Raw genomic sequence first — 143,487 nt, 5'->3', positions numbered from 1 at the left:
GAGCCTCTCATTTGCAGACTTTAAAGGCACATGCTAATGGAGTGTGGATGCAAGGCTTTTTAAAATTCAGTATTTGACAATGGCCAAACAGCTTTATGAGGTGCTGGAAGGCCTTCTAAGGGTACAGGGGGGCTACTGGGAGGCTTGCCAAGGGAGGACTTACACTGTGAACCTACTGTGCATCACTAAAAAGCTGGACTGATCCTGCTGGCCAGGTGGCTTTTTGAACCAGTGTGCTGGGAAGTTCATGCACCTTCAATATCCTTCTGGAATTGACATCTTTCGCTGAGTGCCTGTGCAGCTCTCGTTGTATTCTGACTTCAGAGTTACCATTTGCATCTTATTTTCCACTCCATATGCACTTACAAAGTGTGCTTTTATAACATATAAATATGTTGTGCAATTTCTCTGGTTCCAGGCATTAAAAACTCTTGAAACTGGATAATTGGAGGCTGTGTCCTTTTTACTTCTGTGGTTCGAAGGGATTTATCTATACCTTTTATACTTGGGCAAGTTAATTGCAAAACTCCCATGGATTAAAATTTCTAGGGGGACAGAAGTACATTCAGGAACCTTATCTTGACAGCTGATATGCATGGTTCCATCACTCATATCAAAATTATTCAGAAGCATTTTATCTTTTATAAGCATCCTAAGATACCTAATTCTTTCCTTTTTTCAGCTCCAGCTTTTGCCAATATTCCATTTCCTGTAACAAAAACAAAAGCAACAAAGACCTGTTCAAAAGAGTTTCATATGCAAACTTGAGTAAAGTGAACCTGTTTTTGCCCTTCCCCCTGGGCTATATACCTGGTCTAAAATTCCCTACAGAAAAAAAAAAAAGTGTCAACAGAGGAACATTACCATTGCTTTGAATAATGCCATTGCTCTAGGAAGCTATATAGCAACCCTGTAGAATAATTTTTAATTGTACAATTGTTCCAGTAACTGCTTAAATATATTGTTTTGTATTTCAGGCTTTGGAGAATTTCCCACTGCTGATGTACATTTTGGCAGCTAAAACGTTGATTCTTTGCTTAGCGTTTGCTGGCGTAAAAATGTACCAGAGCAAAAAAATTGAAGAAAAATTGAAGAGGGAACGTGAAGAGAAATTGAAAAGAGAAGCAGAGAAGAAGGATGATTGAAGAGCCTCTCAGGTATAGAATTTATTTGACATCCTGGTGTTTGATAATGACAGTGCTATATTAAACCCATTATGTTTTGGTTTGGATACATTTGGATTGTGCAGTTAGAACTATTACAGTTATCTGAGTCCTTCTAATACTTGCTTCCTGTGGTGCTTCAGTTTATTTACACATCCAAATCATGCCGCATCTTTGTAAGAAATGCAGTTACTACCAAACAACTTGTCAGCCATTGTTTGTGGGTTAGGGGATCTTAGCACAATATTCATTTTCTGTTCTAAATCACCTTGAATTTTTTATGCCCAACTAATTGCACAGGAAGTCCTGATAAACAAAGAGATGGTTAAATTGGGGCAAAAATTGCATGAGAGGCTATGTCAGACAGAATGGTGTATTAAGACCCCTTGGCCTTAAGTCACATAGTTAAGATAGAAAAGAGTCAGCCATTCCATGTTAGTTGAATACATGACAAATTGTTGATGGTTCAGCTTAAAGGGCCAAATGTCATGCCATGAAGCTTCTCAAGGTAACAGAAATGCTGCGGGTTATACAATGTAACACCCATCATCCATACTTCACTGTGAAAAATGGACATCTTTCTGCATAAAATGCTAAATGGACATAGCTACATTTCTGAAGTTTGGGGTTTTCAATCCCCATGTTGGATTCCTTCTCACTATTTTGAAAGTTTAAGCAATCATTGCCTGATTGGATCAAATCCATTAGTAAAATGAGTGTGGTTTAGTTCTAAGATTATGTTCCCAGGCTTGCTTGATATGTGACTTTTGTATCAATTCGTTTCACATTTCTCTGTTCTGAAGCAAAATGGGAATTCTATTCCTGCCTGCCCTTTGTAAACTCAGTGGGAGTTTGATATAATGTTACTCTTCACTAAGCTAGAAAACTTAATTTTCCTTTTTGAGGTCATCACCTGACATATGAAGAGAGTTTCAGTTTTTAGAAATGTTTACTAGTTTTGATTTCAAACCTATCACGTCTTATTTCGTGCAACGGGGAGTGGAAATTGTGACTAGAAATGGGGCCTGGAAATAACCATGGGAACAGAGCGGTTCACTCACATAGCAAAAACCAACAAATACAAAGGTGTTTTTCAGTCCCCTGTTTACATCATACTGAGGACTCGTGTCTGGGCAAACTTGCCATTTTAAATTCTTACTTTAAATCAGTTTAGCTAGCCACAGGAAAATATTGTGAGAATATTTTACGTTCAGGTTAGGCTGAGTAAGTTGGACAGTGTAAGTTATATGGAGTTTTAGTAATAAACAAATGGGAGATGGGCACAAGGGCACGCTGCCCTGTGAACGAGCGGGCCTGCTGCTTTTCATGAGGAGACCTTATTGTGCTCTGTGTGCAGCCCTGGGCTGCAGAGAGTTCTGCCTGGCAGAGCCCATAGCCCAAAGGATTGCTGCACCAGGGTAAGGAGCTCATTCCGCAAGGCCTGTGGTTCTGGCGTGTGTCGTTGACCTTGTTGAATGACTGGCATTAAAGCATCCCTGACCAAAATCTTCTTGGTCACCCAGAACAGCCCAGCAGAGGCCCAGTCTTTCCTAAATTCTGCTGTCTCTAGGACCGTCAGAGTGTCGTTCTATAATGGGTCTGTGAGAAGGGGTGAATGCTCCTGCCCTAAAAATGTTCTCCCGTGTCAGCACTGCGGAGCTGTGATTAGCTCCGATTGCAGCGTGCCACGTGGGCAGGCAGATTTAGCCCATGTGCTGCTAGCATATCATGCCTGCTGTTCTCACTGCTGTTTCCCCACCCTGCAGATTTTCTGACACTTGGCAGCTTGCTCGGATTCCTTTCCTGGGAGAACGAAGGCTTCCCGTAGATGAAGGATGTGTCAAAGGAATAAAACCCTCAAGAGTAACATTCACTTAAACTGTATCTCAACTTTTTATACGTACAGCAAAATATCTAAGCCTCTATTTATGCAATAAAAAACTTTGTAAAAAAAAAAAAAAAAAGTAATGGCCTTGGTTATTGCTTACTCAAATGCTACACTTTGGAGCTGCAGGGGAGGCAGTTTTTAAAGATTAGCTGAAAGCAGGAGGCTGGTTTTGAAGAGATAACACTGAGTGTATCATGGATCTGTGCAGGGTACACAGACAGGCAGAAGGAAATGGGGGTGTCTCTGTGTAGTTTCTTCAGACCAACTGCTTCCTGCAGGGGTATAAATCTTGGACTTGTGGGGCTTTTATTAAATCTGGATGAACAAATCCAATACAGCAGATTTTCAGGGCAGGTCTTTTTCAAACCACTTTCCATACCTGGGATTTACCTTAGGATAACGCAAATCACAATGTCAATATGAAAACCTTTAGTGAAATTTAATGATAGGAGGTGTCTTTTATTATTTTGCTTTGTATAGTGTCTGAAAACTGTGTATGGCTTACTATTTGTTACTTGGCCTAGGAAACAGAGACAGTTTTTTATTGCCATTACTAGCCATTCCTGCATGTTCAATAACACCAAATCTCAGAGGGTAAGCTAACTTGGTCATGGTAAGTTAACAGAATAGTTTTTTTTGCACAGAAATAAAGCTTTTGGCATCCGTAGCAGTGGCAACAGATATGTTTGCCTTCACGTTTCCATTATAAAGCACTTTCCAGATCCTTGTATCTTGTGGAAGCGAAGATGATGCTGAAATCTGACAGTGTAGAGTGAGGAGGAGGGAAGAGCAGAGGTGGAGGGCCCTTGGAGAAGCCTTGAGACCCCAGCAGGACATGGGAGGCTTCTGGTACAGCTCGCTCCTGCCCTCTCCCTGTGGCTGCAGGCTGAGGTGCCTGGTGTGGTCACACAAGGATGCTCTGCTGCAGTGCCCGTTTCACAAGCGTTATCTGACTGTGTGTGCAGCTGGCACGACTGGTGCTCAGACAGCTCTTGGTGTGCTTGGGTTACTCACCATCAGCTGCAGGGATTTTTAAAATCTCACTATTCATGCAGTAGCCTTGGTGACCAGGGAATGTAGGCATTGCAGAAACCCGTTCCTGGGATAGACAGAGCAGTATCTTTCCTAGAGCAGTGTCAGGACTGCCTGGCAGGGGAATTCTCAGTACCATTGTAAATCAGCTGTTTTCTTCCACTGTCTCAGCAGTCGTCTGTGTATGCAAACATGGGACTGAGTGGTAATTTAATTAAATGGCTCTGCGGTGTTCGGTGAGGACAGACTCTCCTAACCACTTCCATTAAACAGCTTTGAGGGAAATTGTTGAAGGAAACACACCAAGAAGTTTAGCTAAACCACATGCCCAAACCTTAAGAGGAAATTGTCAGGGTTGTGTAGTGTCTTCCAGCCCCAAAAGCAAGCAGCATGTTGGCTCCGTGCAGTCATCGTTTGCCTTTGAATATTGGCCTCACTAGATTTTTTTGGAATCTCAACCAGGAGTAGATTTTTCTAGACCAATAGTAAGAATGCTGTGTAGTTTGTATATTTTATCTGAAAGCAGAGCTTTTCTCCCCTTCAATACAGCTACCCTATAAGCAGAACCAAAGGCACACAATCTCCCTTTAAAGCAAGTCATTTAGCATCAAAACAATTGAGCTCCTTTCAGTACTGAAGACTGGTATTAAAATCTGGGGGGCCATAGCATGCTAAACATGTGCAGGGCTGGAATTAACACGAGGAGCCCATTTTTTGCTCCTGGATTTAACACGGACAAAAAAGCAGTTACGAGGAGTCTCCTCAGAAGTGCTCCACATCACCACCTCTTTGCATCCACAGCCATATCTGAAAACCTGTTTGTGTGTTTAAGGCTTCAGGTCTGGTTTCAACCTGGATTTTATTTTTTTTTTCCTTCATAGTAGGAATACAGTCTAGGCAACCCCTAGTGCTTGTAATGGGTCTGGTCTCATAGCAGGCTGATATCCTGTAGGTTCAAAAATTAGAAGAGATCTTATCTGTTCCCAAATCTGAACCATTTTTTCTTCTCTGGTATATGTGGACAGAGACTTGACCAATGCTATGAAGGCCAACCAAGGAGAACATACCTGTGTTTCCTTTCACTGGGTAGGTTACAGCAGGTTTCTTTACCCGTGGGCATTGTATGTGCCGCAGTGGCAGCCTTGAACAAGAAAATATGCTGACACTGGGGGGAGACAGCAGCTCAGATTTGTTTATTTCCTGTTCAGAAACCAGCTGGGGATCTCGAAGCCTGTTTTCTTACTGAAAAAAAAGCATTATAACATTAGTCTAGGCAAGTTTACAAGGGGAATAGAGAATTCATTTGAGTTTCTGCAAGCAAAAGGAGGCAGCAAGAAGAGAGAGTCTTGAAGTGCAGTGTGCATGAGGTTGCAGCTTGTTGGACAGCAGGTAGTCTACACAGGCTTCCTTTGTAGATGTTCCCATCTCAGAAAGCGAGCTAGGTCACACTCTTCTGGTGCTTCCAGAGCTACAAATTCTTTCCTTCACCCACCCTGTTCCCCAAAATGACTCTTCAAAAAGAGCACTCATGTTGTACAGATGGACAACTTAATCTTAGGCAGCACCTCACTTGCATGGGTGTTTCACTGTTGGATGTTATTGCTGTCAATACTGCCCAGTTGAAGAAGGCTGACAAAATAATTATTTAAAGCCTTTAGTGTTTGCATCTTTACACTTTCTTCTGCTTACATGAAGGCTGTGTGGTTCTAAACAAAAGACAAAATCCTTGCAAGGTAATAAATTAGCTGTTCTAATTTTAAGGAAAACGCTAAATATTGCACAGGTTCTGAGAGAGAGGACTGAAGTGGCTGCTGGAACAAGGCTATTCCAGCACAAAGGAGCTCAGCATTGTGAGGTCAGTCAGAATCTCTGCCAACCTGCTGACTTTCGACCTGCGCTGGCCTAGAGGAGAGCTGTGACATGCCCTCAGAGCATCCATGCCAGCTCCATCATGGGAGAAACCAGTAGACTAAGCTGACACACACCTCTCTTGTTTCAGCCTTCACCAGGCCCAGTTGTCCAGAGCCTCCCCAGAACTGCTTCCAAAGACACATCTACTTGCTGCATCCTCTCCGTGTTCATTACCTATTTACTAACCTCAGCCTTCAAGTCAAGTTTAGGTAGAAGCTGACAGACCTCACTTGAAGAACCTGACCCCTGTGACAGTCTCAAGTCTGATCACACGGAAAATGAACCAAGCTATATGGCTGTGCAAGTGTAAAACCCACAGGAGTGGGTGGAGACACATCAAGTAAAATTTCTGGAACCTGTGTTTACATCCCCCCTACCCCCCGACACGTGCCAGAAGTCATTTCCAGAAAGGATAGCTGTAAGTGGCCACCTGGTTCAGGGACTCAGAGGTGGCTGCGTGTTTGCACACAACCTACATCATTACACAGCTTGACTTTGGCTATTCGAGCTGGTTCGTTTTGGCTACTGGAGCAAGCTCAGCATATCGTTTAGGCTCAGCTGGACCTTGACTGGCTTATGTGTGAATCAAACTTCTATCATGGGTATAATCAGAGCACCAGCTGCCTCTTTTCCACTTCATAACAGGAGTACCTGATAGCTGCCAGAATAGTTATCCCCACAGCAATGGGCTTCTCATATGTTCCTGTAGAGAAAAAGTTTGTTTGGGCACAAATAAGTGATTAGGCATGTATTCATGTGAATCTCCATATGGCATCAATTTCTCCCACTTTGAATCTGATAAAAGAGCTATTGAAAATGTCTGTTTGTAATGGCATCAAAGGCTGTGTCTCACTGGGAGACTGTTTCCCGTCTATCCAAAAGCTCTTGAGATGGCTGTCACAGGGTGAAGAACGTGTATGGCTGCTCCCATTCAATCACTAGGAACATAACATGGGTGTCTTTTTTTTTTTTTATGTCATTTTTTCTTCCTCGATTTCTTCATACTGGTTGGTTTTGCTCTCCAGTGCCTCATCTTCTGTTTGTGTAGCACTTTTCCAGTCCTATTGCTCTTTCGACTTGGTGTGACTCATATTCCTCTGGCCTCATCACTGACTTGAGGAGGCTTAGAGCTAGCCAACAAGAAAGGTCAGACACTGGCAGATAAGTGGCATGTAAGTCATATTAATGAATCTGGCCCTTATGCATATTTGTTTTCTAAAGTGTTTTTCTTCTTTTGCATTTCTTGCATGGAATGTTGTCCCTGCCTTCCTTCTTCTTTCCCCTGTGCCTTTCTATCTTTGTGTGATCATTTCAGCAGGAGGTTTCAAGGAACAGGATCACAGGGGCAGAGGCTGAGCTTTGAAAGTTGTCTTTTCATTGCCTGACCAGCCTTCTCCCAGTTCTCGTGCATGGCCTGAAGTGTGCTCCACTTTGCCTGCTCTGTCCATGAAGCTCAAATCTTGTGTCCCACCATTATATCCTTGACTTGGGTCTCTGTAGGCTCTTGGCCTAAGTGCATTTGCCCCATCTGTGCTCTGGGTTGCAGCATATTGTTAGGACAGTAGACTTGAAAATAGTGGAAAAAAAAAAAAAAAAAAAAAGTGCTTTGAGCCATTCATTACAGGCCTGCTTCATGGACTGGAAGAAAATAAAAGTGTTTTTTTTTTTTTTCTTTTTTTTTTTTTTTTTTTTTTTTTTTTTCCATGAAGACAAGGCTTGGAAAAGCATTTAGAAGTAATTAGTCAATGAGACATCATGAAAATTCAGGTGATTTGCATTCCAGCTAGCTTAGAAGAGAGGGACATCTGTTATAGCTGCCTCATCAACATACACATTTGCATCTGCCTCTCTTCTTTATGCAAAGATACTTTAATCGTGTTATTCTAGTGGTGCGTTTCAGTCACAGAGCTGGGAATGGGAACAAAGATGTTTGCTTTGACATCCTGCGATGGCCAAACACTCTGGGCCTCAATACAAGAGCTACCTAATAAAATAATAGCTATTTAAAATCCTACCAAGAAGATATTGGACTCATGCATGCTATTTCAAGTGCTCTTAAATGAGGTGCGTGCTATTTGGTAACATCCTCCTATTAGATTGTTTAGTCATATGTTAAAGGAATTGCTTGTCATCCTAAATTGCCAGTTGAGTCAGAACTGCATGAGCCACAATATTTTTCTTCAGTACAAAGCGCTACAAAGTTTTTTAGAAAACATGGGCTGTAATTACCCTTATGCAGCAGCAAAGGGGGAGGGAGGAAGAAAGAAGAGGACTCATCTCAGAGGATTTTATACAAAATACCAAAGTTCATTTGGTTTCAGACTTAGTTCTTTTCCTGCCCACAGGTTTCCATTCACTTTAAATATGACTGGGTAGAAAAGTTTCACCAGCCCTCAGCCTCCCAGGAGAAGGCTGGGAAGAGTGAAGGTGTTTGGCGAGGCCTTCTCAAACCTTCCTGGTACTTGGCAGGGAAAGGATGTTTTTCCTTTGCTCTCTGGATGATGTGCCATCAAACACTTCTTTCCTCATGCTTGTTTTCAGGAAGGCTTCACCCTCATTTTACTAAAGAATATGAATTAGGGAAGACTGATCAATTCCTGTCAAGAAGTTACTTCCTTACTGTTCTTCCTCATTGCTGAAACAGCTGGACAGCCAGTGATTCTGCACCTGGTCCCGTGGTCCCCACTGTGAATTACAGATGGCAGCAGACACACCCTAGCAGCACATAAGTGTTGCAACGTAGCCCTGAACCCACAGTTGTGTAAGCCGGGGGCAGGAGGAACCCATAGGGCTGAGCTGCAGTGGGGAAGCAGTCTGGGGCTCTGCTCTGTTCATGTTTGGTCTCGCTGCTTCTCATGTAAATCCAGAATAGAGCAGTGAAGTCATCAGATTTTTCACACCACTTCATATTCATTGATATTTAGTGGCAAAATTCCTGCTTCAAGCCAATATGAAGTTTTGTTCAGGGCCGTGATACCGTGACAATTGAAACTTTCCTGCCTCTCTCCAATCTCTTCCCTTTTCTCCCCCACTGCCCTGAATTTGAAGCACTTAATTTTCCATTCTCTGCTACTTCCGTGCTTATAAAAATGAACAGATGTTTTTGCTGATGAACACGACGCTGAGAAAAGATGGCTATTTTTCCCTGTATATTCATATTTCGGCTTTAGAGAATGATACGAGTAGATTCTTCTGAAGGTAAATGAGACTCCCTGTTCAGATATCTCTCTGCCACACCAAATTACAATGCTCATTTAGATAGTTTCCACACACTGTAGAAAAACTGCACAGATTTTCCTCAGTGTATTGAAACGTTTTAGTGAACCTGTGAATCATCTTATAACTTATTTATGTTTTCATGGTTTTAGTTTTCTGTCTTAAAAGTACACAGTAAACACATGCAAAGTAATTGGCTACATGGAGAAAGTAAATTGGGAGCCACTTTACAAAAACAAGAAAGCATTCAATGAACTTGAAAAGCAACACATTTAAAACTGATGTTAAGAAGCACTACTTTTCATCACTCGTAAGTAATCTTTTGAACTCAGTTCTGTGAGAAATCGTTGCAACTCAGGGCCCAGCAGGATTCAAAGAAGAGTGAATTGATGTCATGGATAAGGAAAATCTGCAATGATGAATGCCGTATTTTATCCTGAGAGACCAAACTACTCTTCATGCTTTAAAGCCTGAACCGACTACTAATTATTAGGCTTCAGAAAGGAACTTCCCTTTTAAAAAAAGATTTACCTGACATTGAAATATTTATTGCAGAGCATTTCTAGAAGCAAGGCACTAGGCGTAATGAACTACTGGGCATAATGAGCTGATAACAGATATTAATGCCTATGTTATGGGCAAGGCACAATAAATTCTTCTGGCTTCCTTAAGCTGTGGTCTCTGGCATCAGTCATGGTCCGACATATTCCCTGTTCAGGAGCAGATCTTCCATGGGGGTCAGAGATGGGCCTGACCTACAGATTTCATTTTGCAGCCCAGTCTTTCTAAAAATTGAGGACATTTCCATCTGTGGCATGGTCTGAAGCCTCCCATGTCAGAGGAACGTATCCAGAAGGCAGGCTAACCTGGGCCTTAGGCATGCTTTAGCCCATTTTGCAGTAAGGCAAATTAACTGTCCCTTCTCAGTGCAAGTATGGAACTTATCAGCCTAGTCCAGGAATACATCTGAAATGTAACATTCAGATTTAAAATTATCTCTTTTATTGGCACTATTGGCATGGTGGGTTGTTTTGTTTTGTTTTAAGTTTATATCCTTTGAAGGGAAGGGCTCAACAGAGCTGGAACCATTATCAAAACACATCGGAGGTGTGACTGTAGGAAGAACTGTTCAAGAAAATGTGTCAAGGTAGTAGTTTTCCCATTTCTTCACTCTGTTAATCGCTACCTTCCATTTGTTTGGGGTCATCTTCTCTATTCCTTTAATAATCAAGTCACTGAAGAGGATGCACCTATAGGAGTGGGTTGTCTCAACAGACTTCAGGGCAAAGTCCTTCCTGTTGTTTATAATAAACCATTTCAAAGAAGACCAAGCAACATCCATTGGAGACAGATAGCTGTAAGATGAAGGCGCGACAAGCAGCTCATGGCCATTGGCTCTAGCAATCTCAGGGCAACACTTAATGCCAGACATGTAGATCACTGGTGGAACTGGAGGCAGAGCTTCTGTCTCCTGCTCCTTGCCATCTTTTGCCTCAACATGTGTCAGCTGCCTTTTGTCTCTTGTCACAATTACACATTTCCCATAGGACATGGTCAGAGAATCACACAGCTCCTGGAAGACACTGTTGTGCTGATGGATGGGCAGTTCATCTCTTAACAGCACTTTGTACCTCCAGGGCACCCACCCTTGGCTGCTGCCAGCGTGAACGAGTGTCCATACTGGCCAGCGCAGGCTGGCCTCCTCGTCGATTTTTTCTCCTGTAATAAGACTTTCTGGAATATCTGTTTCCCCTAAAAAAACAGTGTTGAAACCATTAAGCTGCAGAGCCCTCAGAGCTCTTAAATACTGCAAGCACTGTTTCTTTGAAGCAGCATCAAAGCAGCCCCTGGAAATTACGTGCCTGAGAAGCAGGTTTGTGAAGCGCTGCATGTTGGCATCTCAAGGAACAGAGAGTTGGGGTAGGAAGCCGCTGAGCTCACAAAGAACCTGGTTGCCCTGGTGGCACCTGTGGTGTCACACTGTGGTCAGCCAGCAGCAGCCCTGGGGCTTCCAGGGGGCTGATCAGAAATAACCCAATCTTGGAAATCAGTGGTCCCATCAGGCTGAGGAGGATGCAACTTATCAGCGAGACTGGATCCAAACACCAAAGCCATGTGTATGATGTCCACCATGTTCAGCCTGCCCAGTTTCAGGCCCTGGAGGGGGAAGAAACCGTGATGCCTTGGGCATTGCTTCAGGGTAATGTATTTTCAGGACTAATCTGTTTTTTAGAGACCTTTAGCTTTCCACATTGTGCACCCATTTCTACAGATGAACCCCTGAGGAACCTGCATTGAGCCTGACACCAACACCATCCAAAGGTGGGCAGCCCCTTTAGAGAAAGGGAAGTGATTGTGGGGGGAAAAGAAAATTGCTCATGCTGTACTATTGAACACACACGTGAAGACTACCTTGACCTGCTTGGTTTCTTACCTTTCCTTTCTCCTCCTTTAGATGCTCACACAGACTCTTACCACAGGAACAAGCTTGTCAGTAAATTTACCAGTTGACTGGTAAATTGCTCACACTTAGCTGTACCTACAAGTCTGAGAGTGAAAGGTAGCAGCAAATGAAGATACCCCATATGACAGGTCATTCTCTCCAAAACATTTCTCCTCTTAACACCTTTCCCCTAAAGCAGTGGGAAACTGTGAATTCAAAATATGTGTGAGCAGGAATGTGGGGGCTAACTCAGCTGTCTGCATGCTCTCCTTGCTGAGGCAGATGAGTGGTGGGTCACATCATGTTAGCACCATCACGTGGAGATCAGAACTCTGGAAATCTGATATAAGATTGCCCTGTCTTCAACTGAGATAGAGTTAATTTCCTTCCTAGTAGCTGCTACGGTGCCATGCTTTGGCTTTAGAGAAAAAACAATGCTGATAACACACCTGTGATTTACTTTACATTAAGCCTTACATTAAGTAATTTATATTACCTTACATTAAGTCAAGGACTTTTCTGCTTTTCATGCTGCCCTGCCAGCAAGGAGGCTGGGGGTGCACCAGGAGCTGGGGGGACACAGCCAGGACAGCTGGCCCAGGCTGACCAGAGGGGTGTCCCATGCCACAGGCATCGTGCTGAACAATGAAACAGAGGGGAGTTGGCTGGGGGCAGGGCATTGCCAGTGCTTGGGGACTGGCTGGACATAGTTGGCTGGTGGTGAGCAATTGTGTTGTGCACCACTTGTTTTGTTTATCTTTTTTTTTGGCAAGGTGGATGAAGGAGGCTCAAACCAGCCTTTCTGCTTGTGAGGCCTTAGGCATGGGCGAGGTCTGTTCCACTGTATTTTGGTGCTGTCCCAGGAAGACAGTGTCCCTCCTGGCCTGTCAGGTGACATCACTGTGCCCTGTCTCCTTCAGCCCCTAATAAAATTGGTCTGAACCTAAGTGGTTACAAAAACACTAACTATGATGCTAGTCACTGATACCTACTGAGACCAGAGGGATGAACTCTTCTCATCTCCTTTTCAGAGGATTTATTTGAGAATTGGATTCCCCGCTGCTCCAGTCAAGTATATGGCAGAAAACCATCTGTTAACCTGCTCTAGAAACAATTGTTTATGGTTCCAACATCTCAATACTATTTAAAAAAAAAATACAAAAAAAAACTTGGGCAGCAGACATAAGGTAGTAGGCTGACATAAAAACATGTATTTTATATTCCATGCTACATTTAGTCTGCTCTGTTACTTTTTGCCTCTTTTCCCTCACAGCCGTTGTCTACACAGACAGTGAGCACTTTGGGTCAGAGACCTATGTTTCCTTTTGCAGTTTCAGACTTGTGACATTCCCTAACATGGCCACACAGTGCAAAATGCATGGACATAGCCCCTGCCTTGAAGTGCATCTAGGATTTGGGAAAAGACACTTCCAATTGTTACCTCATCCTTCAAATATTGAACCAGAGCCTTCTCCTCTTGCCCTGCTGCCCTGCCTTCGAGCTCTGCCTCTGGCAGCAAGGCAGTGCCCTGAAGGTTGTGGCTGGGACCACCGTCCTCCTTGTGCAAAGCCATTGCACCTGACACCCTGAGCACACTGCACGAGATGGGGGTGACTGCCCCCCGGCTGCTGTGGGCATGGGTGGTGGGCTCAGAGCCATGTGGAGCACTCCCTAGGGATGCCCAGGAAGGACGGTGAGGCCTGACCCCCCCTTAACGAGCTTTTTTGGTGCTTTCTGGAATTCCAGTGTACCACTTAGCTAAATGGCAAATTTACCAATTACCCCTGAACAAAGTCCCTATTAATGAGGCAATTAGGATACCAATTATCAGTACATACCAATTATCCATTTCAGTAGTAATTATGTGATTAGGTTACCACTCACCATGTTTACACAAGCTAAAAATCATCACAAACCCTTTATTTTAAAATACAAAATGAAAACATAATGAAATATGGAACATAATGAAATACACATACACAGTAGGCATGATGTTAGGCAAACAGTGGATGTTTCTGCTGATGTACTGTATTAAGTACAGCAGCTTAAATTAAGTTAATCTAACATTTTATATTTATCTATATAAAATGTAAGTACAATTTTTTTTGTACTCATTGTACAAAAAACAATATTTGAGAATATTATTCTACAGGAAATCTGTGGTGGCTTTTTTTCCAGTCTTATGTGGAATGAGGGAAAATAAGATTATTTCTTCTGACAAATACCATGCCCAATTTAAATAATCCATTTTCCCTCCTAGCTGTCTGATGAAGTCCTGAACACTAGCTAAAGTCTCACTCCAAAGTCTGGTATCAAAAGAGAATTTCCAAAGGTGTGTAATTATAGCTCTCAATCCACGATGGAACCAATACGAGAAGCACTTGCCAAAATCAAAGATGTCCTAAGGGTGGAAACACAGAAAAAAAGTGGAAACTTCAGAAAATAAATTAAGCTCATATCTCAAGTAACAGTGCCAAACTCCTCAGAACAGAATTAATACAACTGCCAGAGGTTTCCCACAAAGATCTGTGATGCACCTTGTGAAAACTGATGAAATTTGGTTTCCAGCATTAGGGATTCTCTGCAAAAGTCGACTTTAGCAGCTTTCCTGTTGGTAGTATCAGAGATGCTGCTAAGCTGAAATACACAGCCACCTTTACCTGGAATGTGTACGAATGGGGCACCTTTAGGAGCAAAAGCTCTTATATTTCATGGTGGAATTTGTATGTACACACATTTGCATCTCCTTGAAGTGAGGAAGGGAAAAGAAAAGGAAAAGTGTTTCAAAGTGCACTGGCACTTGACCACCTGGATGAAAAACAGAGGAGCTCTGCAAGGCAGGACATTGTTTGTAGCACTTACAAACCCTCCAGGACCACCAGAAAGAAGGAAATATGCTGCCCCTGCTCAGCCAGAAAAAGGGGACAGCACCTCATCCCTATTGACCCACCAGGGCCCAAAAACTTTTGGGAAGACTGCCTCCCTCACGAGTATGGCCCAGGTCGGTGGTGATGCAGAAGCTCCCTCAGCATAGAGGTTGAGCTACACTCAGGTGGCACTTAGAGCTCATGGTCCCACAGACATCCAGATGGAAGGAACCTGGTAAAACACCCCTCATGGAGAGCTTTCCTTCACAGAGAACAGGGAGAGGATCACTCTTTTGATCTCACCCTGAGTTTGCAGGGAGGCAAATAGTACTTCCCAGGGCTTTGGAGTTCACCCTCTAGCCTGGTGCTTCCCCTGCTTCAGCCTGTCAAGAAAAGGAGCAGCCACTGCTAAAGGAGGTGAAATTTCACTGCACAGAACCTCATGGGGGTGATGGATGTCTGAAGCCTATTTCTAACACTCGTGATGGAAAAAGAGATTTGACTGGACTGTTGAATATCTATAAAAATGATAAAATGAGTCCACAAAGCAGGAGGAATTGTCACCACTGCAAGGAGGCAGGCTAAAATCTCTTCTCAGTGCTGGCAGAAATTGATCCTTCTTCAAAACTGACTGCAATATTTGCCTTCTTGTGAAAAATACACACACTGAGCAGAAGGAACAAATGGAACTGCAAATGTTTTTTTCCACCTTCAAAACACCTCTCTCTCTTTTTTTTTTTTTTTTTTTTTTTTTAAGATCTGAATAGCTGAGCTGCAGTAATGGGAGCGTGGCTACCAAGTGCAGTCAGGAGCAGTGAGCATAAATAGTGGATCCTGGCTCCAGCCAAGCAGTTATTAAACCAGACATGGTGATGAAGCCAAAGGTAATGGGGTCCAAAACTATCTGAACAGCCTAATTGGTCTCTGCTGGAGACAGTGTCTGGGGAATATTCACCTGTCCAAAAAAGGACATGTCTGTGTTGGAAAGCTGAATCTCTGGAATTCAAGCAAGGAGTGTGGAAAGCCAAGAGAGCAGTGTGGATTTCATCTTGGCTATCAGCTGGGAGTATCAGCCTTGGAACGTGTCTTATGAGATCAGGCTATAGAAATTCCCTTTAAGGAGATGGACCACACGAAGTAAATCATTTCCAGGCAATTGGCCTGGGCCAAATGGTGGCAAAACCCATGACAACAACACTATATCATGGCAGCAAAGGATGCATTAAAAAAGAGCAAAATTAAGATACAGGTTTAGTAACACCCTGTTTGGGAAAAATTAGAGAGAAGAAAAGGGAAGGAATGTTTTTTAGGATATTAAATTGTTGAGAGCTTTCTTCCTATCAATAGCAAAATGCTAATGCAGCAACACAAAGGAAGCTGAGTGGAGCCAGCAACACCACCCCCCAGGCACAAAATTTTATAGGGTTTTATAGGATTTTTGCAGCTATAACAAAATGTCTTCATGTTCTCAGAGTACCTGCACCAGCAGTTTCCAATTGTTTTGATCTCCAGACTCCAGAGATTTTTCCAATGCATGCACTGATAATAGAAAGCTGAAGCTCACTGCTGTTTGTCTCCCCATAGCTACTGTCCTGAACCCCTGTGTGCCAGGGCTCTGCAGGACATGGGATGAACAACCCTGAGCTGTGTGGTGGGCAAATTGCTCCTTCTTGTATTTGCTGAGGCCTGGAAGGCCCTGATGATGGCCAGGTAGGTCCTGTGATGGACCCTGGAGAGACATCAGGATGTCTGGGACCACCTCATTGTCGTCCTGAGCTTTTGTAAATTTCCAACATGCAGGAAGAGAGCTGCTGAGAAATGCATGACCACTGTCCAAAACCCACTGCAGACCAAGCCTGCCAAGTGAGCACACAAGTTCAAGTCTCACGGGTCCTCCATGGGTCAGCCTGTCACCACCTCTGGTGCCCAGCATGGTGAGGAGTGTGGATGAGGAGGCAGCTGCTTCTCCTTCTGCTTGCAGAGCACACACACAGTGGGCTCACGTGTAGCTCCAACCCCCTCCCCCCCACATAAATAAACAAATAAAAAATAATAACAGCAAACAGGCACAACAACGATGCCCCAGCTGGAAGCATACTGGCCCTGCTTGAAGCAACAGCATGAAAAGGAAGAGCTTCCATTCTCCCGAGAGGCAGGTTATAAAAATGCATGATACACACAGCCATGAAGGAGATAGACCAGTAAGGACATGATTCCCAGCCTCTTCTCCAAAGGCCTAGGGCTGAAATAACACAGGTTGCACGTTGCACTTGTTACCTTCACATCGTTCATATGGGAAGCTTGCACGAGACCAGTCTGCTTCTTTCCTGGCACAGCTCCTCCTTTCTTGTTTTCATGAATGAAAAAAATTATTCCTGTTTGAGCTCCTTATGCACAACAGAAAAATAATAATAAAAAAGAAACCATTTTTATACATTCCTCAGAACTGCATCTGCACTTGGTGCCTCAGGCCCGGTGTTGTATTTACCGTCCTGCCTTTGCAGCTCCAGTAAGGCAGTGCTGTTAATGATAACAAAAGTGTCTTTGCTCTCCTTTCCTGGAAGCTCCACCTTGCTTCTCTGAGGGTTAAACTTCCCAGAATAGAGATAGTCGATGTAATTTTCAGGCTTGCTGGAAACAATGTTGCTGAGCATCATGACAAACAGCAGAAAGCCGAAAAAGCCAACGATGATGAGGATATAAAAAGAGGCCATTATCTCCTCTTGCATCTCCAAGGCCGGGTTGCTGTAATTATTGAAGCGTAGGGTCTTCTTTTGTTCCACGAGCATGTGGAGTAAATCCGGCACGGCTGAACTGCCATTTGTGTGGTTGCTGAAAGCCATCTTCTGTTTCCACTCTGGCTGCAAAAGCTAAACAAAACAGAGCAAAAGAACCAACTTAGCAGGCTAACGCACTCCTGTCCTTCGTGTCTTCTAGCTCAGGCCTTACACACTTTCCTTTGCTGTGTAACTATCTGCTTTTGGCTGTCCTGTAGCTACACAGCTTACATGCATGGAGCTGCTGTGAAAGCCAGCAGGAAATCAATGCAGAAACCAAGGGAATTAAACACTTCTGCCACCCGCTCAAAAAGACGTGCACACACATGCACGGGCACATGCTACTCCTGCATGCTGGCTTTGTTTTGCTGGTGACGTAGCATCCAAATCAGGACATGTCAATGCATAACACTGGTGATTCCAGTGACTATCCCAAAGGAAACAGGACGGCTCACTCCGAGGTACCACCGCAACGCAAACAACAACAACACCGAGGCGAGAGGAGGGCAGAACTGGTGTTAAGCTCTGGCTCCTGAGTGGAAGGGCCATCAGCACTAAATCACCCACAGCAGAACATGCTGAATTGAAAAAGAGCTGTCGGGAGGAACTAAATAAATCCAAATTTATGTAAGTTTATTATCTTGCTGAGAAGGAAATGAGAGAGAAACAATTTACTGCCAAATTACATTTTGTGAGGTCGTCTTCCTTTTCTTTATGAGCTTTTCTAAAAGTTTTTTTTTTTAGCACAAGAAAAACTTAACACATTGTCTCTAAGCAAACCACGAAGTCATTTTATTTTCAAAAACCTCAAGATAAAAAAGTTTTGACTCCTTCTCCCAATTCCACATCCAGATAATAAGCTTTTTCTTTTGGCAGCAATAATTTTCCAATTTTGATACAAATCTATGGGTAATTTTTGGTTCTCTGAAATCCCCTTCTTTGGGAAGTATGTGTTAATCTTAGAAAAGCTTTGTGTAAATCTGCCTGTAAGGTCTTGCCCAGCTGTAAATGCATAACACTGGTGATTCCAGTGACTATCCCAAAGAAAACAGGATGGCTCACTCTGAGGTACCACCGCAAAGAGTTTTATCCTGAATGTGTAACCCCCACTAATTTGAAGTCATTCACTCTCCGTGTTGCTGTTTTCACTGCTTTGCAGCTAGCACTGGTTAACCGGGGGAGCTCTCCTGTTGGAAAGGCTCTGTACAAACTGAGGATGCAACCCCATGTATTGCAATAAAGAGATCTGGGAATTAACAACACCTGATTATCTGACCACTTCCATAAATACTTTCAATAATCTATTTAAAGAGCTAATTATGAATAACATTTTCTGATGGACACCACAGCAAGCTCCCTCAGAGCAACTCCACCTGTTGGTCACCAAAGAGATATTTGGTAGGATTTAAACAAGTGTAACCCTTGGAAAAGCTCATGGCCTGGGTCAGGGCACCCATCATCCCCATCTGGCAGCCTCCCTCCCTTCTCTCTCCAGAGCAGGTGATGGATCTTTTCTGCTTGTGCTCGCGCCAGGATGAGCACTGCTCCTGACTCAGGGAAGGCAGGCATTTCCTCTCTGTCCAGCTAGGATGAGCCGGTCACCTGAGTGCTGAACCACTGATCCGGTGTCTGAAATTGTCTGAACATCCTCGATAATTAAGGCTAGCTATTCCTGGTTAGGTTTCCTCCTTCTTGCAACTATTATCTTCTAATGAAGGTGTTTACTCTGCTGGCTGGGTGGTGACTGGCGTGCCTGGCATCTATTAATAGCCAGATCACCACTGCAAGCAGTTACATCAGTTGAGCACAGAGGTTATGTGGGACCCATTCACAGAGGCACACAGAGATTTACAACCACAGTACGGGAACTGGAGATGTGCCCGGGGAACATCAGGAACTGCAACAAAAGTGGGTGTTTGGGACCACATGGTTCATGTAGAGTACAGCCCTTAGCTAATCAAGATTTTTCAGTCTGTACAGAAAAACAGGCAAAATTCACTCCAGATTCCAAGACAGATGCAAGAAAACTCCCCATAGATTAAAAAGGGTGTTTGGCTACATCTGCTTGCCTGTGGTAGAAATTGGTGATCACGATGCTCTGCAGAAGTGGAATGTGTCCTGGTGTTCCCCTTCCAGAGAGGGAATGGGGCACAATGTGAAGAAAAGTGATCTATGCCTCAACAGTAGCTATTTTTACTCTGAAAAAAAATATTTACTGAAAGTAGATTGACTTTCTGATAAGATTTTCTTTGTTGCTTCCACACCCCACGTATCAGTTTTGTGGCTAATGCCACGATGAGCTGCAGTGCCTGGAGAGGAGCAAAGTTCAGGGCTATACCATTTGCCCTTATTCTGTTTCACAGGCAGACTTTTTAACTTGCTGCAGTAAGGGGAAGGACAGGCTGGATGGACCTTCCCTCTCACCTTCTGGAAGGTGACCTCAGGTTGGGAACCACAGCCTTGCTCTGCCCTCCCTGTCCCTTGGCACAGGCTCCCATGACTCCTGCCACCACAGGAGCAGGACTGATCCTTTCATGATGCATACAAATTGCTGGGCTTCAAGATTTAATACAAAAGCACAGTGCTTTTTCACACGGTTCTCAGACACTGCCTTTGAAAGGGTACACTGCTTTGTGCTCTAAAAAGTGCAACTAGCTAAACATCACTAGACTGTCACTTAAAGGGTCTGCAAGCATAGGTATCACTGACACACGTGCCACCTCACCATAGTAAAATCTTGCACATGCAGAAAATTAGGGGGGGTGGATGTATATATGCATTTTTAATGCTTTTCTGTACAAAATACGACAGAAAAAAACAAAGGTGTGAGTAGTGATCCTCAGAAAACAATAATGAAAGGCTTGAGGCAAATGACATAACAAGCTGAAAGGGCAGATTATCACTTGCTAACTTGAACAGCCACCACATTCCCTTTAGGCCAGGCAGCAGTACAGTGGGATTTTTTAACCAGCAGGTAGTGGGGGCTAAGCACGAGTGTAAAGTCATGGAAAGGCGGAACCTGAGTTCACCCAAAAGTGAGAAAGAAGCCTAGGGTAAGGTCTTTGGTGGCAACTAGAGAAGGATTAGTGACTGCAGTTGTGCCACACCAGGCCTGTAAAAGAGAGAAAAGAGGTCTCAGGTGGTTTTGTATAAATAGGGCTGTGTGTCACAGGTCTATGGACACGTGTACCCTCACATCCCCCACACATCAGCACTCCCTCAAGACTTCAGCCATCTGTATGGTGACCTCTTCCCCACCCTTGTGTTGGGCGCATAGGTTAGGAATCAACCTTTCTTTCCATGGTGGGACTCATCCCCTTTCTACCAATTCCCCTCTCCACTTTTCTATAGCCTAAAGACTGTTTTGTTTTGTCGCTGTTGTTGCTGTGTTTTTTTCCATTTCAACTGTTTTCTGTATATGTCCAAAGTGGTGTTCCACACACACCAACCATAAATACACACTATCACTTGTCTCATAAGTTGGCATAAGTCCATAAACAAAAATGCACACACACAGATGTGCATCCACATACTTCTTTCCCTACACACACAAACAAACACTAAGATATAAAAACAACCACATATTATACATGTATAATGCCATATCTAGGAAATTTTCAAAGAACGACTGGTAGCTTCAGTGATAAGCAGAGCTGCTTTTCAGAGGACAGCACCTATGAAAAAGAACGATATAGTAGATGTATCCTAAACACTGGAAAAAAAAATGAAATAAACATTTTAAACAATGCCTACTTATCACTACATAGAGGAAGACATACCAAGAGCTACGAAATGTTGTACCTGCTCGGACAGCTTACTTACATGCAGACTTGGCTGTGTCTGGGGAGCAGCACCTCGTTCAGTTGTCAGGCTTGCGCCCAGCTGACCAAAGCATTTAACTATTTAAGGAGCATAGGAGAGGAGTGGCCTCTGCTTCTCGCCTCTAGCAAGTAATCACGGGCACATTATGCACGAGGGAGTGTCGCCAAAATAATGTGGTAACAGGATACTACGGGCATATCAGGCTTGTAGGCAAGTGGTCATTTGTGTTCCCTCATCTTGCAGAGGATGAGGATAGTGTTGACCAGGACTCAGTTGCCTCAATACTGGGCAAAATAAGGCATGAAGGCCATTCCAGGCAAGTTCTTGTTGCTGGACAGAGCCCATGTGAGAGAAGATGTGAATCTGGGGTGATTTTTGGTTTTGTCCAAGATCTGTCATTTGAAAAGCCAACAGGTCTCAGAAGTGGGAAAGAAAGAGTCTATGTCCCTGTCCTCCCCCAATGCATTTGGCTGATGCCACTTCATCGTGCCAGAAGGAAGAAGCTAGGCAGTTATGTCTGCTCGTAGTACACACGTACAGCCCTGCTCTTCCTGCTCTACCCTTCTGGTGAAAGGATGGGGAAAGAAAGTAGATGGGAATAGGAAAGAGGATGTCAGATGAAGCAACCTTGTTATCTTTCATCTCGCATCCTCCTGCCACAATGTCTTATATCCTGTTCTGCCAGATGGGCATGGGTGTTTTATTCCATTCATACACCCTCCACATGGCAAAACAGCACACATTACACCCCTTCACAATTAAGTCTCTTTTTAGGATCAACATATAACACCAGCCACGGCTTGCAACACTTCAGATTTAACTCAAGCCTCGTGACGGGAGTCACAAATGACTGCTGCCCTGGGGTTGCTTTGTGCAACCAGAACAAAACTGAAGGCACCTCAGGGAAGAAGAAAGCTCATGTTAATGTGGGCTTGGTTTCCTTCCATGCCAAAAGACAGGAGGGAGTAGGACTGTTAAGTTGAGGGTAACCAGGGCCCCATGACAGCAGGGTATGTCTGCAAGCAGCAGCAGCTATTGCTATTAAATTGCAGTCAGACAGATTCATAAATCTTGCTCTGGGACTCAGTTCAAACTACCCTTTTTTTCTTTTTTTTTTTTTTTTTTCCTTCCAAGTTTAATCTTCACTGGATAACTCACGCTGCTCTGAAAGCATCAGCAGCTCATTAGATGAGCTGCACTTCTGGCTAACAAATGTAGAGACACAAATAGGAAGAAAATCAGAAGCAGAGAGCTACTGGTTGGAGAAAAGCAGATCTGAAGGCTCCCAGGCAGCAAAGCTGATGGAGAAAGAGAGTTTATGGAAGGTCCCTCGTGTGCTTCCCCCCATCCATGCATAACCTGCTCTGCTGCCAAACTGCAGGGATGTTGCACAGCTAACTGCCATCTCCAGGAGTGAAATGTGGTACAGAGAGCATTACTGGTCTAAAGCCATGAGCCATCCATGAGACAAAAGCCCGTGGAGAGCACAAAACACCCACAGGCCTGTCTGTACTGCCTTGCACCAGGCTGAGACAGACGCAGGCTGGCTGTGTCCCAACCTCTAGCTAGAGTATGGTGAAGCAAAAGTCTCCTTTCTTTACTCTTCCCTAGATTTGATGGCCCTTTTTCTTGAAAACAAAATCAAATGGAAATGTTTAAGTATAAACACTGATAGTAGTCCAGTCCCATTGGTGATTAAGTCCATCTGATGCCCTGAACAATGTGAGAGTATGAGTGGGACAGCCTCAAGCATACAACAAAGTTTGCTGTTTGGGGTTTGCTTCACTGCCTGGGACTCTGGAGCTTCCTTGCTCAATGGGGAGAGACAGGTAGCCCCAAATGCTGATGAGTCCATCTCTCAGCACAACTTGCCCTCAAGAAGGTCTTGCTTTCTAATGACTGTGATTAGTGTCAGCCTCTGATGTGACAACAGTAAAAGTGCTGTAAGTTGGACTCCCCCATCAATCATACCAGGGCAAAAGGATGTGGGATCCCTTCTTGTCCTTCCCAAAGCAGGACGGTAATGATCCCACATCACCTGGAGGAAGCATTCAGACACAATTCTCTATAAAGATAATGAAGGGGCTGGGGTAGCCTAAATGTTTAGGTAAGGGGAAGGACGGAAGTTGTTGGAGTGCTGGATCCCATTGTGGTGGTGGATGGCAAGAGGTGGGCAGCCACAGCCCTGTCCCTTGAGCAGGAACAAGCACTCAGCACCTGCCTAATGGTGACAACCTCCTTCCTCCACCCACAGCCATAGAAGTCTGTGCTAGGGCCAGGCAGCACCTTTCTTTTTGAAAGGTATGAAGGAGGAGGGAATGGGTTTGGAGCAGAAACACAGCAAAAGGGCCTGAATAATTACTTCTGACAGTCTTTCAGTGAAGGTATATGGACCCTTGAATAAGATGGGATATTTCCATCATCTTTACGGGAGGTAGGCCAAGGCATATCAGCACACGGGCTTAGCAGAGGGGGACAATCACCTCCCTTGCCCTGTTGGTCACCCCTCTGTTGATGCAGCCCAGGATGCAGCTGGCCTTCTGGGTGGCAAGCACACACTGCTGGCTTGTGTTGAGCTTTTCATCCACCAGAACCCCCAAGTCCTTCTCTGCAGGGCTGCTCTCAATGAGTTCCTCTCCCAGTCTATGCTCATGCCTGGGATTGCTCTGACCCAGGTGCAGCACCTTGCACTTGGCCTTGTTGAACCTCATTAGGTTCACACGGGCCCAACTTAATTATTGAAGTTTCATTTTTCTTTAAAGACAATGTAAGGAAACAATAGAAATTATCAAGGCTACTTTAATCGTATTTGTGCACTGTTCCTGAATTTTAGTGTCACCAACTCTACAGTGAGAATCAAAACCCTGGAGGGGGATTCAGAGGCTGGTGGAAATTGAACCAGTCTCTGTGCTCTCTGCTACCAGGAGCCATGGACACCTGGGAGCACATTACCAAGACAGGCAGACATGTCTTTAAAATCCAGTGGGTGGGAACAAGTCAGGAATGAAAGATTCAGCATGCTATTGAAGCACCTGGACGAGCCCAGATGAGCTTCAGACTCAAAACATTTCCCATGCACACTTTCCTCTGCAATGTGCGAGCTTGTTTTCCATGCTCTCATTCCCGTTGGGGAAATAAAGTGGATCATGTCTTCAAGCAATGTTTCCTGTTGAGCCAGAGAGACCTGCCTGCCTTGGAGGAAGTGGGATGAAGGAATGTCTGGATCTAAGATGAGCAACAGAGCCTTCCTCACGTGGCTGAGTCCTGCAGACAGACCACACCGGTCATCGAGGACAGTGGGGTACTGTGGACCTCAACCCCATGTGGTGCCTTGCATGCAAGCCTTGTGACTTCCTCCAAAAAAATCTGGGTCATGCCCTGGCAGGTATTTGCTCTAGGAATGAACCATCCCCAAGACTGGGAGGCCTAGGTGTGTGTCTTCCTCATCAGCCCTCCTTGGGGTTACTACTGGCCAGAGGCTGAGGAGGATTTGTTAGAGGACAGAGCTACTTTACGTGGAAAAAACATTCCAAAGACCCTTCTTGGGCAAGGCTATCATCTGCTGTGTCCTCCTCCCAGCTTCCTCTTTGTGGTGGCCAAGGCTTCCTGGTTGGTGCTGAGCAGGGACCTTCCAGGCCCTTCAGCAGGCACAGCACTGAGGTGGGGCTGCAGGTAATGCCCCCAGCACAAGGCAGCACATGCAGCCTCTCGCACGGGTCACAGCATGTCACGAATCGCATTGCCCAAGCCTCTGCTGCTGAGGATGAGACAGAGCTTTCATTTTGCTGTTGCAGCAATAGGCCTTGGGCTAGTCCTTGCTCTCCGGTGACCTGTTTCTCTCCATGCCCAAGTGTAGGTGTGAGAAAAAGCTTGTCTGAACCCTTGAGTGTTGATGCAAAGCACTGTTGCAGCCCTGCTCATATACAGGGGCTAAGGGAAAGCAGCATGGTGCTGGCATGTGTGCTCAGGAGTTTCTGCTTTGTGCCCAAGCACTGCATGGCAGTTGCATGGCTCACTCCCTTAAAACTTTTTTATTATTATTATTTTTTATTTTTCCTACAGGATCTTTAGGTGTCCCTCCTCAGAAACAGGAGCAAACCCTGGATAGCTTTCTGCACAGTGAACACATCGGGAGAAAGAAAGGGCCTTCTGCTGTCTGTGAGATACGCAGTGTGAGTCAGACTGCAAAAATGATGTTATTAGGCAGACTGCCTTATGAGTGATTCTAATGACAAAAGTCTCAGACAGAGAAGTTTAGATTCCCTTTTGTTTCTTTACTTTCTTCCTTTTGTTTATTTGTTTATTTATTTTAGCCTTTCCAGTATTTATTGTCTGATTGTTCTAAGCTTTTCGCTTTCTCCATGCTCCAATGCAGCAGTGCCTCCACATCCTTTGTGGCTCCCTCACTCTTCTCAGGCCCTTCCTCTGCCAAGAAATCTCATTTCCTAATTTTTCCTGAGCACCACACGTCCCTGGGAGGCAGCCATCGCAGCCAGGGCCGCGGAGGCCCGTCCTCTCACAGCAGAGCGTGCTTCAGACAGCAATGTTGCAAGGCAGTGCTGACCTATCTGCACTTCATCACTTGACTCACTCCACATGCGGTCTCTGTGCAGTTGTAACCACTTCAGGAGCCGGTTGTCTCAGAACCACATCTAGGTTTTGCCACTTGTGACTCACATACTGGCAGTAAAATTCTAGCTATTGCCCTATAATTGTGCCTGGGAAGCAAAAAAGATCCACGTTTATTGTGGTCCAATGTTCACGTTTTTGGCTCCCATCCCAAACACATGGTAATACGATTTGAGTAGTATCACCTTCGGGACAGCAATAAAAGCAATTGCCACTCCCATCCTGTGCTTCATATCCTGTTTCCACCACAATCTACACATTAAGGCGCTCTTGCTCAGACAACATCACCCGGGGACAACCCGAGCCAGCCCGCGGCGGTGGCTGCTGGCTGTCGGTGACACCAGAAGACAGCAGTGTCCTTCCCACAGGAGGAGAAGAGCTAGAGGAGGAAACCCAAGCACAGCGGGATGCTGAAGAGCAGCATCACCTGTGGTGAATGCTGATAATGCCCATGAAAGTTCACAAAGACCTTTTTTTTCTTCCATGCTTCACTCCTGATTGCACCTAACCATCAGGTTGCATGGAAGGGGAGGGGACTTACAGCAAGGGGAGATAAATCAGTTTTGCTGCCCTGTGAATGTGGCCAGTAGGAGGGATGTAGCTGTGGTGGTGTGGTTACCCTTTTTGCTGCATTACCAGCAGTCAGGGCTTTATTTCTGAACCATTGTTATGATGAGCTTCTTCAATATTGACCTTGAGTTGGACACTTCTTAAACCAATAGCTGGGAGCAACCATCTGTCCATAATGTCCCCAAAATTTAAGAAGGAGGTGCCAGCAGGAGGAGCGTTTGTGTAGGGCCATGATTTTGTGAGGCACCCCGGGTGAGGGCACACACAATGGCAGAAGAGCAGGCAGTTTGACAGGTTGTCCCATGTTGTCCCAGCCATTGTAATTGCTCATTTCCTCTTCCCCCTCCTCTGAAGATCTCCAGATAAAACATGTCAGACTGAGCACCTACCATGGGGTTTAATGTTTCTTCAGAAGAGGCAGCGAGTGTGCACTTGTGCAGCAAGATACCAACTGGTGCACGCTGGTCTGGTCCCTGCTGTAGGTGTGTGCTCGCTTGCTTTGTTGAATGGAGACTGTAACATCTTATAAAACAACAAACAAATCCAATAAAACCACAGCCAGGTTGCAACATCCCTTTTATCCCTTCTTTAAGTTTTCACAGACTGCTTAGTTCTCTGCAGGTTCCCCAAAGTGCCAACTGCTCCTGTGGATAACTAAAGAGGAAAAATAAAGAGGACGCAGGGTAATGCATCACCTGTGAGTTCTCATTGAAGAAATCTTGAGAGGGAAGAGGGAAGTTGCCTGGAGATGGAGGAAGGAAGCAAGATCTCTCAGTGACTCGGGTCCTGGCTGTCTTAAGGAGAGAGCTGGGCAGCAGGTCTGGGGTTTCTGTGTGGCTGCTGGTCCCTGTGAGCAGCCGTTGGGTGGATTTACTGCCTTTTAACTTGCCCAGCACTTCCCTCTGCTGTTAATGCAGTTTTGACGTGGCATCCAGGGGCTGTGCTGCAAAATGTGTAATGCACACCATGGCAAGGTAGCTCTGTTTGTTCCTTTATGCCAGCAGATCATGAGGTATCAGTTTTCACCATGTAACACCTTTCTTCAGATCAGACCAGCTCCCTTGCAGGCCTGGTGACCGCAAGATAAGGTGATGCCCTTGTCTTTGACCCTGGTGAATCCAAATCGGAGGGTGACATCCCACTCCTGCTGCTGCCAATGACAGACAGTACTGCCACCAGCAGAGACATTGCTGTTAGCTCTACTCCCACCCAAGCCTAGCCAGGAGGGTCTCTGGGGAAATGAGCTGCTCCACATAGCCACGGCAGATGTAGTCATATTCCCCTGGAGGTACGTGGGAAACAGGAAGAAAATAGGACAGAAATCTGAGCTGGGACAGCCTGTCCTTGAGATGAAGGGTGCTCTGTACAGACACAGTGGGAAAGAGGAAAAATATCCTCATCTAAAATCAGAAGATCTGCTCCAGCAGCCAGACCAGCTATCTACCTACTCCTGCCCTCCCCCAGGTAGTGGTATATGTGGGTGCTCAGGGAACATGTGAGAAGGGAAGTGTTGTGTTTGCCACACCAAACCTCGGTGCTCAGCAGCTGGTGACCAGCGTGCAGAGAAGTGTCCTTTCACAGCAACACTTCTGGAAGTTTGGTTTCTAAAATGAACATCTGGGAAAAGATCTATCGAGGCAAGTTTTGTGGCATAGGACCTGAAAGTACCTGCAGAAGTTTTTCTTTACGTCAGAGAACACACAGCAAATATCATTTGAAGGCGGCCACTGCTCCTGCTTGTCCCCCTGAGTCCCAGCAAGCACAGCTTGGCTATTTGACATTCTTTGTGCCTGGGTATAGCTTCAAGGGGGCTGGCAATTTCTGCACATTGGTGATTTCTATGAACAGAGATCAGGAGTAAGAAATCCAAAAGAAAAGGTGCTAATGACTAATAATATATTATTATTATATTTAATAATATTAAATTATACATTTTTGCACATATTGAATTAAATAATCTGCTGTAAAGGAAGAAAGTCCTTTTGCTATTGCCCCTGTTCTGCAGTGAGCTCGTCATCACCACTAAAAACTTTGATTAGCATGAAGCAGTACATTCCTCATCTGCTTATTTTTATTCCACTTACATTTTTCATTCTGCTGCAATCCCTTTCTCAGTGTCAGGATTTGGATGGACAGTCTATTGGAGTATTGCTGCTAAGGTGAGAGATTTTACTTTTTTTTAGGAGGGAGAGAAAATAAATCAAAGTAGAGCAGGTAGTTTATTTTAGGTGTAAACCCTGCCACGGGCTGTCTGAAGGTAAATCTCTGTGGCTCCCTGGCTTGTAGAGGGTGGCTAACCAATGACTATTCCATTGTTGCACCACAACTCGTGCATATTAAGGTGGAAAATGGTATAAGGATGGAAAGGATTTTGTGTTTTATTCCTCTGCTCTCTGCGTGCAGCTCAGGGTCAGGGAACTGAACTTATGGGAGTGGAGCTGCAGAGGCACCTACGGGGAGAGCTTGGCTCAAGCAGCCCGGAGAAGGGATCTGCTCTGCAGGTGCAAACTTGGTATGAGATTATTGTTTGCACTCTTTTCCCAGATTTGTTTTGCATTGTTAGGTGAGAAGCGGATAATAAATGCTTGAGAAAATACAGCTAGGGCAAAAAGTTCCATCAGATTGGAGGTCCCTACACCTGCTTTTGCCATGGGTCTGAATAAAAACCACAGGTTTGAGGCTTATGTGCACAACAATGAACCAGAACAGCTGCTGAATCCACTGTTCCCCAGACAAATTACCCTGCCACTTGAAGCTGGAGGCCGTGAGGAAAAAGGAAACAGGAGCTAAGATTCTGGGAACAATGGGTTAGATTCTGCGCTGATACAGCCCCTTTTGGCCAAGGCGGAGGGGTTATGCTCATTTCTGCTGGGCAAGGACCTGTGAGCTTTTGGGAGGCTGGGGAGAGAGGTCTGAAGGCCAGAGGTTGTGTTATAGACAGAAACCCTGCAGAAGGGAGAATAGTGCAGTGTGAGAAGGCAGAAGTAATAGTGCTGATGGGGTAGTGTCCCGCAGAGGAGCAGGACCTCCACATCAAGTAACTGTGTTCTGCTGAGTCCCTCCCTGATCCTTGGGATCAAATCAGAATGAATGCTTATGTTCACACTTATAAGTCATGTTTTGCTCATATAAAAGTAAGAAAGCTACTGCATATATATAAAAATAAAAAAATAAAAAATTAATAACCAGAACTATAACATACTGGGAATCCAACCAGGCCTTAGCCAAAATCAACATATTTCTGTAAAGGCCAGCTGTGTTTAGGATTGTGTGGTGCACTTGCCATGTAACTGCTAACATATTCACCACAGCAATACTGAATTAAGCATTTTTTAGAGTAAGTGCTCTCACATTAAGGAGTCACATTTTATTTTCCTCAGCTCTTGGTCTTAGAAGGTTGGTGAACCCTGACCCAATGTGTGGATTTTGTGGACTGAGAAGAGGAATTATTTCAGCAAGCCTGGGTGTACATTTGACAATAATGCACTATAGCCCAAACAGAAACTCTGGGCCTGCTGGAGAAAGTATTGCATTAGAGTCTTTGGCCTTTCTTCTGCTAAATCAGATCATAGGGTCACTGTGCTCACTTCTGGATTTAGTATCATGCATTTTCCATTTATCATATGCATCTTCCCTTTTCTTTTATCTGAAGGACATCCATAAATGCTGTTGAAGGATGGCTTGAGAAAAAAAAATGCCCTTGCAAGTCCTGCACTAGAACAACCTAGAACAAGAATTAAGTAATTTGCTTGAGCATTCTGGCATGGCATGTGCCTTTGCTTCTTGCCATGTGAAGGCAGATTCCTAGGACTGTTCCTCTGCTTGAACCTGTCCACGAGGTCAGCTAAGAGGACAGGACATCTTTGGTCTCAAGGAACAGAGTCTTGCGTGTGTCACTGGTGAAATGCAGCGTGACCTTTCACAGCCTCCTCTGACAAGCAATCGCGTTTGTGCTGGTCCCTTGAGCAATTGCTTGAGAAAGGCTTCGTGGAGGTTTCACAGGCGTAGCTGATGGCTCTGGCTGGGTAAGGAGATTAGGGAGTGAGTTTGGCTTACCGATAACGACGTGTAAAAATGAAACAGGATGCCATAGAAATATGATATAAGATAATTCCAGTTATCAGCTGTAAAGAACGTTCTGCTTACTTCTGATTGCTCGTATCTTCTATTTTTATCGGCTTCCTCCTACTAGTCTTTGTGCATGTTTCCCGGTGTAGCAGGTCTGACCCAACCGACTGCAAATAAAGATAACACTGATAACTATAAAGTGAGGTGGGGGGAGCTCACTTCAAACTTGCACACTCAGGCTGCCTTTCACTGTGAAGTATTTTCCAAATGGAGTTCTTAGCACCAAGGGTCTGATCTCCCATACTGCCGCTAAGGATTTCTGCTGGGTGTGTATGAAAGCTGCAGCAGTCACGGTCTTGACCAGAGCCTGGGCAACATGGACAGGTTTCCAAGGCAGGCAGTAAAAGGGAGAAGAGGGATGCCTTGGCCACCCACCATCCAGTGGCCACACAACCTTGTGAAAAACTGCCCGGGAGCTCCTCGAGTACTGTGTTCAGCTTTGGGCCCCTTGGTACAAGAAGGACATTGAGGCACTGGAACATGTCCAGAGAAGGGCTATGGAGCTGGTGAAGGGCCTGAAGCACAAGTCCTGTGAGGAGTGGCTGAGGGAAATGGGGGTGTTTAGTCTGGAGAAAAAAAAAGAAAAAAAAAAGAAAAAAAAAAAGCTCAGAGGAGACCTTATTGCTCTGTACAACTGCCTGAAAGGAAGGTGTGTGGAGCTGGGGGTCAGCCTCTTCTCACAGATAACTAGTGATAGGACTAGAGGGAATGGCCTCAAGTTGCACCATGGAAGGTTCAGGTTGGAAGTGAGGAGAGATTTCTGCTCAGAAAGAGCAGTCAGGCATTGGAACAGGTTGCCCAGGGAGGTGGTGGAGTCACAGTCCCTGGGGGTGTTCAAGGAAACGTTGGACGTGGTGCTTAGGGACAGGGTTTAGGGGGCAATATTGGTTGGACCAGATGACCCTGTATGTCTTTTCCAACTTTAATTATTCTATGATTCTTCCCCCAAAGCGTGAAGACTGACCTGCCCCTCCCAGAGGTACACTGCAGAATCTTGTCCACATTTGCGCTTTACCGCAGTTATTCATAAATATTTTATACGTGTAGCTTTTGTAAGACACAACTTCCAGATTAGTCTGCAACTCTACAAAACTTCTCAAAATACCTGCATATGAAGGCTTTGACTTTGGTTGAGACCTTTGTGCATTACCATCACATCTCTGTTAACAATGTAGGGCTTAGATTCAGCATGCCTTTTTTCTATGTAATGTTAACATTTCTACATAGTGCCATTTGTATAAAACATGAGTAGCCAGAGAGCAATACTTGGAGGTGCCCAGAGGTACGTTCATTAGGCCAACCAGCAGCAAAGCTACCAACTGGAATAAGACAAAGATGATGAAGCCGGGGATATTGAAGACTTGAGAAAAATGAACCTCTGACAGTTTCCCAAGGTATTTTATGTCCTCTGAGTAAAATCTTTGGAATTTGGGGCCAAAGAAAATACAGTGTTTGCCTAATAACTTTAAGCTTCTTCCTTCTCCCCAACAAGGAGGAAATCAGAAAATGTGATTGCTGTGTGCTGATAATTATGCAACAGGTTTGCTGCTGGCCTTTTGTGTATGGCAAAGGTGATTTGTGAGTGAACTAACCACACATTTCTAGGCACTCCTTGTCCAGCCGATGCTCTCTCTCCTGTTACATGAAGCTGGAGACAGGCCCTGTGTCAACCCTCCAGCATTAGTCAATTGTAATGACAAAGGAAGTGGCAATTGTGTAGAAGCCCTGAAAGATTATGTAGTTTGGCTCACACTTCACATCTCCAACACTGTTATTACATAATCGAGAAAGGGATTTTAGAGCCTTTTTCAAGGAGAGTAAAGAAAGAGACCTGGCTGACTTGAACCCTTAAGATCTCATGATATGTACTCATATCTCTCTGTGATCAAAATGATCCTTTCTAGCCTTAAAAATCTGCCTCAACAAAGCATCCCAGGATGCTCCAGCAGGGAGGCAACCTCTCCCTTGCTGGGGGGACTCATACCCCAGAGCTGTTACTCCCATTTTGCCAGGCTGGATGTCATTTCTGGGAGGGTACCTGAACTCAGGTCCCCCCGGGACAGGTCACCGCCCCCAGGTTGTCCCTCATTCCTGCCCATGAGATCCTCCACCTACAATGTGGAGGTGCTGCAGCTGTGTGCAATGCATGACCAAGGGCTGCTGCCAGGATTGCTGCACCTAACACTGAAGCGAAGCTTGTCCTGGGTATTGCAAACCGTGGGAGTTCATGTGAGGTGAGGAATTTGTCCCTGACATTTTGGTGTTTCTCCAGATCTAAGTGTACTAGGAGAGATTCCAGCACACAGGTCTGGACCTTGTGTAGGTGTAGGGTGTAGAAATGGGTTGGGTGAATGGGTGCCCATCAAGTAGTATTGGTGCTCTTTCTGTGAGCTTGTGAAAAAGATCAGGATAAAAAACATTGGAGGCCACAAGTGCAGTCTGTAATTAATATTTTATTGTTTTGTGCAAGTGGAAAACATATGGGAGAAAGGACAAGCGAAAAGATTGAAAGGTAATGTGAAAGTCCATGGAAGTCCATGGAATCTATAACTGGCACTGAAAGGTGATTTGTAACCTGGTTACATAGGAAAATGCTATGACTAAGGCATAATTGTTCCCCTCTTATTATAATAAATAAAATGGCAGAGAAGAAAAAAAAAAAAAGAAAAAATAAAACAAAAAGAAAAGAAAAGAAAAGAAAAGAAAAGAAAAGAAAAGAAAAGAAAAGAAAAGAAAAGAAAAGAAAAGAAAAGAAAAGAAAAGAAAAGAAAAGAAAAGAAAAGAAAAGAAAAGAAAAGAAAAGATAGAAGTTAAGTGATGCTGTCAATCATCCTTGTCACAAATAACTGCACCAGAGCTACAAAAATAAGGTGACCAACAAGTGCCTTGGCACAAAATGCCTGAAAGCACCTGAAGTGGAAGGGGAGCTGTAGGAGGTAGCCCTTTTGAAATGCTTAATGTTCAAGGTTTTAATGTAATGGAGGCCATTTTTAATGCAAGTTTGAACATTCTCATCAATGCTGCACAGGCCTGCACCTGGAGAGCCAACAAGAAAGAGCATTTATACCCTCACAGGGGGGAGGGAAATGCAAGCAATATACAGGCTGCATGGTGAGAACAAAAAAGAACAATGCCCAAGCCAAGAAATCAACTTTTTTCCAAAGCCTGGCTTTGATCTACATTCCTCCAGAGGAAAAAGTGACTCAGAGAATTAAGCTGATGGAGATTTTCCAAGCTGTTCAAGGCACTTAAAACATTCACCTTGCCCTCAGCTCAATGGTAGGCACCACATAAATATATTTTTAAAAATACGCTGTGTTTTTAATTGTTCTAAGTTCAAGTATTCTGGGAACACAAACATTGCTGGAATACTACTTTAATGAAAGTGCAGTGCTAAAGAAGTACCTATGCATGGAAAGGGAATATGCTCTGACTTGCATCCCCTGCCTGTCCAAATACTTGGGTAGTGATCTGTCCCTGCTCGGCCCTCGCCTTGCCTTTGAAGTGGTTGCTCTGCATGACTTTCTTTCAAGCCTTTCCCAATTCTTCTCACTCTCCAGTAGCTAAAAATGGGATGTGTATCTACAGAGCAGAAATAAAAGTGCCCTCCTGCCCAGACGTTGCTTCTTTGATCCCAAACAAGAAAACAGGCTTCAAGCTGGCTGGGTTGCTATTTTGAGCAATGCAACGTCCAGGGGAGATGTATTTCTGCCTGTTAGCAGAGACAGCTGATACCTGCTGCCACAGCAGTTGAGTTCATCTGCTGCCTTCCCCTTGCAGCTCTGTGGTCACAGCCCATGGAAGGAGAGCATGCAGAGGCCATGGACAGGAAAACCTCCTTGGCACGGACCTCACGTCAGATACTGCAAGAAATAAACAGCTGTGCTGAGTGGGGCTGGTCTAGGGAGCTAGAGGTACGTCTCACAGGTTTGAAGTTAAGCAGTCACATAAGTTGCACCAGTGATTAAATAGCAGAGATTTGGGGAAACTAGTCTTCACAGTGTGGAAACTCACTTTCCAACCAAGGGCTAGTACTTAGGTCTTGTGCAATAATCAAATATGATCAAGACACTTGAGCCTGTATGTTACTGAGGCCTTGTACAAGGGTGGATATTGCTGCTAAAACCAACCTCAATTCACAAGCAGGAAAAACCCAAGTAGTCTGCAAGGCTGCTCTGGTGGACCTGATGGGAAGTAGGGACAGTCACTAAAAAATTCCTTCTGAAGTCTGCATTATTCCACAAAAATTGTTTTTAGAAAAAAAAAAAAAAAATCTTTTTCTAAAATCTTATCTCAAAGATGCAAATGATTCTCAGAGACACGGGTCATCCACAACACTGTACAATGCATATAATGATTATTCTACACTGGACAAAAATACAAAGGAAATATTTCTGCTACTTCTTCCTGGAAGACAATGGTCGCACTTGAAAATAATTGCCTAAACCATACTTGGCTGTTAAAGCCTCTAGCTTGTGCTTCATCCACATTGGTTTTAATTACACTGACTACTGCAAGCATTCATGCTGGCAACACCAACATTTACATTTTTCACTAGGTGAAGCTGATGAGCCCACAATACTCCTATCGACTGTGTCCCCTCTTCGTTGACCTTACAGTGGCTCTAAGAAGGTGGTTGAGCACTTTTGCAGCACTAGGTCCATCACAAACCCATCAGCTTCACCATGAGTTCACAGTTGATCAGCCTAACCTAGGCCAGCACCTGTGGCTCTGCAGATGTCAAGGCAGCTAGCCTGGTTCATAGCAGGTGTCGCTTGGGTTGTCCCCATGCAAAGTTCAGTCCTTTCTCCCATTTTGCTAGGAACATTTCACCTCAGGAATCTGCGCGCTTGGCTGCTCCACAGCCAGTTGGTTTTCAAAGACACAGCACAGCTTGTAATTTTCTATGAGCTTGGCTTGGAAATACTCCTGGTCCTTCTTGTGCCAAATGTCTGTTGCGATGTACATGTTGTAGGGGTCGCGGGAGTCCTCCAGCCTCCTGGCGCGGATGTTGGTCACCATGACTCCCACAGTGAAGAAGCCGAAGAGGCCGACCATCATCAGCACATAGACGATTTCAAGGCTGCCGCTGGCACTGCTAACCTGAGATGGGACAGAGCTATTAGTCTGCTCCAGTTGGTCTTGAAGCAGATTGGAGAAGAGGGAGCTCAGGGCTGTGTTGTTAGACAGCACCAACATCTTTTTTTTTTCTTCTGTCCTTCGCACTTCTTTCCTTCTTAGCTGTAGTTTTTCTAGAAAATAAGAAAACCAGGGACATGCCATCAGACAAGACACAGTTTCCTCTGTGCCCCTTACTGCCCTCCCCCCCAAGGAAGCTTTTTGAGGGCACACACAGAGGCAGGATGGCTGGTGGGGGCTGCAAGGTCCTGCTTGCCTCCTCCTGCCAAGCAAGGCCAGCGACGACGAGTCCATCCCTTGCAAATACTTGTCTTAGAAACCCTCCACAGTGTGATGTCCTCAGTCTCCACAGACACTGCTGCAGTGCTTCTCCACCCCAGCCGCTGGCCACTCATCCAGGCCCCCAGCCCAGGCCTACCCACTTGCCCTTACAGCCCATGACTTGTCCCCTGAGGCCTACAGGCACGAGGAGTGTCTCCCTCCCACACCCCAACAACTGCTTCTAGCTTCGAAGATTGTTATCGTGGCTTCCTTCGGCCCTCTCTCCTCTACCTGCAGCTTAAGGACTGAATCTGGAAACAAAACCTCTGTCCCTCATCTGCAGTGGAAATAACTCAGTACCTGCAGCAAGCACCTCATGTCCACCCCCTCTGAGGAGCCTTGCCTTTCTTCTGCAGCCCTCATAACAATATACACCACGCAAAGACTGAGCAAACAAACACCTGACAGAAATATATCCCAAGCTTATTTAATGCAACTCCCCATTTGCCCAAGGAAAGGGGTGCGCAGGGAGTATGTATCAACTGTATGCCCAGCAGTGGCTTTTGTTGACTGGAAAGGAAAAGCATCTCCCTCTGTCCTCCCTCTCACGGGCAGAGAGGCCCAGTTAGTTCATGGCTTTCTCCTTCAAACCGAATTGCTGTGCAACCGGTGTTATTGACAAGTTAGGATGACTTCCACCAGCACCGCTGCGGATCAGGAATGTGTCAGGAGATGGCTACAGCAAGAGGTACCTGGACACACAAAGCCTCCTAGCCATGATGCTCTGTGGGTCCTTTTCCCCTTTCAGTGCCAGCTGTGAATCTTTTAACAAGAGCAACCCTATCAGCGCTGCAGTCCCAAAGCCTGAGCAGCCAGGTAACATGACTGACAACCTCACTACAATGCTTAATTTAAATATCCCTAGAAAATTAAGACAACAGTTTCTTTCTGCTTTCGCCCATAGCATGTCTGAATAAGGTACTGTTATTCAAGGTGACTTCTGTGACAGCAATCTTGTAATAACTTAAGATGGCTGTCAGTGCTTTCTACAGTTTTAAATCTGTGACAGCAGGCCAGCATGCTAGCAAAAGCTTCTCCAGCATGCTTACCCTTTTTGTTTCCTTTTTTATTTTTTTAAAGAAGTACTATATGTAATATATGAATATAATGAATATAATGTATTATATTCATTTATAATACATCAAGAACAAAATGAACCCTCGGGCAGAAAGCCACCAAAAGACCCAGGCAGCAATTACACCCAACATTAATGATGCAAAGATGTTGTGCAGGACCTCTGTGCAAGAGGGAGTTTCGCTATGCACACAGCCTCCAGCTGCTGGTAATGACACTGCAGTGGATATGATGTGTCTGGAGGCTTCTCTGAATTGTCTGCACCTCGCAATAGCATAAATTGAGGTAGATGCGGAGTTAGAGGAAGCAAGAAAGGGACACTGGTCCTGTGACCTCCTGTCATTCACATGGAGAGTAGTAATTTACTCCGTTCTGTGTCACTGTGACCAAACGAAGCATGCCATCAGTTCAGACATGAATATGACCAAACAATTGTATAAATTAACTGCTAATGCAACCGCCTATGCTGATTTTAGCTCCAGATTTGTCTGAACCATTTTACCAGACCTCCGAGCTGTGCGGTCATGGATTTGCAGCTGGGTCTCATTGAAAATCAGATGCTCAGCCCAAGATTATGTGTATGTTCTATGGTGAAAGCTCTGCTCTCCTCAGCATGCAGTCCTGGGGGATACGAGTGGCATCAGCCCACACCAGCTGAAGTCAGACTCCTTCCCTTGGTGAGTAGGTGAGCCCAGATGAGGCTCCTGCGGGCAAAGATTCACACCACTCCAAGCAGTTCCTGCCATAAGGTGCCTTGCCAGCAGGAAAAATGAGCACACAGGGGAATATGCCTTGGTATTTTGGTTTTAAATAGAGCTGAGCCTGGGGGTGGCAAAGGGAGACAAATTCCCCCATATAAAACAATATTCTGATCCAACTCATTTCTGCAGTTGCATGAGTCAAAGCTACAGGAAATAACATCTTGGCAGCCTGAGCTCAATAGTTAAAATCTATTCACATTTCACAGCTGCTTTCAGATCCTTTAAAAGGGAAAGGAAGAGAAAAAGAAGCTTAAACTTTTATCTGAGATTACTCCTCCTATCTGTGTAGAACGTGTCAACACTGTAAAATGGAAAACTGCTAACAACTCGTTGCAATAACTTTGCCTGTGCAGGACCGGCCCCATTTCCATAACCACATTGGACAGAGATAACAGGAGAGGCGAAGCGGGGGAAGAGGCACACTCTGGTCCCCAGGGAGGAAAGTGCCTCCTGAAATCTCAGCACGCATAAAGGGCTCACCCGTCCACACGAGCCTTGTTCAACTCCACTGAAATCCTGAAATCCATTCTGGGGCTGGCTTAGAGCTGTACTGCACAGGACTGAGAAGAGCTGCCTGTGTCACTGGTCTATCCCATAACAAATGATAACATTTCACAGTCCCCCAAAATCTCTGTTCTCCACTCTCCCCAGGTGTATATTGATGAGCTACAAATTACCATCATTGTCCCAGTCCCCTTCTGTGGCTCCTTTGAGGTTCATCTGAATAAAACTGTGAAAATTGTGCCTACCCCAAGATCTGTCAGAGCTGGTTTGCACCCCTGTAATCCCCCTGGGTTGGTAGTCCCCATCCAACATCACCCACCGGGAGCTTTCAGTGTGTGGCAGGGTGTGTGGCACCTCTCCTATCTGCCTGGGGGACAAGCACAGAGCAGTGCCAGTTCACTACCTGGTGTTAAAAATTGCCCGGAGCAAACATGTTAACAGTTCAGCAACTTTTTCACTGGGCAGCGATTCAGAGGGAATTCCCTAAGGTTCATAACAGGCTAAGCCACATCCTGCTCCTAGGTGCACTGCTGCTTTTCTATCAGTTACACTAAATACAGGTCATATATTTACCTCCAAAGCAGGAGGTGTCAGTGCAAGTTTCTGTCCAAATCCAAAATTTCTCAGTAGTGCAGATGGTGAGAGATGGAGAAAGACCTCCTCCGAGTCACATCTCCATGGAAAGGGTGGGTTTAGGACATCAGGCAAGATGCCAAAGGCAGGTTTCTACATTTGAGGAGTGACCAAAAACAGGGGTCTAGGAGACAGGTCTAGACCATAAATGTCCCTGGCTAGATGGGGATGGCCTGCAGTTTCTACAATCAGTGGGCGAAGGAAAAGTATCTGAAGGTAGCTTAATCGCCCCTTCCAAAGCATTTTAAAATATTGCTTATAAATGAACAGGATCTCAGCGGGTGTATAACCGTGCATTCAATCCAATTTCAGTGAAAATTGAAGGATTCTAGGACAGCGTTTGCTTTCTCTGTCTGCTGGCTGGGATCAGGTCCCACTCTGCTCATGCCCAAGCACACCAGAGTCTGCTCATGCTGGTCATCCCCTCAGCACCTCCCACCCTTCCTACAGGAGCACCTGCTGCTCACCCAAATACCTTTGGCTTGGGCAAGAGCTGTGGGGTGCAGGAGAAAGAAGGGAACGGAGACCTCTTGGAGGTCTTACACCAGGGCTCTTTGGCTTAAAAGGCTGCTTGTGGTGGTGGGCTGAGATGGCTGAGCCCCAGGAAGACCCAGCTACTCTCAGAGCCACAAAGCAGGACATGCTGTGCAGCCAGAGGATGGAGGTGTGTGGGTAAGCATGGGAAGGCCCCACTCATGTCACATCTCCCTGCCAGCCCAGGGGCTGTCCCTGGGCACAGCTGAGGCCACATCTCTCCAGTATGACAATGCTACGACAGACTGACTCCCACATCTTGATCTCTTGAACATCCAAGTGCTCACAGCCGAGCAGCTGGAGCTGTGGCAGCCGCATCCCCGCTGCTGAGGAGGCGGCACGGTGACAGGGGTGCCGCTGCAGAGCTGCAGGCTGACACTCGAGTTCAAGCAGAGCAATTAGCAGCTGCCGAGCATCTGGCACTTATTATCGCTCCTGTCTACGTTGCAAATATCAGAACTGGCTTGCATCTGGCGGGCTCCCAACAGAGGCGGAAGGGAGCGGGTCTGCGTGCTGAAAGGCAGGCTGCAGCCTGCTGCCCCAGCCAGGCTGCCACTGTGCGTGGACAGGGTGCTCCCAGCCCAGCTGGAGCCCGAGGATGCCAGCTGCAGCCCCCTTGGCTTCGCCCGGGGCTGGCTCCCAGCAGCTGAGCTTCGGCGGGCCCCAGCGGACCGCTAGGGCTTGAAAAGTAAAGAGGAGATTTTCTGTCATGTCATGTACCTCGGTGACGTGACTCAGCCCAGCGGGAGTTTTGTCCTCCAACACTGTGTGGGCAAGTTGATTCGCCTTGGCGAGTGGTCCTTCTCTTCCCCGCCGAGGTTAAAATGTGATATTCCTTACGCAGACAGAGGTGGATGTTAAATGGCAGATGCTCTTCCCCTGTTACCGTTTCCTCAGCTCTCATAAATCAAAAGACCTCTATTATAATTTGTGCCAAGCAAATGTCTCCAGCAATCTTTCTCCCCTTGCTGTCAAGAACATCACTAACCAAGGGACTCCAGAGGCACATCTACCTTTAAAATATACTGCAGAAGCAGCTTGTCAGGAGCTGATAACGCACAGAAAAGCCTGTACTACACTAGCAGCAAAAGCTAGCACAGCACGTTGCCCACCTCCCAGCACTGCAAAGCAATTATAAAGCTTCTCCGGCATTATAAAGCAATGGAGCTACTGACCTCCCCGGCTCATTTCCCTGCCTGTTCATTACAGGGATGGGTAGGTCAGACAACTAACTTTCTGGAGGCCAGAGCATTGCACAAGAGAGACCCGTTTCCTCCCTCCAGCTCCTGGAAATTGGTGCAAGAGTACAGCACTGCAAGCCTATCTGAGATGGTACAAGAGAGCAGGCAGGGTTGTGAGGATGGATTTGCAGGTATCCACAAGATGCACGCACCTCCTGCAACCCCCAGCTTTCTCTAACACCTCTGTAGCCACTCCAGACCAGTTCTCAGGACATCCATCACGACCTGCCTGAGCACCACTTCAAAATGCACTTTAATGCACTTATAATTGCTCTTCAGAAAGCATCACTCTAAAATGCAGCACCCACGTGCTGGGTGCAATCATTTCTTTCCCAAAGCACTGGGGAGAAGCCCAGACCCCTTACACAGACTGTGTACATACCACACAATTCCTGGGTGGAAAACCCAGCATCTGCCCCAAACAACAAGCAGTGAAGTTTATCCTCCCCGATGCGGCTGCCCTGGGCTCGCACCCAGCCCAGCAGAGCAAGCAAACACCGGCAGGGCTGTAACAGCAAACAGAAACCGGCAGGCAAAACCCCTGCTGCCTCTTCTCCTCCATCACTCAGCCCTGCGGCATGCCCCTTGGAGCCTCTTTGCTTTCCACCACCCCGTGCCCTCGTCCCCAGCTCGGTACAGACCTGGCAGCTCAGCTCAGCTGGGTGCAGGGCTCCAGCCCTCGTGGGGAAGGAGAAGGGGGAAGGTGGGAGCCCTGGGGAGCCCCTGGGCTGGTGCCTCTGGGGTGTCTGCAGGCAGAGGCTGACTCCTGGCTCCTGCAGGGACAGCAGCCCAGCCGTCACTGTCCCCGCCGTCCCCGGGATCAGTGCAAAAGGTAAGAGGCGAACAGGAAAACACCCAGGCTCACCGGGCTGGGGGAGGGCAGGAGCCCGTGGCGTGGGTGCTGGGAGCCGGCCTCCTGCTGCAGGGTGCGGGCACCGTCCTGGCCAAGGGTGCGGGGCTGGGAGGTGCTGGGGGGCACCTGTGGGGGGCACCCAGCCCTGGTGGGTGCTGCTGAGGGGCGCAGGGGAGGCAGCTCAAGGGGAGGCATTCCCAGGGCTGCACCTTCAGCCTAGCACGAACAGCTGGCTCCGAGGGGCATTGGCTAACCACTACCCATCACCCAAAAAGAACTGCTTTCCGTTGGGGAAGAGCCAAAGGGAGGTTTATTACTGCACACTTGGAAGCTATAAAGTGAATTTGTTAGCTGTGTAGGGTAGCTGAATTTAAAACACATGCGGAGGGTGCTGGTGGTGTGGATAGCACAGACACGGCTTCCCCAGGGCTGTGCATCTGCTTTCAGGAGCTTCATTCATTTTTTTTTAGAGGGGTGTGGGGTATAGCTTGTGCTTGCACTGCCTGGGGTATTGCTGTATCCCAATAAAGAAGCAGGCTGTTAAAAGGAGATGCTGTAAGGGTGGGCAGTGGCTAATTAGGGAAGCAGTGCACTGCTCGATAAATAAATCGGTCAAATCCTCTGACGATGCAGAAGAATTGAAAATAGGGTTAGGGCACTGTGTCTGTGTCTGCTGAGGGCAGGGTCCTGACCCTGCCCCACTCGGCTCCTGGTTGGTGTGAGGGCACTGAAGCCCACCCCAAGCTGGAGAGGGCCCAGCAGGAGATGGGGCAGGAAGAGGGGAGTGCGCATCATCGGTGACAGCAGGGAGCAAGCAGCGGGGCCCTGCTTCCTCTTCGCGGGGGAAATTTGGGATAAAATGAGATCACTTCACTTCCTCTTCCCATGGCTGAATGACCAGGAATGTGTTGGGAAAGAGGATGCCTCAGTGTGGGCTGGCAGCCCTGACCTTCCTTTCGGAGAGGGAGCTGCCGGGATGCAGGGGAGGCATTTTGAGACCAGGCTTAGCAACAGCAGCCCGATTCCTTGTTATTTCCCTTGCTGGCACGAAGGACAAGAGGTCATGGAGAGTGCCTGGTCCATGCTAGGGCAGCATCTGCCAACCCCAAGCTAAAACATGCGAACACAGCTCAAGGTCTGTGTGGGACCTCGCTTCCTCCATCAACCCCTAGCTCTGCTACAATGGAGAGGGGGACTATGTCTTTGTTTCACAAAACCAACTCCATTAGTTCATTATTTTTTAAAAATCACATCCACGTAACTTCTATTTGACTTTGGTTAGACCTGAGAGGGAGATTACTGTGTTTTTTTTTTAATTTAACAAAGGCAATATACAAAGGCTAGGCTCAAAGCCACAAAACCACTCCAGGCAAGACGTTCCTTTGCCCTCCTGGATCTATCACTAGCCCTAGGTTTCATTTTCTTCACCGTAATGATGACATGTGGAGTGACTGGATCTGTCAGAAAGCGAACGCGGGTCAGCTCTGGAAGGTGATAAGGGACATTTCACAAGCACAGGAGGTTGCAGATCTGAATCCATCTGTCTGGTGGTGGGAGGGAAATTTTATAAATTGGTCTCAGCGTTGTTTTCAGGAAAGAAATGCTGAAAAAGGTGTGGAGAGTAAAGAAAATAGTTTATTCTTTCAATGACTCTTTGCTCTTTCTTAGAAAGGTTGCTGCTGTGGCTCTCGCACATTAAGAGATAAGGTCTAACTTATTGCCGTCCCAGAGATCATTATCTTTGGCAGTTTCCCATATGTACCTTGTTAATCCCTCAAAACCAGGGGAAATCACTGGAAAGCTGTGCAAACTAATTTTCAGAGCATTTCTGGGCTGCCTGTCAAGGCCCTGAGAAGATATGAAAGGGCACTGAGTAATTCAGAAGGTGCCTTTGGTCTCCTCTGGTCCTGCAGTGACCTGAGCTGGGCTCAGCTCCCCTCTGCTTCCTCATGGCTGGCCGAGACAAGGAGAGGACAACCAGGGCTCCAGCTCTTCCCATGTTCCTGGAAGACCTTCCCACCAAATGGCCCTGTTGGGTCTTGGCTGGCCCCAATGGGTCCAAAGGGTCTTGGCTGGACCCTTTGGGAAAACCTCTGATTCAGCCCAAACGTTGTGGAAGTGACTTTGAATGGGGGTGATCCAAGTCATCATGCAAAGGACGGGTTTCCAGGAAAACCACAGCATGAACTTTCCGTAAGTGAAGCTAGGTTGTAAACTCAACAACTAAAGTACCCAGAATTGCACGCCACATTCAGCGAGCCTGGCCAAGAGAGCGACACTAATTCAATCGCTGCAATCCCAGCACTAACTCGAGTGCGTCCGACTCCCAAAAGCCAGGCCGTGGGCCACCTGCTGCCCCTATGTGTGCACGAACTCTGCTAACACACAGCAGCAATGCGGAGTTGCCCTTGGCTGTAGAAGCAGGAGCAGCACCAAGCGGTGCAGCTGCAGCAGAGCGTGGCCTTGCACCAGCTGCAGAAGCAGGCTTGCAATTTGCAGCCTGCCAACCAAACGCAATTTTGACCATAAAACCCCACGATGTCATATTAAAAATGTGCTGACACCTGCAGCGTTTGGAAAAGGCACTGGATGGAGAGGTTTCCAACCCCCACAACAAGGTTAATTTCAATTCCCTTGCACTGAAGAGTAATTCCTGGATGCCAGTAGAGGCACAGAGGCTGGAGCATTACATTTTTATGGTGATGATTCAGATGAGTCATCCCCAATCAGCAAGCAATCACTGCTTTAATGACCAGACAGGGAAAATTGGGTTTAGTGGTGACCCATGCTGCAGTTTGTTCTTCCAACCATGCACCAAGTGCTGTGAGAAGGCTGCATCGTCAGCTACAAATTCACATACACTCCAGATCATGGCTTCTGGCTGTGGCTATCAGCTCCAGCAGGACCTGTGTGGCAGTTCCTACTCCTTTCCAAAGACAGCAGTTTGGGCAATCTGCCCCTTGTCCCTGCTTGGTGCCAGACAAACACCTGGATACAACTCAACAGCCACTGGCATGCTGGCATCCAGCAGCAGGGTGAGTTGCTTACCAAATATTTCATTCCTTTTCTTTTTAAACAGACTGTGAATAATTTTTCCACAAATAGATTGAGTCTGGTAAATAAAAAACAGGTTTTTTTTTGTTTTTTTTTTTTTTTGTTTGTTTGTTTGTTTTTTGTTTTTTCCATTACCCACCAGGCTCCCCTACAAATGCTCAGTCCTATGAAAAGGTGTTTTAAAAATGCTGTTTGCATGGGTGAAAATGCCATTTATATAGGGGCTCTCTGTTTCCCTCTGCATCTTTGAGACAGAAAACAACAAACCCCATGTAATTCCTCTGTAGAATTTGCTCACTTTTGCCTCCCTCAGAATATTTGCTCATTAAAACTCATTTGCTCACTGAGGCCCTCTCAAGGGTTTCCAAGTCAATCTTAACACATTGTCCAAACCCACCCTAAGTTGCAATTTAAAAAAAAAAAAAAAAAGAAAAAAAAAGAAAAAAAAGAAAACAACAAAAAAAGAAAATTTAAAAGGTTAGTTGCTGCCTCACTTCCTCGCTTGTGCTCTCTTTACTCAAGGTGCTCAGGTGCCCCAGAAGGGGCTCACATCCCCCCTGGGACCAGCCCACAGCATGTTGGTGCCCTGCTGCTGCCAACCTGCAGCCACCCTGCAGAAAAGGAGTGTGCCTGTCTGACCCCACATACGTGGTACAAGGTCTTAAGGGTGTAGGAAGCCCTCTCCTTGCACAAAAAGAGGGAAAAAGAAAGCCTTTTTTCCTCCTTTTGTGCAATGAATCTAAGAAGTCTTGGAGCTGTGCAGGCACAGCCCAGGCAGCCTGCGGGGTGCTGCCCTGGATAGTGGGTGATCTCCTTGGGAAGCCACCAGGCAAGGCTGGGCACCTCAGGATCCAGTGCCCAGCTGGGTGACAGCTTTGGTTGGGATCACAGCCCCAAAAGCCCTTCTTTTCTCAACCACTGTCAAGAAAGGGCAGGGGGAGAGCAGGGAGGTCCCAGGTGCAGCCAGGAGGAGCCATGTGTGCAAGAGGCTCTCCACGTCTTCTTCCTCAGGTTGTCTGCCTGGGATGAGGTTCCTGTTTGCTGTGTAGGCATAAAGAAAGTGAAGCTACACACATCTTTCAAAATAAAGGATCAATCCGAGCAAAGTACAGCTAAATAGCACTTTGAGCGTTTTGAGGGAGGATTTAAAGATGCTGTCTGAAGTTCTCACTTACACCAGGTAGAAGTACAAAAGCTATATACTCATAAAAAATAAAGCATTATGAGCAAAGTGTCCATAAAACGGTGCAGTGGAAAAGCACCGCAGACCTCCACACTTTGATGCCGGTGTCATGCTAACACTAATTAGTGAGCGGAAAATACTGTAAACTTTCTCCTCCTTTGTAGTGCACAGAAGTCGAAATTCATGTCAGATTTCATTAAGAAAGAAAAAAGGCACGTCTCTGAAGAGTGTGCACATATCCAATGAAGGCTTCAGGACATACCAAGTAGAAATGAGAGCAGATGACAGGACAGGGGACATTGCTGCTTATCCCACCTTGTGGTAGGGTCAGGAAAAAAAACTGGCAAACCACAATCCTGGCTCAATCAGGTGGCAAAACCCAAAAGTTACACTCTGGACCCCCCAGTATTCAAAAGTTCAGTCATTAATGGTAGGATCTCCAAGCAAAGCCAGTCTTGCACACCCAAATGCCTGTGGGCAGAGGAGGGTTTGTATTGGCAGTGATCCACGAGGAAGGATTTTTGGAAGCCACAACAGAATCCCTGCACTGTTGGAGCCTTATTCTTCCTCCTGATGTTTGAAGCATTGAAAACCTCACAGGTTTGCATTGTTCTCCTTCGATGCTCTTGAACCTTTGGCTTTTCCTCCTCTGAATCCAGCCACGTCACAGAGCATTTTATACCCATGCTTTTATCAACAGGTCTCCCCGTACACCAAAAAGCAGAGATGTTTTATGCTCAGAAACCAGTTTTGCTGTCAGCACTGCCAGCAGAAAGCAAGATCAAAGATCCTCTAATGGTACAGAAAGAAATAGCTGTTCAAACGCCCCTTCCAATCTCACAAGAATTTGCACTAAATTGCTAGGTTAAGGTCGTGAGAGGAGGCTCCTCCATGTGCTAGGAAAGGCATTCTCAAAAATGCACTCATTCAGAAAAGGAGCCAGGTCATGGGGGAAGGGAAACCTTGCATCCTGAGAAGCAAAAAAGCAAAATACCTTTCCAGTCATTTAGATAAAATAATTGAAGCTATGTCCTCACACATGCCACCCACAGCTCCCTGCGCTTGCAGGTAATGTAAGGCCCAGCGTTGCCTGCATTATCAAGGAAGGCTTTCAAAGGCAGAGCTATTCCGGACTCTTTTTTTCTTCTTTTATCCTTTTAAAGAAGAAGTGTGTTTTGCAGCAGGTATAGATAAGCTTTTCCGCAGAAGCAGGCACACAGATCTCCCCGCTGTGGTCTTTTTTTCTCCCTTGAGCAAACAGCAGATGCGGGCAGTGTGAACACACTGCTGCCCTTCAGGAGCCCTGAGATGCTTTGTGCTTCTGGTTCACTGACCCATAGCTGGCCACACTTTCTCCAGCTATGCCCTGGCAGCCTATCCGAGGTCTTCACCAGAAGCAGAAAGGTAGAAGAGCCTCGTGAAGGTGGTTGGTGGTTTGCAAGAGAAGTGTCCCTGATGCAAGCACAGGCATGGGGCTCCCCCCATGCCATGAGGTGAGAGGGAAGGGGGAGCTCAATGTGGGCATGGTGAGCAAGCAAACTGCCTGCTGCTGAGCACCTCTGCGGTTCAAGGAGCAAAGCTTTTGATATTTGCAACCTAACCAGACAAAGCAAGCATGAACCACAACGCCCAGTTTTTCTTTGATTGGAAGGATCCCACCTAGCCCTGAATATCAGGTAGCTGTTTGGGCTATGCAACGACTTGTTTGTAGCTTTATAATCCAAAGAGTAAATCATTCTTTGGTTAGCACATGAGCATATGTGGGATATCTTTCTTCTGTGATCACAACCAAGTAGAAGGAAATAAAAGTCCTGGGGCTTGGGAACAGAAAGTACAGAAAAAGGCAACATGAGAGTGGTGTTGCTCCACCTGGAGCACTTTCTGCCAGGTTCCTCTTCACTTTGCCACACATTTCACAGGAGAAAAAGCAAAAGGGTGTGGGCTGACTCAGAAGACATGAACATCTGACAGGGCACACAGCATCTGAAATGCCTTGAAGCAAAGGCCAGCTGTGAATCATTTCTTCCAGGAAACATTGACCAGCTCCTACGAACAGCCATAACTGGTCATTTCTTTTAACCCGGTATTTTGCCTTACAGTGGTCAGAGCAGGCATTTAGGGAAAATTGGTGAGAAATTGGTGTCAAGCTATGCATCCCTTGGTACAGCCCCTCAGCTGCAGCAGGCACTCCTTGCACAGAGCCACACGCTGTTAGATGATCCCCTGCATCTTGCTGAAATTAGAAACAATAGCGACCTGCACAAACTAAGAACACATAAAAAAAAAAAAAAAAAAAAAAAGAAATCTGCACATTTCCCTAACTACAATGTCTGTGGGAAAACAAACACAAACAAACACAGAGGTAGCATTGACTAGGCATACTTCTGTTGGGACATTTCAGCTTTGTGCTGAGCACGCTGATGCAGTAAGTGCAGTGCCTCTGGACCACAAAGGCATTGCAAACAATAAGATGGAGACCACAATTTTTTCTAGGACTGCAACACTACTGCAGCATGTGTTGGGCCACAGCATCTTACACAGTGCCCGTCCCTGCCATACCCAGCGGTGTTAACACAGCTGGTGACATTTTGTTCTCTGGTCTGGAGGAAAAGCACAGCATCGCAGGATCATCTAGGCTGGAAAAGACCTGCAAGATCACCAAAATTTTCACCATCCTACCAGACCATGTCTTTAAGTGCCATGTCCACACACCTTCTAAATACCTCCAGGGATGGGGACTCTAGCATTTCTGAGGGCAGCCCGTTCCAATGCTTGACCACCCTCCTTGGGAAGAGATCCTTCCCGATATCCAACCTAAACCTCCCCAGCACAGTATGAGACCCTTTCCTTGTGTCTCATCACTTTTCACCCGAGAAAAAAAAGAGACCAACAGCCCCCTTGCTGCAGCCTCCTTTCAGGTAGTTGTAAAGAAGCCACAGGACTGATGGACATGAAATCCTGTCTTTACCAAAATCACCAACTAATTCTCCTCCATTTCAAATAAAATCATCTCTTGGTTATTCCCTACCTGAAGCAAGCCTCCCCAGCTCCCTGTGGATGAAAGAACGCAGGTCAATGATGCGTGGGGGTTAGGAGCTGGCTGTGCTGGCGTGGGATGGAAGGAGCCTACCTGCAAGCATAACTAAGCTTGCCATGGGCCCACGTTATGCAAATGTACTTTGTCAGCACTTAACTCCTTACCTCAGAGCAGGGCCTGCAATACAGGGTGAGGAGGAGAGCAGCGAAATGAAGCTCAACACGAACTCCACCGCTCCGTTCTTCGAGGCAACTCCCTCTCTTCCTTTCCTACATCAGCACCGCGAGTTTTAATTGCAACTTCCTCATTGCAGGGATCTCATCTTTCAGTTACCTAGAAAACCTCTCATAGAGTTTGGGCACGATATACTTGGAAGCAATGATGATAATTAATCTGTCTTGAGGTTACCGTCCCTCTTCAGCGCGTTTAATGAATGACAGAGATGGAGCTCCCAAGAAGTACCAGAGGCTGCAGCTCCACCTAATGACATTGCTGAAAGCAAACCTTGAATGCGTGCGGAAAGAGATTAATTGTGGTAGATACGCTGTCAGCGCTGCACTCCAGCTTTTATTGCCGGCGATCAGGAGATGTGAGCCTGAGGCTGCTGAAAAAGGCAGAAATGAAGAACACAAAAACCAACAGTCCGCGTGGTTAGTGGTCAAAGGCAGCAATGGGGAGAGCGATACTGAAACATAGCCCAAGAGTTTCGTGCCAGTCCCCTGAAATAAAAGGTCTAATGATTTTCAATATCTACACCATCAGCCTTAAAAGCCAGCCCCTTAGCATGTTGGCCTGGTTTTTGGTTGGTTTTGGCTTTGTGCGTGCATGCGCGTGTGTGTGGTTGGGGATTTATTTTGGTTAGTTTTTGTTTTGTGCAGACATAAAAGAAAGAGGGAGGCAGAAGCACACCAGCAGTGCAGGTTCAGCAGAAGGCTCAGGAAAAGGATGCAGGTTCCCAAAGTGGTTTGTGCACGGGACAGGCTGACAGTCATGATTACAAAAGGCATACCCACATAACCTGGTGGCTTCCTAAGGGCCATGAAACATTTTTACTCCACACCACTGGCTCCTGGACTGGCAAGAGAGCAAAAGTTCGCTTCCGCTGCCATTCCTGAGGAGGGTCCTTGTTAGACCACAGAGGTCCTGCTTCCCCCACTCACACAACTTCCACCCCTAAGAAGTTCCAGTGCACCCAGCTCAAACACACATGCAGAGAGCAGAAATTTTGTGCCTCCAGAAGGGTGGCTGGCTTGTTGCTGGAGCTGCTGAACGAAGGGCACTGCCTGCCCCTGCTCCTCTCCTGCCCTGGGGTTTGTGTCTGCATTTATACACTCACGCTTTAATTGTGCATATGCAGGCATTTTTTCCCCACACTGCATATTTGCATTACTTCAGGCATTTCTTTCTTTCCCTCCTAAGCAAACAAGCCTGCTCAGTTTTTTGAATTCCCTCCCACTTGTAACAATAGGCTAGACATGGAGCGAAACTGTCCCTCCTTAATTCAGGCTGTCACACATTCCTCTTGCTTTAAATAAGGGACTATTGCTAAGCTCATAATTTCCATTCTTTCTCAGCCAGCGGCGGGGCTGAAGCCCTCTCTGCTTCTGACCTGGGGCTGGCAGAAGTGACTTCAGCTGTTCATGCTTTTTGTGGCACCTGGGAAAAGCAGTGCTCGGCCACAGCCTGGGGAGAGCATCACTTCAACAAATGGTGAGGTGACTTTAACCAAAACAGTTGTAAAAGGGATGGGGTTCATTAAATCCTCCTGGTTGAGCATGTATCTTCTTGTTATTGAACAGTAAATGTCCCTAGAATAGGTACGGCCATTAAATGAAGAGAATATAGCTAAAAATAAAGCTCAGATCTAGACCAAACTGCTTTGGAAGACACAAACTTACTTCCTTTACTGAAATCCCAAAGTGCTACGCAACACAAGGGTTTTGAAAAAGCCACCATGGCAGTGGAGCCCAGGGTGGGAGCTGTTGGCTTGTTGCTTCCCGTCGAGCTGTGGCAAGCAGCAGCCCACAGAGCCTTGTGAGGTGCATCCCAGCCCCGCGAAGCCTGATCCTAAACCCACCCCTGTCATGAAGATGCTCAGATATGAGATGTCAAATGCTCCATCCTGCTAAGGTGTGCCACGTGCCAAGCAGCAGGCCCGTTTTATTTAGAAATGTAGCTATAGCAAACATTTTCCCCAAGCCGTGGCTTTACTCGACCATGCCATTCATAATGCAGTGACTAACAGATTTACTAATTTTAAGCCTACTTTGTTTGTTCTGCACCAGGAAATGGAAAATGTGAATTCCTGTTGTTCAGCTCCTGCACCAGATATAGTACATCATTCCCTTCGTTTGGAAAGTTTTATTTCCAAACACTATCCATTACTCAAACTGTATTAATGCAACAAACGTACCATCCAAATAGTTTCCAGTAGATCTCACCGAGAGGATATTGTTTTTTTCTGGTGTTATGACCAGCGACACTCATGTCAAAAAGCTCCAGTTAGTGCCATCTTTTACCCTAAATGTTTAAAAAATAAATAAATAAAGTGAGGTTCTTGTTTGTACAGAACTATAACCACCAATGATTCACTACCTGCAAGTGTCGTATGCACATCCTGGTCAGTGAGGACCTCCGGAAACTATTCAAAAGCTTTAGCTTCTTACTCTTGGGTACTTTTCCTGAACCAAAAGTCTTTGGTCTGAGTACTGTAATGCATCACAGGCTGAGTCCCCAGCTGCCTGAGCTTCTGCCCCTTCCCACAACACCCCAGCCACTGCTCCCCAGATCCTTTGGGAGCCCGTATCCCTCCTAGCCGGCACCAGAAGCAGCAGGGCTCACCAAGTGGTTTTGGGAGGAGAAAAATGTTTGCTGGGCATTGCCCCTTGCCTGGCTGTTTTTAGCTGCTTACTCGTGTTGCAGCAGCGGGAATAATGAGGGGCTTGCCATGACCACAGCTGGGAGGTGGATGAATACTTGAATCCTTTTCATAGTTGATGCAGATGCTGTCTGGTTGCAACTCTCCTTTACTTAGCTCTGCTCTAGCAAAGTGTGTCTTTAACATCTTTGTGTTTCGTAGCATAAAACCAATAATTTTGTTTACTCCTGATTTCACCTTTTACACCTGATTTTGTCTTAATGCTACATCGCTGGCTCAAGACTCACTCAGGTTTCTATAGAAGAGGGACATTTTCCTATGGTTCATTTTCTTTGAATCCCATCTGCATCATTATATCAATAGGTGCTGGGGGTCCGAACGCTGCTGTCACACTAGTGAATGAACAAGGACATCAAAATTGCTCAAAGCCAACAAGAAACAAATCTGAAATTGAGCCTGCCCCTTCTGATAAAAATAACTGGGCAAGCACATAGCCAGCAAATGAAAAAAATAACCAAGATACCTCTGCTTTTCCTTTTAATGAAAGCTGCAGCACCCAAACACTCAAGAGGGACTGGTGTCCCCTTGGGCCAGGTGCCCCGTGGACATATCACAGAATCACAGAATCACAGAATTTTCTAGGTTGGAAGAGACCTCAAGGTCATCGAGTCCAACCTCCAACCTAACGCTAACAGCCCTCCACTAAACCATGACGCACCCCAGCCTCTGCGCCCCATCTCTGCTGCTGTGTGGGGTGCCTCCTCTCCACTGGAGATCTGCTCAGTGAACAGGAGCTGCCCCAGATGGATTCCCTGCTCACTTCCAGCACGTGGATCTGTTCCTGAGACCCCCCAGCCTCCAGGAGCCCCACATCTCCCTATGGGTGCTGGACCCCAAGCTCCTGGTACCAAGCGCTCTGCGCCCAGGCAGCAGCAGAGCAGCCCCGCCGTCACTCAGGGCTCACTGGTGACGGAGGCATACAGACCCTGGGGGAAAGAACAGATGCCTGCAACTTTTCATATATTTGTTCAGAGGCAGTTTGGGTTATTTGTGCACTTTTTTTTTTTTTCCCCATAAGCTTTTTCTCTCTTAAACCATGATCCATGTCAAACCGCCTTGCAAATATTTACACATGTAGGAAACAACATCACCACAAATGACAGCTGAAAAAAAAATCACAACTAACCAAACAAGAACCTAACTACGTGTCAGGAAGTGACAACACAAGCGACAACACCATTTTGTCATTGCAGTAGTACAAAATCAGTCTTTTAGCTTGCTTCTGAAGTCACTTTTCTGCATAATCACAGAATCACAGAATTTCTAGGTTGGAAGAGACCTCAAGATCATCGAGTCTTGTGTTTTTATACTGTGTTTTTAAAGCTGAACCATGGGATACTGAGGAGGAACAAACAGGTCTTAGGTCATCTGTTTAGGGCTATAGAAAGGCTAAGACCAAATCCAGGCACAGATGAGGCCACAGATGCTCTCTTTGCACTAATGCTCCGTGTTTGAAGAGGCTGCTCATGGTGAGAGAACAGCATCCCTCAACATCTCCCACCACCCTGTGCAGCTGCAGCTCTGCCTGGGCACCTCCATGCGACTCAGCCTCCTGTGTAAAGGTTTCTTTCCTGCTGCACAGCCATCATCAAATTTACAGATTATAAAAATGCATTCGAAGCACAGATATGTTTACGCGGGTTTCATTTCTGACTGGCTGCATTCAGCACAGGCCCAGCGAGAGGCACCTTGCTGCTGGTAGGCATGACTCCCACTGACATAAAGGTCACAGGCAAGGCAAAAGCAACTGCCAGGCAAGGGGAAACAACATGGCCAAAGTTTCTGGCCAGACACGATCCTCTTGCTCTGTTTATGTAAGAGGAAAGCCAGGCAAGACACCCAGGCAAGACACTAGGTGCTGAAGCACCTCCAAAAAAGAAGAGCCTTTCACATCAAACTTGCACAATCCAGTTGTCTGCAAAATATAAAAATTGATGTGTTTTTAAAAATATTTTTTTTCCAAAAGCAGAGCTGGGTGCCTGTGCCAGATGCCATCAGGCATGACTCCCTCAGCAAGCACCTCGCACAGCCCCAGCAGCCAGCACCCGGGGGAGCTCACAGGCTGCCCCTGGCCCTGCTCCTCGCAGAGCACCACCATGTGCTCTGGAAAGCATCTGCTCAGATGTGTCAAACCAAAGCTTTCCTACATTTCTTTCACAGGGTGGGTTTGAGTTTACCTACCTGCCCAAACAGCAATTGGCCAACAAAGCAACCTGGGTTTGCAGCAAGGTGAGTGCAAATATTTATTTTTTTTTTTCTCAGCTGAAAAGAGGATAAAGTGCTTTCCCTCCCATGCTCTCCCCCCACTCCCCCCAGAGCAAACCAAACACAAAAGCTTACTGTTCTGCCACCAAAGAAAAAAATCCCCTGGTGTTTCAGTTTGTTTGATAATGTCCTGTTAACTGACAATAAATCAGTAGAAATATGTTGATTCAGAGCACAAGGACTTCAAGCATGCATCCATCACCATTTTCTGTGGTTGCACAGGCATGGAGACATCTCTTCTGCTCCATTTTCTGTACCAACAAGTAATGATAAAGAGAAGGAAGAAGAGAATCAAAGAAAAGGGGTAATAGCCATTAAGATGCTTGCAGTACGCTCCTTCACCTGGCAGCAAGGACACTGCAGCTGAAGACTGATGTGTGTGTGTGGGGGGGGGTAAATTGTGTGGAACGAGTCCTGGCCCTTTGAGATGCTGAAGAACAAAGGAAATGGATTTTACCCCATTGGAAAATCTTCAGATGAAATTGTCCAAGTATCTTTTTTTTTTTTTTTTTTTTTTTAATGCTAGTTTTAATAATCATGCAATTGGATTTGCACTAGCAGGGAATGGCAGGGAATAACACTTTGCAGTTCTGGATCTGCGAGTTAGTTAAAAGGCTTTCAAGTAGCCGAGTTCAGCCTCTACCACCTGAAAATCTTTTGTCAGCAGCTGTGAGGGTGGCTTCCAGTTGTAAGGGCTTGATGCCTGCTGGGTTAATAGTGCTAGCTGGGGAGTCCGAACGTGCCAGGGGCCTGGGAAAGTGCACAGACCCTCCCCCTTCCTCCCACCTCCCCAGCGGGGAAGTTATGTTCTTGCTTGGGAGATAATGGAAAAAGAAAATCTGAGAGCAGCTGTTTGTGCTCGAGGATCCATCTGCTGCACCACGTAGAGCTTTGATGCCCGTTTTAAGAGGCACGACACGGGCAGCTGACTTGCTGATAAAGGAAAAGATATCACGGGAGGCTGGATGCTCACACGCCCGCAGGTTTGGACCTCACCCAGATGCAAAGGCTGACCTAGGACAGAGCCAGCTGGTTGTGTCACCACGACAGCCAGTGCTGACACGATTCAACAGCGGGTGAGCTCAGGTGTTTAATGCAGTCACATTTCTAATGCGTTTAGGATGCTCCCCAAAAGTATTACTGCTGCATTGGATGTGACACAGAGGTCGAAAAGAATCTGGACCTCTGTGAACAGACCTTGTACATGTCTCAAAACATCACGCTGCATTGTCTACCACGTTCCTTGAAAAGCACTTTAAAAGCTTCACCACTGCCAAATATCATCTTTACCTGTAATAGATGTTTAAAACCATCTGTTCCACAAGGCACAGAGCAAAGGAAGCTCACTTTCCTGTGGATATCCACTTTACAATTGGATATTTTGGTACTCAAAGAAAACACAAAAATCCACAACCAAAAATAAAAAAACCCACAAAATGACAGAAGTGTTCCAGGAACGTAGGATATTTGCCATGTGCATTTTCTGTGCCACGTCGATTTTCTATGATAAATAAAATGTTCTTTATTCCTTTGCCCTCATTAGAGGCACTGTAGGCATCTCTCCTGCATCCAGCCATTATTTATCATCTTCTCTTGGAAGTTTCCCGTACCTGGCCAGACCTCAAGATATCTGCAGTATAAATTCTCCACACGCTTCCTGTCTGCAGCCCTCTTTGTGGGGTTTGTTTGTGGAGCTGGTGCAGGACTTGCTGCGCCATCTGGCAACGCGCAATCAAGTGGAGCACGGGGAAATTGAGAAGTCTGGAAGCAAAATAGCTAGCATCTGCAGATACCAAGCAGCCTTACAGCCAGCCAAGCTGTGGTGTCATCGGCAGAAACCTCAATTTCCAGATCCAGGCTTCGTGATTTTGCAGTGTCAGCTGCGGAAGCGCTTGCTTTTACAAGGGCTGGGGTTGACTAACACCTGCAAAGCGGCAGCCTGCTCCCCTCCCTCTCACCCTAGGTACCAGGAGGCAGCACCTCTGGCTACCTTCTGGCTGTAATGAGCAGGTAACAGAGCAAATGTGCCCCTCCAGAGCATTTCTTTTTCTGCCAGCAGCTGTTTAGATGTGCAAGCTATTCTGCATGCCTTGGCTGAGCAGGGAAGGCATCCACTGCAGCTAAAAGGAACAGCTCTGGCATCCTCTACCAGACTGTAATTCTTTCTTTTTCCACCACCTCTCGCAGTCCAGCCTGCACCAAGTGGCACAACAGTGGGATTTAGACTGGTTCAAATACAAGTTAGAATAGGACCCAGCTTTTAAACTGGAGTCTGAATCTGAAAAGCCCTTTAAAGACCTGGTTAGGAGAGACCTAACCAGAAGATCCATTCACGATAGGTACCAGACAGGGATTCATGAGGAAGATTCATGAGGCAGAAGCCTCCGTGAGCCTGGTGTTTGCAAAGCGTATGCGTCACTGCGAACAACAATTAATCACAGCTGTTAATCCGAGCGGTTCTTCTTCCCTCCTCCACACAGCCCACGCATCTTCCACAGCTCTCAACAACCCTAATACCCGATGAGCAACAAACCCCTACAACAACACAGCAACACCTTGCTTCCTTATTGACGTTCTGGCACAGAAACCGGGCTGTGCATAAAGCGAGTCCCAAAATGTCTCCAGCAACATATCGGTCACATAAGGGAGACAAGGATCAAGCACTGAGCAGTGCTATTTTGGAAACCCTTGGGAACAGAAGGAGGTTCTAGGACACATGGGTGAGCTAGTTCATTGTGCTTTATGGAGAAGGATTGGGTATTTACTACCAGCCAGCAAGCCCTCCCCCAAACACAGCACTATTCATTTCCTGCGTGATTCCACAGGCTGACAACGCATGGAAAGTTCTGGCTAAATGTCTCTCCCACACAGCACAATTTGGCAGAGGGATTAGCAGTGTAATGCGATGCACCTTCTTTTTAATCTCATGTAACGATTTTGACTGCTTAACACTCTCCTTACTCAGCAGCTAGCCATCAGAGCTGCTCCTCAGGAAGCGCGTACCAGGACACCGCGCTACACTCGGGAAGCTTTTTGACCTACCTACAGGAGCTATATTACAGCAGCACTAGCCTGTAATTAAGGTTGTGTCAAAGTTTCCATTCTGTAATGTTACCCTGGACGGAGAGAGTATACAGAGCTGAAGGTACCTCGAAAACTCATGGTAACACATCAAATTGCTTGGGGTATTGTATTGTACAGCTGAGACTTCAAGCCGAGTACCTTGCCGGGAGTCACCCAAACGAATCCAAGACCTTGCTGTCTGATAAAAGTCCCTTCTCCCTTCTTGAAGATTTCAAGCAGCATAAACCACGTTATTTTCATGAGACTGTAGATTTTTCATCTCACTTTTCCTTATGGGATCTGAGGTGGTAAAAGCCCTCGCTCGTTCTCCTAGTCCTGCAGCACAGCTTGGTTAGCATTCCCCTGCCCTTTGTGAGCACGCTGCATCTGAGCACGCTTCCTCAGATGTGGCAACATCCTCTGACCTGGTCCTTTGGATAAGCTCAGCTTTACACTCTAGAACATGCACATGACAGCAGAACATATGTACCAGCTATCAGACTGAATTGTCTTCTTAATACAAAAATTCCCAGAAAACAGCTGAGTCCTTAAAACTAAAAATAGGTGAAGAAATTACACATGCTTGTACTTTTTAATATACCATGGCTGTGCTTGGCTGAACCTTGAGGGACAGACCTTGATCAGCACCACGACTGGTAAGGTCACTTGATCTGCCCACTTGGTTCACCTTCAAGTAGTGAAGCGAGGTCAGTGGATTGCACGTGTGTCACTGGAGCATGAGGAAGTAGAGGCTTCCTCGCTGCAAACCTCAGAAACAAGGAGGAAGGTAGGAAGCTGGGAGGCACTTGGCATTGCATGAGGAACCTGGTGCTGTGGAGCATGTTTTGGGAGAGGAAGGAGATGTGCTCTTTTGCCAGGAAGGGCCAGCTACTGGAATTGGAGCTCTTGCAAGGAGGACCAGCGTGGCAGTCTCTGTACTGCAAGTGGGTACAAAGAACCTGGAGGACTGCTGCCTCCACAGTGAGGAGACACACGAGGGCATTGAGGAGTGGAGGGAGATGAAATCTGAGCCGAGCTTGCTCTGATATCCAGGGTAGACTCTGGTTCCCTGTCTTCCTTGCTTCCCATACCCAGACTCCCAGTTCAGCCTCAGGAGTCTCCTTCGCCTCTCGTTTCCCCCGTGACTCCATGCAGGCTTGGCACTAGCCAGGGCAGGCCTCTGGCTGCCTCATGCTCCGGGCTGAGGTGAGCCTCTCACCACCAAGAAAAACAGCTGCGGTTGCTGCTGGCCATCCTGCCTGGGACACAGGCAGAAGTGAGTGACAGATGCCAGCACGCTTCAGTGGCCAGACACGTGGCCACTCTGCTGACTAGCCCAGACAGGGGAGGTGATGGTGGCAGAGTCTTAGGTGAGATCTGGTGAAACCATCTTCTCATCTAGGAACCAGACTAGACAGAGGGACACTTCACCAGCCCTGCTCTCTCCTCTCCCCACACAGTGCCTTGCAGTGTCTTGGATCAGGTCACAGATGATAAAACCATCTCAAACACTGCAGTGAAACAGCAGCAGACACTACTGACAGCTTCTCTGTGTTCTCATTCGCCCCCAGTTTCCTCATTTCAAATCAGCTCACCTGCTCCTAGTATTTCTTTAGGTCTTCCCTCCAACTTTTCCCACCTTTTCTACCACATTATGCTCCCTCTCTCTTTCCTGTCTCAGCCTGACTGCCACCTGTTCCTCCTAAAATCTCAAAGTAGGAAATCTCATGGAAAAATAGCATCTGGAGGAATGGACTGCAGCACGCAGAAACTCTTCTTGAAAACCTTTTTCATCTTTTTAAATGAACTTCTTTGTATGGCTGAGGAAATACAAGCCTAACTCCAATCTATCTAAGATGCACTTAGATACGCTTCTTAAGACAGCATGGGCAGCTACCTTGTTTCAGAACGAGCCACCTTATGCAGAATGGAAAAGCAATCACAGGCAAGACTTTTCCCTGCAGCACTTTTTTTCCTTTACAAAAATAGAACTCCTTCCAAGTGTCCTTCAACACAAACAAGGCCATTTGCCTTCAGCCAGAATAGTGTGTGTTACGACATGCAATCGGTTTGACCTTCAGCATCAGAACAAGGAAGATGCTGTAATTCCCTCTCACAGGAGATATGCTGGCGTGCATATTCTCATTGCATGCTCTCCTTTCTTTGAATGAGGTACGAAGTACACACAAATCATTTAAAAGGTAAGTTTGAGAAGTTATTACATGGCTGAACAAAAAATTCCACGCAGCATTTAGTTTACCGTCTGACAGCTTCTGCAACCCTGAAAAGATCAGAAACAGCATTTTTAGGAACATTTGAACAGGATGTGGGATATCCGAGGATATTGAGAAGACACCAAAACCACCAAAAGATCTGTCACTTTCTAGAGGAATAAACAAGCTGCCTCCACAGATTTTCACTGAAGTGCCAGCTGACTGATCTGTTTGTCCTCACTGAGCAAGAGGCACCAACCAAACCAGTGGTAAACACCCTGGCTTTCTACCCAGAGGTACTTCAGCACCTGAACCATTTCAGTCCCTTCTTGCTGCTTCAAGCCCCGCCAGGCTGGCATTACCAAACTCCTCATTACAGTATGGGCAAAACCTTAGGAGGGGAAAAACAAGAGGTATAAAGGGTTAGGGTACACAGCTGTCTTTTATGCCAAGTCATGTATTTCTGCAGCTTTCATAAAATTCAATACATTGATCGTTATTTTATTTATAACAACCCAACACCATTCAACTCCAATACTGGGAAAAGCCAAAAAATCCACATTGCTGTTAAAAGCGCTTCGTGTAACTGCTGCTTTTTGCATTAGTCTGGCTGTAATTCACATTAAGAAATGCTTTTGGATGAGCTAAATTAAATACAACCTGTGAATTAGCAACACTTGATATATATAAACTAGTATTTGAACTTCATCTTTTACAGTGAAAACTGACTGGACACACGTATGTGTTCTTTGTGCCTGTTCAAAGCAAGCAGTATTAAGAAAAGTTGACAAAAATCCTTTGGAGTTTTTTGTTAGAATAACTTAAACACAACTAGCAGTAGGTAACACTAGCGATTTTTACTCATTTACACGGCACAAAGCTCAGCCAGGGCAGCCAGCAGGGAGAATGATAAAGCAACCCCTACAGAACTACATCCCAGGCTGTTTCTATCCTCTAGCATAAAATCACACCCCACTTTTAACACACAGCTTCACTGCTGGTTACAATTCCTTTGAGATGGCTCACTTAAATAGGGGAATTGGATTAACACTAGTTTGAAAAGTCTTAATGCAAAGAAATCTTTAAAGCTAGAAGCTTTAACCATCTCTGCAAGCCTGCAATGCACGCTAGCCTTTTACAACTCATTTTTCTTGTTGCGTGCATTGCAGTAATTACTTCTGCTTTCTTTCCCTGTAGGGACAAGCTTCTCTCCACAGGAACTGCGACACCGCAGCATGAACAGCCAACATACAAAATGCTTCATCACCTGGACTAATCCCATTTTACGGTCTGCATGCCTACTTGCATACACAGACACCCATACAGAGATGCACAAAGTTACTCAAGTGCTGGAAGCAACCTTGCCACGATATATGGCATCCTTGGTGTGTACACTTGGTGCTGTTTAATCTCTAGAAAGCACAAAGTGCATAAATGATATGAATTCCTTCAAAACCTGTGCTGCATCCCTGTGGCCTTCTAACAAGCTGAATTAATGGCTAGGTAACTTCCAGTAGGTAACCTGCTCTCACCTGATTGCTTAGGATTAGGGTTTCTTAGGAGTCTGATTTAAACACTTTGCCTATGTGAACTATTTGTCATGAGTGGTATCAATGAAGTCACCAGGGAACCAGGTGTGCCACACTGCAATTTACCACATTTATCTTTAAAAGTATTTCACTACAAAATTTTTTATACACCACAGAAACATTTCAAGCAACATCCCAAAGGGATCAGAGATAAGGAGCAGGGTACTTTCACAGCCCAGTAATGAAGTTACTTCTTTTCCACATCTGCTGCCATGGTGGGGGCCTTTTCTGGAGGTGAGTTTTTAGTTTAATTTTATCCAGTAGTACGCAATGGCATTGCTTGATGTTTAGCTCCACCTATTGGGCACCTCCACGTACCTCTTTCAATTCGTCTAAATTAAACTACAACTTGATTACGCTTTAAGGCTCTAATCATACAAGTTTCCCCCTGCTCCACCCTCCCCCAAATGCATATGCAAAATTCTGTTGAGAACTACATGCAAGTTAGGATCCAAGTTCTTACTGAAATCACACAGCATACAAAAAAGTGAACGGAAAATAAAGGAATAGAGGAAAGGGGAGAAAAAAGCAACCCAAAAAAATGCATCTTGGAAATTAAACCAAAACAGATTCAGAACCTCTTTTTAGAGAATATACAAGATAAATTCCTTATTTTCCAAGAGATCCCTAGTGAATGCCCCATTTAAATCCAACTCTGCTACTAAATATTGAATTTCAATAATTTTTCAAACAACAACAACAAAAATTGTTTGAAAATAATTCTGATAGTTTACTATTTCACTGAATTTTCCTGTCGAGATGGACACTGTAAGGAAACAACATGAAGGTGATTTCACCAAACCTATTTAAGCTTTTTAGGATTTGAAGGATGCATTTTATAGCTTTAGAAGAACTACCAAATAATAAGTTTAAAATATCTTAAGAATCAGGGGACACAAGCTTATAGTGTAAGGGAGAGAGGAAAGCAGCAAAAGGATTTTAGCAGAGGCCACAGGATAAACTTTGAACCACTTCAATGCACAGGGACAGAGAACTCCAAGAGGAGCTCCAGAACAGGCGTGGATCTAGTGGCATCCCTTGGCACCTCAACACACTCCCTTAAAGGAAATTCAAGTGAAATAATGGTGATGTCTACCTGAATGACGCTTAAGGACAGATTTTCCTCTCCAGTATTCCTATACTGGAGTAGCTCCAAATATTCAGTGAGTTCTCATCTTTGGCACTTTAGGGGAGAGACGTAACTCTAGGTAGCACTAAAAGAAAAGACAGAAATTTTCTGTTTCTTTCTCCAGATTTCTGCAGTAGCTCAGTAAGCCCCTTTTGGTAAAACCTTTAACTAAAGCAGTGAGGGTCTGGGGCACTCAAGAAAATAAATATGGAAACAACTGAGTTGTGACTGGTTACCCACAGAAATCCTCAATATCAAATGCAAAGACTCAGAGTAGAGCATTATGTAAAGAGTCTATTTTGACTAAAAACTGTAACAAATTAAAAAGGAAATTAAAGCTGGAGAGAGAGAGAGAGAGAGGAAGAGAGAGAGAGAGAGAAGGAAAAAGAAAAGAGCTATGAGTCAAAAGCCTGTCTATACTCTAGAGCTCTTTGAACATTTGTTTATCTTTGAACAAGCTTCTCTTCACTGGACTTGTGAGGTGGTACCAGTAAGGCAAAAAACATCAAAGTTTTCAGAGATTTTGACAACAGCACCAAGCAGCCAGAATTGCACCCATGGGAATCTGCCTTGTTTCCAGGCCTACATAATTACTGAAGGTATGTGATCCTGGGAATTGATTATGGCTGGCCAGAGTTACAGATGCACAGCACCAGAACAGTGTACAACAATTTACATCAGTAAAAGAAATAAAGGTTAAACGTGTATAAATGGTAGACATGCAACACAGATCAGACAGAAAAACAGATACAATTTCATTAGGATTAACTAAAGACAAGACACCTTGGGCATCAGGTGAATGTTGGAAAAGTTCATGCAAGTGGGACGTATCAGTAATGAAACTGCAAACAAAATAAGTTCCTGGCGCATACCTGTGGCAAAAAAACATATACACTGAATACGAAGGCAGGTACAAAGTCACACGTAAAATCCAAGGAGGTAGCAGCCCTGGTTGGTAGATAGTACAGTCAACTCCAATATGTAGGCAGAAGGACAAAAAAGATGTGTAGTAGAAGAAAGATTTCAAAACAGAACAAAGTGTTTCAGAAAGACCCAGGAAATCCTTTTAAGTACCCAGAGACCCTCAGTGTTTTGGAAACAGAGGGAATGCCATCTTGAGAAAGGTGGTTGAGAGCGAGAAACAACGTTAGGAAGAACTGCAGCTTCTTGGGCTGGACTTTCAGAAGGAAAAAGTCCCAAAGAGAATGGGTGACAACACAACTGCGAGAAGTGATGAAGTGCCACTTTGAGCCTTTCTCCACCTATTTAATCTTTCAGGCTTAAACTCCTATCTTTTTTTTTTTTTTTCTCCATACCTCGGAGTATCACACTAAAAAAGAACTGCCAGCTACTAAAAAAAAAAAAAAAACAAGCAAGGTGACAGAGATGCTGCAATTCATGCACATAAGCACAGACTAGGTAAATGACAAAATGTTTCAAGTGGAATAGTTATTACTTATCAATGGAAATTTTGTCAGAGAAGAGAAATCCAGTCCTGCCAGATCCATCCCATTGACTACTTATCAACTGAGTCACTTTTCTCGTCTTGCTTTCTCATGGTAGAGTACAGCATCTTGGGGAATATTTTGTCTTCATTATTATTGGTTGTTCTGTAGTCTTGTTTTTAGACATCCAAACACGGATTAATAAAAGCGCTAAAAACATGAATTAATGAAAGCATTAAGTGGATATAATTTTCTGTAAAATGCTTCAAAGGCACGTTGGACATAATCCAGGATAAAAGCAAAGATGATAGAGGAAGTGCAACAGCTAAGCCTACTAGGTGAATTTCTGAACTTGGCCCATGCCTAGAGTAAAGGCCCACCCCTCGCTACCACAGCATGTTTGGAAGTGGGAGATGGCTCTGGACATACCACAGCTAGCAAGTAAGCTTTACAGATACAAATCACAGTTTCAAGTTAAGAATTGGTCTTCCCCCAAGATGTTCTTTCTAGTGTGACAAAACAAAACTTGACTAGGCAGGTGATTATGCCTAGGGGAAAACCCATGCTGCAACTGTTAAAATGGTATGAGAGAGTTGCTCGAGTTCATTCCTTCCCCACCCTTGACAAGTCTGGACTACACATGAACAACTAATACACTTGTCCAGTATTTCAAATATCAAAGCTACTACACTTACTGCTGGCTCTGAGAAACAACACCCTGATTAGAAACAAACTTCAGTCTTACATGTAGTTGAATTCACCTTGGTAAGGTCATTAACGTAGTAATGCATGCATAAACACAGAACCTGATAATAGCAACATGCATCGCTAAACTGACAAGTCTTGATAAATGACAACTAGGGATTACTTCCACATTTATAAGATCATGGACGCTATCCTTATGCAGAATGCAAGTAATAAAACAGTGAGTTGTACATCCAGAAAAAGAAATGAAATTAGAGATTTTCTGTGTAAAATAGGATGGTTCAATTGCTGTTGCTTGAAATTGCACAATACCTTGTATCCTCTGTTAGATCACTTAAGGATCAAGTTATGCCTGTTAGCCTACACAGGAATTCCCCTAGATGGGCCTGCTATCGATAAGCAACAGAACTGCTACTTCAAACCATTCCCATGTATAGGACAATTACTTAAAAACATCAATACTTCCCAGTCATAAGTATTGAGAAGAATGACCAGCATTAATATCAATAACTCCTTTCTGCCATGAGAGGATTTCTGTTTCATTGAGTGAAACCTTCAATTCATTTTTGTATAACGTTTTGCAACTCAGAGATGTAGGATTACCAGGTAAAGCCCAAGAAATATTTACATTTTCATATTCCAAGAGCTTTAAAAATAGAATTATTCATGCTGTAGAAGAAAACTGGTAATGATAATATGACCACAGAGGGATTATTATAGAACAGTAAAACATCGATATTGTTATTAGGAAGCACATCAACTTTAGGCACAGAAGAATCAGTTTTTAAGTGGAATATTTTGGACCACTTAATTTACTAGTATATCCTCAGACTTGCATTGAGATCACACAAGTCACTTAAGCAAAAGGCTGTGAAGAGTTTCACTGTGAATAAAACCATTTTGTTGGTAAGGATGGAACAATATTCTAATATTCTAACCTTATTCAAATCAACAGCGTTTGGAAGCTTTAAGTTCATGTTTTGGTGCAAAATCTTCAAATAGTTTCATGGAGAAACACCACAACATTTACAAGAAGACAAAATATTTTAATTTAAATATGCCCCATACTATACAATTGTATAAAATACCAACTAAGCATTCATTTGAATGTTTAAAAAAAACAGAGCAAGCAATATACTGTAGTAATGATAACAGGAGGTGGCACAAGCCGAGATACAGAACCAGAAAAAACAGGCAAGTTACTGTCTCACCATCTTTGTTTACAATCACCATCAGAAGGGTAGCCATCCCAAGTCTTCCGTCCATGGTTCCCAGTGCCCGCTTTATGAGGCGGATGGCAGTGTAATAAACTGGGAAAATCATGTTTTTGTTTAGCTTTCTTCACTTTTACTTGAAAATCAGCACTGCTTTCTTTGTATTGCTACAAAGCAGAGCAGCAACTAAGTTGCTAATGCAAAACTAATACTTTCACTGGTAATCATATAAAGATGGAAATAGGACAAAAATGATTTCAACAATTTCAAACTGTATGATGTAAAACACCCTAAGCCCAGTAGTAATTTTAGAAACATGGAAAAAAATCTTGGGAAGGCTTAAAGACAGTTGTGGCAAGCTTACAAAGTTTCCTCTCCATTTTATTTATTTTGGGGTGTTAATAGGCAGTACATGTACCCAGCTGATTGTTATACCTTAAAAAAACAAAATAACCTTAAGCACCTTAAGTTGGAGAGTGTGCCACTTGAGTTAGGTCCAAGATAGACACCAATTGTCAGTGTTCGGTATGCCCTGCGAACTGAAACACTCAGAACAAGGTCATAACTAAAGGTTTAATATATTCCTCTTATCTTTGGTCACAGGATATCAATCTCTGTTTTACTTAGTATAATGACATGCCTTCAATAAACCATGTTTACACTGCACCACAGCTTGGAATGGCTTCATTATGCAACTTGCTTCACTAATATTTTATTTTAAAAATGAGGTGTGAACCTGGGTATTTAAATTAATGTTTGCTTCAAATGGCACTGAATGGATTTATTTTTTTTTGAACATTAACTCCAGCTACAAAACTCATCCTCAGACCAACTGTGGCAAAAATAAAATGACAGAAGCAAACTTTTGAATTTTAGAAACGTGTTGGAAACCCTCAAATGTCCCCTAAAAATTGTAAGTGATATTTGCCCACAGGTATCAGTTATTGTCTTTAAAAAAAATTACTGAAACCCATTTCAAAGTGAAGATCTCAGTTTTAAAAAACAAATAAGAAAATACACTTCTGCCATCTTTCTTCCACCAAACTTGTATGTGATAAACTACTGTCTTTAAACACTAACATATAAAAAAAGCTTCTCCCATGTATACCCATTACTTAAGTATGCATCGTTACTTGGCATTAAGCATTTCTAAATACCAGCTTATTTTGGAAGCAAAGCTAAGAAAGTATATTCTTATCAACATAGAAAGCCAGTAGAAAAAGATACAAGTGTGCAGCTTGTAGAACAGTTCACATCAGGAATGAATGAGGAAAAGGCACTCCATCTCGCTTCGCTGTTCTACAGTGTGTGCAATTTTTCTATCACTGTTAGACCTTTGTTCACAGCAATGCAGATTCACATATTGAGCAGTGCTCTCATTACTCTCCATTCATTATCATTTTTTTCACTGGAAAAGTACATTGCTGTGAATATGCAACATTAGCTTTATTTATGCATTTAAGAATACTTTTTTTTTTTTTCCAAATGAGAAAGTTGAGATTACTGAACAAATGCTATTGAAGATATAAATTATTTAAGTTTAAATAATTTAAAATCAACTTGTTTAAACAACTTTCCTATTGCACATTTTTTCTATAACTTTGCCAGACAAAATCCTACATCGGCATTTAAAAGAGTAAAATCGTAATAGCACAAGTTACATAGCACCAAGGTAGGGTGCCAATTGTATGCCTGCTGAAAACTGAGTGCCAATAAAAACAAATATAAATATATATGTATATACATATCTAGTAGTAAGTCCAGGATGCTGAGATAATAAATACTTTAAACAATTTCCCAGATTTCCAAAAACGTGAGAAACTATAGAAAATAATGCAAAGTTACTTTTAGAAGACCAAGAATACACATGCACAAAATCTATTACAAGAAAAAGGTTTACAATTCCCAATGTCTTATCTTTAAAACCACCTCTGTTATCGCTATGTATGCCACACAATAACTAGCCTATTAGTTTGAGGATTTATTAGAGACAGAACAAAGAAAGCTTCCCCCTGTTGCTTTATAACGTAAAAGCTTACAGTACCCCCAAAAAATAAACCCACAGTTTGTCTTGTTAGGTCTCAAAATGTCGTCTTCTGCCTGTCTTCATTCCCAGTGATCAGGGAATACACCCATGACATCTATCGACCTGCAGCATCAAAAACAAGGATGAAAATTCCTGTATTTTTTTCTGAGCAAACTTACATTGGAATTTCTCCTACTACAACTGCTGCTGTTGCCACCAAACCTGTGACCTGCCGTTTCCATAGTAAATGTTTCCCTTGAACACACCTACTTGTAACCGTTAAAATACTATGGCAGTTCAACTTAAATGGGCAGGGGTATAATCCGGCCTTCTTGTCTGAATTATTTTTGGTTTGGGTTTCTTTGTTTCTTCTTCCACATCATTTTCCTGGTCACTCTCACAGACGTGGACAACAACGCTAGGGGTAGTGTCAGTTGCAGCATGTAGCTCATACTTTTCTCCTGGAAATTAAAATATTAACAGAAGTGGTTAAAAATGATCTATTTTGTAGAAAAGTATGAAAGAAATGACTAAAAAGAAAAGACTTGTTCTTTTTAATGCTACTTGTATAGTATGTTGATGACTAAAAGCCTGATGTCACAAAGCATCAGATGTCACAGGCAGGTGCATTGCGAACCATCATATTCACCATCCAGAAGTATTTAAGTATTATTTCCAAAGCAACAGTGCTCAGCTACTTTCTTACATGAGAAAGTAAGTAAGTTACCCTAGGCATTTAAGAAAGCGTTCTATGTGAGCTGTCATAAGACTTCCTGGTGTACGGTTTTTGTTTTGTCATTTTAAAGCATACAAAGACTATCCATTCACTGTACCATGCAGACTTATTTTTCCTCAATGATGATAAAACCACAGGATCTTCCTTTCCTTCCAAAGCTTTCACTGTTAAGAAAGCTGGATGCACTTTTACCCACCTCGCACAGAGGTGTTTTAAAACTGTTCTGGCATTCTGTGGAGCAAGAGCTAGACAGCAAGCATCACGCACATACAAGGTGAAACATGAAGATTATAATACAGTCTGGGTGCAGAGGTACTATGACAAATTTGGTTGACCGCTGATTTGAACTCTGGTTTTACCACAAGGTTAATAATTGGTTTTAAATCTAACCAGATGTTAAATAATTTTAGTCTTATGTTAGATCAGGAAAACCAAACTATTTCTTTCTACCACATTCTACCTGATGAGCTCTCCTTATGTTTTTTTTTTTTTTTTTTTCCATGTTACTTTATACTCTTTACCTCTCAGTGGAGAAAACAGTCTTCTCTAAGACCACTTCAGTGATCAGCTGTCTGAGAGCTAACACCTGTGACAAGCTGCACACCCTAGCCTGCCAAAGCTCTAAAGTGGTCTCTGCTCTGTTTCGCAGAGCACTTTAGGAGCAGGAACTGGCAAGAGCACAAGTTCCATAGAGGAAAAGGCTCTTGCCTACAATTCTTCTAAAACATGCAAACCACTGTGCTGAAGTAACCCTTGCTTGCACCTGGCTCCTTGGTACTGAGTCATTAAGCCCATGTTTCAATAAACCTTACAGTAAATAGGTAGAGTTTTATAGGGCTTAACATTCACTACGTATGTGAAAAATCTCATGGAGAAAGGGATAGCAGATCTGCCAGTAACCTTACTGTAGGGCATCTTAATAACAGAACTTGCAGGGAAAACGCCACCAGCTTTTACTTAGTAAACTTTTAAGTATTTAAGACATAGAGATTTATTTTTGGTATGGATACAATTTAAAGGAAAGTTTATAGCTAAGAAAGCAGCACACACCAAGCAAGCTCTGAGCTTTCACAGGATCAGCAGCAGTAACACTACTTATTCCAAGTCCTTCATCCAAAACAACTTTTATTCCAATGAACATAATCTTATGGGACTTTTGTTTCAAAAACTGATTTCAGGAAAATAAAGTCTTTGACAAAAATATTTACTATGTCAGGAGTATTCTCGATGAATGGTTTCAAAGATCTAATCAGGCTTATCTGTTTAGTTTACACACTTCTGGATAAACAAATGATTTTGGCACCATTTTGTACCTTCATTTTAACTGTAGCATTTTTCCTATAAATTGTTTCCTATAAATTGTCCCATCATTCACATACTATATGAAATATAGTATTGATTAAAAACTTACAATAATTCACCCCAATTTTTATCCTAGCATAATCATAGATATTTATCCCTCCACAGACTGCAAGGTATGAATTTTCACAGGTAGGAGTAATTCACTAGTCATCTGAGACACATATTATTTTCATTAGGAAATGTGGATTTCACCAGCATACAGTTGGCCATAAGCTGCTACATAGACAACCATAACATACTACTGCATAGTTGATACATGAGGAGATAGAAATTCTCCTCTACCTTTTCCCTTTTCCACTCCCTTCCTACTGATGTAATAAAAGTTCCCTAAGCTGGTAGGCAAGCAGATATATAAACATATTACAGCCAAATAAATCAGACTACAGTTTATGTTCTCTTTGATGCTGCTACTAAATATATTCATTTGTTCTCTCCCCTAAACCTAATAGGACAGTTGCAAACAGGTTAAGTCAGAGTCACAACCTGTAAATTGTGGAAAATTAAATTTGCATTAACTCTCATTAAGTTGTTTTAACTGAGATATAAAATGACATCAAGGAATGAGATCATATCAATCCATGAAGCATGCTTAAAATACAAGTTAGTTCAGTTTAATGGAACTTTGTATCAAAATAATATTGTTTAAAACAGACCAGGTAGAACTGTTTCTCCTATCTGTGGTGCTATGTATTTTTAATAAATAGATGCATCAACAGCCTACACAGCTGAAATGAAAAGCAACTGACAAGATACCACTAGAAATGAATGGTAATAAACAATAAGTGTGCATTCTTGTTATCTCCTCTAATTTGGACAGAGAGGGATGGAAATTTTTCCTTCCCAGGCTGAAACAAACCTCAAAGCTGCCAATAACCGAGTAAACTGCAAAAGATGAAAATACCAAGGAGTTGGGAGTGGCAGAAACTTCTTCCTCTTAATTCCGAAAGAAAATTGGTGCCTCAAACCTGAGATAGTCTTCCACCTACACATACTGCTATCTCAGAGTGCATGGAGGTAATTCTAGTTCAGAGCTACGTAACTGTTAACTGTTTTAATGTCCTCATCTGAAACAGGACTTTCCTGTCTCTGCAGAAGGCATACCACTACTCAACTTCCTCTATTTTTAGGAAACTACTTCGAGAAAATTCTGGTGAACAAGCTAGTATTTTTGAAGCAATATTCATGTTCTCTACAAATCACAAAACATCATATTGTTGAGGCCTGGGCACTTCAAATGATCCTGTGGAGTTACTGTGTGTGTAAGAAAGCATAGCTTACTTTTTCTGATACTATGAATTTAATTGGCGAACAGTAATTCATTTGAAAAATTATAGAAATTCAGTTGAAAAGGCGTATTACTTGAGCAAAACTTGGGTGTTACTAATCCTGTTTACCTGGTCCTAACTTGGAGATAGCATATAAAAGGTCATAGTTAATCACTGGAGTAGCATCTTCTACTTGCTTCCAACCAACAGGTGGAGAGGCAGGAGGTGAAATCAAAAACTGTTTGTCTGGATTTGGTGGTGCCAAATGCGAGCTTCCAATGTGCAAAGTCTGAAAAAAATAAGCATTAAAAAAATAAAGTTATTTCACTATTATTGATGAATTCATCATTAATGAGGAATTTTAACATCAGCTAGATGTTATGCTGTAGCAGGCACTCAAGGTGGCAGCATGTAACAGTATTATTGAAGAGAGCTATCTGAAAGACCCCGTATACAAAATACAGACGAGCCACCACATCCGTTAACTCTGATGAAACATGCAATGAGGTGTGTACGTCTACATTTTCTCGTTATGGAGTTCTACATAAATTTCACCAGAAAATATCTGTCCTTAAAATACTGAAGTAGGAAGAAGCTAGATATGGGTTTTAAGGTCTAATGACAAATGGTGTTGAAACTTATTACCACAAGTGAGAGTGATGAGAATTCTAGAAGGTATATAAATAAACTGGCTCCTTCAGGACTGTCCCTATTGACATCTGAAACAGACACAGAGATTAATTTTCCCGTTGAGTTTATGAAGGAATACACACCATAGCTACCAAAAAGCACCCAGATTACCAGAATCTGCGGCAGTTTAATATCTTTAGCAGGAGAAGCTAGCTAGCTAGAGAGCTCCACTGATGGCAAACTTCAAGTACAAACGTGTGCTAGAGTCCTGAGCACATACTGCTACGCTTCGGAGTCCCGCACATACCGTTTGAGCATTCTTTTCTTCTGTGTGCGTACTGCTGGCCAACACGCTTGGCTTTCCCCACCCCATAAATTCTATCTTTGACTATGTTGATCACTATCATCTACTCTTTCCCCAAAGGAATCTAAGCAATACAAAAGGAGACATGCAAAATATGCAAGAGCCTCCACATACGTGTAGCTTTGGACCAACCTATGATTCTCTAACCAAAATGAAAAAGTAAGTGTTCATTAGCATGACAGGAGACCGGTCCTCTTTAATATCTTCATCGATGATCTGGACGAGGGCATCGAGTGCACCCTCAGTAAGTTTGCAGATGACACCAAGTTAGGTGCGTGTGTCGATCTGCTTGAGGGTAGGAAGGCTCTGCAGGAGGATCTGGATAGGCTGCACCGATGGGCTGAGGTCAACTGCATGAAGTTCAACAAGGCCAAGTGCCGGGTCCTGCACCTGGGGCGCAATAACCCCAAGCAGAGCTACAGGCTGGGAGAGGAATGGTTGGAGAGCTGCCAGGCAGAGAAGGACCTGGGAGTGATGGTGGATAGTCGGCTGAATATGAGCCAGCAGTGTGCTCAGGTGGCCAAGAAGGCCAACGGCATCCTGGCTTGTATCAGGAACAGTGTGACCAGCAGGGCTAGGGAGGTGATCGTCCCCCTGTACTCAGCTCTGGTGAGGCCGCACCTCGAGTACTGTGTTCAGTTTTGGGCCCCTCGCTACAAGAAGGACATGGAGGTGCTTGAGCGGGTGCAGAGAAGGGCGACGAAGCTGGTGAGGGGCCTGGAGAACAAGTCCTACGAGGAGCGGCTGAGGGAGCTGGGCTTGTTCAGCCTGGAGAAAAGGAGGCTCAGGGGCGACCTTATTGCTCTCTACAGATACCTTAAAGGAGGCTGTAGGGAGGTGGGGGTTGGTCTGTTCTCCCACGTGCCTGGTGACAGGACGAGGGGGAATGGGCTTAAGTTGAGCCAGAGGAGTTTTAGGTTAGATGTTAGGAAGAACTTCTTCACTGAAAGGGTTGTGAGGCACTGGAACAGGCTGCCCAGGGAAGTGGTGGAGTCACCATCCCTGGAAGTCTTCAAAAGACGTTTAGATGTAGAGCTTAGGGATATGGTTTAGTGGGGACTGTTAGTGTTAGGTCAGAGGTTGGACTCGATGATCTTGAGGTCTCTTCCAACCTAGAAAATTCTGTGATTCTGTGATTCTGAGACCTGTGGAAGCTTACCACTAATAAGTTACACTTTAGTACCTTGCAAGAATAATCACAGACACCTACCTGAGCAAAATACAGTTTTATTTCCTTTCCAAGGAATTCTGTCTTGTGCAGCTGGACTCTAGCATCTGCCGCAGATAAAGGGTTACTGAAATTTATTCGTACTCTTTTGAAGCTCTTAAAATACTGAAAGGTGATATCTCTGTCATATGTTCTAAACAGCGATTCAAATTTGGCCTGAAAAGAAAGGACCAAATAAAGTCAACACAGCACTGTATATTTTCTCTAAAGAAATACAGAAATTACAGTTGTCAGGAGGGGGAGATCAACACTTGAGTACTGGCGTATTCATTATAGCTCAGGTATCTTTTTATTTATTTTAAAACTTTTCTAACCTATTACTTGTTTGTTCTTTTTTCCTCTATGGAAGCTTTTTACATCTTCATCAGCAAAATTATCAATAAGAAGCATCTGATTAGATGACATAGAAATATTAGTTAATGGTGTTGATAAGATACTGAAAAGAAACGCTTGTTTTACAAAATTAATAACCAAAGGCCTTAAAAAAAAGTCTGCCAAGCATGCCTTTGTCTAAGTGAGTAATTTTCAAGGAAACCAACAGAACAGTTTTAATAGAGAAAAATGAAAAAAGCTTATTTGCAAGTTAAAAGCAATTTTCTTCAGTGACTCAGCATGCATAATAAAGTTCATGAACATCGCCTTTTTTAATAGCTGCTACTTTCACTTAGGAAAATGCATGGTAAGAAAATATATTACTGAACACTACTTTAATAGTCTCTTCTGTTTCTGGAACTGAATTCTAAGAAGGCTCCCACTGGCTCTTCTAAAAAGCCCTAAGCACTAACCATATAGCTCCTGAAAGGCCTTTGACACACTTTCTGTTTTGACCGTGTGGTAAGTGTAGGAACTGGACCAAAGCCTCATACCTTCATAGATCTGCAGCTGAATTACTTTGCTGGCCTGACTGTGTGAAAAGATTTAAGCACATTTACCAACAGCTGGTAATCTCCATGATGCATTTAATGTTTGTGGTCCTGGGGCATCTACGCAAACCAGACAGATTTTTTTTTTATTATTATTATTTTTTATTTTTAAATAAAGTGTACTTGCACTCTTACTTGAGGACACCAGAGAAAAGGAAGAGAAAAAGCTGGAAGCTGTGAAGTCAGCATGCTCTTGCAAAGTGTTTCAGGCTCACATTAGGACACAGTAATCAGTTACAAGCCTTATTTCAGAGATGGAGACAGACCAAGCATGCTAGCATTTCAGATATCTTCATCAAAGTTTACTGGAAGCTGAATATGAAGTCAAAATATGGAGATATATAGAACTGCATGCATTTTTTTAATACTAATTTTGAATTAGTAGGGAAAGCAACAGAGATTATCTAAGGCAGCAGTGATTACTTCAAAATTTTATTTTCCTTTCTGAAGAGCTGTTTCACAAACTTGTCAGCTATATACGTAACCAGTATATTTCAAAGATATTTTCAAAGATATTTCAAAACCACTGCTGTCCTGCTTCTTGCTGAGCCACATCTAAGCTTCAAAATGAAATCTGAGACAAGAACAGAACCCTCTGCACAGAAGCCTGTATTTGTTAGCCTACTGTACTGGAAAGAAAGCTGGATGAAACCATGAAAACTAAGCCTGCATTTGTAAAAGTCTTAGTCATGTGTCATATGAAAAAAAAAAAAAAAAAAAGAAATCCATGCTGAATTGCATTTCAAAGTTCACATTCAACATTTAAACTCAGAGTGCCCGCAAGAGTTGTGCAATATCTGTAGTTTTTTTGTGTGCGCAAATTACATAGGTCATAAATATCATGGTAACAGTATGATAACAAACAAAATATTATTTTTGTACTTCAGGGATCTTAGCAATCAACAACTGCCTGTATCAGGACTGGATTACTTACACAATACTAATTCTAATCAGGGAAATACAAATCTGAGAGAACTTACGGTTCTAACATTGTTATTAACAACTATAGAGCCAACCAAAAAAAAACTACCAAAAAAGGTATATAAGTTACAAGAATCTTACTACCAAAATTATGATCTCAACATTGCTGAAAACATGCATGAAAGTGAAGAATACACTACAGAGACAAGAAATGTCTACGGTAAATTTCTGATCTTTTTCCAGAAACACACAGCTTAAGATCTAACAATTTCCACAGTGAGATTCATTCATATCAGGGCACACCGTTGCAGACTTCTAAGACCCAACACCTTCACATTAAACTGGCTTTTCCTTGTAAGTCAAGAAGCTACCGAGGTAAGCTGTATTCTAAACAGTTTTGTACAGCACCTCTAGACTTTTAACATCCCAGCAGTCCGTATAAATAAAGCAAAAGATAAAGCATACCCTTGTTTCTGCTTGATTGAAGACATCGCTATCTGCCACACAGGCAATCAGAGAACTAAAACTGTAGTTAAAATTTCTAAAATGCATTTTGTTCTTTGCTAAGGCGATACTTGCCGTCCAGCAGAAACCAATTACTTTTAAGGAAGCCGCTGGCTCTGCAGGCAGTGTTTATAAGGGAAACAAGTCCGGCCCCTCAGAGAAAAAAAAAAAAAAAAGAAAGAAAAAAGGAAAGGTTTCAGAGCATCCTGTATGTGACAGCGAATTCCTGAACAAAGTCCTGCATGCTTTGAGGCAGTCAGGAACAAAATGTAAGCTTCTACTGGAAAGAGGTGACGTCAGCACATTAGTCAGCTTCCCTATGCTAATTACCAGCGCTCGGGAGGATGGAAAAAGCAGCTGAGGTTTGCACAGCAGCTGCTTTATCAAGCCTCTTGCAGCATAGTTTCCACTGGTAGTAATTCCATTCAGCACTCAGACAACATGCTCTTCACTGGAATGGGACAACCCATCTTAAGATGGAAAATGTTACTGCTAAAGGACCAAAGTCTAGAGTAATAGGCTGTAATTAGCCAGGAGGAAAATTTCAAGACTTTGGAACGGAAAACAAATCCCTCAGGTCAATAGCTTTCAGTAATTTTTTGGAAAAAATACACAGGCTGAAATTTGGAGATTAAGAGGCATTGATCTATGAAAATACTTTTTCCCCATTACAGTGAGAATTCATTTTGAAGCTTTCTCCAATGCAACTAGATGGATTTAACTTCCATCCCCACTTCATTAAGAACCCAGCATGAGCCCCATAAGCAAACTTCTTTATTTATTTAAATAAACACAGCTTCATCAGAAATTGACTGGCAGGGTTTTAAGAGACAACCTGAACTATCAATGGCAGTGACGAGCTATGAAACCTACAGTTTTGAACGTGGACTGGTTCGTGGATTTGTATCCTAGTTTCAGAACATTTCCCAAGAAGTATCAAGAACAATTCACAAAAAAAAAATATCATTACCATTTTAAAGTAATTCATTACATTTAAGCTGAAGCTTAATGAATTTCCAGACTACTTGGAAACTTCCCACACAGCTTGAGATCAAAATTCATAATGAAGTCAAATTTCTAAGTGCATTTAGTTCATTTGACTATAAAACGAGGCTATCACAGAATCATCAATTTTTATGAAACTCTCACAAACAATAAACAGTCATTAATTGAAACCCTTACTTCATAAGTGTTTAATCCTGTGTAACTATTCACTTAAATAGCCTTCTTGATTTCCATAGGCTCTACTTGCTTGCTGGAAGTTAAGGATGCCGACTGTGCCACAGGCACAAATTCCCATTTAGTAGTCAAACTCTCTGCTGCTGCAAAGTTACCTTGGCATATAAATTGCTTTAGTGTGGAAGACCACTCAAGACCTACTTCCTAGTACCTCTGCTTGAAGGTACTTTAAAATAAGCTCCGCTCCAGTAAAAGAGCTGGTTGGAAGGACAACGCAACAACTGGTGTAGATGCTGTCAGTGTGATTAAACTCAATGCCTAGAAGGAAGTAGCAGATAACAAGGCTCCATCGCTCCAGGAGCACCTAGCGTACCAAGTGCCTGAAGGACAGAAAGGGTGGGAGAAGCAACCAGTGCCGCATCCCTTCTGGTGAGCGTTGGGCAGGAACTGCAGTATCAACCAAATACTTCTGAGGTTTCACTTGGCACATACACGGCAAGAACTGGTTTGAGTTCTCAGGATCACTGCCTGCACCCAGGAAGGCAGATACTCATAAAAAGCCATCATGCTGAGCAGCAAACCACCTGAGCTAACATGGAAAATCATGCAGGGTATGTCTTGGATCCTGCTCTTGCCCTAGAATTAGGTCATCAAGTGTCAGGTCATCAAGTGTCTGAAAGACTTCGGAAGTGGAAGCGCCAAGTATGACTCTGTGGGCCAGTGGTCTGGATGCTCACCTGGAAAGCATGGCCATGAATCATTTGGGCACAAATGGAAACTGAAAACTGGCTTCCCACATCCTATGTGAATGCTACAGCTACTGATAAGAAAGTAAAGGTCCCCCTATAACCTGATGCTGAGTCAGAGTCACCTGGTGCACTCTGAGGCTACCTGGGTGACTTGTGGGTGACAGGTGGAAAGGATGTTGCTCCTAAAGCCTCACAGGGCCGACACATGAGGCTGTTCTCCAGCTACCCAACAGAACGAAGCCTCTGGCAACCTCGCTGCACACCTTTATATAGCTGAGCATGTCAAAGCTTCCTATCAGCCCAGTGGTTGTAAAGGTCTGCTAAAGCCCTATTTTGGACTCAGCTTAAAGTAGGGCAGGTAGGTTCTAGGTACGTAAATCCCTTTGTAACTCAACTTACATTTAGGTCCAAATCCCACAAAGAATGAGAACACTTGATTGCTATTATCCTCAAGGGCACTTATATCTTACCGAGGGATAAGGTGCATGGAAAATGACTTCACAAGTCTTCCTACAGCCATTTTTCAGATCTAACTTTATTGTTTGAAACAGGACCATTACTGGTATTACTGTGCTGGCTCTAAAGACGCCAACCAGTTCCGAGAACATGCAACATCTCAGAAGACAAGTTTTTCACACTTTTCACTGAATTTAAAATAAACATTGGCTCTTCCACTGATACACAGTAGAATTTTACTTTATCAGTTTCAAGAGCAAAGAAAATAAGCCAGTTGTAGTCTGCCCCACTTATGCATTGTTATTATTACTTTTTGGTAAGGTGGTGTCACCAGTCACTCAAAGATACAACTCAGGTTAAAAAAAATTGATAATGACTACACACTGAAGCCCCGTTCACAATACAGAATAAACAGAACCAGTAACCTGAAAAAGAACACTTTGAAGTAAAACCTAATACCCTTAATGCTATGCTTTGTTAGAACAGTGCAGTCTACAATGTTTCAATTATTGGATTAAATAAATTACCTGGAATGCTTAAAAACAAAACAAAAGGGTTCCTTCATTTAAAGAAAAAAAAAAAAAAAAAAGCATATTCTCACTCTCAGTACCCATTTCATTTAATTAAACAACACAGCAGCACTAAGTTGAGACCCCTGAGATCTGTTGTAGAAGCCAAAGTTACAAAAGCGCTATTACAAAATTCTGCCAGTGTTGCAATGTTTCTTCTGTGGTGATCAAGCCCTGTAATGTTTGCTAGTCACAATGAACTACCTGGAACAAGAACACTGCATGACAATCAGCACCGTGGATTCATCATTCTGATACTATCAGAGTAGGCTTTTTTTTTTTCCTCCTCTCTCATCTTCAGAGAGTTTGCTGCTTCTCTCTTTCTTTGAGACTCCCTACTGACCACATGACACAGAAAAGAGACCAAGGGTAAGGAGATGACCTGCTTAAAGATCTATGCCTTCATCTGGGTAACAATGGCTGATACTTCATCAGTGCAATACGATGCTGCTGAACTCAGCTACGAGAAACTAAATGGGTAAGATTCAGGTGAGGTGACAACACAGTTGACCTTGTTTCTCACAGTTCACCTTTCTATTGAAGGGTACGGATTCTGGAGCTTCATTTTTAAGATTTGAGCTCTGCCTCTAAAAATTGCAGAGGAGTTGCTCACTAAATATTCCCTAACCTCAATAGCTCCTTACAGACGCTCCATTAGTAGCACGTCCCAGGCAGAAATTTAACAGACCCTTTTGAGGTTGCTTTTCTGGGGAGAGGGAAAGGAAGAATAAGGAGTCAAATGGACATTTGGAACAGTGCGAACACAAAATGATCAAGCGTCATTACTTACTCTATAATTTAATCTCTACTTGCAATAAGATAGGTAAGGCACAGCGGAGGAAATGAGACCGCAGAAGCAGAAAAAAGGCAATTCACAAAAAAATGATTATGTTGTCAATATCTATCTACATCAAAGCTAACAAACCAAAAAAGAAAATTAAGATGAAGCGAAGCATGTTGGTAATTCTGTAAGTTATTAAAACAACCACTGTAAGAGCTATAAATCAGAATGGAGTCCATTCTTCTCTCTCATCACTGGCATACTTCTACAATTACCCTTGGCGGGTGCTCCTTTTGGAGTCCCTGCACTCCCACTATATATGCTTGCTGATCTTCTGCTATCAAAGATACAGCTTCTATTTCTGCCTTCACATTAATTATCTTGCCTTTGCCCTTATTTAGGGCAGGGATAAACACCTTGAAGTTATCTAGAATGAATAATCATGCTTACTGGTTTCTTTTTCCTAGTGGTTGGGAAAGGAGAAGGGGGGCAGACAGTAAGCTACAAACAACTTCCAGACCTACCCATGCATGTCTACGTTTAGGAAGTTAAAATTCAGGTGTGTGTTAGTGCACACAGAGAGGACTGACCTACTAGCCTACACTGTTTTGCCAGTGCAGGAGCAGGACATCTAGATATCAGCATGTAACAGCTGTGCTGAAGGAAAGAACGTGAAAATTTAGTAAGTGATGCTTTCTGCAACTTAACACTAATCTAAGGTTGACTTGAAAATTCATTCAGGCAAAACCAAAAAGTTTAAGTCTCAAAATGAGACCCATTGAAAGAAGTAGTGAGCACACGTCCTTGACTGTGTGTTTTTCTCAACTACCTTTTAGGGTGCTCCACAAACTAACAGAGCAGTCAGGAAACAGTAACATTCTCTATTGTTAGAAAAACTTCAGTTCCTGCCCTTGGGATTCAAGAGGTAGGTTGTTTTGCTGTAGAGGCTTTTTGTGTTGTGCTTTTTTTTTGGTTGGCTTGCTTGGAAGCTTACTCGATGAGCAAGGGAAGTCGCAACGTCAACAGACTCACCCAAAAAGCCGAGTGAGGGCAGTGAGTTAGGTCACTTGACTTAAAATATCCGTACAGCAACACAGCCACATTTTACTAGTCAAAATGAAAAAGAATCCAACCTCTCCCCTCTGAACAAAAAAAGATCTCCCCCCACATGAAGACAAGGGAAAAAATGGACATTATTTTTGCAAGTCTGGTGAGATTTATTATTAAGTGAAAACAACTGGCAGATCAGTCACACTTGTTGCTTTTTCTCCTTAAAATCTTTACATTAGGCTGGGCACTGGGAGACAGACAACCTTCATGTCCAATGCAGAACAGTGAAATGGCTGCACACCTCCTTATGCAGTCAGGCAGTAACACAGCCCTCAACATAGCTGTACAATCTTCTTTCAAGCCAGGGGAATACCGATCAGAAACATAAATACAACGTATGAGAAAGGCAGGGAGCATATGGGAGAGTTATCATACAGCTGAAAAGGTTAATGGACAGTTTCTTCTTCTTTTGTGGAGCTGTGCACTCATTGTTCTGCTCATTCCTAAGATTATCAGGAAGATATTACAAGGAAGTATACACAGTGTGTTAGTACATTTAGCAGAGAAGTCCTCCGCAAGTAAAAAACAAGTCTTTGGTATCAGAGAATAAGCTGTACAAGAACATCTGCAAATGTATTTACAGTAAAGAAATCAGAGAGCAGAGCAATGCAAGTACGCAGACTGGTTTTCCAAATTATACAGAGCTACGTGCAGTGTGTTAAGTCAAGGTAACACCCACACAATGACAAAATGGAAAAAGGGGCATGAAGCATGGAGTTAAGACTGTCATCATCAACTCCTCTCATTAACTTTGTTTATAATGTGGAACGGCAGACACATGACCATTGACTATTTCATATGCGAACAAGTATTTTAGTCACAATTTCCAGCCACAAAAGTAGAGACAAAAATCCATGCAGCTTTAAAATGTAAGCATCTGATGCCATACAGGAGGGTACACAAGGGAAAAGCCTATTTGTCTGTACTACAAGTTATGCCAAGCACCATATAGGAACGTCTTTAAAAAAAAGATATTCAATGGCTATAAAACTGAATTGTTGGACAATATTTCCAGATATAAAAAGCAACTTTTCAGAAATTAAGCTTGAAAACTTGTCTAAGAGCACTAGTTCAATGCAATGATCAACAGCGTATTTGGTGTGTCAGTAGATACTTCTCGCAGATAGACAGGGCTAGGCTCACTTGACAATAAAAACCAAAGGCCACATGCATGGGGTGTGGTATCTGTTTTGGACTTAGCTGTTCCAATAAAATCTTTTCTTCTTCCAAACAGCAAAACATAGCAGAGGGACAAGTGACCATTTTTTAAAATGTTAAGAAGAGCTTACGTAAAAGCAAGCAGAAAAGCTATGAAGATTCGGCATCATTATGTGCTTAAAAAAAAAATAAAAAAAAAAAATCAAGACAAACAACTTTACATACCTAAAATTATAGAAGGACAAAAGCCAATCAAAATGAGTTTTCAGAGAACTCCACTATTTCTCCAAATTTATTCTGTATAAATTCACAAACTCACTCATTTTAAGTCCATACACTAGAAAGAACGTATTGTGAAACAAGAAGTCCTTTTGCAGCAATTGGGCAGGTGGGCTGAGAAGAAGGAAAAAGTTACTGTGAGGTCAATTATAAAGACTTCTTCCATCATCCCCTGCCTCCGCCTTCCTCCCCTCCCCATACCAAGAGAAAGTCTGGTTTCAAAAAACACCTTCATGAAGACAAGCTGCTGCTTAGAAGTGGATGAAAATGCCTAGGAAGGACTGTTCTGCAATACTACAGGCCAATCCATTCCATGTTTGGAGATAGGGTGATAAAAGAAAAAAAAATCGAAGTTAAAAGACAATTGAAAGACCACAATGATAATCTTTCTTTAACCAAGCCAAATGTGAATACAATCATTCCCATGGCCAGATGGGGATGGAGTGCAAACTGTACAAAAGCAAGGGGAAGAGATGGTGGTGGGGACAATGCTACAATCTAACTCATGGAAGTGATGCACATGCTTCACTAGAAAAAGCTAACTATGGAAAGGGAAGGAAATCCTTAAACTACTCTTCCCTTTCTCCTTAAACTTTTTGAAGGCTTCTATAAATATAGGTATCTATATTAATCCTTTCCTCAGAATGGAGATAAAGAAAAAAAAGAAAAGGAAAATTCTCCAGAGATCATCTACATCTGTTATCAACTGAAATAGAAGGGCTTTTAAAGCAATCTGTTTAAGTTCATTTTTGCATACTCTAGGAAAAGCATCTGTAAACAATTTACTGCAGAACTGTAGGAAGTTGCTTGTAAAAATAAGCCCACCCACCTGCCCCCCCATTCCCCAATTTATGAAGTAATATCTCTAAGTACCGCGTAACTATGAAATAAAGGAAGCACGAGGTGTTCTTCCTACCAGTAAAAATAGGAAAGCCATCATCAGTCTGTCCTTCTCAAGGTTATTTGAATACTAGTGTGGGAAAAAGAGATACAGTAATTAATGGATAGGTGCATTTGCAAGATGTCTCGTGCTCTCTTGAATTATTTCAGACATGCTATACAAGTCAGCTACGAAAACAAAAAAAAACAGGTTTTCAGTTCATTATTTCTCGTGAGGGGGCACCTTCTGAAGATGAGCTCTGTTTTGTAAAGATGGAATAGCTGTAAAGCTATTTATAAGCCAGATTCAGTTGAGGGAGAGGTCCAGGGGATAGGGCACATGCTTAGTGTTGGATTCATGCATTCTTTAAACATGTCAAACATACCCTGACAGTAACCACAGCTGGAGTGGTGCACTCTGATACTGCCTCTACACGTCACCCACGCAACAGAGTGAGCTGAGGGGCATTAGAGGGCATCTTGGTGCTGGGCTTGTACATTAGCCTTCAAACGAGTTAGCTTTTAGATACTAGAGACCAAATTTTGAGGAAATGAACCTTTAGTGCTAGCCTTGACATATGCAAATTTTGATAGTGATGCAAGTAAAACCAGCAACCAGGACAAGACGTGACGAGGAATAAAGTTCATGCATATAGATAATCAAGTTGTGACAGCTTATGAGAAAGAAAGGAGGTAGCCAAAGACGCAGGAACCAGGTTCTCCAAACGTCTCACGCTGAAGACGGGGGGAAATACTAGTAGTGGATCCAAGAGTAATACAGCTTTGTCCCACAACTCAGAATATTTTACTCAAACCCTATAAAACTGAAGCCAGTGTGGTCAAAGCTGTCCAACATCCAGGTGTCCTGGCAGCACGTGCCTACCATCCTGGAGCTGGAAGAGGCATAAATGAAAACTGCCAACAGAATACCAAACCTCAATTTCATTTATGATTTTAAAAGCCCAACTCTGTTTGGATAAGTAAACTCATAAATACATTAAAACATGATATATCTTATAAAAACAGGAACTTTGAAAAACTGAATCCTAAGATAATTGGGCAGCTATGATCCAGATTCAAATGTCAAAGGTGGTCTTTTAGTGTTTTTTTTGTTTGTTTGTTTGTTTCTTCAACAATACATTCATCAGAATAAAATCTTGATCTCAAGCAATATTTAAAAGAACAAAATGTTGATAAACATTTGTCTGGCTCTCTGGTTTTACGAAACACACTGACCACCACATCAGGATTACAAGGACAATAGCACTGCTGATGCAATATCCAACGATATCCATTGAAACTTTTCTAAACAGACCAAAGAACCCAAGATATTTTTATCTCACTTTGCACATTCTATATAATGAAGGAGGTAATCACAAAAGGTCAATACTGAGGAGAAAAAGCAGAAGGAATGAATCTGTCAGCTTATCTTTTCTCCCTACTCAACATCTAAATCAAGAGTTACCATTATAAAGCATGAATCACTGCATATTAAAGCTTCAGATAAACCAATTTAAGAAGCCTAACTACTTTTCTTTGAGCAACCAAGGCAGAATCTAGTTTTCAAATCTGTTCTGGCACAGCCAGATAGCTTTTTTAGTGGTTTCTGAACCAATGAACAAGGATCTCTATGACGGCTATTTCTCCTCAACTAGTTGGACAGAGTTCCAAAGTTCTTTAGTGCAAGAAAACTCTGAAGCCAGTTGTCATTTCTATTGATCATTTTGGAAGCTAATAGCATGCCACCAACCTCTGTTTTAGTAGGACTTACACCACTACCTTACTCCTCAATTTCAGAGTATGTTGCAAGATGACATATCTTACCACATATTAAGTGAAAATTTCACAAGTGACATCTGATGGTGGAAAACAAAACCCAGTCATTCTTATCTGATGACACAAACTGAACTGGGCCTTTCAAGCTGCAATGAAACTTCCATTATCACACTGGGGAGATCAAATCAGTTCACCATGGCTGGTTAAACAGTGCTTTAACTTCAGTTCCACCTGCATTTTCTTATTGAAAAGAAGTCGATAAGTTCTGCAGCCTGGCGATACTCCAAAACCAAGCACATACTCCAAGGCTAATGAAAGTACAAAAAGGCAGCTTGGGCCATGCTGCAAGCAGCATTCTGTTTGCTCTCCCACCCCCCCCACACAGCAAGGTGCTACCTCCATTCAACCTGTGAGCTGGGAAGAGGGATCATGAAGATGTTTCCTCAGTGCTATGCCTGTGGATTGTTGAGAATTTGGGTATAGCCTTACATCCAAAGATAATACACAGGTGTCATTATGTATACTCCCCCTCACAGATGGAGTACAGCTGATGCAAAATCTTCAAGAGCTATTATTATTCTTTGATGGCATTTGCTGAAGTAGCCTACTGGCTTGCCTACAGTCTGATTACCTTTAGAGTGCTTTTGTTTGAATTTAAAAGTTGCAGAGAGAAGTTCGGAACAATCAGTCTCTCCTCAGTATCTCCAAAATCTTAAACAGTTTTGTATACTGTTTAATCAATAATTCTTGAAAGAAACAACTCTTTCTTCTCCCTTTATTTAAAAATTTTACCTTTTAAAGATATGTGAATTGCAACCCAATCTGGCTTCAGTGAATGCCTGTCAACTAACTGCTTTTCTTGATTTTAATTCAATAACTTGTTACGTGGCAGAAGAAAATTCCACCAAAGGTTGCCCGCATCTATTTCTATTGTTTCAAAAGGAGAGTAAAGAAGAAATCCCACTCAAATGAGTTCTTAATAGAATTACAAGCATGCATTTGAAGTCTGAAACTACAGATTGTACCCTGAAGCTGTATGCCCTTCCAGCAGAAAGCCATTATACCTATGAATCTAAAGTTTTGACCACAGAAGTGAGCATCACCTATAGACGTCAGCAAGGTTTCTACAAGGCCAAGTGCTGAATTCAGCCATTTGTCTGTACACAGAAGCTATCCATTCCGCAGTTGCCCCACTGAAGAATAAAAAGTCATATAACCCACTAATGTGTTCTTTTTTTTTTTTTTTTTATTTAAACACAGATTCCAAAAGCATTGCCAAGAAGGAAAGTAGTGGTTTTAACTGGATAGACTCTTACAACATTTTTTAAGAGGAGCTTAAAATATGTGAATTGTCATGCTTACATTCTGTAGCCTACATATGTTCAAACAATATATAGAGCTGTGCTGTATCACAGAGGGGCTATTTACAGATCAAGTGTGTGACAGTTTTCCAGCCAGCCATCAGAAAAATAAATACCTACAGTGTGCTTATTCCTTCCTTGGAAAAATCCATGACTTACACTTCCATTTCCAATCATTAAACACTAAATTCCTGTTCACTGACGGGTAACATAAAAGCCGTAATTTGGAAATTCCACAACAGAGTACTTGAGTAACCAGCTACACTCACTTCGAAAACTTTAATATAGCAACTATATTCCAAAATTTAAAAGCTTTTTGCAACCTATTTGTACTCCTGCAAGGAATTTACTCAATCCATTGTAAATGGATTGCAATTTTGCCCTCATTCAACTGTTCTGAAAGAAAAACATTTTTCATACAATATATTCACTGGTAACTATTTTGCTATTCATATTAAAAACATAATTCTGCTTTGAAAAGTGACTTTGATGTGCTGAAAACTAACATTTAAAAATCTGCAAAACTGCAAGACTGAACAGAATAGTGGACTTATTAAAAAAAAAAAAAGTATCTTAGGATCTTATACACAGCAAGTACTCTGAGATAAACAACTTCTGTTTAATTTTGTTTCATTGAAAAAAGTATTTGTAATGAATAAGAAACAAAATCAGAAGTAAATAAGATCTGTGTTGCATTCTGTCAGTCCATATGGATGGCTTATACAAACAAGCTATTCCAATGCTTTAACTCCTGTGCAGCACCACTGAAGTGGTCATGAATAAACCAGCTGAGGAGAGAACAGATCCTTCAACAGAAAAATCTACAAGAACTCCCCTACTTTGTTTGAGAAGTGATATTTATGGAATGAAGGTGTTAATCTGAACTGAGCAACCAGGACATGCAGTTATCACCAGTTCACATAAGGCTGCCAAAAAGCCTGATCAGCACCAGAATGCCATCCCACTCATCTGCACCTCAAAGCCAACCAGCACCTGGGAGCTACAAACCATGTAGTCTGGAGTAGCTGGTGTCTCTTTGGGAAACAGAAGAGCAGGGCAAGGAATATTTATGGCTGCTGTACACCTAGGAGGTACCAGAAAGTTCACAAAGCTTGCTCTCACCTGGAAAGCAGGAAACAGCCATTAGCAAACAGCATCATAAAGGGTAGGAGTTTCTGAGGAGTACTCTACATTCACTAGGAGAACTGCTAAGGGCCTATAACCCTATATTCAGAGACCATTCAGGGATAATCTCCTCAGGAGATTACTCAGTCCTTTAAAGAATGATCTTTCAAGGTTTAAAAAAACGCACAATAAACAATGCCTTTTTTTTTTTTCCCCTCCAGAGTTCCTTCACGCAAGGACAAATCTACAGAAGAAACATGTCCTTTATACTGATAGGGAGAGTTTTCTCAAAGTCATCAGACAGCAGGTCAAATAAACGGACTCTCTTGAGCCTCCTAGTAAGTTTTAATCAAGTACGATACAGGGATGAAGGCTTAAAGGACAGCATTTGTGATAAAAAAAGATATGTGTGAATACCAGGGACGGGAGAGAGCTGGAAGACCAAGGAAGAAGCATGCAAAACTTAGTTGTTAGCTATTCAGCTTGGCACAAGCCAAGCAGGCAGCTCTTGTGAGCTTCCAGACAAGCTAGAACAAGTACCAGCGTATGCCATGGCACACAAAGACAGGAGGATTCAGAACTTTGTAGAAGGTGACAGCCAAGAACACACATGCAGAGTAAGACAGACATTTGTTCTGCAATCTGTGTAACGTGCTTAGTATACAGAGGAATTTGCAAGCATTAGGGCCTTCTTTAATCCATACACTATAAAAATTAAGTAAAACCACTAAGTTTATCTTCGGAAAAAATGTCTTGTTTTTTGTTGAGTTTCCAGAGCTCAAAACAAAAATGAGCTGAGACTGCATATAAAGACTGAGATGCACAGTGAGTAAGCGATGATCTGAGAAGTGCATTCAGCATAGCATGTGCCCTTTGGGTTTTACAAAAGAACAAAGGCCAGAAAGGACAGAAAGACTTAGGAGTGGCTATCTGGTCAAGCATACAAAAATTTAGTAGAAAGAAAAAGAATCCAAATAGATGGAGAAGTGCAGTGATAGCATCAATTTTTTTTTTCCTCTACACAAAGACAGGGTGGAATTTGTTTTCAGTGTTCAATGCAATGCTATCTTGCACTGCTAACAGGGCTCTGAAAATGGATTTAACTTTCTTATCATTAAATTTCTCCAGGTGTATTTACCTCAAGAGTTAACACAACAGCTTTAACTTACTAAACAACAAGACACCGAACATATTCCACTAGGCCAAACTGGAATAACCAAGAATATATCCAGGCACAAGATGCTGCTGACAAAACAAACAATTCCCATACAGCCCCCTGAAAGAACTAGGATGCAATCACCTTTGGCAGAACCAGCTCTTGTCAAGCTGGAGGAAGCAGCAAGGAGGGAGACTTGTCAGTCAGCCAACACTCACAGCTTCACACCTGTGCAAAGGTGTTGGTAACTCTAAGCAACTCCCTTCCCAACACCAGCAGCTCCCAACAGGCGGGTGGATCAGTAAGCACAGTCACAAAACCTGCTGCAGGATTTGCTCCAAGGAAGCCTGAAAGCTGTACTTCCTCACCACGTGCACTTTTTTTCTGGCATTTCTGATATACCCTTTTTGGTACTGTAATGCTGTAATCACTAGCACTGTTCTGATCACACTTGCCAGGGCAAAAACTGAAAACTCACATGCTTGATGCCTTTGCACAGGTGAAAGACTGTAGAAGTTGGCTGAAAGTTACAGTGATAACATTAAGACAAATATTCACCACCATCCAGCAGAGGAACTTTTGGCCAACAAAGTATGAGGGTGCTAATTTTAGCCGGTTCTTTGAACAGCACTAAGAACACTAATCAACTCGGAGGTGAGGGTACATTATCAGACTTGTTGAGTACTGATGTGGAAGAAAGATTTCATTTCCACGGTTGTTCCAACTGTATAGATTTTGGCTTTGCTTAGTTGTTATCCTCAAAGCCTAAGGAGAGAAGATAAGTAACAGTTTTGGGAGAGAGCAACAGTGGGCCCCCATCTTAAATTATGCCAATGGAGAAACACAGGTAAAGAAGAAAGTTTGTGGAAGAAAGTAGAGGAATTCTCTGAGCATTGTAAATATTTGAAGATTTCTCAGAAATATCCACACCTTCTGCCTGATACTAAGTTTAGTTCAAAATAATCGTTTTTAGAAATGCCATAAGAAAGTCAAAGAGCAGCAACTTTAAGTGCTTGCTATTCTAACTATAGCTTCTCAATTGTGCCCCATGATTTGTATAAAATCATGGAAAGTTGCACTATTTCCTGATAGCATAAGGCAAAGACTGGTCACTCAAATATTTATTTGACTAATTCATTCCACTGGGTTTTCCATAAGTGATTCATGGCTGTACTCTACTTTCCTGGAAAACATTTCACCAAGTCTGTACAGTATGTAAAGTAGTGTATTTTCATTGTCTAGTTTCTAACTGTGGATTTTGTGGATTTTCAATACTCCTTAAAAGCAAACAGCATTTTTTAATGAGTTCATCCTACCAAATACACTTTTGTTAACTCAAGCACTCCTATACCCAGGATGCCGGCTCTCACAGGAAACGTGTACGCACTTGTTTTTCTGACAAGTTACTCCAGGCTTACACACAGTTCTACTTATACATGTAACCAGACTTAGTACATCCTTTAATAGCACATTTTATCCTCTCTTGCCTGTCCTGATCCTGGCATCACTATTTTATGCCAATTCTGTTCCCAATTAAAGTTAATGCCGTAACATTGCCACTTTCCCAAATGAAAGGAGGATCAAGTCCTTATCTGTAAGCTCCTCTTAATAGGGATTTATCGCTATTTAGATGTCACCACCAAAATTACAGGGAGATGGGGGTGGAACACAAACTATCAATAAATAGGAATTTAACTGTTTAATACCACTGAAGGCAAGACTGAAGACAGGTTGACAGTTGATTTCAGGGCAACCTCAAAAGCCAGAGGCTGGTCAGTACCAGTGAAAATACAAACAGTGCCTGCAAAAAAAAAAAAAAAGAAAAAAAAAAGCCTCAAAGAAAAACAGAGCTGTCAGGAGACCTAATGCCATCTCCATTGACCCAGCAAGGGCTGCTGTGTTTAAATAGCAGGACACGTTATCCTCTATCACAGTACGTGTGGGAGGGAAAAAACAAGGAGTCGAGTACATACAAGTGAATCCCAAATCCATAGACACACACGAGAGATATTGAAGTTTCCCCAATATTTTTTCTTACTTCCATATAGAAGTGTGGTAATTACAAACACTGACCTCTCTCAAGATTAAGGAGAAAAGGATGTTGCACAAGAAGGTAAATTTGTGCAGCCCCTTAAGAGGAGTATCTCTGTGGAAACATTCCCTATAAAACCCTCTGAGACCTGCCTAGAGGAACTAGGAAGGGGGATAGCAGTAATTTGATTAAAATAATTTTAATGCACATCTAAATGCTTATTTTCTTCAAAAATGTTATAAGAAATTGTATATGTACTTCACTCAATTTTAATTAATCTCATTTACAGGAACTCCAGTCACATAGGCCCAAGGAAACTTTTTTGTTTTGTAAGGAAATTTAGAAAGAGCCTCCCTGAATACTCACATCTTCAATCACAAGTTTGTTCTTTTCTTGGAAGTCACAAGATTACAAATAATTTGTTTACATAGAGGGACTGTAAAATAATTACAAGTTCTCTGAAACTGCTTGCCAGACTGGTTCCTAAAATCCCTCCTGGTGTCAGTTCAACACATTACACACCAGTGGGGCTGACTTCAGTACCTGATCAAAGTTCTGGTTCCTCTGGTCAAGCCTGAGTCTGGAGGGTACTACTTAAACAAATGTGCCTTCAAAGTAGTTCCCAGGACCCTCACCTTCTCCCATGATCATTAAGGAATTTAAGGGACTGTAGCTCTGTTTAGTATGCAGATAAGCCCTGCGTATAGTGAAATGACATGTAACCTCGTTTCCCATTTAGATGTGGGTTGCTGTGTCTGTGCAACAGGTTGGTTTTCCTCACCAGACATTCTCTACTGTGCAACGGGACAATCGATTACCCAGTTCCTCCCTTCCCAGACAGTCTGACACAGCGCTGCTCACATTGCTTCTGGCTTGCGTTTGACTTACAAATTTCATTTTTATGAGAACTTTACACTACTTGCTTCAGGCAGGTTTCATCGGACTTTCCATTAAGCCCTTCTTTGAAATTAGCAGAAATGTTTAGGCTCTAAGCTTGATTCATTTTTATCAGTTTTAGAAACACACGATACCACCCATCTAAATAAAAGTGCTATCAAAATAGGAATAATCTTATAGTGCTGGAAACTTACTTCCCTCTGAAAGTTAAACAATATTGAAATTTCAGCAGGATATTCAACATGGAGGTAAACTCCTCAGGTTTCTATACTGCTTTGAAATTCGTTGTTTACCTGCTTTCATAGTTCCCCAAACACTTTTATGGAAAATACAGCCATGAAGCCTTTTATCGGGCCAAGGAAGAAAGGCAGACAGCTCCCTTCAGGGTGCTGCCCTAAGCTATTCTTAGGCTGTTTGCTATTACTGCCACTCTCCAAGGTATTTCTGAGGAACTTCATTAAGTTACTGCAACAATAAAGTCCTAGTCAAAGGAAAGACTAGGATTGCGTACTTAGCATTTCAATAAATACAGAAATAAAGACATCTGTCCCATGTAAACAGTTAAGGCTTATCACTTTTTCCAGATGAATTGTTTTGATTGGAGTACTTGTGCAAAAAGCTTTTTTGGAGATGAAGTGTTTTATTGCACACAATTTGTGAGTGAAACCACCTAACATACTCATTCTTCATTAAATTGCTTTGTGCACAATTAATAGATACTCTTTTAGGAGTCACAGTTTCATAAATGCTATTTTTAAGCATGGGTCATTTCTCAAAGTCACTTAATTTTGACAGCCTCTAAAGAAAAGCACTACCTTGGTTGTTTGTAAAGCCAACCAGGAAAATTTTAGCTGACATTCAAAAGCTGTCAAGAACAGTAAGCCTACAAGCATTTCCAGTTCTGCATTATGCAACCTGAATGTTACAAAGTTTTTGTAGATTTAAATTCAAAATAATTACACAATCTTCAAATTAGACAATATGCAATGCAAAGTACTCACCAGAGCAGTCAGCACAATAAAGTGATACTTAAAACAAGCAGGAGGGATTAAACAATAATGAGCACAGATAGGGGTTGGAAAAAAGATGTGGGGGGAAAAAAAAATGTTAGCAGTTCTCTTAAGAAACCAGTGTCTTGTGAATTTAAAAGAAATACCACACTGTCAGCTGTAAGAAAGTCTGCCGCCTGTTCTAGGGCTCAGAAACTACTAGTTACATACCCTGGAAAGTTTTATACTGCAAGCTGATTTATCTTTAATGATTTCCCTTATAGGAGAGGGAGAAAAAAAAAACATCACACTGCTAAACCAGGGAAAATTCTTTTAAATTCCTCCACTGCGAGCTGTTTCACCTGTAACCACATAACAAGTGCAGGATGTAGCAATTACAGTAACTCCTTTTGTCTGAGATGGATGAAGCTCCAATAAAATAAATGCAATCAGATCTGTCTGTTCAGAAATAAGCTTTGGTGTTCCACATCCAGTCTATTAAAAAAAAAAAAAAAGAAAAAAGATTATCCTCTTCAAGAATGGAGAATTAGGATAACTTGGTTGGGTTGCCATGTTAAGCCTTTTATAGCACTTACTACCCAGTGGTCATACTTTGGTTTTAGATTTACAGTTCCAAGTACTATTTCCCCCAGATTCTCATGGGGTATCACACAAACTTCTCAGCCTTCTCTCCTACTAGGAGTGTCCAACTGCTCATGAAGAACATGGCTGACCTTCCAAGAAAAAAAATTATGATGATTACTCAGTGCTCTATCAAATCCTCAGTGCCACTCAGAGCAGGTTCTCCTGCTTGAGAGCTGTCCCAGTGATCGGGGGCCTGAAAGGGACCCAGGATCCTTTCCTGACACAATCTGGGCTTAGGGGCTACGTTAGCACAAGCCAATGAGAGTTTAAGTACTTGTACTACATCGTGCGCTGAAGTTTTGCAGCTGTTTTTTGTTTTTCTTTTACTTGGCTTTCAGGAGATCCTTTATCTCCTTTTTAAAGCACAGATTTACTGTAAAAATAGTTGGGCAACATTTAAGGATTAAGTGACAGAGCAACTACACTCCTAACAATTATGGTTAAACCATAGGTCTCAAACTGAGCTTCTGGAATTTAAATTAGGCTTACTCTGTGAAAGACAGACATGGAAGCAAAGACAGCACAGACTCACAAACTTAAGTAACTTCTGTTTTTCAATTTATGATTAGCCACTACAGGATCAGATGTTAACTCTTACATTGTCTGGTTCTTCTATGATCTCAGATTTGTATTTAAGTGATGTTAAATTGTACTTTTTAAAGCATCATAAACTTTATGCTTCTTTACGTAGCATGGCAATTAAGAGACCAAATCTACTACAAATAGCTTCAATAGCTGACTAACTGTGGGAAAGAACTCCCCACCACCAAAACAGATACCAGTGTTGTCATCAGCTTCCCAGACCAAAGGACATTCAACAGCATCAATTCAGGTCCCTGCCACATCATCTGAGGTTCTTCACAGTCTCTGCATTGAAAGTTACAGCTGGGTTTGACTGTTCGCGACTCCCATTTACTTCCTACACCAACTTTGTCTGTGAGAATCTATAATGTGATGGTCCCTGAAATATTTTTAATTACACAAACTCCACTTTTTAAATAAAAAGCTAGTTCAGAACATTTTCAGAGATAAATACTTCAAAATTAATATGGCATTATATTATACCTAAACTTTTGCATATTATGGAAAGGAAAAATGGATTCTCATCAGTATTTAAGAATCTTACACAGAATTTTATACTATTCCATCCCCTTTGACTAGCAAATATATATATCTTATCTTTTATGCCTTAAATGCACCTTCAGGACTGCATCATCTAAGGGGTCAGAGGATTATTGTAGTAGTAAGAAGATAATTTTCAGGTAGCAAATTGAAGTTAGCTGTCATTTGGAGCATTTCTGTTTATACAAGTATTCTTTGCTGCCTGTTGTCAGTCATCATTCTGATACACTTAACATACCTTATATTTACAATTCTGTCACTTTCACGTGCCAGATTTTACCTAAGTAACAACTTATGCTTTAAAAGACTAATACTGTTAACAGGTGAAGCTAAATCTATATGTTACCTTGAATTCAAGATTTTTTTTTTTTTTAAGTGTTCAGTGTTATTTTAGTCACTTATTTCTGTCTTAAGCTGTCACTTCCAACAAGTAAAAACAGGTTTTGTCCCATAAAATCTTTTTTCCCCCCGAAGTTATCTCCCCTCCACTCCCCAGTTATGTGAGCTCTGTAATACTCCCTGAAGACCATAATCTTGATTATATTTAATAAAGTTAAGCAGAGAAGTCTCATTAACATTAAAAAAGATGTAACTTCCATGCCAAAACTACTACTTGAATTAGGAGGAAGGTAGGGGGAAGAAGAGGACTAAACCATATGAAAACAGCATGGATTCTAGGGCTTTAAGGACTTTAACTGAAAGACAGCAGTATTTGTTTAACTTAAAGATGAAAGATATTATCAAAGCCAAGTACAAGTTATGTATTCTACAGCATTCATCTGCCCACTCTTTTACTATGTTCTCTGTGAACAAGGGAAAAATAAGAGTCAGGGGAAAAAGGTTATACTCAGGAGTCTTTAGAAAACCACAGAGCTGTTGAGAAGCAGGCTGCTATTTTGTGAACTTTGAAGAATGAAATTTTCCACTGGAGTCAGGGAAGGAAGAATGGAAGATGGTTTCAAAATATTTTTAAAGAATGTTCTGGGTGGGTAGCAGAAGAACAATACAATTGCAATTAGCGATTGTATTTCTAAGAACACACTAAGCGTACCCAGAAGTTTCAAAAGCATTTTTAAAATATTCTGATAAAGATAACAGAACGAGCCACAGAAGAGGCTGGATTTTTATCTTAAATCAAATGCATTTTTGGTAAGCTTAGTGTCTAATATTCTGATTTTCTCAGACATGTTAAGTTAGTGACATGCTACAGAGTGTGATAAGTTATATAACCTGTATTTCTGAACATACTGAATGTCGATTACAGCTTTTTACCAGCCAAATAGCCTGTCTGCAAAGCTTGTGAAGCTTCCTATGTAACTAACCCTTTTACTGCAGCAGGCATATGGTAGCAACACAAGGGCTGTATTACTTCAACTGTTTATGGAAATATCTTGGCAATAAGAACATGCAAAATACCTTCAACCATCTGACCTAACCTTTCATGCCTCATGGTAATTTTGCTATTGAAACACTACTGGTAACAAAAAACCACTGCCATTTAAAGCTTTTGCAGTGCCTAACAATAGAGCTTTTAGGATGTTACTTTTGTTTTTATGGGAAACACACACCTGCTTTAGATGAAGGGGGAAAAGACTTATCGGAAAATAACTCCTGAAACCGTTTTGACTTCCTGAATATTCAAGGCCACAGCTTTTGTTTATAAATTTCTGCTTCAAATAACATTGCTAAAAACAAATACAGTTCATGCATTTCAGAAGACTGCTTCCCCTGTAGCTTTGGAAGTATGTAGCTTTCACTTTTTCTCAGCAGGGGAGATGAAAACTTCAACGTTGTACTCCAGTATTGATAAGAGCACAGTTTTTTATTTTGGCAGCTTCCCAAGGAAGAAACAAGAGACATAGTTGCATCTCAAGTAGTTAATTAGGGAACAATTTCTCCCCCAAACATCTCCTGTCAAGAATTAATGCACTTAATCTGCTATCGACTAGGTTACTAATATCGCTTTTAAAACTTGCTTGACATATACCAAAGAAACTCAAAATTTGTTTGAGGTTATTACACACCTCTCAGGAAAATGACCTTCTCCCACACTCGATTTCTCAAGTGGAAAGTATCTGACTCCCGATGCAAAGACTATCTATTCATGCCTAATAGGTGGGCTCTGTTTAGTGTCGTTAAATTATATGTTGTAACGAGGCGTGAACACATGGCTAACAGCATTTTTAACAGTCAGAAGTCACAATGATTTAACCTAGTCTCTGATCCGATTATTCTTTTGGTTATACAACCCCAGGCAAGAGTTATTCATACTTTCCACTGCCTGCAACAGCAGCTGTTTCACTATCACCCTGGAGCCTCAGGAAAATTCAAGCCCTTAATCACTATTTCCATTAGCCAACAGATCTTTGCTATCAGCTTGAAGTGATACGGCCGAAGTGCCAAGAAGTCTAACTACAGGAAATTGATTAAAAAACTATCCTGCAAAGAAGCAGCCACATACATCAGAAGTTGGACAAACACCACTAAATGGGTTCCCATTGATTCCTTCAAGCATACACAAGCCATGCACACAAGCTTTGTGCACATTCCTTCAAGTATGTACGTCCCCCTTGATGTGAGAATACTTTGCATCTTTAATAAGATCCCAATCTGCAGGATGTACATATTCTAATTCTTACCTCATCTTTTCTTTCTTTGCATGTTTCATTTCACCCTGCTCCCCAAACTGGGCAAACCAGTCTACCACATGCATATTCCCACTTTAGACAACAAGAAGCCTCAGCTTTCTGCAGCAATGGGCAACTCACTGCTGCAAAGCCACCAGTCCTGAACAAATTATCAAATTTCTCTCATAGATGGAAGTTGTTCATTAATACAATTCATAACAACAACTACACTTGCTGGGTTGCCCTCCTTTTCTTATTCTCACAGAATGGTTTGAGTTGGAAGGGACCTTAAAGATTGTTCCAACCCCCCTGCCATGGGCAGGGACACCTCCCACCAGACCAGGTTGCCCAGAGCCCCATCCAGCCTGGCCTTGAACACTTCCAGGGATGGGGCCTTGATAAATTATCTCACAAATGTCTTTTATTTAACCATATGGATTATGAACAGCTTCTTCACCTACAAAATCAGAAACAGGATAAAACCAATTTCTTATAACAATACAACTTGAGTCTACTGGCAGTTCACCAGCCCTGTTACATTAGCTTCCTATCTCTACAGAGAACGGAAACAGTACCTCTATGAAAGAAAAAAAGAACAATTTTCCATGCCTTTCAGCCAGTATTTGTTTGGAAAGCAGCCCAATCTTTAGAAGTACTTTGCATCCAGACAGTCCCTTGTTTTGAAAGCAAGTCCAAGCCTTCCCAGAAGCTTCCAGAATATTTTCTTTCATTGATGAAATAGAGAAGTGATTCTTTTACTCGCCTGTACAGCATTTAAAAAGGTATTTCTTGTCAAAGTCTGACTGTTCTAAGGATACCAAGATTATCATCATTAAGCATGTGATGCACATACACAAATAAATCCAGTGACCAAACAATACTTATCTCGCCATTATCTCTGCACAAAGCTAACATCCAATCCAGCGCAGCTATTTGCATCTGAAATACAGGACGCACACCCATTACAGCATTAAGCTTTTATGATAGTTTCTATGTATACCTCAGGAGAGCTCTCTGCAGCTTCTCAATAGGCCAACTACAATGTAGCTTTCAAGACAGAAGTGCCAAAAGCACCTTAATTTTCTCCTTGCCAGTCTTCTGCCAAATGACTCAAGTTTATCCAGTCAAACACCCTTCAGCCACGCTGAATACAGATAGGAAAAAGTAATCACAGTACTCTTAACTCTGACTTCATTCTCTTAATAGGGCAGTTTGGTCACAGTTACCCCTCCTAAAACCACAGCTTCATCAGAACGATACATTGCCTCACTGTTTCTAGTGGCTTTTGTACTTCTGTAATATCTTTTGTACTTCAGGAACAAGAAGCAACTGAAATCCAACTCATGAGGTTTGCAATGTACTCAGCTCAGTAGCTAGGAGTATGTTCTCCTTCCAGGAAGTCTGCCAACATCAAAATAACTCCAGAAAAGAAAACCTCAAAAAAGGAAAAACAATTACCTGTGTCCGATCCAATTTTAGCTTCTGAACTATCTGAGAATCTACAAAGTGAAGTTTATCTTAGACAATGAGAATATTTTTTAAAATAAATGAAATCCAGTGCACACACTAAGTATCAATAGCTCTGCTTTTATGAGTGGTACCAGTAATAAGTAACTCATGTAGTTAATAAAATAAGAAGAAAGCCCTCCTAGTTATCTCTGGCTGTAACAACTGCTTGCAGGAAGAGAAAGAAGGTGTAAGAGCAGGTAAATATCAACATCTCACACTTAATCATTGCCACAGCAAGTCACAAACTTTGGGGATCAAGATATACCCTAATCACAGTGCTCAACGGCACCCATGAATCTGTAACACCCCTTTCTTAATATTAGGCTTCTGGCTTCCCTAACATACTAGGGTAATGAGATCCCCAGTTTAATTATGCATTACACACACACACACAAAGCTGTATTTGAGACCCCATTCCCAACTTCAGGTTCACTGAAGACAGCTGGATATTTCAGCTTCACTAATGTATTTCCAGCATATGTTCTACACTGGAAATATTCCACAGGGTGGCTCACTCCCACACCTCCCCTCTCTCATGGAAACAAGAAGCCTTTACCCTTCAAACTCCGGTTGTAGAATTTGATGGAGCCCACGTCTTCTTTTTTTTAAACAAGCCTGCAAATCCTTCAGGAATACCAAGTTACAATAACTAATACTGCATGAATGATCTCTATAGACTTAAAAAAAAAAAAAAAAATACAGTTTCCATTGGGGGTGGGGGCACATTCTGGCTATCTCAATGGAAAAACCTGTAACTAATTACAAAGCCATTCCTAGTTGCTTCAGGCCAGAGGTGTCTAGAAAGCTTCTGTCACAGACAAAGCGAAGTCCTTGTGCTACTGACAGGAGTCTCAGCTGGGTCCATCTCTGAGGTACTACTATCATCAGTTGCATCAAGTCTTGAGGGGAGGAAAAAAAAAAAAAAAAAAAACAACGCAACAACCCAGAATCTCCACATCATGGTTTTCAGACTTGTGTTTCATCAATCTGAAGTCTCACTGAAAAATAGGACTTTTATATTTTTATAAAGTAATCCACAGAAAACATTAACAAGCTTCACAAACTGTTCTTTCACATTCAGTTTTACTTGACACATTGGTGTCAAACAGCTCATGGATTTTTTTTTTTTTTTTTTTTTTTAAATCAGAAGATGCAGTAATGGCAACAATTTTTTTTTCCCCCCTCACTAACTTGAGCAGCATCTCCACGTAAAGCTTAAAGTATGGAAACACTCTTTACACCTGGTAGTGCTTAGAGCAAGAGTTAAAAATCAAACCAATCCCACCTGAAGCTACCTAGCATCCCAGTTGCCTGTTAGAACACAAATTTAAAAATATAAAAACAACGCATGCACATGAGGATCTACAATATTTTTTCACTATAATAAACAATACAACATTATTTCTATTATGTGCTATATATGAGTTTAACAGTGTACCTGTTTTCAAATATTTTACTCATTTTTTCATTTTCAGTTCTGACACTAACTTATGACCCTAAAAGACCAATATTAGACAAAAAATAGACATTTACAAACATTTTTAATCAGAATGTGACCAACTGAACAACCATTTTCACTGACAAACTACTGGAGGCCTAAGCTTTCTCTAGGACTGCTGTCAAAAAAAAAAAATCTTTTATTACCATTTTAAACCTATTTTGCATAGGACAGTTTGGCCATTACCAATTAACATAACCATTAATGCTTACACCAGCAAATATTATAATGTCAAGAGGTTTTTGTAGTGAGTTTTGAGTTTGCATCACATCTAAATTCTGTAGTTATTTTTACATGGGCACATCTGTGCTGGTATTTCTGGAGAACGGACCTTAATTTGTTCCTGAAAGACACAGATAACAAAGAACATAAGGAAATGTCCTCCACAGCATTTTAATGTACACTGGACTTGTTGGTATGACTAGAGCACAGTGATTTAAACCAGACAAAGCTCTTCCAAATTTCCATGAGATTCTCCAGGGAAATTAAAGCTTTTAAGCTTGTATCACAAATTTTTCCTAGTCTTTTTTAATGACCTGGGGTTAATGATTAGAGTATTAGATCATACAGGAATATTTTTTTCTTTATTACCTACAACACCTATGCTATTAATGGCCATTTTACAATATTTATTTTTACTTTGCGAAAGTATTTTTAAGCTACTTAACAGCCATCTCAGGCAGCATTACTGAAACTGTTTCCATTTATAGCCAAACATGCCAAATCTGAATGTTGCTTACCCTTATTTTCACCCTGTATGTATGACTTTCCTTAACATATTATATAAGCGACATACTTCCCATTCTTCAAGCAAACAGTGCAAATCCTTTTATATGTAGAAATAAAATGGATGATCTCTGTACTTTAAGGACTTAACTAGTACCAGGACTTTGGATGTAGAAGTAAGTATTTTATGCTTTCCACGTGACCTAGAAGACCTACAGAATGTTCCCAGTGTGATATAGAACTGAGACTGCTCCCAAATCCCTCCTCTCAAGACCATGACACAGAAAGCTGCAGCACAAAGGCTTTCTTGTTAGTAACTCACTTATGTTAAAAACTTTGACTTGTATTCACGTATGATGCACTCAGAGATGCCTTGAGGACAAAAACCTACAGAAATGAAAATAATTCTTCCTCCTCCTGTGAAATCACCCTTTCTGCTGTTTCATGGCTTTATCTGAACTTTCACAAGAAAGATAAGTATGGAAGGAAGCCACCCAAATTGCTGTTCAATGCCTCAAAGTCCAAGTCTATGAAAAAAGCAGTCAAGGACTGCTTGAGCAAACTTCTTTATGCTGTATAGTCTCTTCAGACCCTTCTATGCCAGCTGAAGATGAAGAGTACTCAGCTCAAAAGGTGATTTATTCAAATAGTCTTTGTGATGACAAAGAAAGCAACATCCCACATGAGCACTGGGAAGAGCAACTAGAAAACCTTCTCTGGGCTCACAGGCCAGAAAAAGCTACTCAAGTGGGAAGACCGAAGACATCAGCCTTAAACGAAACAGACACACTGAATATTCCACTTCTTCATGACTGTTGCTAAAGTTTCCATACAGACCATGCATTTAGTATAAAATGTTCATATTATGAATAAAGTATGCCAGCTTTTTAGACACAGTTTTTCCAAAGACCCTCAGGAGCTGTGGAGGTGAGACATCCCAATGACTCTCAGGAGTTCACGTTTGTCCTCAGATGCCAAGATATGAACAAGTTCTGCCTATGCACTTAGCTGACTGGATGCATCCCAGAAGCCATAAAACTGCATTAGCATGGTATTATGCTCCACTGTAACATCAGAAATTATTATGTCAGCCATAGCACTACAGTTATATGGTCTCCAGACTGCAAGTCACTCAAAAGTCTGCCTTAACCTGTTAACAGCTGCAGAAGGAACCTCTATCATCTCAATGTACAACAGCTAAATAACTTTGAAAATTTAATTTTACTGCAAGAATTTTCATACTGGAAGGTTTGTTTTTTTTTTTTTTTTTTTTTTGAACCATCCTTAGCCATTTCACTGTTCAATGTAAAAACAGGCCATTGGGATAGGATTTTGAACAACAATCTTAACCCTCAGCTTTTTGTGGAAAGCAACAAAATAGATTTATAAACATTGTCACAAAAGTGATTTGAGGAAAAGCACCAGCACAGGAAGAATGAAAGACTTCAAAAACACACACAAAAGTACGGATTTCATACAGTTCCCATTAAGGGAACATTTCACCAAAACCAGTGCTGTAGTCACAAAAATATAAGCTTTTTTTTTTTTTTTTTTAAATGTGACCTAAGAGGATTGACAAACTTTAAGTAAAAGGATTAATGAGGCATGTGACTGAGACAGGAAGAGATTACCAGAAAACCCAAGCACTATTCTGTAAGGAAGGTTTTGTGAATACTCCTGAGAAATTTGACCAACTTCCTGTAAAGCAGAAGTAATTCTTTAAGTATTTAATACAAAATACATTCAACATCTCATGATTATTTCAGTAGGCTGAAAGTCAATTAAAAGTTTCCAGAGGCATGGCTCATTTAACAATGAGTTTATTTTCAGATCAATTCACAAACAAGTTTTTCCATATTAAACCTATACAAAGCTAAAGGAAGACTAGACTTTTAAGGCTATGATAATCATTAACAAGATGCAATATATCTGCCATTGCTGCTTTTACTCTTGGTTATACTACCGCAGAGAATTCTGACCTTTTCAGGCCTTATCTTCAAACACAACTATGATTTATTTAAAATAATCAGGCGCTGTTTCACAGCCAGTTCTACCCGTGCTCGCCACTGGAGGTTACATGAGGACTCAGATGTGCTCTCCTAGGGTAGCAGGAGACCAGCTCCCTCCTACTAATGCACTGGAAAGCAATCAAGCTAAGTTCCTTTAAAAAAAAATCAGCTTTCAGGGAAGTTTTCTCTAGCAAGCTCTGGAGAAAAACTATTATTGCGATTTAACAGCCTGTTATCTATGAATGCGGGTTTTCCATTAATTAAGGGAAACCTGCTACATTCATTACTTAGCAATAACTTGGGAGATTTAGTAGACTAAGGCAATTATAGGTACCTTAAAGTAATGCAAGGAGTTCAACCCGCCCTAAGGAAAACAGCTGTATCCAAAGTCTGTCCCTGCCCCATTAAAAATGCCACAATACAACCCACCAAAACTAGTTCCTCAGTAGCCCAAAGCTGAGTTCTTTCTAGAAACTTTACATTCCTCTTTTAATCCCCTCAAATTAAATGAGTGATACTTGTCTACAATTAAGCTGAAATGGAAACCTGACAGTGCAGACCCAGGTAACCTACTTAGCAAGAGACTACTGGGGCATAAATGAAGTTATTTAGCCCCCCGGTGGCCGTGCACTGAAGTTTAAAATCATCAGTGAAGTATGCCACATCCCTCCAGGATTACAAGACACAAGCAAGCTATTACCTTCTGCACTTGCTATTTCTCAGTGGAAGTCCTATTAAAACACCCAAGTGTCCTCCACTGACACACACACAAAAAAGAAAGACAAAAAAATTGAATACCAGCTGAGGAAGATGGAAATGGGAAAATTAAAAAAAATGCTTGCTCTGGTAATTAGCTACTGACACTTTTAAATGAGTACACAGGCTCATTTAAAAATCAGTAATAGTACAGTTACAACAGATCAAACTCGTCTACATATTACATGAATAAATATCACTTTAAGAAAAAATACAATTGCTCAAGCATAAAGTTAACATTAAAACTGCTGAAAAGCCAAGGGAAGGAGTACAAGACACTTCAGGAAGTCAGAATAGAATTTGTTTCTGAGGTAATTAGCCAACCTGAAGATCAGATGAAGTGTTTTTACTTCAGATCATTTACCATACACATCTGTGAAGGCAGAGGTAAGGGGATACAGAGTCTATAGGAATTTCTTCAACTGGGAGTTAGAAAAAGCCTGAGAGTACGTATTTCAGCATTCTAGGGAAGATTTTGGAAGTGATACTTAAATACCTCATGGATGGCTTTCCAAAAAGTCAGATAGTTTCTTCTCTGCTGTATTCACATAAGAAAGAATCACTTACTAGTACTATTACCTTACCTGAGAAGATGGTATATTTTAAAAGAGATTTATATCAAAACCAATAAAAAAACAAAATCAGATTTCAACTGAAAAAAAAAAGAAAGAGCAAAGACATACAACCAACATTTCCAAGTCTTAAAATTCTGTACTTTCACCTTTGTTGTGCCACTCTTATCATTAAAAAAAAAAAAAATAGATTTCACTGTTGAGTGTTTATTTCAATACTTTTCTGACCAGAGGAACTGTGAAACTTCAACATGGCAAGAACACCAAAAGAGAAAACCCACAAATATAAATAAAATACCCTGGCCCATTGACGCATTCTGAGAGCAAATCACTGATTTTAGGGAACCTGCTCCAAGCATTCTAACTTCTAAAAACATCTCTGCCTGAACAGTTTGGTGGCAACTGTAACCTAAGGAAATGCTGTAGCCACAGCCCTACCTCACCCCTAGCTGAGGAGGAAGGAGTTTGACACAAGCAGGAATCACTGACTAGGGAGGGCAAAATGGAAATAGTTGGCAGCCGTCTCCTATCTCACCTTTGATTGGATCAGCCCTCCTCAAATAGGGCAATCCAGGATTACAAAGGGGCCTACCAAAGAGAAGAGAAAACTCAACTCTGCAGAAAAGGTATTTTAAGACTGTTGTATACACCTTATTTCTTACCTTTTTACTCTCAAAAACACACTCATCAAAAGTAATAGATTATTTATAAAAATAATGTCTATATTTTGCTATATTTTACAATACCTTTACTCATTCCTTTATGACAGAATAAATTAAATGCAATTGCTTGCAAGTCCTTTAAGAGCAAATTTGACTTTTCTGTAAACTAAGTTTTCTTAAAAATAGCTCCTTAAGTATAGTATGGTTATCATCTTATAATTTGTTGCAGATACTAAATCAAAATCACCTTCATTTTCTTGGGTACCAGAATTACTAACTCCTAATGTAAAACTGGATGCATGCACACAAGGTGCATTTTAATACAACCTTACTCTTCCCATATTAACTAACAGCAGCACAATGAATCCACCTTTCACCAATCCAAGCAGACTAGGATCCCAGCCTTAGTGCCTCATGTCACCTCTTCTCTTCAGTGAATCACTTCAGTGGCAGAGGTCCAGTTTGCCAAGAGAGAACTGTTCTTTAATCTATTAGAAGTCTGTGTACACCTACCAACTGCCTCAATGTTCTTTATAAAACTTCCAGAAAGATTCCTCTTCCCTGTTGGGCACAAACACCATATTAATTCAGGTTCAAAATAAAATTAAATCCCTAAGGCAGAGAAGAATTAAGAGCAACAGCTATGCTGCAGTAACCATGCATACTGTCATCCCTGTTTAAGGCAAGACAGTTTATTTACACCAAGACAATTAATTAAAACAATAGGAAATAAACTTGCAATTAATCTGCATTCCTACCTGCTGCAACTCTTAGCAAGGAAAAAATAAGTAGAATGAATAAGAAAAAAAAGATTGTCATTTCAGTAATGCATAAGACTTGGTTCTGATCTAAGCTTAGTATGTGGAGACTGAGAGCCTTTGGAATTAAAACAGAAAGACGGAAAAATGGCTTAAGTGTTTAGACACTTCCCAATCTTCTGTGTAATCGTGCATTTATGTATGTGCATATGTGTTTTCAAAATACACCCTTTCAGGTTATAGAATTCACCTACGAAAAATACTATTACCACCAGCAACTGAAGATACTGGAACTGATTACGTTTTGCTAAGTACATTTGGAGTGAACTTGAATTAGAGAGGGTAAATCCCTGTGAAGGTGCCATTCCCTTCCTAGCAGCAGGTGCCCTGCGTGATACAGGATTACACTGCTGTTAAAAGTTACATAATTTTAGAAAGTAATAGAGATAGTGCAGCTATATTGTACTCCAACCTCCAGCTCATTTTTAATGCATTGCAACTGTTTGTAGCCTTCAGCTGTTGGACCTCTGCTGTATCTACTCTAAATTGTTTTTCACAGAGACAGCCGATTATTGTAATAGGATTTTAAACCAGTACGCTTATTGCCTAATTTTTCAAGTAGGTTTCATTTTGAATTTTTTTAAGAAATGAGCGTCTCTTTCAGTATCAAAGGAAGTAGGAGCTTGATGGCAAAAAGGAGTGTAAAAATAAGAGAGAGAAATGCTGGCTTCACTCATTCTTTAATTCTGGGCAGCGGTGCCACAGGTAAGGGGAGGCAAGCTCGACTTGAATTCAAGTTCCATCAGGAAAGCCAGGGACGAGGTGAGCAGCAATCCTGAAGCATTTATATCAATTTATTAGACCTGGATGTCTCAGGCAGCGTGTGACATCCCTCCGACACCTGCTGTCACCCTGCCCTGCCCTGTCAGAGCAGCGTGCAGCCCTTTTAAGCCCAGCCGGGCACCACAGCCCCACTCAGCTTCCCAGCCGCTCCCTCCCCCTGCCCTCAGGGCAGCCCCACGCCCCTCGGGCTGCCTCCCCCGTCCCTCCCCGCTCCCCCCCGGGGCGGCGCGGCCCTCACCCGGCACGGCCCCTCCTGGAAGACGCGCGGGTCGAGGTTGCAGGCGATGGTGGCGGTGGGCAGGTCCGCCAGCGCCTCCGCCTCCATCGCGCCGTCCACCAAGCTCCAGGCCGCCTCGGCCGGCAGCGCCTCCTCTTCCTCCTCCTCCTCCTCCTCCTCTTCGTCTCCTTCCCGGGGCGACGGCTCCGCTGAGCCCCTCCCGCCGCCACCGCTGCCGCTCTCCATGGCCGGCGGCGAGCGGAGCCCCCGCTGCGGGGCGGAGCGCGGCTGAGGCGGCGGCCGTTGGTCCCCCCCCCGCGGCCGTTTAACCGTCGCCTTCCTGCCCCCCCCCGCCCCGCGCGCAAGCCCTATAGGCGGCGGGTGCTGCCGCAACAGGTGGCCCGCGGCAGCGCGGCGCTGCCCGGCGCCATCTTGAGTGAGGGCAGCGCCGCCCTGAGGGGCGTTAAATGGGAATAAAAAAGGGGTGGTTTAGGAAGACACCGCTCAGTGCCTCGTGTTTCTCTTGTCTGTCCCCAGAACTGCCTGATGTAGCTCTTGATGTTCTGCAAAGGGTTTCATAGTGCTGCAGAGTCAAGGGGAATAAAAAGCCTGTTGGGAGAGTTGTGTCGTGTGGTGTTTTTGTCGCTTCTCCCTTACCTTGGACCTGAAGGAGGCATATTCTTAAAGCCTTTCTTTTTTTTTTTCCTAGTGATGAAAGTCTATAAGGGACAGCTGCACCTTTCTTAGCTAAGCTCAAGGAGCTGCTCGTGTCAGACATTCTGCAGATGCCAAAAGCTTAACTATTTGTGCTGAGCTGCTTAGTCCAATGTAACCAACCTACACAAACACTTTTCTTACATACATGTATATACAGCAACGCATTTTAGTGTAAGACCTTAGAGTGAACTTCATATGACATGCTTTTTTTTTTTTTTATATATATATGAAGTTACTGTGATATTCATGTATCAACCCCAAATATCCTATCCTTGTAGAAGAGTAGCACAGAAGAGTTAAAGGTAATAAGGAGTGAAAAGGTGTTGGATGATAGCTGGCAAAATTCTAACTCAGTCTTCGACCTTCACAGGGCTGAGTAAGAAAGCAGGAGGTCTGAAAGTGGGAAGTGCAATCCCTCCAAAAGCTGTTTTCTCACCAAGACCAAAAGAGGGCTACCACAAGAACACCACTTTTAGCAAGCTGAGGTGCTAATCCTATTCTCATGTTCAATTTCCAAGAAACTTCTCACAGACGTGAGTGAGGAGGCACCTGTCATTTATATTACATCTCAGTCCCAGGACTTAGAAAGCAGTATGTCATCACACACTGATCTTGTCAGCTGGCATCATCTATCCAGAGGCTCAAAAAAAACCTGTTTCAATTCAGGATGTCTGGTGTTCTAGATTGCAATTTAAACTGTATCTTTGCACATAACACGTGTTAGCATGCACTTGGAAAAAAATTACTGTGCCACGCACAGGGCTGGATTTTGTAACTAGGCTATAAACATATTGATACAGACTACAATGGGTCACTTGTTGAGCAACATTTATTAATGATTTAAAATATGGTATGGTAAATATTTTTAATGATGTTCAAAGTAACATATTTTTACTGATCTTTTCTTCCAAAATGCAGCAATATTTTGGTGGTGTAAAGAACCTCTGAAGAAACAATTTTGAGGGTTGAAAATTATGTGCTACCTACTAATTTGCATTGTGCAAAGTTTACAGCAGAGACAACAACCCCTGTACTTGAGATAACTACTGTTATCTTTAGTTAGCATTGCTGACTTTTTTTTCCCAACAGATCAAGGACTTTAAAATGACAAATTACTGGTCGCAGTCAATTTTAATGAGATCTTGCAGGATACAACAAGGCAAAAAATACCAGGCAAAGAGATACTCATTTGCCTTCTCCCTCCCTCCTACATTTTTTTTTTTCAGACTCTGTAATCTGTCTGTTGTAATCCATTCAAGCCTTTCTCAGAGAGAGACGCATCTTACGTACAGCATATTTTCGTGACTGGTTGCTCTAAGTCATGTAAGTCTGTTTATATTTTCACAAACATCCAAACAAATGGTATCTTATAGAAAAGTTCACGTATATGAACTTGCTGAAACATTTTAGAGCTAACATTTCAACCTTTAGATAAGCTAATATAATTTTAAATCTTATTCTATGCTCTCAGATTTGCTTCCTGATGTGAGTAGTGATAGCTTCTCAAAGGAGCAAGTATCTGCACTCTCTGTTTCAAGAGTCCTAGCCCTCTACAGAAACCTCATCTGAGGAACCTGAACAAAAATCTTCTGTTATAAGTATTTAAAAGCTCTCACAGAAGAAGCAAAACCTTCCAGCAACAAATTCCTGTGATTGCCGCTTGCCATTTTACTGTTATGAAAGCCATTCAAAATCCTAAAACTGGCCACTACTGGTCTAATGGCATAAACCACCACCAGCTGGTAATTGCAACCAGGTGTCAGATTTGTGGATGAAAATAAGTCATTAATTATATTTGTATCATAATAACACCCAAAGCTCAACTGAGATCACTATCACGTTGTTCCAAGCACTGCAGTCTGAGGACCTATCTGCCCAAAGAGATGAAAAGTTCAGGCAGACAATTCAGAGAAAGCAAGCATTGCTGGCATTCTAGAAATACAGCAAACACCAATATGAAGTGACCACCACCACCGCCCAGGCATTGTGAACCCCACCGCCAGTTGTGAACTTCAGAAGAAAAATTAAACCTCACTCTCCCTAATCCTAATGTTTAATGATGGATTCCTCCCCTCTTTCTGTTAGGTGTGAAGAGAATGCAATATATGCTTTTGACTAAAAGATTTGGTAAGCCAAGAGAAATTAGATCTTAACCACAATGCTCAATCCTGAGAATGGAGCACATATTTAATGTGACTGACAGTGATTAACAGTAGTGATTTCTTTACATACAGGAAAAAAAAAAAAAAAAAAAAAAAAAAAAAAAAAGGTTCCTGGAACAAATCACTAAATATCACTAAATATACACTTGAACAGTGCTGTTCAGGTGTTTTAAACAACGCACACTACCATCTAGTGGTAGAAAGAGAGGCACAAAACATCTCAAAAGGGCTATTTTTATTACATGTATCTGCATAATGAAATCCTCACTTCTCAAGTGAACAGAAGTTATCTAACCAGCATGAAAAAAAAAGAAAAAAGAAAATATAGAGAATGTTTGAAGGACTGAACATGCGGCTTGTGGGTGACTTTACTTCCTGAAAACTAATGCAAACTACTGGCTTGTTTAATATTCCGCAGAGCAGATTTTCAGTGCACCTATTGAGCAGCTGCATATAGACAGGTGTAGTTAGCAGTTTAAACACATGGTATTGGTGTCAGTGACAGTACATTGGAAGACTTAGATTTATTTTTCCTGGATAGAAGCCTATTCACAACATGATACTGCAATCATTCATTGGCTGTAGACTTTAAAAATGGTATGCATGTCTAATATATGCATATATATTCAACATTAATTTTGGCTATCAATAACACAGTTTTATTTTCATTAAAATGTTTTTTATTACTCCCATATACTGCAAGTATCCTGAAAGTAAAAGCCAGTATCCTCAATTTCTTGCTTACATTGACGTTAAAAAACTTGTACTACCAGCTATTTGCTCATGTTTGTTTTTGAAAATCTCGACTTCTTAAACCTTGTCCAAATAACCCCCTAGATTTACAAAAATAAATGTCCAATGTGTCTAGAGACTTCAAAGCGCAAATCAACCCAGTCATCCTGATTGAATATAAAACATGGTCAAAAGAACCTGATCCATATTCGCAATTTGCCCACAGTCAAGGATGACACACCAGTGTATGGTATTTATATATTTACTTAATTTCCCTTGTTAGATCATATGAACTTCATAAAAGCTCAACTGATCCAACAACACTGACTTGTGGGGGTCTTCTTTATCAGTGAGGTTGGAGGAAGGGGTTCTCAATCCCTCATACCTGAGGTGTACCCGTCACTTTTCAGTCCGTTTGATCCAAATCCAGTTCGTTTGTCAGAAGGGAAATGCCCATCGCTGCTTCCTCCCCACAGCTAGAAGGATCTTACACTCATTGGCAGCTCCTTCACAAACTGCTCCACGAGCTTTACCTCCCGCATTTCCTGCAGCCCTCTTGGAGCCCATGTTCTTTAGGAGGTTTTGCTAAAATCCACCTCAGTGAAGTCTCCAATTTACTTCTTTCAAGCGCTCGTTATCTGCTGAGCAGCCCCTCTCAGTTACTTTCTTATATATAGACATGTTCCCCTTCAAACAGCCTCCCACAGACAGAGTGAGATCTGAGCCTCGTTAAAGCAAGCCAGTTATGTTAAAGTGAACATATAAAGCACACAAACCCTCACTGCTTTTGCTTTAAGTTCAGCTTGAGCAAACCATATGCCCCAAGGAGAAAGTAGATGTAAAGAAAGTTCCCTTATATAACAATTTGTTCTGATGTTAAATGCTGTTGGAGGTATGTTTAATTTCTAGCTTAAACTTGCCTGATTCTCCCTTATAACCACTTGTTCTTGCTATGTTTTTCTTTGCTGAAATAAAAACCTCTCCCAGTACTTGGTGTTTTATATTGGAGTCCCTCCTCACTATTCTTCTTGCTCAGCTAAGCAGATCCAGCCCTGCAAATCTCTCAGGAGGTAGAACTCCTTTTGGGGTTGCCGAAGGGGTTTCACGCCTGGTCCGTGGTGCTCCTCAGCGTGCTCCCTTTCCTTCCCTTGACTTGGAAAAGGATCCCCTTTTCCAGAGCATCAGGCCATGAGGGTCTGGATGCCATCAGTGCTGCTTGCAAAGCTCCTGACACTAGCCTGCAGTGTCTGAATCTGGCTCTCGTAGAAAAACATCTTTAACAACACAACCTAGGGAGTTATTTCTGACAGTACGTTAGTTCACTGCGTTCACCAGTAACTTTTAAGCACCAAAGTAGGTAACAACACACCATCCAGTTTTATTTTTTCTTCTTTAACTTGTGCAGACTGATCTTCTTCAGGTTGAAACCACAGTAGTGAGAATAAGAAAGCAGGGACACAGCCTCCCTGTCCCACGTTGTGTAATGTTTTTTATAGAACACTGTGTAATGTTATTTTAATGTTTTTATTTTCCTTCTGCCTGAAAGAGAAGCAGAATCAGCTGGAGTGTTTTTCAGTCCCACTAGTGTTTGAAAGAGTAGGAATTGTCCCAGGGCAGAGAAAAAAACATACAAATAAAGTGTCATTAGATAAGATAAATGAAGTGAAACTAAGGCTTCTTTACCTTGATGTTGGGGGGAGGCTATGAACAAATCCGCAGTGCAGGAGGTAAGGCTTGTTAGGGAGCCTTTGAAGCCGTAGGTAATGCAAAGCGCATTCAACTGATTCAGATCAGTTGCTTTGTTAAATGTCTATCAGCACGATCTCTTCTCTTTCACACATATCTCCCTCTTCTCCCCTGGTTCGTTATGCTCCCTTCCTGCCACCCTTCCTCGGTGAGACAGTGAGGTGCCTGGATTTGCACCGTGCCTGGCACAGATCGACTCCCAAGGTCGCTGCCACCTTTGGGTGTGCCCCAGATCTAACAATGGTGCGCTCTTCGTTATACTATCGCAGCAGGTTACCCTGTACCTCTTACTGATTTTTGAACTGTGCTCCGGTAAGTCAACTCCCAAATTAGGTAGAAAAGAGCAATACATTGTAGAGGTAAATGAGCCATTTATTTCAGGAGCAATCGGTAATAAGAAGCCTGGTTACTGATTTACTGCAGAGCTCGGTTACAAGTGCTGTAGAACAAATGGGTTTTGTGGGGAAGCACTTCTGAAAAGGAACAATAAATACAATACAATAACAACAAAACTTGTATCAAATATTTTAGCAGAAAGAGTGAGGTTCAGTCCCTAATTTGGGGAAAACAAGAAAAAGAAAAAGAAAAAAAGAAAAAGAAGAGAATGATTGTGGCAAAACTACTGCATGCAAATAAAATGGATATTAGTGAAAAATGGACTGGGACTCATACAGAGCAAACTGTGTGTAATTCTGCCCCAAGGCAGATTGTGCATGTCTTTTTCTATGATTTTCTACCCTTTATTATGGCTTTTAGGGGATTAAATGCCCAAACCAGCTTCACTAAACATTCCTTTAAAATAAATAAATAAATAATAATAATTAAAAAGCTGCATAGATGTCATGGGAATTCCACTTTGGAATGAAGCAGAAGAAAAATAAGACCTCTGGAGATCACCTGTTCTTCTCACTACAAGGTTGCAAAAGCAAAAAAAATCTTTCCTGATTATATGAAAAAATATTTTCAAGGCTATCAGAGTGCATAAAAACGTTTCTGAAAATTCTGCTGAAGTGAAAGCTATACGTTAATTTGTAGAGAGCTACATATAGATGAGACGTGTTTTTCTAATGAATAGAGTAATTTAACAGTAAGTGTAACAGTCAATGTGCAATTACTGTTCACTAATCATGATAAGTGTCTCTCTCAATTGCACATGTAACTTACTTTTATATCAGCTTGGTATTTTGTAATATTCTGTTTTATTCGCAAATCTATAAATACTCTAAAACCTATTATTATTAAAAAAAAAAAAAAAAATCTCAGATTTGCAAAGAAGGAACCCATTAAAGGCCAAATGCAAGTGGAAATTGTGCAGAATGTGATCCTATTTTACATGGGGAAAAAAGCTGCTAAGAGCCATAAAAGGTTAACTGAAATTTAAAACACAAGAAAGAGTATGAAAAGATCAAATGAATCATGATTAGGGATTACATTCTAAGAAATTATTCCAAGACACTTTGGTCATAATAAAAAAGGAAACTATAGAATAAGTAACAGGTTAATGTAATACGAATGAAAGTAGTAGAAAGGTCAAGAGATTCTAGATAGGTTATTAATAGTGAAGGAGGACTTTAGAAGAAACTTTGAGTTAAGTGTTCTGATGGATCTGGTTAGGGCTTCATATACCATTTCATAAAGCAGGACAGTGTGAGAAAAGTAACATTTATAACAGAAACCTTAGGAACACCACATGTAGTTTATTCATGTTCAGTTCATCACTTTGGAAAACTCACACCCCAAATCCAGTGCCACAGTCAGTGCGTCAGAAAACAGGAGGAACGATGCGGGTGACAATAATGAAATCACAGTTACTTAATAAGACCCAGATCCTCACAAAGACTCTTAGCTTTAAACATTTCTCTAATCCTATTGAATCACGTGCAAATCGTGACGGTCCTTTAAATAGTGGTGTGTGCATGCCCTAAGTAATGGCACATGAGGCCGGGCATGGCCATGGCTGAAAGGCATTTGGAAGTGAGGAGGGAGAAGGAGTTCAGTGAAATAAGTTTGCCTGGGGTTTCCCAAACAAAACATGGGCAGAGGCCCCACGTAGCCCAGAATGAGAGCAGGTCCAGGGTTTGCTCAAGGCATGCTGTCAGCAGCAAGGTGAGGGTTCAGCTGGCCTCGCTGCTTGTTTTGTGGCAATATTAGCAGCAGGCTGCCTCTGCCCCTGCATGTAGGCTGTCCCCCCTGCACGTATAAATACCCAGCTCCTTCCCCAGCAGGCTGCGGGTAAGCAGCTGGGGAGGGAGCCGATCGCCCCTAAGCAGCTTAGGGCCGGGAAGCTCAGAGCATGCAGATGGCATCCCCCCAGCACACACCATGCCGCTGCCATTTCCAGAGAGGTGTCTCCCACTCTGAATTTTGCTGGGGCAGACGGAGCAGCCCGCCAAGCACAAAGCAGCAGAGAGCTCCATCAGCTTCTGGACAAAAGCTTAAGGAACCAGTGTCAGAAAGAACAGAGAAACATAAATGGATTTTGAAAGCGCTAAAAATCATCGTCTTCCAATACCATTTTTAACACCCCATTTCTGGACTCACCTGTATTTCCCACCGAGTGCAGTGCAACATTGGTTACTCAGCATCTGGCAGAAATGAGCAGAATCCAAATCCTCTGTGCAGACAGGTTTTGCCCTGGGGATGCACATCTTCCCTTGTGAAACGTGGTACATGTGGACGAGCCCACCCGGCAAAACAGCACAACCCCAGCCAGAGCCAGCAGTGAAAACAGGCAGAGCAGGCTGCTGTGTGAGCAAAAACGCCTTGCTGGCTCCGTTACCCCAGTTCTCTGCTCATTGTGTTAGGGTGAACCATTAAATATCTGGCAGTTGTGTATTTGGCAGCTCCCTTGTAATGCAAAAGGCATTTTTTTCCCTTTAGGCTGCAAAACGGTAACCTGGATCCGCAACTCACTGTACATTCAGGGAAGGAGAGGAAGTGACAATAATCAAGTAGAGCCTAATTGATAACCCCCAGGGATGCAACGTGTTCACCAACAGGCTGTAAAGGGATCTTGGTGCTGTCCACTAATGTCTGACATATGCGATATTTAATTGCCTGCACTCAGCTTTTAGGTGAAGAAGGTGTGCAGTAATCCTTGCCGGAGCTGAACCGAGAAAATAATATTTATTAGCTGGGGGCCTGGTTTAGAAACAGATGGGACATAAAGAGCTTGAAGACAGCGTAAAGGAGTGTGAAGCGGGGGAGATTAATTGTTAAGTAATTGTTGAGTAATTGAGAGGGGAAGTGTTGGATGCATAGAGCACAGGGCAACAGAGATCTGAAGCTCCGGGGCTTCGCTGGGACAGAGCTATTTTTCATGGCATATTTCCAAAAGTGCCACCTGGCTGCCTCTTCTCTGAGCTATGCCCACCTCATCCCTCTTTACCCTGTCCCCTGACTCTTCCTATTTCATCTCTCTTGCTGGCACATGGAAGTCATGGCATAAGCAGAGCAGGCAGCAGTAAGCAACTCCTGAGGCAGGAATTATCACTGACAGATTTTTTTTTTTTTTATTTTTGCTGCCATTGAAATCCTTATTTTATTTTGCACTTAGAGCCACAGAGCAGGTGACAGACAAAACCAGCGGACTGGTGTTGTCCAGGGATTGAGTACTGGGGAGAGACACTCACTGCTCACGTAGCTCCATCAGACAGCATGATGATGCAAGTCCCATGTCAGGCTCATACCTTAACGAAAACTGAAACTGAGACCAGCAGAGGGATGTGGAGAAGTGATGCAGATCCAGGCACGGGATTATCTGGGTAGCGATAGAGATGACTGAGATGTGTCAGTCTCTGTTCATGTCAGGGAAGTGAAATAATTGCCTTATTATGGGTCCAGCTGCAAGACGCCCATTGCCAAAGGCCAGGCTTTCATTCCGAAATGCCCAAACCTCCAAGAAGCACCCCCTCCGATCGCGGCTGCCCAGCAAGCCAGTCTGTATCTCCCCATTCTTTTGTCTGGCTGGGAAATCGCCACTGGGCCGGCATAGCTTCTATGTAAAACAGTTGCAGGAGTATTTATTCATTTACCTGCTTGCTTATTTTTATCAGAACAAGCATTTATTTGACTGAATTATTTATTTCACAGCGTTGCCCACCTCCTGTCGGCTGCATCTTCTGTGTGCCGACTCCAAAATCCCGCCTTCAGCCCCACGCCATGGTTTTGGATACACGTACATAGAAGCTCGTTTTTTAAAGATGCTACCTTAATCTTTTCTGCTAACTTTCCCATCCCCTCTTTTCTCTACCAGTAGCAAAGGAGGGATGTTTTCAGCTCACCGAGCACCACTAGCCACTCCTCGAGGGCGACAAGCTGCCCGCCCCCCCAGCTGTGGGCTCTATGCCCGGGATGGGGTCGGGGCGGCTTTGGGGCGGCGGCCAGCAGCGCTGCCCCGTGTCCCCCCCGCATCCCCGGAGCGTTTCAGCGGGGCGGGCAGGGCTGAAAGCCGGGGGAGGAGCGCACACACCTGCGGCTGCCGCCCCCTGGCCGCCCCCGGGGCTGCAGCGCAGGCGCGGCCCCCCCCGGTGCCCGGCGCTGCTCCCAGGCTCGGCGGCACCGTCCCGGTCCCGGTCCCGGTCCCGGTCCCGGTGCCATGGCGGAGAGCCCGGGGCAGCCGTCGGGGAGCGACCTCCCGCGGGCAGGGGGCGGCGAGGAAGCCGCAGCGGCGGTGGGGAAGCCGGAGCTGCCTCCTGAAGGGGCTGCGGAGCCTCCCGCAGGACCCCCGTGTGTCCCCCCCGACGGCGGGGCGGGACAGGAGCCGGCCGGGAGCGCGGAGCCCCCCGAGGGAGGCTCCCCCGGGGGACGGGAGGAGACCCCCGGCGAGGGGCAGCAGCCGCCGTCGGGGGCAGAGGAGCCGGAGCCCGTCGGGGACGGTGCTGCGCTGCCCGGGGGGGGAGCGGAGGGCTCGGTGCTGGCCGAGGGGGCAGCGGAGGAGGCAGAGGAGGCGGCCCCGCTGCCCACGGGTCCCGAAGAGGCGGCAGCGGCGGCCCCGACGGGGCCCGTATCCGAGGATGCGGTGCTGGAGGCTGAGGCTGGGGGAGCGGAGCCCGAGGAGGAAGCGGCGGGGAGAGATTTGGGAGAGGAGGTGCAGGGGGGAGCCCCCGAAGAGGAGGAGAGGGACGAGACCCCGCTAGGGCCGGAGCCCGAGGATGGGGAGCGGGAGGAAGCCCCGTCGGGGGCGAGCCCCCAGGCGGCCAAGGAGGAGGCTCCGTCGGGGGAGAGCCCCGGGGAGGCTCCGGCCGGGCCCGAGGAGGCTCCCGAGAGCCCCGGGGAGGCGGAGGGCGCGGGGCTGGACGGCGAGGACGGAGCCGAGCCCCGGCCGGAGGCTGGGAGCGGAGCCGAAGCCCCCGGGGCAGGGGGAGGCGGCGAGGAGGCGGCGGGGCTGCGGCTGAACGGGGTGCGGGGCCGGGCGGAGGATGAGGAGGATGGGACGGGCTCGCCGGCAGCGCTGGAGCAGGAGGAAGAAGAGGAGGAGAAGCAGGAGCACGACATCTCCCTCTTCGTCAAGGTAGGGCGCGGGGGGCTGGTGGGGTGCATCTCAGCCGGGTTGGTGACCCCTCCCTTCACCGGGACCCCGCGGGCAGCTCCTGCGTTTAAATCTGGCAGAGCAAGGCGATTTGGTGATGAACGCCCTAAATACACCTGCCTCTGACCCCTCATTCCTCCTGTGCGTTGGTGTGGACAGGACCAGGCTCCCCACTCGGTCACGGTGCCCTCATCCCCAGCCCCACAAGCTGTGGGACTGCATGATCCCACTGGCACAGACCTGACTGCAAGGTGGCTTCCCCCAGAGTTTCCCCTGCTGAGCCCCATGCTGTGTTACTTGAGGTTTCTTTAGGTTTAAATGGAAAGGGTACACAAAGATCTCAGTTCTGGTGGACTGGGAGAGCCTCCTCTGCCCCCAGGCTGGACAGTTTGGGATTCACAAGGTCAATAAACTGCCCAGCAACGTTACATCCCTTTCAGTTGTCCAACTTGCATGTGTCTGGGCAGGGTTAGAGGAAAATAGACCAAAAATAAATAAATTGTGATGGTCTTTAAAATAATTTCTGCCATTTTCGTGTACTGGAAAAATGAGTAATGGTGACGGTTGATGTTGGTGAACGTGCTGCCTGGTTTAGGCGAGCCCTTGGAGCCCAGGCTGGGATGCTGTGGCATATAGGTGCCTTTCTGGGCAGTAGCAGGGGCTGAGCTCTGTGCTTGTGTGTCAAGCAGCAGGAGCTGCCACTGCTCAGCCTGGCTGAAGTGACTTTGTGCTCGCCTGCGTATCGCCCTTGTGCCTGTTTCATACCCGCATGCCCATCAGTGAATGCTGGTGCATGGCAGAGGGTGAAAGTCACGATGGCTGCATGTGTGCTGGTGGACCTGGGTGCACTCTTTATGGAGAACACGGCCAAAATTAGAGAGCAGGCTCTGATGGATAAGAGTAAATGTTGTGACTCTGCAGTCCCCAAAATTAAGATTAAGGATGTTTTTTTATATAAATATTTGTGAATGAACAAAAACGAGAGGAGCATTTTCATGATTGCTGTAGCATTAGTAACTCACAGATGCCTTGAGAACACTGCAGCTGCTTTTCTAATGATATTTTTCTAATGTGGAAAAGTGTCACAAAGTTTGAAAATTTTACCTCATCTGGGAGCTAAACTTTTTTAGTTTGGTACCAGCACAAGCTTTTTCCAGTTACATCTAAGGGAAAAAAAGAAAAAAACAAACCCTATGGGAGAGCTCAGCATCTCCCTGCTGACCAAAATGTGCAGGGCTGTCAGTGCTGGGAAATGGGAAGCAGTTTTCTCTTATGCTTTTGTGGGGGAATTCCTGCTGCTTTTGCTGTCACCTGGAGATGCTCTCACCGTCTTTTGCTAAAAGGAAAGGAGGTATAAAAGGACTGGAAACTCTCTGTACTAGCTTGAAGTGTTTTAGGAGCATGTGCACGATATTATGCTTTAGTAGCTGCTGCTGAATTTTGACAGGAGAAAGAAGAAAAGTGGTTTCCAAAGTGAGACAGCATGAACTATTGCATGTGTCTGTTCTGGTGTCCTTATACCTGACCACAGCAGTTGGTCCACAGGTGTGATGCTCCTTCCTGAGCAACTCCTAAAACCCCAAAGTTAAGGAAGTGAGGTGATGATCCAAACTGCATGCAAATGTTCATTTCCAGCCCGAAACGCTTCCCTTCACACGCATGTTTCTAATACACCTGCCACCCCGCTGCTCATGCTCTATTAAATCAGTGTAACATGCCTGTCTGTTATTTCAAAATGCTTTTGAGGTGTTGTCACCCACTTCTGCTTTGCAAGTGCTGCTGACCTCTTTCGCCCTTCTGCTCCCTATTTTTCTGCTCGTAGGAACTGGGCAGCGATTTGGCTGTTCAAGATAGCAGGATTGTTGTCTGTCCAGTTAAATATGGTCCTAGTTCCTTTGTCGTCGCTATTTCTGCTCATCTGCCTGCTGAGTTTTGGCTTATGTGTAAGTGGTCAAGATGTTGTCTGTGTGCTATCTGTGCCTGCACGCACAGTGCTTGAGATAGGAGGCCTGTGCCATCATGTGATAGCACAACACAAATAGAGAGTAATGTTAAAAGCAAGCCCCATAATAGGAGAAAAATGAGGAAAAAATATAAGTGATAGTGACTGAATGATCCTCAGTTTCCCTGTGAGGGAGCATTATGCCAGATGTGGCTAACATTAAATTTCTTGCTCCTCTTTCAGTAATAAAGCTTTGAGAGTAACAAACGGAAGCATCACTGTCAGAAAGTAAGTGGGTCTTTTTCAGATCCGACTGTGAGATGACTAGTCACAGCATTTGCTTCCCGTTTGTACTACTGCTTATCATGAGCTTGTTCTTTCAAACGTGGAGGCTTTTTCCTTGCCTGCTTCCTGCTGCTTTGCATGGGTTCGCTCCCATTTTGCCTGCATGTTTGAATATCGTGACAATTGTGCTGTCCCGTGCCTCCCCCTGCAAGGTGGGCGGCAAAGTTCCTGCCAGCTCCACAAGAATGGGTGTTGGGAACTGCGCTTTTAAGCAGATTTGGGTTGCTATGTGATGCTGTTTAGTTTGAACTTGGACGGTTCAATGCAGAGATATCATACCAGAGCACTTAGCAGGGTTAGCAGCCTTTGTGGAAGACGATGTCTTTCTGGACCAGCAGCTAGGTGCCAGACAGGCTACTCTAAAGTATCCCCAAAGACAGGAGATATTTGTTTGTCTTTAGGCAACCAGACCATGCCCTTAATGAAGCTGAACAGCAAAAGACTCCTAGGCTGTAAGGGTAACACCGTATCGAAGCATTTCTCCAGGTACTTATTTGATTTCCACTTTCCCATGAAACAGCACGTACCGTGTGTTTCCTTTAGATAGTGATGTTTGATGGCTTTCAAAGGCAAGTGTTTGCGAAGGGCATTCAGATATATTTTCTGGTTGGGTAGGACACTGGTCTTCTAAGAGTAAGCATGTGTATGTTCTCTTCCCCTTCCCCACTCCATGGCAAGAGCCCTTAATTTGTCAGAAAATGACATATTTATCTTTCCATTTGAATTTAGTGAAATATTCAATTATTTTTAAGCAATCTAAAAATCCATGTAGGGTTTAAGAGTCTATTTCTAAATTAAAGGAACAAAAAACACCACCACCAAAAACCTGCAAGCTTATCTACCAATCAATTTAAAATTTTCTTACAGACAGACAACTTAAACACCGGAATCAAAACTACAGATTTCATCATGCCAAAGATTTCTGGGGATACTGATTTTGCTGTAAGTGCTGAGCACAAGCAACCAGACAAGCCGGCTTGAGCACAAGGTCTTCTCTGAGATTACTCTTCCAAAACAGTTTTTGTTTAGCTTCAGGGTTAAATTTTTTGTAGTAAAAGCTGCCCCTGAGCCTAAGGTAATAGATTTTATCCAACAAAATGTAATAAGCTTCACCCAGTTTTTGTGACATTCTTGGCCTCTAAATCAAAGTCATTTATTTTCATTCAGAGAGTTATTTTATCCCTAGCAGGGAGTGAGGTTACTTCACTGATACCAAATTTCCTTGCACCATTCCTTGAGATATGTCAGGTCAGTCAAACGCGCTTAGAGATGTGCTGAATTATCAAAATTTCTGATAAACCAGAAAGTTAAAGTGCCAGAAGCCTTGACGTGACTGGAGACAGAGGAAATAGCAAGTGCCTCCATCCGTGCCTCCAGGCACCACAGTTGACGTATCCGACTTGAGGGGCAGTGTGTTACGTGCTAGGGAAGAACCAACCCCATTTTCTGTGATGTGGTGGACCTGTAGCTCATATATAAATTCAATTTAAAGTACAAAATGGCTGTCCTAAAACTCAAGAAGTCCATAGACAGCAGGAGCTCAGGTCCCTGAAAAAAAATCATAGCCTTTATGCCCATTCAGTAGACTCTGTTCTGTACCTGAGGTAAGCAGTTACAGTATAATTACTGAGTAGGTACTTAAGATTTTGGTTTTTGCTCATCAGTGTAATGAGTCTGTAAGTTGGATAGGTATTGTTTATAAGGAGAATGGCTGATATCCTCTATCAAAGTGAAAATATCAAGGAGAAAATACTGCCTTCTTAATGTAGTTTCGCTGTAGCAAGTCAGGATTTAAATGGACTCAGGAGGATGAAAGTAAAGATGTGTATGTGGGAAGTTATGCTTCATCCTTATTTATGGATTAAACGAGGTTTTGGGGGAAAATGAGATGGTGCATATTTATCCAAGCAAAGGGATAAGAGCCCTTTGCCCAAATATTGCCAAAAATGACTGCATTGGACTGGTGAAATGCTACGGTAAGATAAATTGCTGGGTAATGAACAGGGAAACGTTTGATGAGGTTTGGGCAGTAGTAGAACCAGACTGCTGCTCCTTCCCTTCTTTCCTCCCATCCCTACCAGCTTTTCACCTTCTGTCAAAACCATGCCCTATTTTCCTCAATGAGCACATCCACTGCTTTCTCCTCACTCAGTTCTCATCCTTCCCAAGCTGCATCTTGTGCACCTTCCTCAGAAAGCAGGAGCTTTTACGTTGTTTCCCCCCCACCATCCTTTTTGATACAGCTGGCTATGGGACCTGTCAGCTTCTGTAACCGAGGAGTAAGGAAAGCTATCCTAGAACCAGAGGGAGAAGGGGTTCAGAAGAAGGCCGGTGTGGTGAAGCAGGGCAGGAGCACGGTGTGCCGAAAGCAGCATCTGGCTGGAGCTGGCCGAGACCAAGCCGAACCAGAACGGTCCCACTTTCCTGGTTCCTGGCTGGTTTGCTGTTTGTAGGACATTTTTTGACTCTGAATATATCCAGCAGTACACCAAGTACCAGCGCAGGTCAGGAGGTGTGCTTGGTAACACACACGGGGCGGTGCTGTTTCCGGGAGTGTCTTACAAAGCACGAAACTGGCTGGCTTCCCAGGGGCATTTGCCTTTTCTCAGTTACCTTTTTCTTTTCATTTCCCAGCTGGAATGTGTCAAATCAGGGTTCCCTGATGCAGCTTAAGAGGACGCAACATTATGAATTTCTTTCGCAACTCTTCATTTAATTTACTGTGTCTACCCTGTGTGCACCTACACTTGTTTTTCTGGGATCTGAGTATTTGTTCAGCAGTCTTTCAGTAAAAGTTGTGCTTCATAGACTTTTGTTAAAAAGGCAATATTATCAATCTTTTGGAGAAAGAAAGAAAAAAAAAAAAAAAAAAGAGCTATGCACACTCTCCTAATTCAGTCTTTCTCATAGTTACTTCTCATGCTTTTCCTTTTTTGGCAGTTTGGGTTGTCACCTTTGTAGGGCTTAGGCTGCTGCAAAGAAACAAAGATCCTTGGAGCTGCTGACTTTAGCATAGACCATACCAAAATCCCTGTTGCTACCGTGCTCTTGGAGATATGCTGGCCGGAGCAGTCATGTCTACAACTTTTAGTCCAAATCCTGTTCTACAAAAACACAGTCCAGCAGATCATAGTTATGATTTTGCATCTAATTTTTGATATTTTTTTTTTGGTGTGATCTAGCCAGACTTCTTAGAGCCCCCTTTTTGTCTGTGTTGAAATCCTGAAGCTTTATGTGCGCATAATATCGTACAAGCTGTAAGCATCTATTTTCAGTGCAATTGCAGATCTCTGCTGTTTGCAAGTTTGCTTTATGTAAAATATATATATTTTATTTATATATATGTATATATATATAAAGCTTGAAAAAATAAAATGCATTCAAAGCTACATTTCTAGATCTTTTCATATTTGTATTTATTCTCAGTACACTGATTCAGTAAAGCACCTCACCGTGTGTTTTGTTTAAATATAGGTTTAAAATCGCGTGCCACTTAAGCCTTTTGCTAGCCAGAGGTCACTTTTTCTTGATTCAGGCTACAGGCCCGTCCTGTATTTCTTGTTCTCTGAAATCAGCAGAAATTTGTGATGAGGTAAGCCTGCTGCCCAAGATCCAGCCATGCCTCTTCTCCCTAAGCTTTGCCATCATAGTAAGGCTGATGATACCTGTCTCCTGGACCAGGGCAGAGCTGGAAGTTTTCCTTGTCCCTGATTGTCAAAGTGAGCCTTTGGCTCATAAATCCTGTGGAATGGCTCCACCCTTCTTTGGAAATGAGGTGATCACAGCCTGATGTGCTATCATGCCTCCGTGCTTGGGACTTGTCTTGCTGCCTGCTTGGTGCTTTGGCCTTTCTTACAGCCTTGTGCTATTTATTGTATGGATCCATGCAAGGGTATATTTAAAGTTATTAAAAAAATAAATATATATATGTATTTAAGGGGAAGCGATAATGGAAATTACTAATACAGCTACACTTTTTTTAGGACGTTTATCTCAGATAAAGTCACTTTGAATTGGTGGTTGTATGCTTTTTTTTTTTTTTTTTTCAGAAGAAAGACCCTCCTCATCAGAAATAGTAGGGAGTAAGGCAGGAAAAGGAAATATTGTATATTTTATAGACGGGGAACTGAAGCAAGCAGACTTGCTCGTGGTCCATCACTGACTGCATTCAGTTTCCTGGTTTCTCACCCAAAACAGATCCTACTGCCTCTTTTAAAAAGCAAGGAATTGCTCGCTCCTTGGGCTCTGACCGTGGGGTGTAAGTCAATGCCGTGTGAAGGTTGCATGATTATTTTCTTGCCCAGATAATAAAATGTCACGCAGTGATAAGGAGTTGTATGCATTTCCATTTGCAGTGTCTGATTATTTACTGATAAAAGACTGAGCAAGAGGAGTGATTACATTCCAGTTGCTTTCAATAACACGGGCGCTGAGGGAAATTGTTTTAATTCCCTAATAAAAATCCTTAGCTTCGCAAACCAAGCAGTGGCAGCTTGTGCTGTGTGCTGTCTGAAAAGGCTGCGGGAGGCCATCCTTGGGATGATGCTCCTCGAGCAGCTCTGCACAAAGGAGATACGTGAAGTGGTGTTTGCCCCAGTGAGGGGGCTGGCTTTGTAGGAAGAGTTACCTTTCTCCTTTTTTTCCCCTCCTAGAGAGGTGATTATTGTGAAAGGACACAGGCAGAGGTGCAAAGGTGATACTTCCCACTTTTTTTCCTCTTCATATGCTGAAATTTCAACATATATTTAAATACTTAGACTAGAAATATAATTGTGACGGAATGAAGTAAATGGCAGAAGGATTGGAATCACAAATGCATGTCCTTTATTACTAAATTACTAAAATGGAATAGTTAACCATTTACTCAGGTTGCAGAAAAGCTGTCCTTTGTGCCTTGGAGAATCATTGACATTTATGTGGTAATTAATTCTGTGAAATTACTTTTAAAAGCTATTACTGAATCTGAGCTGAAAAAGTAAAATGGTGGCAGATGAAACTTGGAACAGGATCTGAATATGCCCTGAAGGCTTAAAAATGTAGGGGTGTGTGCTGACATCCCTCAGAGCAAGGCACTGTGTAGGTACTGGGGCTGACTGTTTTGCAGTATGGTGCATGCAGTATACATTTAAAAACTGTATTTGGATTAGCAGTGCTGTGTTTCTCACAGTTTCCAGAGGGCTGGGAATGGAAATGAGGTGGTAAGGAAAGCAGGATGAGGATAGGCTTTGAATTTGGGTTTCTACTGGGAAAGGAGGGAGCAGAGTCTAGTCCTTGTGATGGAGCCCCTGCGTTTTTGCTGTTACTGGTGCCCAGTGTTTTGCTGCTCTTATGGGACCCAGTTTTGCCAGTTTCCACAGGAACTGGCATTTCTATGTAATATTTTACCTGGTCATTTGAATCATTTTTCTACTTGGGCCAAAACATAAAATACTGTTAAAAAGGGAGGGGAGGGGGAAGAAAACACCACATAAATAAATCCCTCATTTCACCTTCACCTCTGGTTTAAGCATCAGAATTAGGAACACCAGCGGAAAATTATTTTCTCAAGCACTTTCCACCAAGCCTTCATCCACCTACTTCCTCGAGTTGCGTAAAGTAACTTATTTGTTTTGGTTATTTCTTATTTATTTACTTATTTGCTTACAGTACAAATTACAGATACTTTGTATGTATGTATGTGTTTTGCATTTAGATTGAAAAAGCAGGGCTGTGTTGGTAAGTATCCTACAGTGAAGTGTAAAACAGGATGTGTCACTGAAATACCAGTTAATCTGTTTTTCCCAGACCTATAATGTGTTTGAGAATATAATGCTCTTTTGTTGCAGTAATTCCCTGTAAGAATTTAAAAAGGATATAAGATTTTTGTCTCAATGTAGAATGTTCAACCGGCATCTTGCCATGTTATTAAATACGGATTAGAAATAGCATTGAGGTATTTAAACATAATTCTTGTAACAGGATAAATAGCTAAGAGCATTTGGTTTGTTGCTTGTGTACTTGTGACCTGGTAGTGTTCCTGTTACACGCAGACAGAAAGAACTCTGCAGGCAAAACTCATAGCAAGAAAAGAAGAAATTTGGGCTTGAGCTGTTTGGTATAAGGTGTAGGGTGCCAGCTGCTGCCCGTGGGCAGGCAGCCTTCTCCAGGGCTCAGCAGCTCAGGTGCTCACCTGCCTTCAGTTCAAAGCCCCCAGTTTTCTTATGCTACTGGGGCTGTTTGAAACTATGGTTAAGAATCTTAAAGTGAGAGTGGGCAAGGATTAGGAGGAGTGATCTTTCTGAGGGCTGTGTATTTTTTTTTGTTGTTGTTATTAATTACCCAGTGTGTTTCTGTTGTGGTTAACAGATGATGGAATTCCCTCTCCTCACTTCAGAGGGAAATGGGGTGGGGGCACCCCTGCAGCTGCTGCCCTTTGCCCCTGCTTAAAACCTCTTCTCAATAGAACACCCGTTTTATTATTATTTTTGCTTGTAAAAATGTTTAAAAAAATAAATGGAGGTTTTGTCACATCTGCCATTAAAATGAGACGGTTTCCATTTAGGAGGAGTGGCAACAATTACTTTCAAAGCTTTGAAAAATTTCAGTCACTCCACACAAGTAATACCCATATAACTCAGTACCATCATTATTATAGTACATGATAACTGAAAGTAATGCTATCCTGAATGAGACATAACGAATAGCTAATGCAACATGACAATTACTTGTGTAGGATAATGTTATTCCTAAATTGGGCAAGATTCATTTAAGCCCTACTAATTTGTAGCCCAAGACTTTCAGTCTTTGCTAGTCACACATTAATGTTCCTATTTATTTTTACCTTGTTGATCTAACAAAGTGGTGGATTCCTGGTTGCTGCTTGCTTTTGTGCTGTTACAACACACTTACTGTGCTGTGGATTCCAGGTAGCTAGGTGCAGGCGTCCTTTATGTTTAGTTAGTTGCCTTCTCTTCACAAGACGTGCTGGTGGTTTCACCCCGAAAGCAGACACAACACTGTCTCGGGTTATGCTGAGTGCCGTGGCTACCACAGTGGCTTTATTTGCAGACCTGGCACAGGTAGCTGTAAAACATGAGGAAATAAATCCGTAATTTGCATTTTTCCTATGTAATTTCATTGGATTTTAGGAATTGTTGGAGTGTACCTGTTGGCTGCCTCTCACTGCCCTGTAGAGAGCCACAGTTGCTGTTGAAAATGCCTTTGACAGCATTACAGGTCTGTCCAAGGCTAGCAGGAACACTGCAGGATTGTTTCATACTTCCCCCTTGTAAGAAGGCATACATACACAGGCTTAATCTTTAAACCCTTTCATTTGAATAGGAGTTAATATTAGTAAAAGCACAGTCTCCATAAATGTATCACAGAATAACATGCATTTTAATTTTCATTTGTAGTCTCCTGTGTTGTTTATTTTACAGAATTATTGTTTAATGGTTCATTTATTTATGAACTCGGTCAGAACTGGAAGGCCTGAGTGCTGGCAGACCTACTACTCAGTAGATATACTGGGCAGCTTGTGAGTAGCAAAATCAAAAGTAAGCGAGTGTTTCATGTAAATAACAGGAATGAGTTTAGGCCTTTCTTTTCTAAAACAGTAATAATGAAAGGTCTAATAATTTGGCTCCTTAAAATTGAGTGGCACATTCTGTACTTAATAGTGGTTCTGGAGTTATAGTCATTATAAGTTCTTGTAAATTGATGCCTGTAACTTCTTGGAACAATGTTAACCTTTGAGTTGAAACAGCTTCTGTTTAATCTATTTATTTTTAAATATAATTTGGTTAATACCTCCATTATCACTTAATCAGTTTTGTAGATGCAGTTATTAAAATGGAAAAGGGGGCTGCATTGTTTTTAGTGTTTTTCAGACCTGTTACGTTGGTCTAATTATTCCTAACAACTTGACAAAGGTAAAAAGTTTATTGCCACAAAGTTACTTCTTAATGAAGGAAAATTTCTGTCTATGCATCAAAAGCATTTAATTACTTACTAAGTAATTAAGTTAATTTCAGCAGTAATTACTTAACCAGCGGACCATGAGTAAGTAAATAAAGTATTAAAAGTTAGAATAATGGAGGCTTTCTCTGTCCCAAAATGGCTGCTGGCACGCAGTGGGGAAGAGAGAACAGAAACCAAAGGAAATTGCAGCAATTTCAGACCTCTTTTCCTTTCTGCTGTCTAGAGAGGATTAGAGCTTCCTGATGTATACAGCCCCTTTAAGCTGTGACCGCTGTTCGCTACGTAAAAGCAGGATGGAGGCAAATGCCCTGCTAAGAAACTCCAGAGCACCGTTAATCCCTCAGTGTGAACTCGGGACCAAAAGACTTCAGAGAACCACTTCCAGCAAAAAGCAAGGCATTTTGGAAAGCTCATTCTGAAGGAGCCTTACCAAGTACCTAAATTAGGAAATCCAATAAGACAAAGAAGTCAGTAAAGTAATGCAAATACTGAAGGAAAGAAAGATCTAACTACTATGATTTCAGAAACCTGACAGAAGGAAAAGAGCCGTAATAATGACATTGTTGTTAGATGTTATGAAATGCTAACAGGTAGCCAGTCCATGAGACATGAACCTTGCCCAGGCTTTGGATGCTCAAATATGAGGTAGGAAGGCTTTCATGGCTTTTGCAGGTGGAGCTCAGCACGAACTCACATTAATGCCAGAAGAGCCCTGCTCCAGGACACAAGCCATCCTGTATTATCAGTAATAACGTCTGGATAGCTCATAATTAGCTAATCACTAATGTACAGCTGCATCATTAAAAACACAGTAGAAGTATAAATCTGAATTGTCCTGTTCCTAGGTAGGCTCAACCTTTAGCCTACTGCTTACGCTCTGTGGTCACAAAACCCAGTTTAATTGCGTCCTGCGGTTGGTTGGAGCTGTGCGGGTGAGAAGTTAATTCCTTTTACCTTCTTTCACCTACCCTCATTTCCTTTAATTCTTTTTCACTTGGCGTCTCTTTTTGGCCTAGCCTTGGGTAAAAGCTTTCATCCACACAGCATTTTATATAGTGAGCCTTCTGAGCCCTCCTGGTCTGGGTTGCTGCTTGGGCATGCTTGCTGTTGGTGAGGACGCTGCTGCTGCAGCCATCCTGGGGTTTGTTTGGATCCTGGAGGTGCCTCAAGGCTTGTGTCCCCTTGCAGACTCAGACTCTGTTGCCTTTTGCCATCTCAGTGTGTGACTACTGGGCTGACGTGTGGATTTTCAGTTGCTATTGATGGGATCTTAGTAGTGCTCCTTGTTTCCTCTGAGTTGGGCTTACCTGGGCAGTGGGTAAATATTGGCCTGTATTACCATGTGTCCACCATTGTTGTAAGTGTATATCAAACATTCAGTGTCAGCACTTAGATTTGCAGTGATTTGCTCAATCCACTTTAAATAAAATGGCATTTTGCAGTAACTGCTCTCTTCTTCCACAGAAGAGGGTAACTTCTGGCATTGTTTGCTTGTCTGCCTGTTCTTAATACATGGACTTTCTTCATTGCCAATAGCATCCTATCATGCCTGACATCCAGTTGGATAGGCTGGATCTCACTATTAGACATACCATAGCCACAATCTATTTCCATTTCCAAAGAAACATTTAGTTATTTTGGAATATAAACCCTCTTTGGGATAACAGCTGCTGTTTACTGAGCAGTAGCTTTCCCTTCCATCATTGCCCTAGAGTTAGCTACATCATCACTAAGATGTGTTCAGTGGCATGAATGACACTTGCTATTGTCCTGTTCTTGGAGTGATGTCCGTGCTGAGGGTGAAGAAACATTGAGGTCCCAGTGGAGAGTAAGTCTGAGCCCCTCTTGAAGGGGGTGAAGTCTCATCTTGAGACAAAACAGTGATTTTGCTCTGGTGTTACTATTGCAATAGCAGTTATCTGAAGCTGATGAGTAGTCTCAAAGAGTGGATTTCAGCTCACCTAAGTTAAATTAGATGTCCAAACTATAAGGGGATGTTTAGGGCTGTAGTTTAAGAAAGCAGTGCTGCCAAAGGGCATGTCATTCCAAGTGGGTGGGTGTTTGAGACAGGCAGGATGAATCAGCCTTGAGGAGTGACTCTCTCTGTCTCCACTGACCAGACCTATTTTTTTCTGGCTGACTCTGTGTGAGGTGGCTTCCAGCTTTAGCATGTAACAGCTGTACAGTTTATACCCTTCTTTATTTTCTTTCAATTATCCCAGTGCTCAGGGTTATTGGCTTGTGGGGTATTGGGTCTATTCCAAAAAGCACTGGTGGGTGGTGGGCTCCATCAGCAGGCTGTGTTTTATCATCACATTGTTCTCCACCGTCTTTCTGGTTGAAACTCACCCTTACGTTTTGTTGAAATGCCTGACAGGACCTTCAAGGCTCCCTCCTGGACTAGTGCAAGTGTTCATTTTTGTGAGGGGGAGGGAATAGGGAAGTCAGCACACCCAGTGGTTCAAATCACCTTCAGCTGCGTTGGTGCTCTAGAAGACACTTGGGTTTTGGTTTATCATACCATGTTCTATGCTATGGGACTCTCTGCACTGTAGTGTGTGGCATCCATTGACCAGAATGGAGAGGGTTTAATGTCTGACAAAACCAGGCTCTTCCCTCCAGGGTAGTAGAAGCTCAAGTAGTTGGATGCCCAGAGCTGCCTCCTACCACATTGCTGCTTCCTCCTCCAGATTTCCTTCCTGCAGTTCTGTCTAGGAGTGTCTTCAGGGTTTGTGCATTTTGCTAATCTGGTCACCTACCCTTTTTAACACATTCAAACGCTTCCCAAAGTGGGCCAAATAGCAGACTGGATCATTGAGATGTTAAGTCAGTTGATGCTTTACTTTGTCATTTCTCCTCCCCTGCTGAGTGCAGAGGACTTAAAATGAAAAAGACTGCTTTATTCTGACAACAAAATTAAATCTTCTTGATCCTATGTAGCTAGCTGCACTTCAGGTTGTCATTCAAGAGGATGTTTAGCAGAGACAATACTTAAAGGACCTGCCCTATTTGCAGCCAATTTGCTTGTTTAAAAATTAAAGGGAAACCTAAATACACTGGCTGAGCGTGATTTGAGAGAGAAGTAGGAGAAAGGGGAGAAGGAGGAAGACCTCTAGAGGCCACAGGGTCTGCTTTTAAGCTGGTTGTCCAAATTACTAATTTTGCCTGCTCTGTGGGATCTTATTGCCCCATGTCAGCATGGTTTAGTTTGGATGGGTGGTCATGGGGATTATTTCTGTCTTGCATTTAACGATCTCACTATGATATCTTGAACCACCCAAACACACACTCCGGGGGTGGTGTAGAGCAGGGTCTTGTCTTACAATTAGCTGAAGGCTGCATCTCTGATGGTCTTCATAGCCCTAAATTGTTCTACCTTGTGCAAGGCAGTGGGTTGAGAAGGGGATCATTCCTGCTCACGTGGAAATGGGCCATGCTACCTGCCAAAGTGGACTTCACAACAAACACTCTTCTTCTGATGCAGTACTAGAAGTCATTTGTATTGGAAGGGGAACACTCATATTTGCTCCCTGCTGCAATTAAGTCAGCCAGGGCAGGCTTCAGCAGGAAAAAGGGATCTCACAAGTAACACTGAAGAAGACGATAGGGAAAATCAAAACACCCTTTTGTTCTTTAGAGAAAGCTTTACTTATTTTACTTGCTCCCTCCTTATCCTGTGTGTTGTGTTTTTTTTTTTTTGTTTTGTTTTGTTTTTTCTTTCTATAGCACAAAAAGAAAAAAGGAGAACAAAGCTATTTTTAGCAGATCACTTGTAGTTGCACTTACTGTTGCCTCCTTAACCCAAAAGCTTAATTAGGGTTTAGTACAAAGTGTGTTGTTGAACTTGCGTATTCATGGTTGTAATCCTTTAAGTACGTTGTGTGTTGTCTGAACCCTGTAATACTGTTCAAGATGAAAGATACGCATCTATAATATTTCTAAATATAAAATAAGATACTTTTTTTTTTTTTTTAATAAATGTATGGCATACTTTGGATAATGAAGATGCTCATTTTGCTCTTAAATGAGAAAGGAAAGGGGAAATAAGTCTCTTTCCTAAAGCATCCAGTTGCTGTTTAACACAACTTCCTCACTGAGTTTCACTGTTGGGGATGTCACACACAAGTCTACCCTGGTGAGTACCAAAAATACAATTTGTGCAGGAATCTCAACTAATGGCTGCACTTTAAATATGCATATTTCTGCTATTTGGCTGAGAAATTAAACAGTGTCTGGAAACATCCGTTTTAAGTGTTGGATAGCAGATAGGCAGAGCTACGTGACTATTTAAAAGTACTGGAATAATTAGTGGCAAAAGTTTTATTTTTTCCTGTTACAATGGAAATTATTTTAAATTACAGATGCTTTGTTTTAAAACTTATCCTACAAGTACGATTTCAGAATCTCAAGAGTGCCGTAAGCAAAAAGCAAGGAATCTTGCTGCAGAGGTGATGTGCTAACAACGTCTGAGGCTGCTGCTTCTCTCATCACTCCAAGAGCAAGTCAAGACTTTCATTTCAAGTCCAGTAGGTGGCATCAAAACAGTTCTGTAAAGTTCAGTGTTTGGATGCTTGTCCCCTAGCCCTGGGGCACAACGTGAACGCAGTGTTTAAATAGAGAAGATTCCAGGTAATCTGTCTCTTCCTCACAAAAAGCTTTGGTTTGAACACGAGCTTATCCAAACGACATGCCTGTGGTGTTTCTGTGCACATCGCAGTGTATGGTATGTGTTACCTTAGTGTATTAGAGTTGACTTCAGTGAACCAGACTGACTTGTAACTATACTTTTATAGCACTCTTACTAGAGCAATATTTCAAATGTTGCCTTTTTCAGAGTTGCAGTACTACTGCAGCAGGCATCAAAAGCAGAAACCATGCTTTGTACTCTCAAGGAGCAGATATATTGTTTTAATTTTTAAAAAGTGTATCTGTCAGAATGACAGCTAAACATGGGTATGTCTCGACCCGGTTCTTCTTCTAGATAAATGGTAGCAAGCTGCACTGCAGTCAAGCCTGTGTACTGGGTATTGTAGTAGGTATTATAGGTATCACAGTAGTTATTGCCAGGTCTTGCGCTAGTGGGAGTATGGGAGCATGGTCTCGCTGCTTTCCTTGTCACACTGCTTTCTTTCATCCTTCTGCCTGTGCTCCGGGCAGCTTTGTTTCCCAAGGTCTGTGGACATTGCTCCTTGTGAAGTTGCCTTGCAAATGGTCTTTGGTGACCTAACCAACAATGGGTGTTGTCAGTTCAGGATAATGCAAGATGCTATCAGAGGTTGACTTGCTTTGAAGCAGTGTAAACAAGGAAAGAAAGGTGGATGATTTCAGCTTCTACCCGTGCTTTGGTGTGAATAGGTTTTAGGTTAGCAGAGCAGCTCGAGTGGAAGGATGTTTGCCCCTGCCCTGAAGCTCTGCCCAGGCTCTGGCCCTCCATGGAGGTCCAGCGGGCAGTGGGATTTCCTCTCTGGAGGAGCAGAAAGCACTGGCATTCCTCCTCCCCTTCCTCCTTGGCTGTCCCGCAGCCAAGTTAGTGGCTGTCCCGGCAGTGCAGCAGGGTGGGAGGCAGAGCTTGCCATGGCAGGGGCCTTGCCTGCCCTGCCACTGCATCCGCAGAGCCCTCAGCACAGCGTGGCTGTGAGGCTGGCACGGCGGCGCTCAGCACAGACCAAGAGCCGGCCCTAGGAATGCGCTGGGCTCGCTTAATCCCTGCCAGGGCAGAACAAGCGAGTCTGTGGAAGGAATTAAGGCTAAATGGCTGTTGTTCTCCGAGGTCGCACCCTCCTCACAGCTGCTTCCCACGCTGGGCCCAACGCGTTGTAGTTGGAGCCTGGTGCCTCTGTTTCTTGTCCTTTGAGGGGACACCAAATGTGTTGTGAGAAAGGAGAGGGGGGTTGTTAGCATGGTACGAGAAGGAAGAGCATCCAGAACTGTCTGATAGCTGGGGTTAGAGGCCAAAAACATGCAGGGGAGTTGTGGCAGGGAGGGCAGGGGCAGATGTGGGGCGCTGGCCCCAGGCAGACAGCTCCATGTCTCCTGGCTGGCGGTGGTCCTGCCCTGCTCGCTGGGTGAGCCTGCTTCTCAGCCAGCATCACTGCAGGCCAAGGGTAACGAAGCTCCCTCGTGCAGAAGGAAAAATAGAGTTGGAGTTCAGCTTTCAGGGAAAACAAAAGCGCTGCTCGCTGTTCTCCTTTTTATTGTAGCTTCAAAGGGATTATAGAGTTATATAAAAACAAGCAAAATAAAACTCATCTCTGCTCCTTCTGAGCTGTTTCTTCCATGCTTAACCTTCAACAGGAAACAAAAAGTCCAGGAAAAACAAATTCCACTCGTCAAGATTTTGGAGGCACAGGACATTTGAGGTCAATAGAAGAACCTTCACAGCCATCGTTCCCAAGATGTTTGGACAAAAACTGTTAGGAAAGGAATTCTTACAGCAGCTCCAGGGGCAGAGCAACTGCAGCTCAGGGAGGGCCCAAACTACTGGTTTATGAAGGACGTTGTGTGTGACTTCTCGGTAAAGTCACTGTGATTATCCTCTTGATAAAGAGGAGGATGCAGAGGCAAGTGACCTCTTCAAGGCTGCTCAGAAAAGCAAAACTGCTGAATCAAGGTAGTGTAGTTCTTCAACTCTTTCTAATATTTTTTGCATGAGGTCCTGCTGCCTAGGGAAATCAGCTTGTGGCATGATGATGCTCCTATTTTAGGGTTTAAGCTTGGGGAAAAGGAGGGTGTGGAGAGCTCTTCCCTTTCCCAGCTTCTTTGAGTAAGACTCAGTACACAAAACAAACAAAAACAAACACAACACAAAGAAAAAAAAAAGACTCAACAGAGTGTGAAACAGTGAAAAATGAATGAAAATAGGGAGTGTCAGCTAATAATCCCATTAAGTAATGGCACATGGTTATGGGATTATGCAGAGCTGTAATAAGTCGATACGGCTACAATATACAATTGCTGCCTAGGGCTCTGAATGAAAGCTGCTATGCACAGCTTGGAAATTTTCTCCTCTGCAGCAATGTCTGTCATAATTGTTTGATTAATGAACTCATTAAATCTCAGCATTACTAGAAAAGGCATGTTGACCTCCTGACTGATCACAATTAAAGCATAAATGCCACTTACTCTAGGCTCTGGTTAGACATCTGCTTAAGCAGCAGGATAGCCCCAAATCCAGCAGGATGTGGATGTTAGCAGAGTGTCACAACAGTTGCATGTGGAGGCAAATGTGTGGCATTACCTGCAATTACACTGGCATTTGCCTGGTTATTAAGGTTATAACCAGTCTGGAAACACAGTCGTCCATTGAAACAGCAGCCAGGCTCCCGCTGACTTTGCTGGAGTTAGGATTTCACTCTGCGTCATCCAAGAGCATAGCAGTCGGGGAGTGTAATTAAATCCCGTAGTAGACCTAGCACAGAGTAATGCATCCCTGACTGTGCTGTGGAGAAAAATTCATGGAGTTTTGCTGTGGGGCTGCAGTGCTCCTAGCTGTGCTGTTGCCTTGTTTGTATTAATCTGTGGGCACCCACTCCTGTATCGTGTTCCTGCAAGGTGAGATATTGACCCTGTCTCACCGCCACCCTTTGTTGGAAAGTACATTATTGTGCAATGATGGCATGGCTCAGCTATTGTTGTGTTCCTTGATAGGTGGCAATAAAGCTATTTCAGTGTCCTGACTCGTGATTTTTGAGTCAACGTGGCAGACTCTCTCTTTGGGAACTTGAACAAACACCTTTGGCATGTGTCTCTGGTGCTTTTTTGTCCAGTAGGAGTTGTAGCTCCAAATGCAAGTTGACATATCTGAAGTCATTTTAGCTAGTTGTATTCACCCTAGCTTCCTCAGTGGGCCAAAATATTCATGTTCTGGGCTTTCAGCTAAGGTTATAGGAAATTGTAGTGTCTTTGAGATGCCAGGTCAAACTGTGTCAGGTTCTGAATCAGATTTAGTTTTCAGGGTCTTGCAGTCATCTCAGACTGCCTGTTGCTGCTACAGCAGGAAAAGGTTTAATAACTGCTTGTGCTATTGTGTGGGCTACTGTAATCTTTCTGTCACTTGCCTCCAGCTCTGTAGAACTGAAAGAAAATGATAGGTATTCCCCATCAGCTGTGACATGGCTGGGCTAGAGCCTAGAGATATGCCCTCCCTTCACCTGGTACCTGGAACTGAAGGCTCTTGGGACTAAATGAATTTCAGCTTCCAAAGGCCAGATGGGGGCATGCCAGCTTCCCAGCTGTGCCTACATGGCAATGTCTGCAGCCTCCCTTGCAATAGCACTTCAGCAACTGAGGCTTTTGACTGAGTAGCTCACAAAAATCTGCCTGTCATCCTCAGTCTGGACACAGCAACCTTTGGGGACACACCCCCGTGTCATGGCCACATCAGAAATGGGGAAACATCTTCATTTCTGTGAATTTATTTTCCGCTGTAAAAGCAAAGTGCTTACCATAACCACAGGAAATGGCAGAGCTGGGCAAACCCAGCAGTGCTTCACTAGAGGCTGTGGTACCTGCACTGCACAAAATACAGCTAAGATGGCAGTGCACTGTTAGCATTCCTTGTAGGCAGCGTGAGAGGACAGACAGCACCAAATGTGAAAATCAGCAGCCTGTTGGACTTCATCAGCATGTTTAGCACCATCACAACCAACTTGCAGAAGTAGTCAGAAAGTACCAAATGAGCAAGCAATTGTCTTAGTGGTTATAGTTATCATTGCTGTAATCAGCAGTGCTTAATCCCTTGTTTTATTCAGTTCCTCAGTGCTTTGTTAGTTTTATACACTGTGATATAGAAAAAATTGAAGCACTGTAGTAAATTTTCTTCACACATAGGCAGGGAAGTTAACAAGTTTGCACTTAGAAGCAAGGCAGGAGGTTGGTTCTGTAACATCTCCAAGGCTGCCAGTCCCTCAGCTTCCTGGTGGCCTTTCTGTCATTCCAGTTAATGACAAACTGGACTCAGGGCTTTGCTTCTGCATTTGTCATGGTAACGTGTCTGTCTGCATCACTGGCTGCACCTCACGGGTGTTTCCCCACGAAAGCAGGCTGGGGCTGCTGTCTGACTCCCTGAAATTTGCTCTCACCGAGGTGATGTGGGACAACGCAGAGCAACAAGCTTGTTTCCTTAGCTCCAGCAAAGTTAGAGGGAGCGGAAATTTCAGAATTTAACAGCCAGCAGAAGACAGTAACTGATCAGGTAAAGTTCACCTACTGCCAGTCTTAGTCACACAACTCTCCTTGACCACATGGCCCTCTGGAAAGTTTTCTGAAGGCTGCACGAACCCTGGTGGGATAATTTATTTTTTTTCTTATCAAAGGATGAATAAAAATATCAAAACTGTTGTAGGAACTGTGGGAAGGGGTCATGGCAGTGCTCTGAAATGATATCCCCCCTCTGCTGGCTGAAGGTAGGGGTACCACTGCAGGCACTGTGGGGTCTTGCTGGCCTTCTGAAGAAGGGCACAGTAGTTATCAGTCAAATGTTGTTCTTGTTGTGAGCTGTGCAGTGCTGGAAAGCAGTGCTCCGTGTAGGACGGAAAACACAATAGTAGCTTTTGACCAGCTTTCATTTTTGCCACCTACAAAACAGGACCCATCTAACACTGTGGCCCAGCTGTTTTAGCATTTCCAAAATGTTTTGTTCTCTGGCAGCGTGTGAGGCAATGGGCTATTTTGTTTCTCGTTGCTGAGAAAATTGCCAGTTGTCGCAGTACCAGAGGCTGAGGGTGACCAGAGGAGAATCCCACAGGCTGAAATGGCGACCCACTGCGCGGGCCGAGCCGCGGGAGCATCGCTCCTCACGCATCCCACGAGCTGCGGGGCAGAGATCTGCCTGCTCCAGACCAGGTGCTCCTTTCCAGACATAGAGCTCTTCGTGAAGGTGAGGGGCCTGAAGCAATCCAGCAGCAGTGTGTGTGTGTGTGTGTGTGGAAAGCTTTTTGCTATGTTTGAGATTGATTTGATAGCATTGAGAGGGGTGAAGGAGCAGGCAGAACTGGTTTCATGTCTGTGCGTTGTTTGGTTATAAAAGATGGTCGACAAACATTCGTGAACTAACCTATTAACTGAGTAAATGATGTGCTTGGGTTTTTACTTCTGTACCCTTAACATTTAAGCTAGGTTTTTAAACTGCACTTCAGGAGGACAATACGAAAGGCGTAAGGACTAGGCCTCCAAGCTCCTCCAGCAGCAGCGTGTTGTGAAGCCTGGTGTGCCCAGCAGCAGCCATGCAAGCTTGGCAAACCTCTCACAGTGCCATGACACACAGGGGGAACGAAAAAGGGCTGGGAGAGGCAGGCACGGCTGCGTGACTCAGCTGGGGACACACTGAGGCATTAAAGCCCCGGGTCAGTAGCGAGGAGAAGGCCCACGCCACCACGGTGTGCTCGTCCCCATGCTGTGTCAGCCCGAGGTGTGCAGCCTTTGGGCTTCGCTAGCCCCCGGTTCAGCAAAGTGTGGAGACCCCCGCGGTCGGCTGCTCAGCAGCTTCCTTTCCTTCCCTTGGGCCCCTGCAATTGTTGAGTTGGAAACTCTTAATTATTTGATTTATTCTGTTTATTCCCTTAAGTGCTTTGGACGTTACATCTCAATTTACACAGGTAAATCTTTCTGCGCTTGTTTCCTGTGATCATAAACTGATTTAAGCCTGTTTTAATCTTGCAGTGACTCAGGTAGATTTATGCTCACACCGACAAATGAGGTGGAGACTATTTCCTCTGGAAGGACTGCTGCAATTTCAAGTTCGTTTTCTAACTTGTGGCACTATAATTATGCACTTTAATGAAAAAATACATCTCCAGGATGACAGGAGTCTTCATTATACCTACGTGCATGTTTGGAGAAGGATATAAAGAAACTTTGCATGAAAATATGCATTAGCAGACATGAGTAACATGCTATATGTTCTTAGACCAGATCTGGATTTTCTGCTTCCCTACTACATCTGTTATCAGAATTTGCTATCACAGATGTATGCATACTTTTTTTTTTTTTTTTTTTTTTTTTGTAATTGTAGGCTGGCAGTGATGGGGAAAGTATTGGAAATTGCCCATTTTCTCAGCGTCTCTTTATGATCCTGTGGCTAAAGGGTGTCATATTTAATGTCACAACTGTGGACTTGAAAAGGTGAGATCATAATACGAGTTCTCATTTTCAGAACAGCTTTACCAAAATGATGATTTACAAGGAAGAATGTCTTTGATTTGACGTGCACACACGCAAGTTAGTGCACATTACTTATGCTGTGACTCGGCGTTGTGCTAACAGGCTGTATGCCTGATGCCTCTTTCAGGTTCACTGATATGAAGTGGACCAACTCCTTTGAAGCATTTGAGATTTGAATCTCTTTTGCAGTAGGTCTCTGTAACACAAACCTGAATTTGTAGCATTTCAGGGAGCATTCAGATAAGGGCTAGCTGATCCTCACACCACTGCTGTGAGGCAGCTGGCCATGTAGTGTTTTGCAAGACATATATTAGCTTGTTAACCTGAAGTCGAAGCAGTTCATTGCAGTAAGTGTAGGAGTTGAAAGCATGGTTCCCGCTGCAATTAACCCAGCCTCCTTCCTCCCACTAGGAAACCTGCTGACCTGCAGAACCTCGCCCCAGGGACGAACCCCCCTTTCATGACGTTCGACGGCGAAGTCAAAACTGATGTCAATAAGATCGAGGAGTTCTTGGAAGAAAAGCTAGCGCCGCCCCGGTACTGTATTCCTGTCCCCTTCTCCTTCGTGTAGCCCCAGCTGTGACAACGTGTGGTAGGACTGGTGCCTCCGGTCTGGGTGAAAGCTGGGGAGGCCTGGCAGCACACGATGGATGTCCTGGGGTAGCCCTGAGATGCCGTCTGTGCACTTCTCACTGCCTTTGCCTTCACCCCGGGTTTACTCTTGTGCCACTACAGTCATTCCCAAGGCATGAAATCCGCCCTCCTGCAGCAAGTATATGCAGAAACCTGCATACCGCTGCAGAAACCTGACCTCTTTTCCTCTACTCGTGTTTGCTTGAGGTTTCCCTCCTCAGACTGTACAAATAATTTGGCTTACCAGGAGCAGGTAGCTAAAAGGAAGCAGCAGCGAAAGCCTCCCGCGCTGCAGGAGTCCTGGGTCAAAGAATGTCAGAGCTCTTTCTGAGCGTTCGGGTGGGATAATCTCCATGTGTGCTGGTGGCTGGGTTTTCTATCTGTCCTTCCCACTGAAAGAGCCATCCCCACCTCTCCCCAAGCCCACCACCAGCAGCATTGTGCCCCCCACCCAGGCACCTTCTGCCCCCCAGGACAGCAGCTGCCCTCTGAAGCACTCTCCTCTCGAGCAGCCAAACCTGATGTAAACTACGTGAGCAGCTGCTCCCCTGCGCTTTTTCCCTCCTCTCTGCCTTTGGCAACAACAGCAGCTGGCCTGGCCACTCCAAGCTTGCTCATGCATGAGCAGGACAGGCGAGGAGGCCGGGAGGAGCAGCAGCTGATGCTAGTAGGGACTTTTCCTCCACTCCTCCTCGTGGCAGGAGCTGGGCTCCGTTCAGCCTCACCGCTGGTGGAGGCAGCCTCAAAAAGGCACCAGGTTGCTTGGATGGTGTTTGCAGCACAAACAGTCATCTCCCGTCTGCCTCAGGAGAAGGAGGAGAGCCACATCATTTAGATAGGGTGGAAATTCACACTTGCTAACTGGTTTATAGCTTAGGGAGGTTCCCTTTGAAAGTCCTGTGTAGCCATATATTACGACGCTGCATTTTAAATAGAGTATATGAAATAATTAGTGGTGATAAAAATAAAGGCTAGTCCATAACTTCCTCTTATTTCTTTTAACTCCTCAGGTATCCCAAACTTGCACCAAAACACCCCGAGTCTAACTCCGCAGGAAATGACGTCTTTGCAAAATTCTCTGCCTTCATAAAGAACCCAAGAAAAGATGCTAATGAAAGTAGGTGCTACGGCCCTTCCACCAGCCCTGGCAGCCACCGTGAGAAAGTAGAGTTGTACAACTCCAGCACACCGTGCTGCAGACATGCCAGTTACATCTGAGGTTAAGCAGTCCTTTTCCAGAGCATGAAGGCTTTGGAAACATGCGCCCTTTCAGTCTCAAATCTGGGGATTCCCAAAACTGGGCAGGTACCACTGTTGGCATGGGAGCGCCGCCTCCAGCTCCTCCCGGTTTGTTGAGCTCCCAGGCCCACAACACTGCACCTTCCCATGCCCCTGGGGAGCACAGCCTGCTGGAACCCAGACCCTGGCTTCAGGTCTGCCACCTGCTGTCCTCCTGCTGCCTTTCTCCTCCATTGGTGTAAATGCTGAAGCCTCCAGCCCCGTGGCTTTACCTTGCCACACACCTCTGTAGAGCAAGAGCCTCACAAACATGCAGTAACTCATCTCCTCTGTCCTCCAGCTCCCTCTCTGCAGATGCATTCCTGCACCACCCTCCTGTGCACACTGCAGCCAGCCCTTGCTGACCCTGGCTGTTTCTGGTAACGCAGACCCGGTTTGGTTTTTCTCAGACTCCCCTTTAGCTCCTTAGAGCTCTTATCCCAGCATTAAGTTTTAAGCTTAGGATAAAGGAATTGCAGGAGTTGGCATGGCCGGGTATCTGCGGGCTGGGCTGGTGCCAGCAGACAGGATGCAGGAGTCGACTTTCTGCTTGGTGTCAGAGAGACCTTGGTACAGGCTTGAATGACCTTTTTATTGTCTTAACCTAGATTTGGAAAAATCTTTGCTTAAGGCCCTGAGGAAGCTGGACAACTATTTAAATAGCCCCTTGCCTGATGAAATTGATGCTTACAGCACCGAGGAGATCACTGTTTCCAGCCGGAAATTCCTGGATGGAGATGAGCTCACCTTAGCGGATTGCAACCTCCTACCAAAGCTCCACATAATTAAGGTTTGCATTTGCTTTTCAGCTTCCTGAAAAGAAGGGCAACGTAGAAGCTCAGGTTCTTTTCTAAAAGAGAGAGATTTGTGTATCTTTTCTGAAGCCACACGGTAGCTGGAGTGCTAATACACAAGGCTGTTTCATTACAGCACAGCTGGGCAGATCCTCAAATTGATGATGAGCTAGAATATCTGCTTTCATATTTGGGCTGTGACTTCTCTCTGTAAGCCTCTCACAAGTATTAAACGAGTACTATATTCAGCATGGTAGGGAGGTATTTCTGTTTGCATTTCACATGCAAAGTGCCACAGACCAGTAAGCTTAAATGATCTTGTCTATGCTAATTCAAGAAGCCAGCAAAAGCTGAAATTTAACTCTGTCTCTCCCACCTTTAAGAGTCCTGGTGACTGAGATGTCTGGGCATTGTTACTGCCTGTCCCTAGGCTGCCCTAGAGCCAACCAGCCTCTGAAAGGGAAATGGCCACATTGGAAACTTACCTGGTTTCTATGCAAATAAAGTTACTTCAGAAACTTTCCTCCTTGACTATTATTTTGTTAGAGTGGATTGAATCATTTTCAAACACCTCCAGAAGTGAAAACTTTCCCAAGAGGTGTCCTGGTTGAAACTATTCCAGCAACAGCAGCAAGGGAGAAAGCCTTTCCTGCTCCATCACAGCTCGGGCACGTGCATAAAGCGACACGTGAGAGGTATCAGGGGTCAGCAGAGCCAGTGCAAGGAGAACTGCCGTGAGGGCTGATGGAGGATGAATGTCAAACCATCCTTGCTGACTCACCAGGAGGTATTAGGTGTCATCCAGTAGTTTTCCCCAGCCATTTGAAATCTAGTATTGTAATTCCAGTTTTCCCTTTCCGTTGCAGTGAAAGTTTCCAAGTGTGAGCCAGTTTATTACTGCAAGATTACTCTGTTGATTCAGTTTTATGACATTTTATGCTGCATCTCTTCCAGGTGTTGTCTGCTGGTCCACATAGCTCTGCATATTTATACAAAATAAATCCTATAAATGAGTTAGATTGTTAGCTAGCTTTCTCCCTTCCCTTCCCTTCCCTTCCCTTCCCTTCCCTTCCCTTCCCTTCCCTTCCCTTCCCTTCCCTTCCCTTCCCTTCCCTTCCCTTCCCTTCCCTTCCCTTCCCTTCCCTTCCCTTCCCTTCCCTTCCCTTCCCTTCCCTTCCCTTCCCTTCCCTTCCCTTCCCTTCCCTTCCCTTCCCGTATAATGACACTGTTGCATGCTGAAAAGAAAAAAAAAAGTTCACAAAGAGTAGATTTAGTTATTTGCAGATCATGTGTGTAATAATATTTTTCTTTTTTTTTTTTTTTCTTTTAATAAAAGGTTGTTGCAAAGAAATATAGAAATTTTGATTTTCCACCTGAAATGACAGGGATTTCAAGATACTTGAACAATGCATATGCAAGAGATGAATTTACAAACACTTGTCCTGCGGATCAAGAAATTGAGTATGCATATTTGGATGTTGCAAAGAGAATGAAGTAAACAGAAGATGTCTCCATTCTTCATTGCTACGGAGACTTAGATGGGCACCAGTCAAGATGGGGAAAAAAAAAGAAAAAAGCCAGCGTACATTCTGCAGTGTAATTTTAAGTTCTGTTATTGGCCAATCCGTCTTTTATAATAATTGCGTAGCATCATTTGTTCATTCTTAAATTGTATATACATGTGTGTGTCTGTACAGACGTATGTACACATGAATGTGTGTTCTGCATTCCAGGTTAAAGGCATCAGCCAATACTTCGTTGAGCTTAGGGAAACAGAGTAGGTCACACAATTATAGCAATGTTACAGACTAGTGACTTACGCTAAATGACTGAATTTTAAGAAAAAAAATAGCCCTGTTTCTGACACACATTTAACCTGTCGTTACTGCTGCCTCTGTTCTGTGTTTCACAGCTGTTGCCAAACTTTGCAGTTACTGGGAGGGTTTCTGTTTGCTTCCCCGCAAGCCTGGGAGGGCCGCGCGCCAGCAGCTGGCAGGCAGGCGGCACCCTGGTTAATCCAGGAGAAAGGCCAGCCTGGAGGTGGGACCACACCTGGCTTCCCAGAAGCCCTCTCCTCTGTGCTAGAGACCTGCAGGGCAGGTCAGCAAAGAACGACTTGTTCTCAGATTGCCTGAATTGTCTTTGGTATTGAAAAGAATTAATTAAAAAAAAAAAAAAAAAAAAAACAAATAAATAAATAAATCCTTTCTCAGGGCTGCGTAACCCATCATACTTCTCCACTCCTCATGCTCCCAGACAAAGAGGGGAACACAGTCTCACGGGCCTGTGGACTATCTGATAATAAATACTTGATAAGGAAGAGATTTGGTTGTCACAAGACACAAGAGCAACCATCTTTCCCTTGCTACTGGTGTTGGATGCCTTCTGTGACCCCCTTTTGGTTTTTGAAAGCAAAGAGGAGGTGAGGGTGTAAGGAAGGATTAGTCCTTTTACACTTCCCTTTCTGGGTTGTGCTCCTGGGTATTGGATTTTCTCAGGCAGTTGTGATGACTTTTTGCTGAGAGCTTTCCAGCTGGTCGGAGGGGTGTCTCTCAGCTACGAGAGACTCTTGCCTGGGGTGGGGGATGGATTGGAGGAACCCTTCCAGCCTCACATGAGTCTGCGTTCGTGGTGACCAGTGCTGGTGAGAAATACCCTCTGGGCTGGCATCAGGGAGCACACTGCTGGAGATGTGTGGACTGTGTAAACTTACATCCATGGCTGCTTCCTGCTGAGCAGGCTCTCAGCA

At 43.4% G+C, this 143,487-nt stretch overlaps 5 protein-coding genes and 2 long non-coding RNA genes across 9 annotated transcripts in view; 3 read left to right on the top strand and 4 right to left on the bottom strand.

The window, feature by feature from the left end:
• The window catches only part of KCNE2 (potassium voltage-gated channel subfamily E regulatory subunit 2), an 8,862-nt gene extending 7,738 nt beyond the window's left edge, over positions 1-1,124 (top strand). Inside the window, exon 4 of the mRNA XM_084517255.1 lies at positions 978-1,124. The gene's annotated coding sequence lies outside the window, so the exon portion shown is untranslated. The remainder of the gene's footprint in view (positions 1-977) is intronic.
• A 9,215-nt stretch (positions 1,125-10,339) lies between these two features.
• LOC311430402 (protein FAM243B) lies at positions 10,340-11,116 on the bottom strand (the record flags this gene model as incomplete). Its single annotated transcript, XM_084506927.1, has 1 exon — positions 10,340-11,116. The coding sequence occupies exon 1, from the start codon at positions 11,099-11,101 to the stop codon at positions 10,340-10,342; it is 762 nt and encodes a 253-aa protein (XP_084363053.1). The 5' UTR covers positions 11,102-11,116.
• Positions 11,117-13,541: 2,425 nt separating this feature from the next.
• Positions 13,542-17,044, bottom strand: LOC311429887. Its single transcript, XR_014688446.1, has 3 exons — positions 17,009-17,044; positions 16,798-16,907; positions 13,542-14,054 (listed from the first exon to the last, which is right to left on the bottom strand). It is a non-coding gene; the product is annotated as an uncharacterized lncRNA (long non-coding RNA).
• A 17,955-nt stretch (positions 17,045-34,999) lies between these two features.
• On the bottom strand, positions 35,000-49,158 carry KCNE1 (potassium voltage-gated channel subfamily E regulatory subunit 1). Its single transcript, XM_084506460.1, has 2 exons — positions 48,945-49,158; positions 35,000-35,698 (listed from the first exon to the last, which is right to left on the bottom strand). Exon 2 carries the CDS (start codon positions 35,643-35,645, stop codon positions 35,265-35,267), a length of 381 nt encoding a protein of 126 aa, XP_084362586.1. The 5' UTR covers positions 35,646-35,698; positions 48,945-49,158; the 3' UTR covers positions 35,000-35,264.
• A 15,994-nt stretch (positions 49,159-65,152) lies between these two features.
• RCAN1 (regulator of calcineurin 1) lies at positions 65,153-106,044 on the bottom strand. 3 transcript variants are annotated; one of them, XM_084521476.1, is made up of 4 exons: positions 105,762-106,044; positions 72,935-73,108; positions 70,860-71,019; positions 65,153-67,828 (listed from the first exon to the last, which is right to left on the bottom strand). In XM_084521476.1, the coding sequence occupies exons 1-4, from the start codon at positions 105,984-105,986 to the stop codon at positions 67,665-67,667; spliced, it is 723 nt and encodes a 240-aa protein (XP_084377602.1). In that variant the 5' UTR covers positions 105,987-106,044; the 3' UTR covers positions 65,153-67,664. The 3 variants fall into 3 exon arrangements, with proteins under 3 accessions (XP_084377602.1, XP_084377603.1, XP_084377604.1); XM_084521477.1 differs by lacking the exon at positions 105,762-106,044 and adding an exon at positions 75,262-75,438; XM_084521478.1 differs by lacking the exon at positions 105,762-106,044 and adding an exon at positions 73,819-73,839.
• On the top strand, positions 103,858-108,088 carry LOC311437790. Its single transcript, XR_014693713.1, has 3 exons — positions 103,858-103,886; positions 107,684-107,780; positions 107,929-108,088. It is a non-coding gene; the product is annotated as an uncharacterized lncRNA (long non-coding RNA).
• A 7,570-nt stretch (positions 108,089-115,658) lies between these two features.
• Positions 115,659-142,928, top strand: CLIC6 (chloride intracellular channel 6). The gene is made up of 6 exons (XM_084499194.1): positions 115,659-116,609; positions 137,885-137,994; positions 138,445-138,570; positions 139,677-139,783; positions 140,553-140,734; positions 142,075-142,928. The coding sequence occupies exons 1-6, from the start codon at positions 115,695-115,697 to the stop codon at positions 142,234-142,236; spliced, it is 1,602 nt and encodes a 533-aa protein (XP_084355320.1). The 5' UTR covers positions 115,659-115,694; the 3' UTR covers positions 142,237-142,928.
• Positions 142,929-143,487: the final 559 nt, after the last annotated feature.

The sequence above is a fragment of the Aythya ferina genome, assembly GCF_964211825.1.
Source record: "Aythya ferina genome assembly, chromosome: 1".
Taxonomy (NCBI): Eukaryota; Metazoa; Chordata; class Aves; order Anseriformes; family Anatidae; genus Aythya; species Aythya ferina.
This window is presented reverse-complemented; position numbering and strand designations above follow the sequence as displayed.

Coding starts and splice junctions, on each gene's coding strand:
- KCNE1 (XM_084506460.1), bottom strand. CDS start 35,645: ATGTTGGTGCTGTCTAACAACACAGCCCTGAGCTCCCTCTTCTCCAAT.
- RCAN1 (XM_084521476.1), bottom strand. CDS start 105,986: ATGGAGAGCGGCAGCGGTGGCGGCGGGAGGGGCTCAGCGGAGCCGTCG. Junction 71,020..72,934: donor TAAAACTGTATTTTGCTCAG/GTAGGTGTCTGT, acceptor TATTTTTTTCAG/ACTTTGCACATTGGAAGCTC. Junction 67,829..70,859: donor TATCTCCAAGTTAGGACCAG/GTAAACAGGATT, acceptor TTTAATTTCCAG/GAGAAAAGTATGAGCTACAT.
- CLIC6 (XM_084499194.1), top strand. CDS start 115,695: ATGGCGGAGAGCCCGGGGCAGCCGTCGGGGAGCGACCTCCCGCGGGCA. Junction 116,610..137,884: donor ACATCTCCCTCTTCGTCAAG/GTAGGGCGCGGG, acceptor TTGTAATTGTAG/GCTGGCAGTGATGGGGAAAG. Junction 140,735..142,074: donor CAAAGCTCCACATAATTAAG/GTTTGCATTTGC, acceptor TTTTAATAAAAG/GTTGTTGCAAAGAAATATAG.